The 144,179-nt window shown below is 33.3% G+C and overlaps 2 protein-coding genes and 1 long non-coding RNA gene across 3 annotated transcripts; 1 reads left to right on the top strand and 2 right to left on the bottom strand.

Moving 5' to 3' along the window:
- The first annotated feature begins 7,130 nt into the window (after positions 1-7,130).
- On the top strand, positions 7,131-16,102 carry LSM8 (LSM8 homolog, U6 small nuclear RNA associated). The gene is made up of 5 exons (XM_051961440.1): positions 7,131-7,145; positions 7,258-7,319; positions 8,282-8,322; positions 12,820-12,947; positions 14,928-16,102. Exons 2-5 carry the CDS (start codon positions 7,289-7,291, stop codon positions 15,016-15,018), a joined length of 291 nt encoding a protein of 96 aa, XP_051817400.1. The 5' UTR covers positions 7,131-7,145; positions 7,258-7,288; the 3' UTR covers positions 15,019-16,102.
- Positions 16,103-16,961: 859 nt separating this feature from the next.
- On the bottom strand, positions 16,962-23,669 carry LOC127537994 (uncharacterized). The gene is made up of 2 exons (XR_007947659.1): positions 23,115-23,669; positions 16,962-18,471 (listed from the first exon to the last, which is right to left on the bottom strand). It is a non-coding gene; the product is annotated as an uncharacterized LOC127537994 (long non-coding RNA).
- Positions 23,670-46,133: 22,464 nt separating this feature from the next.
- On the bottom strand, positions 46,134-137,848 carry LOC127538623 (ankyrin repeat domain-containing protein 26-like). The gene is made up of 27 exons (XM_051962410.1): positions 137,453-137,848; positions 131,951-132,023; positions 124,825-124,885; positions 124,529-124,731; positions 122,711-122,865; positions 114,301-114,341; positions 112,678-112,706; positions 112,505-112,586; positions 106,749-106,825; positions 100,216-100,448; positions 96,729-96,875; positions 94,044-94,077; positions 93,228-93,366; positions 83,437-83,650; positions 79,805-79,988; positions 78,107-78,250; positions 70,665-71,591; positions 68,286-68,438; positions 67,159-67,229; positions 65,468-65,561; positions 62,533-62,645; positions 60,568-60,697; positions 58,394-58,684; positions 57,608-57,822; positions 56,026-56,245; positions 47,179-47,224; positions 46,134-46,336 (listed from the first exon to the last, which is right to left on the bottom strand). Exons 1-27 carry the CDS (start codon positions 137,644-137,646, stop codon positions 46,188-46,190), a joined length of 4,419 nt encoding a protein of 1,472 aa, XP_051818370.1. The 5' UTR covers positions 137,647-137,848; the 3' UTR covers positions 46,134-46,187.
- Between the last annotated feature and the right edge of the window lie 6,331 nt (positions 137,849-144,179).

Genomic DNA, 144,179 nt, shown 5'->3' with positions numbered 1-144,179 from the left:
TAAAAAGCTAAAAAGGAAAGAACTCTTGAGAACTATATTTTTATTTTGGGTATACTTAGAGAGTGTATATAATTTGATTTTATTGTGAAATTATGAAAAAGAAACTAGAGGTAGAAAGGAGAATCCTACTGGGAAAAAAGGAAAAGCAGGTAAAATAAAGGAAATTACATCTTACAAAAGGGGCAAAGAAAACCTATTAGAATCGAGGGAAAGAAGGGAGGGGGATGAGCTTTGTGTGAATCTTATTCTCATCAGATTTGGCTCAGAGAATAACAGACATTTTGGGTTTCACAGAGAAACTTGTCTCATCTTATAGAAAAGTAGGAGGAAAAAAGGGAAAAGAAAGGGGAAGGCTGTAAAAAAGGGAGAGGGTTCTAAAGGAGGAGGATTGTTTGAGGGAGATGGTGATCAGAAGCAAAATACTGGAGAGAAGGGAAGGGGAAAAGAAAAAAGAAAAGCACAATTTGGGGTAAATAAGATGGCAGGAAACACAGAAGAGAGTTAGAAAAAAAATGGGGAAAGGAAAGAGAAGCTTTGAAATATGAACTGGAAAAGGTAAAAAATTCCCAGGAAGTATAGGGAAACAAAATTTGTGAATTGGAAAAAGTAAAAAAAACCTCTGGAAAGATTTGTACAAAGATTTGTAAATTGGAAAAGACAAAGAACTTGAAAGAAAATAAGATCTGTGAATTGGAAAAAGAAAATAATTCACAAAAAAAAATATTGAAATGGAAAAAAAAAAACCCAATCCTAGAAGGAGGGTATATAAATAACAATCACACATACACCTCTCTTTAGCAGCCAAGAGATAGTCCAAAACCAATCTATTGTCCATCACTTCATGTGTCAGGGAATCAATGATTCCTGCAAGTTTTGAACTCCTGCAGCAATCTCATTAACAATTTTTGTTGTTCATTGGCAAATGTAGTCAGAAATGGAACCATCTGATATTTCTTGGGTCTTTTCCTTTGTTTCAAGGGTCTTCTCTTTTTCCATCTCTCTCTGATGGACAATGCAGAAACGGTTCATTGGCATCCATCTGATTCCTTCTCCATCTGTAGAGATACAAGCAAACCCTCTGCCCCAACAGTTAACCTATCTGGTTCCTTCCATTTACCACTTTCTGGATCTCTCCAAATCACCTGGTGATTATCCGAAGATAGTGGAGCTGATCGCACTGGACACTGCCCTTCCGGTAGGTTATAAAACCTGTCTGCTGGAGCCAGGGCATCTTTATCAAAAATTAAAAAAAAAAAATAGTATAAAGAGAGCCAATTCATGAATGAAGAAACTTCTTTTATTAGTGCAGACTAGAACCTTCTCTGCAACTTCCAGGCATTCTTGCCTGCTTAATCTGCACTTAGTCTGCAGTAAGACATATCACTCTGACCTGGCACTAAACCCCCACTTCAGGATGCTCATTGGCCAGCGGAAGTCAAAAAGCTTTGGGAGCAGATATGCTTGAAGAGGATTGGAACGGATCTGCAGGAAAGATAAAGCCATCTGTCTGGATCACAGACAATTTATCTGAGAATGCTAAAATTTCTCCTCGAACTCAACTTTCACAAAGTCCCTTCATACACTGACTGATTTTTGTACTTTTTTCATTTGTGTTTCCTTAGCAACATTGTGGTTAGAAAACATTTAAGGATAGAGTTAATGATAATAAAGATCTTTTTCACTGTTCCTCACTTGCAAAAACACTGGTGTATATTCGTCTTTTCTTTGGCTTTTTCATGATCTCTGTGAGAGCCAGAGCAGCTGATCTGATTTCTGGCATTTCCATGCATTGTGCATTCCGCAGTTTTTCCCTTTGGTTCTGATTTTTCTCTCCCAACACGACTTATGTGGAAATATGTATATTAAAAAAAATGTATATGTATAAAAAAAAGAAAGAAAACAGGTACAAAAATACCCATGTAATTTTGGTGGTTGTAATATGATTTTAAAATTATTATATTAGGGGCAGCTAGATTGCATAGTAGATAGAGTACTGGCCCTAGAGTCAGGAGAACCTGAGTTCAAATGCAACCTCAGTTGTCTAGTCTAGTCACTTAACTCAAATTATCTTGTCCTACTCCCACAAAAAATTATTGTAGTAGCCATGCTTATAGTGAGTCTTCAGCTCCACCACATCTCTATTTCAAGAATGACCTATCAGGTATATATGCAAGCATCAGCATGAAAAGTACTAAAACAGTTAATTTTGCTAAATATATTATCAGTGAAAATAGGATAAAAATTTGCAAGTGTAACTATTTACTAGCGTATTTCTCTGCTTCACTTTGAAATTCAAGGTGTTGACCATGGGGATCAATGATTTTCCTCTCCACAAAAATAAATAAATGAAAAAAAGAGAGAAGTGTGTGTGTGTGTGTGTGTGTGTGTGTGTGTGTGTGTGTGTGTGTGTCTCATAGGATCATAGACTTAGAACTGGAAGGAACCTGAAATGTTAGCCAATGCAAACTTCTGCCATGGTTTATTATCACTTTATAGATTTTTTTTTTCTTTTTGGATAGGGCAGATTGATTTTCCAGTTTGAAAAACACTGCATAGATTAATATAATTTTCAGGCCTGAAAAACTGAAGTTCATACCTTAGACCTGAGGTGATCAAAGTAGATGTTTACGTATACTTCATAACAACAACCAGTTTTTATCTTTCTCCCATTCTTTTTAGTATCTGTCATCTTTTACCAATAACATACTTTATACTTATTGCCTAGGCCATGATGACCCTGTGTCAGTTTATTATCACCTTAAAATAACAATTTTAGAGTCTTGCTTCAGGGAGTGTAGCTCTATCAGTGTATTTATAAGAGATGTTCTCTCCCTTTATGAAAAGCCACAAAAGGATTCTCTCTCTGTTTCCAGAAAGTCCCATATTTTCCCCTAGCAATAAAATTTTGACCTATTTCAATGTTCCCTTAATTAAATTAGTTCATAGTCTTGAGAATTAATAAAAGAATGGAAAAAATTTACATTTTTTTTGAAAAATAATTGAATTGAAACAATTGAAATTGAATTGAAAATAATTCTCCACTTCCAACTTTCAATTTGACAAATGCTTAATAAGCCTTAATTCTGTGCAGAATATTGTGACTATTTCTAAGAGAGATACATTGTTTAGAGAAGATGTATGTAGTCCCTGGTAGCATGGGATTTACAGCAATAAAAGCACTAAAAATATGATTGGATAAATATGGTATTTTAAAGTATGCCTGTTTGTGAATGAATATGGCATGTTAATTTTAAGTATTATTTTGCATATTTCAAATTTATAAAATAAATTGCCTCTATCACATTAAATTTACTTTTTCCTTAGTTTTTAAATAATATCTATTTTGTCAAATTAGAACTTTAAGTTTAAATTCTTCCTTCTTAAATCTATTCCTCTCTTACTCAATTGTGTGAGTCTTTGTACTTTCTAAATCTTTCCTTTTACTCCCAAGGCGAGTCTCAACCTTATTTCGATAAATTATATATGCATACAGGTGTGACCTATTTATAGAATCTTGCTCAGACTTTTATATCCAAAGGTTCCCTTTTCACATGTGTGATCTTTGGAGATCACAGGAAAAGTAGGATATAAGACTAAGGATAATCTCAGAAAATTAGCTGGTACTAGCAAATGGAATGAAAAAGCAGCAAAAACTAATTTATGGGGGTAGGAATGGTAAGAAGAAATGACAACAGGATTGTAATCTAATTTCCATAAACTTTGGTTGAATTTCCAGAAGTTATAATATCATATTTGTAATTATTTTTAAACCTTTAAAATCAATCAACAAACATTTAAATGTCTACTCTGCATGAATCCTATCATAAGCATAAGAATAAAAAGAGAAAAATGAAACAGCTTCTGTCTTCAATTCAAGTTAACATTCTATTGGAGGGAACACTTACACATATAAATTAAACGGAACACATACAAAACAAATACAATATAATGAGCTGGGGTGGGGTAGCATCTAAGGAGATCAAGGAAGGCATGTAGAAGATGCTGTTTGAACTTAACTTCAAAGGAAATTAGGAATTCTAAGATACCCTGTTAAGGAGGATATACACTATTTGCATGAAGAATAGCATATAAAAAGACATTGAGAGGAGGTAGGGTAGCATGTATGATGAACAGTAAGGAGTGGCCTAAATTGTAGAGTCTAGGAAAGAGAGTAACATGTAATAAAGCTGACTGTGTAGCTGAGGCCAGTTGGTGAAAGGCTTTAAATGCCAAACAAATTTCACCCTACCTAGAAGCAATAGGAAATCATAAGATCTAATTGAGCAAGGTGGCAACATGCTCAGGCCTCTGCCATCACTTGGCAATGATGTAGAGGATAGATTGGAGAGAGGAAGGATTAGAGGCATGGATCTCAGTTCAGATATTGCAATAATCTAGGAAAGAGGTGGATAAGGGCCGATGTGGTAAAGGTGTGTTAGAGCAGTCAGATGTCAAAGATATTATCAAAGTACAAACAACAAGATTTACCAGCTCAAGCAAGGAGGCGATAATAAATCTAGGATTGTAAAACTGAGTACACTAGCAAGAAGATAGCATCCATAACAGAAATTAGAAAGTTTAAGAGAGGGCAAGAATTTAAAGGGGAAATAGTAAGGAGTTGAGTATTGGACATAAATTTGAAATGTCTAATGGGTAGTTTGTGATGTCTGCCTGGAGTTCAGGAGAGAATTCTGGGCAGAATATATAGATCTGAAAGTCATTAAAATAGAGATTATTCAACTATAAGAGCTAAAAAGGTAACCCACTAAATGAGGAGAGCAAAATCCTAGGGCACAATCACAGGTGGAAAGAGGTGGGGGGGGGGAGGTGAGGTACAAAAAAATTATGAATAACAATCTGGCAAAGGAGAAGAAGTCAGATAGGAAGGAAAACCAAAGAAGAATGTCATGAAAATGAATAAGAGATTTTGGAACTGCTTCTGTTGTAGTAAAGGAGGAGCAAAAAGATTGTTTTGCTATAGATTAGATAATTTAAATTTGTATTGAACTCAGTTTACATAATTGAATGACTTTCTCCTGTTCTTAGTAGCAGAAAAGAAGTCAAGGAGATGTTATGAATAATCTGGGACTGAGGGTTTTGTTAGGTAGAGGCAGCAAAAGCTAGTTAATACCAGGATACAGATTAGGAAGGGAGTAAAGTGAAGCCAGGACAGACATGGTGGCCCAAGGAAACTAAGGAAGAATGAAGGAACTGGAGATCATGGTGAAAACAAAAATAGCATTAGGAAGATCACAGAATCATAGAATTAGAGTTGATCCACAAGAACTGAAAGCCATCTAGTCTCAACCACCTCATTTTGCAGATAAGGGATTTGTCCCAAGTTCACACAAATAAAAAAGCGATAGAGAAGAACAGGACCAGGTGTTTAATAAACATCTGAAATGCACTACGACCTGAGGAGGGTACCAAAGAACCTGTCACTTTCCAGTTCTGCTGAGCCGGAGAACCCCGCTCCCTGCATCTTGTGCTCCACATCTGTGTGGTGGTTTAAAGAGATGGAATGCTAGGAAAAAAACAGAGTTCAAATGCAACTCCGGGCAATAATTTCCCAGGCGACCCTCTCAACCTTGGTTTTCTCATCGATAAAATGGACACAAGAATCCCTATCTCTGCTGTGGCAATATGAGGCATTTGTAAAGTGCTTTGCAAAACTTAAAATACTAGTTTGTTAAATTTCTATAGTTCCTCTTCAAACCCTGTATGCACACTAAATGACACGGCTCAGTTCAACAAAATGACTGTCAAATATGTTTTTGAAAGGCTGACAGACTCAAGGTGGAAATGTAAGGTGATTCTGGAGGACGAATTCATTACCGAAGCAGTTGGGGTGAAAAAGTTTGTCAAGCATGCGGCTGCAGAAGAAGCTGTGAAAATCCTCAAAAAGACACAGCCGACCGTCATTAACAACCTGAAGAAAGGTACCATTGAGGATGTAATCTCCAGAAATGAGATTAGAGGTCGCTCAGCAGAAGAAGCTTATAAACAAGAAATCAGAGAGGATAACATAGGGAATCGGCTCCTAAGAAAAATGGGTTGGACGGGGGGTGGTTTAGGGAAGTGTGGGGAAGGTATCCGGGAGCCCATCTCAGTTAAAGAGCAGCATAAACGGGAAGGGCTTGGGCTTGATGTAGAGAGGGGAAATAAAATTGCCAAGAAAGATATCGAACAGATCATCCGAAATTATGCACGGTCAGAGAGCCACACCGATTTAACTTTTTCTACAGAGCTTACCAATGATGAACGGAAACAAATACATCAGATTGCCCAGAAGTATGGTCTTAGGAGTAAATCTCATGGAATAGGCCGTGAAAGATATTTGGTGGTAGGTAGAAAAAGGCGTAAGGAAGATTTACTAGATCAGCTCAAACAGGAAGGCCACGTTGGACATTATGAACTGGTTATGCCTCAAGCAAATTGAGACCAAAATTATCATGTAAACACTTCCTAACATTTTGTGACACGAATTAGAAATGTTGCATTTTCTGGTTGTAGAAGATATTCATTCTAAAGTGGTGTTAAACTTTGCTCTTTTTTACTTATGCTTTTGTAGGAAGACTCTTGTTCAAGTTGTACTAGTATGTAGTCCAGAAGACAAAATTGTCCTTGATGTCATTGATGTTACTAGTTATTTTATATTGTGATGTGATCATGTGATAACAAAAATACATCCAAATGTACCTCTTCCCTTTAAAATTAAAAACTTGTATTTTCCCCTTAAAGAATTTTTAATTTGTTTGAAGAGCAAAGCGATTTGGAGTAAATGTGTTCATATCAGACTATAATAAAACTACAACTGTCAACGACGTTTTGCATTTTAACCTGTAAAAAAAAAAAAAAAAAAAAAAAAAAAAAAAAAAAAAATTTCTATAGTTCCAACGCATAAATTTCAATATTTTTTGTATTTATAATGTAATTAAAAAAAAAAAACAACTTATCGTTCGGTCACATTTCCTACCGATTTTACCCGAATTCTCTACCCTTCTCTATCTCCACTCTCGCTCTAGCCCATCCTCTCTCAGCTCATGTGGGGTCCCTAGGAAACCAAGGCATTCTGGGAGGATCACGCAAAGGGCGCATGCGCACAAGTCTTCGCTCTTCCCGGGTCTTGCGAGAGGCAGAGGAAGGTGAGGGCGGGGTACGGCGGTAGTCTCCAATCTCGCGATATTGTTTTCCTTTCAGACGTAGAGTGCCTGGGTGCTAAGCATATCTCTTTCTTTCTCCCTTCTTGACGCTTAGCGCAGACTCCGGAGCGCGCGGCCCGAGCAACATGACGTCGGCCTTGGAGAACTACATCAACCGTATCCTTGAGCTGCCGCTGGGGCGGCAGACTAGCGCCCGCTCATTCTGTCCTCCCTCTGCCTGCCCCACCCGTCACGGTTGCGCCGGGGATCCTTTGCAGCGCCGTGTCCTGCGGCCTAGGGAGCGGAGCGGGCCCCAGTGTAACCGCGAACCGGGAGGGGGAGGAGGTCGGGATATGGGCCCGCCAGTCCTGCTTCTGATCCCGTGTGTCCCGCCCCGCTTTCTGGCAGATCTTAATTATGGTTCTTTACTTGTTTTCCTTTCTACCTCTAAATGTTGTCCATTTTCTGTCATTCCGCGCCACCTTCCAGTCTCTTTTCGTTGCCTCTGAAGCAGCGATTGTCTTGTTCTACTCCTGGAGAGCTTAAGATAGGAGGGTTTGGATGCAGGTCGCATGAGGGCCTTTTACACAAATGGCAAGGATGGCGTGTGAACTAAAAGCAAAAAAAAAAAAAAAAAAGGGCCTCTAAAATAACTTTAATTTTAATGTTCCGGAAAGAAACTTTTAAAGATTTCATTCGTTCTTGCTTACTGGGAAGAGTAAGGACAAATTACTGTCGTATTTGGGGGGGCGTCTCCATTTGCTGGTAATTTCTGTGGCGTTTAATTGGACCCTTTAGAGGAAATTGAGGAAAGTTGGTTTAAGGTTGCACAGTGCCAAAAGTTGAAAAAAAAAATCTTATGTGGAATACTCTAATCACATAGCTAAGAGTGAATTTTCAAAGAAAAGCCAAAGATAATGTTTGGAACTGTTGTAAGCATTGGATATTTATTTATTTTTTAATAGTATCTTTTGCAGTTTTCAGACCTCCATAATCCACTTTTTATATTGTGAATTTGGAATAGCTATATTCCACCATTGTAGGATTTCACACATTCTAACAAAGTTAGCATTCTTTATCAGGGCATCAATTACAACACAAAAACAACAACAAAAACTTCCTTAATCCTGTTTTATCAGGTACGGTTGCTGTTATTACATCTGATGGCAGAATGATTGTGGTAAGTATTCAGCTCTGTGCTGTTATATAATTCATAATGTTTTATTTGTAGAATACTTGTTAAAGCATGAAATGGCATGACATTTTTATATTTATTGAATCATCAATTTACCATCATGCATAGAATATTGTTCTTGGTATCAGAAAAGTTCAGGATTCAAACCCTTTCCTCTGACTGCTGTTATCTGTTGGACCATAGTCAACTTGCTCTCCAAACCTCAGTTATCTTAAGTATAAAAAAGGATAAGGAATATAAAGGACTTTTTAAAACTTAAAAGTCCTGTATTAATGTCAGTTGTTATGCTTTTGTCATAGATTATAAATTATAGAACGCTTGCTTAATGCATTCCTCTCTCAGCCTTCTGCAGTTTGACTTTCAACTTCATTCAACTGAAATTGCCCTCTCCAAAGTTGCCAGTTATCTTTTAATTGATAAATCTACTTACTGACCTTTGTTCTTTTTGACTTCTACCACATTTGACACTATTGATCACCTTCTTCCCATAGATAGTTCGTTCTTTGTAAGATTTGTGACATGGTTCTCTCCTGATTTTCCTCCAACTCACCAGTCCTTCACTAGATCTTCATCTGTGTTAATTCATTAACTCAGTATTCATTGTGGTTTTGTTTTGGCTTCCCTTCTCTTTTCCCTCTGTCATCATTTTTTGTTATCCCTTTCCCATCTCAATTCATGATGTCATTTAGATGCATATGATTCCCAGATCTCTCTTATCTTTCCATAGTCTTTTTTGAGTTCACGTCATCACCCCATCACTATATTACCAACTGTCTTTTAGGCATCTTAAATTAGACGTACTTGAGGCATTTTGAAACTCAATTTGTTCAAAACAACTCGGCTTGCCTACACCATTATCCAGACTTGCAACCCCAGTGCCATCTTTGATTCTTCTCACTACAAAATATCCAATCCTTTACCAAAATTTCCAATCCATTGCCAAATCTTGTTATTTTTTTCCTTTATAACTTTTCATTTTTTCTCTCAGACACAGACAACTGCTACTCTAGTTCAGAATCTTATTTGTCTCTTTTGGAATATTGTAATATAGTCTTCAAATCATGTCCCTGTCTCAAACTCTCCTTTAGCAGCCAGAATAATTTTCCTAAATAATTTCCTAAATTCCTAAAATTCCTAAAACCTAAGGTTTGACTATGTCACTAAACTTCAGTGGCTCCTCTGGTCTATAGTTACATACTATATACAGCTCACAACTTATTCACGATTTTTCATCCTGTGCAGATCTTGCATTTATCTTCCCTTCAGACCCCACAAGGACTCTTAACATGCTGGAGGGCCCTAAATCTTTTGACAGTTCATCATGCCAAGGGAGCCTCTATCACTGTCACTTTGAATAATTTACCTCCTTCTCTGTTCATACAATTCTAAATTGTCTGACTTGTGGATTGCTTAAAGGGCAATGGTAGGGGCTTCAGTAGGCATGAAAAGCCTTTAACATATTGAGAAGTGTGCAGGAGCATCATAAAGACATGTAAAAATGAAAATAGTTGAACTTACATGACCTATAGTTCAGATAAGAAACTTGAATAGGAAATGAACATATATTTTCATAGATTAGCAGAGTTGGAAAGGACCTTAAAAGATCTATTCCAACTCCTTCATGATAATAAAAGCTAATGTTTTATATAGCCTTTTAAAAGTTTGCAAAGTGTTTTACATCTTTTTCCTCAAAACATTCTGAAATTCATTTTACTGCTGAAGAATGGTTGAAAGAGATTAAGGAATTTGTTCAAGATTACAAAGCTATTTTCTGAGCAGCTGTCATCTGAGGCAAGATTTGAATTCGGGTTTTATTGGCTGGATTCACATCCAGCCTTTTGTCCACTGTGACACTTAAATATCTGGGTGCCCTTTATTTTGTAGATGAAGAAATGAAACCTAGAAAAGATTTTTTTAAAAATCACTCACCCAAGAACACACAAATAGTTAGAAGTAGAGTTAAAATTAGAACTCAGATCTTCTGTTTCCTAATCTAGTCTTATTTCTTTTATACTCAGATTTTAATTTCCTGTAAACATGGTATTGTAGATCTTTATAATATTTTTTCCTTGACTTATACTTGGTTTTTGAATCAGAAAATGTTATTGTCTTTTTTGTTCTGTTCCTAATATTTTTAACAGTTTTGTTAAGGGAGACAATGTGGTTTCATGGATAAAGCAGAATTGGCAGTATAAATAAAGTGAGGGAAAACTTAAGAGTTATGAAGACTTAAATTCAAATCTCGTTTGTGAATCATTAACTATTTGGTCCCTTAAATCTCTTTGTGTCCCAGGCAGTTTTCTAATTGATATGTATTATCAAATACACAAGTCTTTTGCCTTCCTTGAGCTAGTTTTCTCTAGTAAAATTTCCTGCCCTAGTGTAATCATCAGTCTGAATTATAACTAAAACACTGATTGTTGAATAACTAATTAACCAACCCCACACTCTTTAGGCAGGTAAAAAGACAAAAGCGAAACAGTTCTTTCCTCAAGGTTTTATTATATTTGGAGAGACATACATATAGTAGAGGGACTGCTAGGTGGTGGCACAATGAATGGAATAGATACGAAGTCAGAAAGATCTGAGTTTAAATTTGACTTCAAGATATTAGCCATGTGACTCAGACCTCTTTGTCTCAGTTTCCTTATCTGTAAAATGATTTGGGGAAAAAGAAACGACAAGGGTATCTTTGTCAAGAAAATCTCAAATGGGATCACGAAGAATCAGACACAACTAAAGGGACTTAATACATAACAACAGTAAAGCATATAACTGGAAGGGAAGGCTCTAGAAGGTCAAAAAACCAGTTTATTTTCTCTGTGAAATAGGAAAACTGCTACTAGAGAGTATATGATGGTGCTTTTGCTGATGTTTTTCTTTTTTTTTTTTTTTTAAGTGTATAATAAGTTCTCTCACTAAAGATATAATGTGACCTTGGGCAAATCGATTAATATCTGTAAGCCTTGGTTTTCTGTTCTATAAAACATAATAATAAATACCCTATGTTCTTAAAATTGTTAATATAAAGTACTTTCTGAAAGATAAAGCAGCTGTGTAAAAGAGTAATTCAAGTATGTTATTTCTGTACATTTTCATTTTGCACTAGTGATCTTATCAGTAGGAGGGACAAATCCTTTGCCTAAATATTTCATAATTGCCTCCCAGTATGCATTAGAATGTGGAACATTTTATTCAGTTAAGTAATAATTAAGTTAGACTCCATGGAAATTGTTCAGAGGAACTCAAGAATTTTTTGTCAATTATAGTCTTGACAAACAAACCTCAATAGTAGACTTCTACTGTTGTTATGTGTATGTGTGTATAGCTATGTATGTATGTGTATATATATTTTTTAGTTTTGCTTGCTGGCTTTGTACATTAAATTTTTCCTGTGGTACCATGTAGATGAAGTAATGTAATTTTTGTTTTTGAAAGTCCAAGATAAAAACATTTCTTTCTTAATATTAGCAAAATCCAAGGAAAAGTATTTTTTTCCCCTGGAAAAATTTATACACAAAGAATAAAACAGCTTAAGCCAATCTGTGGAAATACAGTTTGTGTTATTTGATCCATCAAAAACATTCTTTAAAGTTATTCCTTTTTAAGTTATGTATGTCCTAATAAGCTCTTTGTTTGTGATAAGCCAATCTGTATAAGAATTGGCTGCTAATTAGGTTTTTTGGGTTTTTTTTTTAAAGCATGATTTCTCTAAACCCTAGATTTAGTTTTTTTTCTTTTTGGCCTTACTCTCTGGGTTGTATTCAGATGAGGAAAACTGAACAAACAGAATATTAATAAAAATTTGAAATATTTATCAAGAGCCACATAAATTTAAATTTCCTCAGAAATTCTGCTAACTCTTTTCTTCTCTCATTTAAAATTTAGTTTCTTCCATGAAGTCTTCTCCACAAATTCCACCAGGACTCAGCTATTTTTTAAAACAGCTTTTTTCCTTTGAAAAATTATTATTAATGTAGCCCTATTTTTAAAGCTTGCTATTTCATACTTTTATTTGGATTCATTTGGCCATTTTCTTTAGAATGTAAATTCCTCAAATTCAGGACGTTTATTTTATCTTTATATCTTTAACTTCTACTCCACAATATCTTGCACAGAGTAAATGTTTATTAAACTTAACTGAATATTAACTTTTGAAAGATAGTGCCTGTGGACCCTCCATCTGTAAATTCACAATAACTGGCACATAAAATATTTTTTATTGTAGACTGCCACACACCATAGCTTTCTATAAGCATCCCTCAAGTGTTTTTTTCCTTAATAAAGAAAGGGTTTTATAATGTGAAATAAAGGTACTTTTGGAGTAGTTTTTGTGTTTTTTTTTTTATTTTAGTTAGAAAATAGACTTTTTAAATGTGTCTGATTTGCTTTAGAGTGACAAGTTTTCTAGAATTATTATATATTATATTTTGAACTTATAAACGGAGATAACCTTAAAAGCATTTCATTATTTTTTCACAGGGAACCCTAAAAGGTTTTGATCAGACCATCAATTTAATTTTGGATGAAAGCCATGAACGAGTGTTCAGCTCTTCTCAGGGAGTAGAGCAAGTGGTATTAGGATTATACATTGTAAGAGGTGACAATGTGTAAGTATGTTAATTTTTTAAAAATCTGGGCTATAAGTGTATATAACAGGTAATTTAATAATATGTATTAATATACATGTTTTGTTTTTTCCCCCAAAAGGATAGTTCTGAAATAAAAGTAATAATCCCCAAGTGAATTTTTTGTAAAGTTAATAATCATCTCCAGTTAACTTTAAAACTATGGGTTTTCCTACATTTTCATTTTTTAAGATAAATTAGGGAAGGGGTAGCTAGGTGGTACAGTGGATAGAGCACCAGCCCTGAAATCAGAAAAGACGTGAGTTCAAATCCAGTCTTAGACATTTAATACGTCCTAGCTGTGTGACTCTGGGCAAGTCACTTAACCCCAATTGCCTCAGCAAAATAAATAGATGAATGAATAAATTAGGGCTGGACATAGTGCATAGTGGTACATTCTTGCAATCCTACTGCTGGAGAGGCCTGAGCTGCAATAGGGTATACTCCCAATACTAATACAGGGTAATCTTCTGAGAGTAGCTACCAGTAGGTTGCTTCTGGCAGCTGGATCACACAGTAGAGAGAATGCTAGGCCTACAGTTATAAAGAATTGAGTTTAAATCCAGCCCCAGTGTCACATAGCTAGTAAATAAATGATGTAGGAGTCAGATTTCTTCCTGAATCTAACCCCAGCATTGTGCACTAAGCCATCCAACTATCCTTTTTTGAAAGATAAAACATATTTGTCCTTTCCCCATTTTCCATGTTCTTTCAAAGATTTTTTATCAATGACTCAGAAATCACTTCTGTCAGTGCTTCAGGTACTATGCTTTTTGATTCCATGCTTTTTAATATCTCCTTGCTTGCCCTACATTTAAATTCTGTTTTAATCATATTTTATACTTCCCATTATTCTCCTTGGGTGAAAAAAAAGGAAAGCAAAATAAATTGAGTAGTTCAATCTTTTTGTCTTTTCAGCATGCTTTCTATGCCAAGCAGTACTGTGTTTTCAGTGATACTTTCCTCCACTCCTCTTCCCCCCAAAAAAATTAAAAACCCTTTTAAGCTGTCCTTGACTTTTAATTGCCGGCCTTATCTTGTTCTCTCCTTTAGCATTGCTGACACTGTTCTCCCACAACTATGAATTTTGTTCATTCTCAACTAACTTCCTTGACTTTAAAAGTCTTTTAAAAATCTGATTTGTTTGAGGATTTACCTATTTTTTATACAATTCCTCTTATCCTTAATGGGCAAATTCTTTTAAGATAATTTCATCAGAAATATGTAGGTGAATCGTTATTATAGATTGTAGGAATTATAGGTAGAAGGGATCCATTCTGTTTTCATTTTCAAAACTAAGTTTTTAAGGGCTTCTTAGACATCTCTGTCTTCCAGTACATTAGACTACTGGCCCTTACCTTTACATACTTCCATGTAGAAATTATATCAGTCAATAAGATGGGAAAAATTTAAATATCCATAAATAATATCATAAGTGAGTCTTATTAAAATATTAGTTTTTGCAGTATTTTATCATAGAGGAACCATTTTTGAAATTACTCAGTTACTTTCAGTTGCCTAGTTATTGTTATGAAAACAGCAATGTTTTTTAAATATAATTTTTGTGCAATTTGAATCTTAAATGATAGACTTTTTTGTTATTGTTATGTCACATACTTTAATGTTATGATACCTATAGGATTTGATACATAATCTGCCATCATAAATCTGGAAGGTTTTATTTTAAATATATGTTCTGGTTATGTCTGGGAAAGAATTTCATTTTAAATTTTAAGTAAATCTTTTTTTTTTAAATTCAAAGTTACAATTACAGCATAACTCCCAATTCCTTGACTTAGATGTAAAAATGATTTTATGAAAATACTAAGTGTTCTAAACCTTATCTCCTTTTTTTCAACATGTTTCGGTTTCGAAAGACAAATATTTTTAGAAATTTCTCCCAAATTTTAAAAAATTCTTATATTTTAATTTATTCTCTTATTTCTTTACATTTTCTTACAGTGCAGTCATTGGAGAAATTGATGAAGAGACAGACTCTGCACTTGATCTGGGAAATATTCGGGCAGAGCCTCTAAATTCGGTAGCACACTGATAAAATATTTACTTTAGGCTTTTGTAAATCTTTTGACTGTACAGATCTACTTATTCTGAGGATAATGTGCAAAATTTATACAAATTGTGATAACTACATTTTTATTCATTTTGTGTGTTGCAGTTTGATATGTAAATTAAAATATTTCTACATTTTGCATTTTATTGTAAGTTTTTTATATTGTATAAATATCTAATAGTTACTAATAGTCATAATTTGGGGAATTTTATAAACACATGGTAATTTTGATATTTTATAATGGAAAATTGTAAGCAGAAATTTATACACCACTTACATCAAAGGTATATATTCCCTTGAGTATATCTACCTGGAGTTCCTCAGATTAATTTTTTTTTACTACTTTGGCATTGGTTTATTTCTGCAACTGCTATTTTCTGATAGTTCGTGTAGCTTCCTGTAATAATTGTGAATCAGTTGAGGTTTAATTGAAAAGGAAAATGATGGGAGAGAAAAGATTCTCATATGGAACAAAGATAGGGATTTGAAAGGTATGAAGGTGTAAAAGAGATAAGGTATAAGAATTGGTAAGTTTGCAATGAATAATTTGCCTGAGATATGTTTTAAATAATGGCCTTATTGTGTACAAATTATCTTGATGTTGATGAAATTGTTCCAACTTAGCAAATGTCATTTTATAAATATCTGTAATTGAAAATTTGTTTATATCCAGTCAAAGCTTGCTTTCATTGAGTAAGTAGTCTTTCAACAATTTTCTCCAATACATTGAGTGTTAACAGATAATTCAAAGGAGTGAATTTTCTGTGTAAGCGCATTGATAATTTATATGTAAATTATAAATGAAGGAAAATCCCCGACTTATGAATGGATTGTAATACAAAAATACTTGTCATGGCGTGCAGTTTTAAATATCTTTCCTCATAGAAGTAATTGATGGTACATTCTTAAGTGGGCTGTGTTTCTAGGTTAGCCTATAAATGCCTATAAAGAGTTAAAATTTTTCAATCGGAGAATATAAAACATTATTATACTTTGAAGAAAAGTCTTGGAGAGTAAGTAAATGATTTGAATATATTCAAGAGCATTAAAAATGTTATGGTAACAATGATTGTGTAATTTTGCTTTTCCTAACCTTTGGTATGAGTGTGTTTGTAGCCAGTTGTTCAAGGATCCATAATTATTTTCTTGTTGTGCCAAATAACATCTAGTTGTTGGGACTTGTATTTAACCTAGATGCATCGCAGTTAACTTAGTTCCATCAAGCCCATATTAGGTCCTATTCCAGCTTGATTAAGAAATGCCAAAATTTGCCCTTTAATTGCTGTAATGCTTTCTGTACTATCTGGTCTCTGTAGTTCTATTATTGTTCAGTTATGTCCACATATGCATGATCCCATTTTCCAGTTTTCTTGGCAAAGATACTGGAATAATTCACTATTCCCTTCTCTAGTTCATTTTACAGATGAAGAATTTAGGTAAACAGAGTTAAGTCACTTGTTCAGGATCATACTAGTAAGTGTCTTAAGGCCATATTTGAACTCAGGAAAATTAGTTTTCCTGACTCCCAATCCAATACTCTATCCACTGCACCACATAACTGTCTTTTTCTGTAGTTCTCTCCATCTGCTAATATTTGTAAGACTAGTTAGAGGACATAATTCGCAAGTACTGGCCTTGATCTGTGAATGTAGATAATGTATTTATATTGCTTTTTAGAGAATATATATATATATAAACATTAATAGCTATGTTGATAATTTGAGGCAGTGTTCTCAATATTAAAATCTTTTAAAAATTTCTTTTTCTCCACCTTCAATCCCTGTGTAGGTTAGCATTCATATGTACTCATCACTGTTCTAAGGAGAAGTTGTAGATGCCTAAAGCAAAATCTCTATTCTTCCTTGAGAAGCAACCTTCATGTTCTTTTTTACCCTTTGCATTGGTCAAGTTAGTTAGAGAAAAGGAAAATTAAAATAACCTGTTTATTATCATTCAAGATTTATTAATCATTTACAGTCTGTCAGGCCTTGTACTGAGATCTGAGAATACAAAAAGAGGTACACAGTCCCTATCCAGTAGGGGAGACAACAAATATATGCAAACATAATATATAAATAGGAAATATAAGTGGGAAAGTGCTAGAATTAAGAAGAGTCAGAAAAGACTTTACATAAAAGGGAGTACTTCAATTGAGTGGTAATAGTGGTAGTCATACTCATAGTCATAGTCATCATAGTAGTAGAAAACGACAACATAAATGACTGTTTTCCATGACTGTAGTTCCACAATTTTGCCTCAGATAGTCTAAGTTACAGGGAATTTTGCTGGGAAACCCAAGTATGAAGTTTGTAGCAACTTTATTCTTTTAAAAAATAATTCTTTTTGCATTCTAATCCAAAATAAAAGTGACTCCTACCACATGCCATTCCCACTATCCTATTCATTCAGTGACTAACCTAGAATCCCTCAGAACTAGGTTAAATGAAACCTCTCACTTATCCCATCTGTAAGAATAACAACTTCATAGGTTATTGTGAAGTTAAAATGAAATCATGTAAAGTATATTTATGCCTGAAAGTGCAAGTCACCTAATTTCATAGTTGTTTATATGTATAGTTACCAAATAAAACCTCTGTGTCCTGGATGCATATAATATACCATCAAGGCTCCAAATAGCTTGGTGCAAATGAGATTCTGAATTTGGAGTACACTTGGGTATTGGGAGGGGGAGAGGACAAGGGGAGAAACAAGATTCTTTTGTCTGTGGTAAAATGGTGAGTGTATGATGCAGCCTTGTTAATGAACTGAAATCAACCTCTGATTGACCCAAAGTTGAAAAAGGAGAAACATACCATGTAATCCCCAAATTATATTCATTTCAGATCAATCTGTTTTTCTTCAAACAGTGATATGGGTGTGTTGGCAATTAAATATTAAGATAAAGAGAAATCTCAGATTTTCTAACAGAAGTGATAGTCATCTTAAATATTACAGTTCATTACAAGCCTTTTAAAATTAGAACAGTTAATTAGCTTTATGTACTAAGGAGACTTTGGCCAAGTCTAATATGGAACTTCCTTAAACTAAAGGATGTTTGAATATAAAAGAGCTGGGAGTAGGAGCAAACAAGACAGTTGCCTAGGGTGCAACTTATAGGAGTACTCAATCAGGACTATTTTTGATATTTTCTTTTATTATAGTATATCATACCTGGTAGAATCATTTATTTTGTGATCTATAAAATCATGTGTTAGAGCAGGAGTTCTCAAAAACATTGGATTTAAGTTAGGCATTTTCATACAAAGTTGTCAGCTTCATTCTTCCAACATTATGTAAATCCAGTGGTGAGGCAGAAATCAAAAAGACTAGAAACAGCCCTGGATGCAGTGGATAACCTTGGCAATCATCAGCTGGTGGGAGAAGTTAGTGAACTAGAGATGAGGCTTCATGGAATTGATGAGACTTAAATTGACTCTGTAAGGAAAAAGAATTGAGCCTTAATGGCATTTCTTACTTAGTGATGACAGTATCAGTAAATGCTACCAGCCTCTTTTATTGTCCATGGACACGGTTTACTTGCTTATATAGGAAAGACATGCTTTATGTAATCTAGAATGGTTGTATTTGAGGATGATAGCTATGTCAGCACTAATATGCTACTATGTACCTGGTACAATTTTGAAATTTCTACCCTGAGTGCCAAGAGATAAGTAATGAACATGGAACTAATAGCTTTGAGTTTATATGTCTTAATGCATCTTAAAACAACATAGATTTCCTCAACTGTCAGTTTAAACATGTCAGCTATTAAACATATCAGCTATTATTTTGAATAGAGCTACCTTTTGAGCATACAAAAGGAGCTAGGTAGTCACAGGAAACTATCAGAGAGTATATATGCAGGACAATGTGGAAACAATGATTGTTGGACTGCAATATGAATTACAAATAGCTGCCTAGGAAGTCTCGGGAGAGAATATCTTTTGAACCAAAGTACAGTTGTAGCTCTGGATGAATGAATTCTATTTGACCTGTAAAGTAGAAGTCATGCCAAGGAATAATGATCAACCCTACAAATTTTGTTAGAGTGCAGTGAGCCTGATGAATATTCAAATTTTAGATGAATTAGTCTTTTTTGAGTTGGTTGGAAGAAAGCAATTTGTAAATAGTTAAGCCTGAGTGTAGGTTGGTACTTCAGTAAGCAGATATTTTCACTGACAAAAATTATGAGCCTCTGTCTGAGTAACTGGTCTCTAGGTTGCTGTGGCTAATGAGAAGCAAAATATTCTAATGGATATTGTGCTCAAATCCCATCCCTAACATATACTAGCTGTATGGCCTTTACCTCTCATCCTCAAGATTCCTCCTCCGAAATAATTAACTTAGATTTCACAACATTTAAGGTCCCTCTGCTCTAAATCATGATGCCTGTGATGATAATATTGCATTAATTTATCAGCCCCCACTAAGAACTAATGTTCATAAAGATTCCAGTAAGTTCCATTGCAAAGCTCACAACAAAATTACCCCTTTTTTAAAAGTCATTCTCCAAGCTTAGTCTGGCAGTTAGGACTGCCCTCAAGCAAACATGAGTTGTTCATGTACATTTTACAAGCAGAAAACCTGAGAGTTTATCCCAGTCATAACCAGGAACAGGCAAATGTCCAGGGTCTCCCATGGTTTCTTACAGTTGTGGCTATAGGGTCCTAATTTGTTTGCCACAAAATTTGATTGGTAGTTCATTATATAAGCTACTGAACCAATTGTTTATAATTAAATTTTATCTTTGGTGGTTTGTCCTATGAGAGTATCTACATATACTTATCAATTATCTACAACAAGAACACATATGATCATACTACACAAGTGCTTATGATATTGATAGCAGTTGATAGTAAAACAATTCAATTCTATTACAAAATAGAATAAAATCTAAATGGAGTCAGTATATTAAGCTAACAAATTTCTATTTTTTTAAGCTAATAAAAGTCCACATTTCTTAAGAATTTCCTTTTTGTTTCCCTTATGGCCGATTTTCTAAGATAAATATGATTAACCATTGTATTGCTGTTCTATGTCTTACGTTACTTAAATGAGAATCAGAGAAAAAGACAATTGGGAAATATCTGGGGCTAGAAATGGGAGAAAGAAGGGAAGAGACAAAGGATAAGAGAAAAGAGAAGTCAATTTCATAACTTTGTCTTGATCAAGGCAGTTTCTCCTAGTGTGGCTTCAAGCTGAACAAAAGAAAATTGATTAATTTTTTGGTTGATTTCCAAAGCAGAGAGAAAAAACAAACTATGAACCCAGCTCTTTGTGGACAATCTGTTATGTTATTTGTTCTGTTGTTTTGTTTTTTTGTGGCAGGTGGAACAAAAGAGGGAAAAGATTGTGACTGAGACAGATATGGAAAGCACCAGTCATTTTTGCCTTTCTATTATTGCACTTTGAAAGAATATCAAGTCTTCTACAGGGGATTGGTAATATTAGTAAGAGGAAGAACATCTATCTGTATCTATGGAAAAATCTGATGATTATAACTGTTTTCAGATCCTTGCCCTTGAAAGCAAAAAACTAATAGAGATGTGTGAAAAGGGCAATGAACAAGTTCTGAGGGAGAACTCTCTATGTGGATGAAACAGAAAATATTTCAAGTAGTAGTCTAGATGAAGCCAGAGTTCTGAAGGTAACCAAATTCTGGGGCTAGAACACTGAAAAAATGCTTTTATAACAATGGTCCAAAGGTGGCGTTAACATGAAGTAGGTGAGTGAAACACACAAGGGAGGAATAGGTATTGTCAAAATGAGGTTTCATCTTAAATAACCTAAAACACTTTATAGCAATTACAATGCTCCCTCTTTCCCTCATACTTCCTACCCTTTAGTCCAATGATATCAAAATCAAACTGAAAAGTATATATTATATAATTTATATTTTTCTCTAATTTGTAGGGTATGTCCTAAGAAAGTTCAAATAGTTGTATATCAGCTCCTTACTTGAAAGAATTGAAATATTCATTTCAGTCTTGAACACTTATGTCTCTCCCCTCCCCCCTCAAAAAAAAAAACAAACAAAAAAAAAAAACTGCCAAAGACAATTTACATTACAGGATCAAAACTGTATGAAATTGGACATTGCCACCAATGATTTATTTTGAGAGAAATAAGATGGGAGAAAAGAAGCTGGAAGGAAATGGTGGCCCAAAAAGGAGAGAAAGATTAAAAAGAGACAAAATGAAGAATTCCTTGGTAAGAAATGCTAATTGGATTTTAAAAATCACCAGCACAAACATATATATCTTTTGGATGCTCTGCACAGGGATCCTTATTCCATGGAAGAACATTCTATTCTTTTCCTGATGTCTCTTCACCAGGATATCAACTGTTAACAGTGCAAACGGAGAATGGAGCTTCATCCTTCCAGAGCAGCTTTTGAAGCCACTTGGAGCTAAATATACACCCTTGAAAGTGAGAGCAAATTAATTCCTTGCCTGAGAATTGACATAATGGATTTATTGGATCAAAGCAGCTTTTCCAGTAAATGAAATATCCAGGAGGCTACATTTCCCTTTTAAGGCTTCCTCCAGCAAGGCATTGAGAAGTTTTCCATTTCTTTGGGTTTCCCTTTTTTCATCCAGATCGCTAATACAAATGAATTTGTTTCATACTGGATAAAGCTATAAGAAAGAAGAATGCTATTGGCATTTTATTCTTATATGTATATAATAAAAAGTTGTGCACAGTCAGGTTAGATAGCATTTGTATCTGGATGGCAAATGCATTCTTCAGCATCTATAGTTTGGGACTATTTTTTTAGTGAGAGAAGGGATTGTCTAGATGAATGATTATTACAAGTTGCAATTACAATTGCTTTTCAAAATTTATTTTTTCTGGAGTGGTAAGACGAATTCATTGCTCCAGCTATAGTATTAGTTTGCCTCCTTTTCCATACTGACAGTTCTTTTATTATATTCTGTGAGTTTATAAGGTGAAATATAGAACATATCCCTTATTGGTGATGGGGTGCATTTTTGTCATATAGCTTGCAATTCTTTTTAGAAATGTACTTTCATATCCCATTTGGAATGACTCATCTTAGGACTTTTATTTCCATTCCTTATATATCAGAGAAAATAATTTTTTAATATAGATATTTGCTACTGGCCTAAGCCAAGGAGCTCCAAGTAAAAAAAATCTTCCTCTACAAAGGCAGATTGGCATCAGCTCTGAAATTTATAGCCATGGAAAGTTGTCTATAGCATTTAGAAGCAAAATAACTTCCAAAGGATGAGTGATCAACTATGGATTATACATATCAGAAGTGAGAGTTTTAAGCCAATTCTTCCTGACTCTTGAGACTGACTTCCCATACACTATACCATACTGCATGTAAAGGGAAATTCTAGTGTAGAAACTTCATCTGCTAATGAAACTCAATGACTCATGAGTTCTTTTGCTGTAGAGTTGCGGCGCTAAGAATTAAATGGCTTGCCCATGATCATACAACTGGTTCATGTAACAGGCAATACTTAAAAGCTTTAAAGGTCTTCAAATTTCAAGTGAAAAAATGATCTTTTGGTTAAGAATTCTACCTATGGCTTAATTGTATTTGTTAATTGCCCTATTTTCCATTTACCTAAAATTTAAAAGTAATGGCCTTTTATATTTGTCACATATCCTGTTATAGTTAGTTTGTGATAAAAAGTATTAAATAGTATTGAAAATCTAGTTACTATTTAATTACTTTCTTGCTTTCTAGGTGTTTTTTGGGTAAATTTCAACATATTTGAAAAATAATTTTACTTGTAGAATTTTTTTTTCTTGATATTGAACACTAGATTATTGTATTAATTGCTTCTAGGTTTCTCTTTTTTCCCCATCTACTTTTTAAAATATGCAAAATGCTTTTGATGATTGCTGTTTTATAATATGGTTTGAGATCTGTTAATGGTAGGCTTCTTTTTGTTGGAATCCTTACTAACTGCTAACTAATTAGAGTTGATCTAATCTTACAAGAAGATGTTTTGGCCAGAACCTGAAACTAGGTACTAAGTAGAACTAATCAATACAAGGCTTGTGTTCACACCTTTACTCATTGGAGTTCAATGAGTTCATACCTCCCTTGAAGCTCTTTGGGCCAGAGAGCACTATGGGAGAAAACCCATAATCCCTCTCTCTGGAAGGAGCATAAATAGGCCAATGGGCCAGTCGAAGAAGTTCTTGAGAGTGAAGACGCTACAAGTCGAGATTTCACCGGAATGACATGAAGAGTTGGAGCTGGCTGGAGGCTGAAGAAAGCAGAGGCAGAGGCTGAAGGACCAGACCTTTGGATTTGGCAACATTCGGAGAGAACTCTTGGAACCAAGCAGAGAGATAGGCCTCTAAGCTAACCGGGCTATATTGGAAATAATAAAAGATCTGAACTTTTATCACCTGGCTGCGTTTTGAGGCATTTTGGCGCCCGAACAGGGACCGATTCAGATCCATCTGAACTAGACACAACATCTTTTATCCTTGCTTTAGAAAAAGGTTTTGGGGGGAACTTGCAGCCAAGATGGCGGAGAGGATGCACACATCCACTTAAGCTCCGAGTTTTCTCTCAGAATAATTTATTTCATGGCAAGCCTCGGAATTAGTGATTGTCTGAAAAAAAAAAAAAAAAACCCACAAATAATTACCAAAAGAAGATATCCTCAATATTTTCCAGAAAAGGTCTGTTTTTGCTTGCGGGGGTGGGATGGTTTTAGATCAGATGCAGACTGAAGACAGGCAGCTGCAGCACAACAGAGTAAGGCAGATGGCTCACAGGTGGGGCATGATCTCAGCTGTTTCTGTGGAGAGAGCTTTAACACAGTGTTGGCTACTTTGCCCTGGCAGCAAGCCAGTAGACAGAGAAATTAAAAACACGGGGGGTAAAGACTATAACCCCGAAAAGCTAGGGTCTCTTGGGACCTGACCACACTCACCCACAGTGTCTCAGCACATTCTCAGAGTCTAGAGTGCAGACACAGTGCAGCCATTGCTGTCCTGCTAATGCCTCGCTGCTGCCCCCTGCAGTCTGTAGAGGAAGCTCAGTAATACCATCCAGCCCCTTATTCCCCCCCCCCAAAAAAAGCAGACTATTTGTTTTTTATTGTTTGTTTTCTTTGACTCTTCTTTGACAAAATGAGCAAAAAATTAAAGCGCACTCTAGCTATTGATAGCTTCTATATGAATAGAGAGCACATTTTAAACCCTGAGGAGACTAAAAACAGATTGTCTATAGATGAATCCCCAAAGGAGAATATCATCTGGTCCTCAATGCACAAGACTCTCATAGAAGAAATTAAAAAGGCTCTCACGAGAACTAGAAGAAAAATGGGAAAAGAGAGTCTGGATAAGTCATCCCATTCATTAAAGATAGAGTGGATAAAAAAATCAAATCCTTGAAAAACAAAATTAGTGAACTGGAAGAAGAAAATAGCTCTCTAAAAATTAAAATTGGCAAAATGGAAAAAAAATTCCATAGAACAAAACAACTCACTTAAAAACTCAATTGGACAATTAGAAAAAGATATTTTCAAAAGTGAGTGAAGAAAATACTTCATTGAAAATCAGAGCCAAACAAATGGAATTGAATGACTTGAGGTCCTTGACACCAAGAATCAGTCAAGCAAAATCAAAAAAAAATGAAATAATGGAAAAAAAAAATGTCAAATACCTTCTTCGGAAAACAACAGACCTGGAAAATAGATCTAGAAGAGACGATCTGAGAATTATTGGACTCCCTGAAAAATATGATGAAAAAAAGAGCCTGGACACTATTTTACAGGAAATTATCAAAGAAAACTTCCCAGGAGTTATAGAAACAGAGGGTAAAATAGAAATTAAAAGAATTCATCGATCACCTACTGAAAGGAATCCTAAAATCAAAACACCAAGAAATATAGTGACCAAATTTCAGAATTATCAGATGAAAGAAAAAATACTGCAAGCTGCTAGAAAAAAAATCAATTCAAATATAGAGGAGTCACAATAAGGATTACCCAGGATCTAGCAGTGTCCACATTAAAGGATCGAAAGGCCTGGAATATGATATTCTGAAAAGCTAAGGAACTTGGTATGCAGCCAAAAATAACTTACCCAGCCAAAATGAGCATCTTTTTCCAGGGAAGAAGATGGATATTCAATGAAATAAGTGAATTTCATATATTTTTGATGAAAAAAAAAGGAATTAAAAAGTTTTATCTACAAATGTAGAACTCAAGAGAAACCTAAAAAGGTAAAAAGAAATCTTGAGAACTATATTTCTGCTATAAAGATATATAAAGAACACATGTATACATTGTTCTAGAAACTAGAGGTGGAAAGGAAATTGTACCCAGAAAAGGATAAAGTGGGGATACTACATCTCATGAAGAGGAAAAGGAAATCTATTATATCTGAGAAAAAGAATGGAGGGGGATGAATGTAGTGTGTATCTTACTGCCATCAGAATTAGCATAAAGAGAAAAATATTAGACATATTCAATTCATGGTGAAATTTCTCCCACCTCATTGAAAAGTAGGAAGGGAAAAGTGAAAAGGGAAGGAGTAAGCTAAACGGAAGGGAATACAGAAATTGTGAGGAAAAGGGATAAGATAGGGGGAAGAACTCTAAGGTGAGGAAAGGGATACTAAAAAGGGAGGGCTGTGAGAAGCAAGTGGTACTCACAAGTTTAATATTGGGGAGGGGGATAAGAAGGAAAGGAGAAAAGCACAAGCAGGGGTTAACAAGATGGCAAGTAATACAGAATTGGTAATTTTAACTATAAATGTGAACGGGGTAAACTCCCCCTTAAAGAGAATGTGGTTAGCAGACTGGATTAAAAGCCAGAATCCTACAATATGTTGTTTACAGGAAACACATCTGAAACAGGGAGATACATACAGAGTAAAGGTAAAAGGTTGGAGCAGAATCTACTATGCTTCAGGTGAAGTAAAAAAAGCAGGAGTAGCTGTGATAACCGCGCTAGCACCCAAGGCACCCCAGAATCAGCCAGAATCAGGATAAGCAAAAGTCCTCAATCTTTATTCTTGGTCTTAGCCATAAGATTGAACCAGATGGAAGCAGAATCTCCTAGACCACTTTCCCCCTCGTCTATTGCCGAAGTGTATCTGGCTAGCTTTTCTACACCCCCTAATCCCTCCTACAATCCTCTATACACCGATCACTGAGCCAGTACAGATAGTGGAAAGGACCATTTTCCAAGGATATGCCCATAGAGTATTGTCCAATCAGTGTTAGCCTCAAGCGCTCAGCAGTCCTGACCTCAGTGCATCGATCCAATAGTTTCAGCCCTCTACAGGTAGCCATCCTCATCTCAGACCAAACAAAAACAAAAATTGATCTAAGAGATAAGGAAGGGCACTATATCTTGCTAAAGGGTAGCATAGACAATGAAACAATATCAATATTAAACATATATGCACCAAATGGTATAGCATTTAAATTCTTAAAAGAGAAATTAAGAGAGCTGCAAGAAGAAATAAATAGCAAAACTATAATAGTGGGAGATCTCAACCTTGCACTCTCAGAATTAGATAAATCAAACCACAAAATAAATAAGAAATCAATGAGGGAAATTGAATACTAGAAAAGTTAGATATGATAGATCTTTAGAGAAAACTAAATGGAGGCAGAAAGGAGTAGAATTTCTTCTCAGCAGTTCATATCCTTTGACCATTTATCAATTGGAGAATGGCTTGATTTCTTATAAATTTGAGTCAGTTCTCTATATATTTTGGAAATGAGGCCTTTATCAGAACCTTTAACTGTGAAAATGTTTTCCCAGTTTGTTGCTTCCCTTCTAATCTTGTTTGCATTAGTTTTATTTGTACAAAGGCTTTTTAATTTGATGTAATCGAAATTTTCTATTCTGTGATCAGTAATGGTCTCTAGTTCATCTTTGGTCACAAATTTCTTTCTCCTCCACAAGTCTGAGAGATAAACTATTCTATGTTCCTCTAATTTATTTATAGTCTCGTTCTTTATGCCTAGGTCATAGACCCATTTTGATCTTATCTTGGTATATGGTGTTAAGTGTGGGTCCATGCCTAATTTCTGCCATACTAATTTCCAATTATCCCAGCAGTTTTTATCAAATATTGAATTCTTTTCCCAGAAGTTAGGGGCTTTGGGTTTGTCAAACACTAGATTGCTATAATTGACTATTCTGTCTTGTGGGCCTAGCCTTTTCCACTGATCCACTAATCTATTTCTTAGCCAATACCAAATGGTTTTGGTGACTGCTGCTTTATAATATAATTTTAGATCAGGTACAGCTAGGCCACCTTCATTTGATTTTTTTTTCATTAGTTCCCTTGAGATTCTCGACTTTTTATTGTTCCATATGAATTTTGTTGTTATTTTTTCTAGATCAATAAAATATTTTCTTGGAAGTCTGATTGGTATAGCACTAAATAAATAGATTAGTTTAGGGAGTATTGTCATCTTTATTATGTTCGCTCGGCCAATCCAAGAGCACTTAATATTTTTCCAATTATTTAAGTCTGACTTTATTTGTGTGGAGACTTTTTTATAATTTTGCTCATATAATTCCTGACTTTCCTTTGGTAGATAGATTCCCAAATATTTTATGGTATCAACAGTTATTCTGAATGGAATTTCTCTTTGTATCTCTTGCTGTTGGGTTTTGTTGGTGATGTATAAAAATGCTGAGGATTTATGGGGATTTATTTTGTAGCCAGCTACTTTGCTAAAATTATGAATTATTTCCAATAGCTTTTTGGTAGAATCTCTGGGGTTCTCTAGGTATACCATCATATCATCTGCAAAGAGTGATAGTTTGGTTTCCTCATTGCCTACTCTAATTCCTTTTATATCTTTCTCGACTCTTATTGCCGAGGCTAGTGTTTCTAATACGATATTAAATAATAATGGTGATAGTGGGCAACCTTGCTTCACTCCAGATCTTACTGGGAAAGGTTCCAGTTTTTCCCCATTGCATATGATGCTTACTGATGGTTTTAAATATATGCTCCTGACTATTTTAAGGAAAAGTCCATTTATTCCTATGCTCTCAAGTGTTTTTATTAGGAATGGATGTTGGATTTTATCAAATGCTTTTTCTGCATCTATTGAGATGATCATGTGGTTTTTGTTTGTTTGGTTATTGATATAGTCAATTATGCTAATAGTTTTCCTAATATTGAACCAGCCCTGCATTCCTGGTATAAATCCTACTTGGTCATAGTGTATTATCCTGGTGACAATTTTCTGTAATCTTTTTGCTAATATTTTATTTAAGATTTTAGCATCAATATTCATTAGGGAGATTGGTCTATAATTTTCTTTCTCTGTTTTCAGCCTACCTGGTTTAGGTATCAGTACCATATCTGTGTCATAAAAGGAGTTTGGTAGGACTCCTTCAATCCCTATTTTTTCAAATAGTTTATATAACATTGGAGTTAATTGTTCTTTAAATGTTTGGTAGAATTCACATGTAAATCCATCTGGTCCTGGGGATTTTTTCTTAGGGAGTTGATTGATAGTTTGTTCTATTTCTTTTTCTGAGATGGGACTGTTTAGGATATTTACTTCTTCCTCTGTTAGTTTGGGCAAGCTGTATTTTTGGAGGTATTTTTCTATTTCATTTAAGTTGTCGAATTTATTGGCATAAAGTTGGGCAAAGTAACTCCTAATTATTGCTCTAATTTCCTCTTCGTTAGTGGTGAGTTCTCCCTTTTCATTTTTAAGACTAACAATTTGATTTTCCTCTTTCCTTTTTTTAATCAGATTTACTAAGGGTTTGTCTATTTTGTTGGTTTTTTCATAGAACCAACTCTTAGTTTTATTAATCAATTCAATAGTTTTTTTACTTTCAATTTTATTGATCTCACCTTTTACTTTTAGAATTTCAAGTTTAGTGTTTGACTGGGGGTTTTTAATTTGTTCCTTTTCTAGCATTTTTAATTGCAAACCCAATTCATTGACCTTCTCTTTCTCTATTTTATACAAATAGGCCTCTAGAGATATGAAATTTCCCCTTATTACCGCTTTGGCTGCATCCCATACATTTTGGTATGATGTCTCATTATTATCGTTTTCTTGGGTGAAGTTATTAATTATGTCTATGATTTGCTGTTTTACCCAATCATTCTTTAGTATGAGATTATTTAGTTTCCAATTATTTTTTGGTCTACTTCCCCCTGCTTTTTTGTTGAATGTAATTTTCATTGCATCGTGGTCTGAAAAGGATGCATTTACTATTTCTGCCTTACTACATTTGAGTTTGAGGTTTTTATGTCCTAATATATGGTCAATTTTTGTATAGGTTCCATGAACTGCTGAAAAGAAAGTGTATTCCTTTCTGTCTCCATTACATTTTCTCCAGAGATCTATCATATCTAGCTTTTCTAGTATTCTGTTTACCTCTTTTACTTCTTTCTTATTTATTTTCTGGTTTGATTTATCTAATTCTGAGAGTGCAAGGTTAAGATCTCCCACTATTATAGTTTTACTGTCTATTTCTTCTTGCAGCTCTCTTAGTTTCTCTTTTAAGAATTTAGATGCTACCCCACTTGGTGCATATATGTTTAATATAGATAGTGCTTCATTATCCATGCTACCCTTTAGCAAGATATAGTGTCCTTCCTTATCTCTTTTAATTAGGTCAATTTTTGCTTTAGCTTGATCTGAGATCAGGATGGCTACCCCTGCTTTTTTGACTTCACCTGAAGCATAGTAGATTTTGCTCCAACCTTTTACCTTTAACCTGCATGTATCTCCCCGCTTCATGTGTGTTTCCTGTAAACAACATATTGTAGGATTCTGGCTTTTAATCCATTCTGCTAACCGCTTCCTCTTTATGGGGGAGTTTACCCCGTTCACGTTTATGGTTAGAATGACCAATTCTGTATTACTTGCCATCTTGTTAACCCCGGTTTATGCTTTCCTCCCTTCTTTCCCCTTTCCCCCCCTTCCAAGTATTAAGCTTGTGAGCACCCCTTGTTTCTCACAGCCCTCCCTTTTTAGTGTCCCTCCCCCCGCCTTAGAGTTCCTCCCCCTATCTTACCCCTTTCCCTCCCAGTTCCCGTATTCCCTTCCGCTTAGCTTATTCCTTCCCTTTCCACTTTTCCCTTCTCACTTTTCAATGAGATGGGAGAAGTTTCACCATAGATTGAATATGTCTTAAGATTTTTCACTTAAAGCCAATTCTGAAGGCAGTAAGATACCCACTATATTCATCCCCCTCCATTCTTTCTCTCAGATATAATAGGTTTCCTATGCCTCTTCATGAGATGTACTACCCCCACTTTACCCTTTTTCTGGTACAATGTCCTTTCCACATCAATTTCTAGAACAAGGTATACATGTATTCTTTATGCATCTATATAGTCAAAATATAGTTCCCAAGATTAATCTTTACCTTTTTAGATTTCTCTTGAGTTCTATATTTGTAGATCAAACTTTTTGTTAAGTTCTGGTTTTTTCATCAGAAATAGATGAAATTCGCTTACTTCGTTGAATGTCCATCTTCTTCCCTGGAAAAAGATGCTCATTCTCGCTGGGTAAGTTATTTTTGGTTGCATACCAAGTTCCTTAGCCTTTCGGAATATCATATTCCAGGCCCTTCGATCTTTTAATGTGGATGCTGCCAGATCCTGGGTGATCCTTATTGTGGCTCCTTGATACTTGAATTGGGTTTTTCTAGCCGCTTGCAATATTTTTTCTTTCATCTGAGGGTTCTGGCATTTGGCCACTATATTCCTTGGTGTTTTGATTTTAGGATCCCTTTCAGTGGGTGATCGATGAATCCTTTCACAAACAAACAAAAAAGAAATAGAAGGATGAAGCAACAACAACAACAACAACAACAAAAAAAAAAATGAATTGGGCTTGCAAGTAAAAATGCTAGAAAAGGAACAAATTAAAAACCCCCAGTCAAACACTAAACTTGAAATTCTAAAAATAGACATCAATAAAATTGAAAGTAAAAACAAACAAAAAAAACCTATTGAATTAATAAAACTAAGAGTTGGTGCTATGAAAAAATCAACATAATAGACAAACCCTCAGTAAATCTGATTTTAAAAAGTTGAGGAAAAATAAAATTATTAGTCTTAAAAATGAAAAGGGAGAACTCGCCACTAACAAGGAGGAAATCAGAGCAATAATTAGGAGTTACTTTGCCCAACTTTCTGCCAATAAATTTGATAACTTAAATGAAATGGAAGAATACCTTCAAAAATATAGCTTGCCCAGATTAACAGAGGAAGAAGTAAATAGACTAAACAGTCCCATTTTAGAAAAAGAAATAGAACAAGCTATTAACCAACTCCCTAAGAAAAAATCCCCAGGACCAGATGGATTTACATGTGAATTCTACCAAACATTTAAAGAACAATTAAATCCAATGCTATATAAACTATTTGAAAAAATAGGAATTGAAGGAGTTTTACCATATTCCTTTTATGACACAGACTTGGTACTGACACCTACACCAAGTAGGTTGAAAACAGAGAAAGAAAATTATAGACCAATCTCCCTAATGAATATTGATGCTAAAATCTTAAAATAAAATATTAGCAAAAAGATTCCAGAAAATCATCCCCAGAATAATATACTATGACCAAATAGGATTTATACCAGGAATGCAAGGCTGGTTCAACATTAGGAAAACTATCAGCAAAATTGACTATAATAACCAAATTAACAAAAACCATATGATCATCTCAATAGATGCAGAAAAAGCATTTGATAAAATCCAACATCCATTCCTAATAACACTTGAGAGGATAGGAATAAATATACTTTCCCTAAAAACAGCCAGGAGCATATATTTAAAACCGTCAGTAAGCATCATATGTAATGGGGAAAAAACTGGAACCTTTCCCAGTAAGATCAGGAGTGAAACAAGGTTGCCCACTATCACCATTATTATTCAATATTGTATTAGAAATGCTAGCCTCGACAATAAGAGTCGAGAAAGAGATTAAAGGAATTAAGAGTAGGTAAAGAGGAAACCAAACTATCACTCTTTGCAGATGATATGATGGTATACTTAGAGAACCCCAGAGATTCTACTAAAAAGCTATTAGAAATAATTCATAATTTTAGCAAAGTTGCAGGATACAAAATAAATCCACATAAATCCTCAGCATTTTTATACATCACCAACAAAATCCAACAGCAAGAGATACAAAGTGAAATTACATTCAAAATAATTGTTGATAACATACAATATTTGGGAATCTACCCAAGGAAAGTTAGGAATTATATGAGCAAAATTACAAAACACTTTCCACACACAGTCAAATTTAAATAATTGGAAAAATATTAAGTGCTCTTGGATAGGCCGAGTTCTGTCAATAAAAAGTTATTTTAAAAAAGTTTCTTGATATTCTAGGTCACCCAATAAATTTTATTCTATTTTTCTAGTTTGCAAAGTTTGTTTTTTTAGAACTGGAATCATATATTTATATATATTTCTGCAGTTATCCTGTAGTTCAATTATCTTTTTACTTCTGTAAAGAATGCTTTGTGACTGCATTTATATAGATCTTAGGCATATATTGGTAGATTAGTTACTAGATATTTTATGGACTTTATTATAATTATTTTGAATAGAATTTCTATCATTTAAAAAAATGATAAAAAAGAGCTAAATAGGAATGTGAATTTTGGTTTTTTTGTTTCCTGCTTCAGTGAAGCTGTTAATCCTCATTAATATCTTTACTGATTCTCTGGGGCCTTATTAATAAACCATCATGTTATCTGCACACTGGGATATTTCTCTCTCATTGTTAAAGTTAGTATTTCTAGGAGTGTTCCACTCTCATAATGTTTCACTTGAAAGAGCTGCTTTCACATCTTTTTTATAGTGATCAAATTTTGATTTATATTTAACTTTTATAAAAATTATATAGTCCCCTCAAAAGACAGATACAGGGAAAAGATAAAGGGCCTACACATAGCTGCAATAGAGTATCAGGAGCCCCAATTCATTGAGACACTGGAATACAGTCGAAGTTTTCCTTCCTGGCATAGAATTTTCACTTTAAAAAAATGGTTTCTAGAGTGAGGTGGGATGACCTTAATGCTCTTTTTTCTTCTGCCTACATCTTGTTTCAGTATATTTTTTTTTAATTAAGGCTTTTTATTTTTCAAAACATGTGGACAATTCTTCAACATTAGCCCTTGCAAAACTCATGTTCCAATTCCCACTTCTCCTTTCCCCCATGCCTTCCTCTAGATGGCAAGTAGCCCAATATATATTCAACATGGTAGAAATATGTTAAATCCAATATATGTATACCTATTTATACAATTATTGTGCCACATAAGAAAAAAGTGAAGCAAAATAAAATACAAGCAAACAACAAAAAGAATGAAAATACTATGTAATGAACCACACTCAGTTTCCACAATCCTCTCTCTGGGTGTAGATGGCTCTCTTCATTATTGAACAATTGGAACTGGTTTCAATCATCTCATTGTTGAAGAGAGTGATATCAGAATTGACTGTCATATCATCTTTTTGTTGTCATATATAATGATCTCCTGGTTCTGCTCATTTCACTTAGCATAAATTCCTGTAAGTCTCTCCAATCCTCTCTGAAATCATCCCATTGTTCATTTCTTAATAATAATATTCCATAACATTCATATGCCATAATTTATTCAGCCATTCTCCAATTGATGGACATCCATCCAGTTTCCAGTTTCTTGCCACTACAAACAGGGCTGCCACAAACATTTTTGCACATGTGGGTCCCTTTAATCTCTCTGGAATATAAGCCCAGGAGAAACACTGTTGGATCAAAGGGTATGCACAGTTTGATAATTTTTTGAGCATAGTTCCAAATTACTCTCCAAAATGGCTGGATCCGTTCACAGTTCCACCAACAATGTATTAGTGTCCCAGTTTTCCCACATCTTCTTCAACATTTGTCATTATCTTTTCCTGTCATCTTAGTCAATCTGAGAAGTGTGTAGTGGTATTTCAGAGTTGTCTTAATTTGTGTTTCTCGATTAGCATATATTTTTATAGCCTGAATATGCAATTGATGCATGCAAATGATGAGTAAATGCCCTGTAGCAAAGATCTATTCCTTTGGCTATCTATCCCAGACACAGTTTCCCATGCCTTTCAGTCATATACAGGTTCCTTGAAACCCTGCCTTTAATCCAGTTTAGCTGCATTCTCTCCTTCCTACTAGCCTCTGTTAATGCACTAAGATTGTAGCAATTCAATAGCAGGTTCTCATAGGTGTAAACACACCACCAGCAAACACAAAATTGAAGACAAAATATCTGAAAGCTCATCTTAAAATAAAATTCCCAATTGATTTAGCAGTTGGATATTAATAATTAGTAAATCTAGCTTTAATTCTGATATTAAGAATATACATTTGGGGCAGTTACATGGGCCTGAGTCTGGAAGACCAAACTTCAAACCCAGCTTCAGACACTTACTGGCTGTGTGCTCTTGGTCAACACACTTGATCTCTGTTGCTGAGGAGGCTGGTATGTGGATCAAGCATACATAGAGTGCTGGCTTGGAGTCTCAGACATTTATCGTATGACTCTAAGCTAGTCACTTAATCTGTTTGCCTTATTCCATCAGAGGGGGAAATGGCAAACCACTCCTGCATCTTTCCTTAGAAAACCCAATGGAAAGCATAGTCTACAAAATCACAAAGAGATGGTCACAGCAGAACAACACTACAAAAGTAGCTGAACCAGTTAAGATGAATAGACAAGGAAAAAATGTATATACCCTCGAGAAGCTAATTATACATATTCCTTTCTTCCCTTCATTGATGCATAAGATACAGAATTGGAAGGGACTGCAGAGGAATTTTAGTCCAATCCCTCATTTTATGGAAATTCAGTCTCAAGGAGATTGTGACTTGGCTGAGTGATGTAAATAGTTAAGAGGGAGGCTTTGAACTCTTGTGTGTAGAGAGGATTGAAACTTTGAATAGGTGCACTTGAATAAGACAACTGAGCACTTAACGATAATTACCTATTCGATATGAGACAACTCTATTAGCATATGTTTGGATAAATGGCTCTACTCACAGTTGATGCTGGCTCAATGTTTGGTGTTAAGATAATTGTAGGCAAGGATTAAAGAGTGGGGTGAGACAGGCCAGAGTTACTTTGCAGCAAGACAAGGAGGAGAGAGGTTGGTGACTTTGGACTGGAGGATCCAGGAGAGATCTTTGGCAAGCCTTGTGGCAGTTTGTCTTTCTCCTTCACTTCTCTCCCCAAAGACCAACAACTTTAATTTATCCTAACTTTGGCTAACTCCAAAGCCTTCCAAGGAACTAGCTCGTATTCTACACTTTTGATTTCAGAGTTCTTTTTACTGTTGAAGAGATATCATGGTGTATTGGAAAGATTTCTAGATAATAAAGCATGCTGACTACATCTTGTCAGAAAGCTAATAAAGGAGAGTGACATGTTTTCAGGTAAGACTAATGTATAATTTTGTTTTGCTTGACTATATTGTCATAAAGGACTTTAATTTACTGATGTATTTTTTTGGGGGGGGAGAAAAATGAGTAGGGAAATTGATTTCAAAAATGATAAAAAATGAAACTTTAAAAAAATGTGCATCAATAAATGCCCTACCCCCACTCTGAAAGCTGTAAGAACTATGATCAATACAATGACTATTGAGTGATTCCAAAGAATCAATAATGAAACATACTATCCATCTCCTGACATAAGAGAAGATAGCTTTAGAGGAGCAGAAAGCTATATACAAAACATTTCAAAAATCTTTTAAATTTTGTATTTTTAAATGTTAATAACTTTAAGATATTAAGAAAAAATGTAAAAGTAACATTTTAAAATATCAATATGCTTACTAAAATTAAACAGGATCCCTGTCTTGTGCTATATTTTAAAAACTTTTTTCAGCTGCTACTAAATAGCAGGATCATCCTAGTCTTGAAAACATTCAAAGAATGAGGATTGATGTAATTGATATATGAACATTGATGTAATCACAAATGGAAACAATATAATGGACATAGATTAGATGACAGAAGTGTTTAAGTAAGGAGGATTTCTTCCACTGACTTATCTACCAGTTGGAAAGTATCATTGAAAAATTGTTGCATTAGAAATATACTGGTAGTATGCTGTCTTGTAAAAATTATTCAAAATTCAAAAACTAAGTATGAACAATTTGAATAATTAAACTTTCAAATTATGTTTTTTTCAAAATTTTATAGCATTCATGCTTGAAGTTTTTAAAGCTTAAAATAACACTAAGACTCAGGACAACCTATATTTTTATAGTTAATGAGAAATTTTGTTTTATTTGACTATGCATAGTTTTGACAATGAATTTTTCTTTTTTTCAGTGAGATAGGGATAAGAGTAGGAGAAAATATATTTTTGTTTATTAATAATAAAGAAGTTGAGGGGATCTACAGATGTGGAAATTTTCCATGCTCTTTAAGATGAGGTCGCTGTATTGTTATTTTAAATTTACAAGAGACCTCTCAATATGAAAGTGTAATGTAAAAATAAAACATATAACAATTCTTTAAAAACATTTGAAAAGTGATTATGCAATAGATTCAATTGAATCAATAAAAATAAGTTCTTTTGTAATTTTTATTTATATGTGGAAATGTTAATGTATATACATAAAATATATGTGTGGAACTTGGGGACAAAGAACTTAACTTTGAATCCCAGTTCTTCTGACACTTTCTGCCTAACCTGTGACTCTCAGACAAATCAGTAAGCAATAAATATTTGCTGATTATCTGGAGTGAAATCAAAGTCTGGCACACAAGGGATATATCTGTTTATATGTATATCGTGCACATGTGTTATGTATGTGTCTATGTGCATGTCTTCATAAGTACTTGGCCAAACTCATGATTTCATTACTGTAAGAAATCTCTGACATGCAAATTTCCTCCATTGATGATTGGCAAACTATAGCAAACTGACTATATACCTCTCATCCTTGATTTTGTTTGACTAGAGAGTTGAGTGCATTTTACAATAAATACAGTGAGATTTTATTTAAAAATATAAAAATCATTCTTAACTTACAATACAAAAATAAGCAGTAGCCATCTTTGACCCTCTAGTAGTTGTATATCCAATAAGGAAAAAAAATTACATATAGATATAATTATATTATTATAACTTATAGTATATATCAATATATGATATATGTATGTATATATCAAACTTAGGATCTGAATGAACCTGGATTGAATACAATTGAAATACTATTATCATAAAATATGCAAGACAAGTGATTTGATTAATTAAAGTTTAAAAACAAAAAGTTTAAGTTCATTGGAACTTAAACTCAAACATAATCTATAAATTTTATGGCACTATTATAGATATTCAAATTCAAATACTGATAGTAGAAATAGGAGCAATTTATCAAAATAAATTATACCTAAATTTCCTAAATGCTTTGGCCTACATACAATGATATCAAATAAAAAATACAACCTTCAAAGATAGAAAACTAAAATGTTAGTCAATTTAGTAGTTTCTAGAATACTCCATTTATAAATGTAAATAAAACTTTTAAATAAAGCAGCATACATATGCATTCATATATACACACATATAATCTACATGGTTCTTATTAAAACTTTCTATTTTATAATATATTAAATTTTTTCACATTTACATATTTAATAGAAACCATTAAGTATTATTATCCAACCTGCAATAGAGATTGAGGCAAAGCTCTGAGCCAATGAAGTATATCTTCCTCAAGATCTGAGTTGCCCCTCTTCTTTCAGGATCCTGTTTTATAGGACTAGATATCTGGATATTCAAGAATAGCTAAACTAAATACAGAGTAATTCCAATGACATCTGATGCATAAGCTAAAATAAGAAAAATGAAATGTCAGGAAGTCACAAGTTGGGTGACTAAGGAATATCTCCACACAGATGGGCAGGCTTCTCTTAGGTTGGGCAGGAAGAACAACTTTGACTCTGTCAAACTAATTAATACTAATTGGAGTAAGTGTCCAAACGAATTATTTTCCACATTTTCCCCCTTTGATCCATAGAAAAATCTACAAGGAGGGCAACCTCCTGGGCAATGCAAAACCAGAAAGGGGTAGTGTTAGAATTTTAGTGTTAACTCAATGGAATTGATACAATGCTTATTGGTTCACACATTAGAGCAAATCCTTACAAGGTGTTAAGTCACTAGTATTGACAGAAACAATGCTTAAGAGAGTTCACACATTAGCTCACTCATTAGTTCACACGTTTGGGAGATTTCAGGGTTCAGTATGAGATATCCAAATTCACACCTCCCATAATCCCACTCTCAGAGGAGGAGTCAACCTTTGAGTTTACACCTCTAAAAGAGCATAAAAACAGCTGAGCTCAGTCAGGAGAGTTCAGCTGAAAAGATTTGAGAGGAGAGAGTCAGTTGGAGATTGAGAAGCCAGGAGTCGGAGTTTAGCTAGAGGCAGAAACTGGAAGAGCTAAAAGACAAGCTGCAAGAGCTCTTGAAACCAAGGAGGGAGATAGGCCTCTAAGAAAGCTAACCGGGCCCAAGAGACAGGACTTGGAAGGAGAAAATAAATGTTTGGATGTTAATAGTTGGCTACATTTGGGATGATTATTATGTTGAAGTGAAACTAAGGCTGCCTCCAGAAAACCTCCCCAAGAAACCTGCTCCCAGAGAGAACGATCATATATATATATATACACACACACAAAAGAACATCATCACAGGGTAGTCCTCTTACTGAGAAGCAAATGTGATATTAGAGAAGAGGGAAATAGGCACAATTTATAACATACTAATTGTGTTTCATTTGATTAAACATTAACTCATAATATCCTAAATATACAATGAATATCTGAGCTGACTCACTAACCAAGAATCATGAGCGAGTGGTATCTCCTAGTACCTTACAAAAATGCCTTAAACAAAAATGAAGATCAGGGGAGCATAGGGCTTTTGATCAAGTACAGCCATGCAAGTACAGTTTGCCTTACATATAAGTTCTGGAAACCTAAGTTTATAAAAAAGATTCAAGCAATTTTGACAAGCAGCTGCTCCATTATGATAATATGGGGCCTTTGATATAGTTCTGGGGTCTTTGAGTCCTCTGAAGAGCTATCCTCTTAGGAACACTGGAATGGGTGGGGCTTCATAGCAGCTTCTAGTGCATCACTAAAACAGAGGATTTGCATTTTAGATTGACAAATACAAATAACATGAAAAACTTAAAAAAATTTCTCAACTCAGACTTTACATTCACTATTTAATCTTGTTATGACTCTTTATTAAAATCAACTGAAAAATTATCACTCTAGCTAACTGCTCATCCCTTCCCTAAAAAGATGAGATTTTGTTAGGGAATTATTTACTGGAATACTTAAAAAAAAAAAAAAAATCGATGACTCCTGATAACACAACTTAATTCACTTAAAAAGTGCGAAAATAATTTCTCTGAACCTTGAGAATTTTAATTGTTGCATCATAAGGGCCTGAATTTGAAAATGAATGTATCTCTTAGTACTATTAGGTGTCTCAAACCAATTTTTTTACATGTAAAATTCTGAACTTAAATATGGAAATTGTGGGACATTTACTACTAATTATCTTGATAAAAAAAGTTTTAGAGCAGTATTTTATAAACTAAATAATACACCAATGTTAAGATTAAAGCCTCTAATATCTGTTACTTAAATGACAATTTAAAACGATCCCTTACTTTACTGGCATCAAAACAATCAAAAACCATCAATAGGGTTCATTTTTTTTCGTTATTTTTTTTAAGTACTTATAATTATCAATGGAATTTGCTGTGTGAGGAGAAAGATCTAGGTATAGAAGCATTGTTTGATTTCAGATATGAGTAATAAGTAGCCAATTGCATGACACATTGTCATGACCAGGTTCAGAATTAGCTAAGTGAGAAAACTTATTTACTAAGATGAGGATAGGTCAAGAGAATCCTTCCTTCACCTTCTCTTTCAAAGTCATTCTCTCAACTGTTCCAGACACAGGGATCAAAGCTTATACAAGGTTATACCTAGTTATTCAAGACTTAGAATATCAGCAATTGAAATCTCAAGAAACTCACTCTCAGATAGCAAAATTCTACTAATTATAGTTTAGGGCTAGACAATTTCTCATATATTATACTCAAAATCTCATCTAGAATTAAAAAAAAAAAAGACTATTTACAAATCTCATCTATTTGCAACCATCATTCCAACTATCATTCTCCCACCCCCTTTTCTGAAGATAAAACAAATGGGAGAATATCAGACTTTTTCTAGAATATCACGGAAAGAGAATAAGATGAGATTCTCTCAGCAGATCCCATGTAGGTCATACCTGGTCACAATTTTCTTGGTGAAAGCTATGGTATCAGAAGGAGCTCTAAAGCTACTAAGGAATAGTTCAATCTTGGTCAAGGACTAACTTGTGCACAATTATAATTTTCTTTTCTTAAATGTTAAAAGAGGGGTACTAAATAATTCATGTGACTTGAAAGACAATCTGATTAAAAAGCTCCACAAGTTAAGTAGCTGCCATGCAAGTTGTGGTTGGGACAGTGTCTGAAGTAACCTAGTCTTGCTTAAGTGAATCTATTATTCCTTGTGTGTACCTCCTTATGAACTAAAAAACTATAGCTGATAATGAAAGTTCTGAGTATCTTACCTTCCTCAATCACTCAGATCCAAGAGAGTTCTTTAGCATTGTATTTACTCTTTCTACTTCTTCTCTACAAGTTCCTACATAGTGAATACTTGGTTTAGCATTAAAAGACAGAGGAATTTCTAAATGATTCCAAATAACATACAATTTATTCAAAAGTATCATTTCTCCACTTTTTTTGGGAAAGGCCCTTCTATCTCAAATAGTAGTGTAGCTGAGTTTCACAGTATCCTATTAGCAGAGTTCATCCCAAGAAATCTTACAAATATTTGCTAACAGGATTTTAACAGGTTTTTCCCCTCAATGGTAACTCACCATCATTATTTTCTTCTTTTTTAAATATGTACTCTAATAATCATATAATAGATTTATAATGTTACAGTATTCAAAATGAAAAAAAAAGAAATTTAACAGTTTCTCTTAGCCTTTTTGCATTTAAAACATCACCAAGCAAGTGATAATAATAAATTATTATAAATTAATTATTACATTTCAAACTGGTCAATTCAGAAAGTCATGTATCTTACTACCCCCTGGCACTTTCATGCTAATCACAGTAGTTTAGATATTGCTTACCACGTGCCAGGCCTTTTCCATGTCTTTAAAGTTGCTTAGCTCTGTTTTTAGTAATACTTTAAAATTTTTTGTTTATAAAAAAATTTTTTTTCCTATTCTGCTAACATTCCATGACAATTTTTAAAAAGTACCTAAATACGGGATAGCATTTTTCTCGATTGTATTTCCACAAAGTCTGAATAGTAAAGTGCTTATCCTTTACACAAGCCAGGCAGTGTGTTAAGCTCTTCACAACTGTGTATTTCTTTCAACAATCTGGAGAGATAGATTTCTAAATCTTTTCTATTTCGTTGAGATTAAGTCTCTCTGAAATTTCTTTTTCAAAATTCCAAAATCCTTTACTTTCAAATCCTGAATTTATGCTGAAAATATAGACTTATTCTTTACCCATTCATTCATCCTTGTTTTTCCTTATTTCCTTTAGCAACATTACTCTATTTTCTATAATAAATACCTTTTTGATTCTTTAATGATTACACAGATACAATTTATACCAACTTCTTTAAGGGCTTTTAGGCAATCAATTAGTTATAAAAACAAAACAATATAAAACTGTCATTGTAAGTTTTTTGTAAGCAAATAGACTCAAAAACAATGAAGCAAGAAAATGTTTCTATCATTGTAGGGTGTTATCGATTTCAGCAAGGAGGACAATTTTAGAGAAAGAATCATCTATCTTCTCAAAATTGACCTCTTTTATGCTGGAAAAAAGCTTTCATCCAGCTATTTCAGCAATGCCCAAGGGATTCAGCCAAAGCTCAACTGTGACACAGGAAAATAATAGTAAGTGCACTGCTTGATGGAGATTTTACTTTCCCGAAGGGTTCAGGATGTAACTTTTTCTCTATTTTCTTCCAGATCACTAAAATTTATTTGTTTGCAAGTTCTGCTTTTCCCTCTCAAACTTTCACCATTTTATACCTTCAAAAGTCATATGCTCAATTTGATTCTCATTTTGATTCTCATTTAAACACACTCGGTATACAAGCACTTTTATTTCTGTATCTATCTTTCTATACATATTCTCCAATTCTCTCTTCAATAATTCTTTCCTTAAATTAGTATACATTTTGAACTTATTTTCACTAAATAATTTGCCTAAACAAATGATTTAAGCTAAAATAATATCATTAAATCTCACAACTTCAGTGCTTTCTGATTTCAAAATAAGTTTTTTTGGTTTTGTTTTGTTTTGTTTTTTTCCTAGGAGTACTTTAGGATTCACTTTCAATTGGAAGTCTCAATTAACACTTGCTTTGTGCCCTCAAGTTGGTTAAAAGCATCAAATAAACTCCAATTCTACTCTCTATTATCTTTTTTTTTTTTTTTAACTCCAAAGGCACTATTTTATTTCCTATCCTGAAGCACAAATTCCTCTCCTGATTCCTCATTAATTGGATGTTACAGAAGTTACAGGAAATGAATTTCTATCTCTCTTTACACAGCCAGTCCCTGTCCCAAAGGGGCTTACATTCTAGAAGGAGTAAGGAAAACTAACAGAGAAGGGCTACTATTATCCTTTTCTGAAGATAGTCTAATATTTCTTTATTCTGCCTTCTAATAATAAATATTCTTTCCTTAGCTATTAAGTACAGTTTAAAGTATGCAATTTTATAGATTCAATACTCAAAAATGTCAGAAGTGGGCTAGCTGAAATTTTTCTAGGCTAAGAAAATGTGTTTCTTTTTAAATTCTGAGTTGTGAAATTGTTTAAGATTACGAGCTTCTATTTAAGCTTACAAGCTTTTTAATCTAATTTCCCTTAAAATTATTTCTCAAGTTTTTCTATTTTAATACTTCCCTGATTTCCTATTTCACAGAATTTCTTCTAATGACTAATAAGACAGTTCTGAAAATGCTTTAAATCAATAACTAGTCATTTTAAAAGATCCCTTTCAGCAGTAATTTGTACTTTATTGTCATTTTCATTAACTCTACAGAATTTGATAGTCCTCCATAAACTCATTAAAATACGTTGTAAAGTCCAAATTAGAAATTAGAAATAAAAGGAAATTTTGTTTCCAATCTTTTTGTTTTGGTATCTTAATTTTCAATGTCTTTATGTGTCTTTCCCTTTATCAATCTCCAACATGGCCAGTATTGAAAACAGAAAAAAAGTCCCTTTTTAAGCCTTTTTTTTTTTTGAAAGTTTATTATTTTTTATAGCCTGTTTCTTTTGTCTGATCACTGCAAAGAAAAAGCCTTAGATAAAACATATTAGTTATAGTTTAATATAAAGTACGAATAACATAGATAAGTCACATATTTCTCATTCTCTTAAAATATTTTCCCAATTCCCTGATTGTTTCTTTTTATTTGAACTCAGCATTCCTAAACTTGGTTTTATCATTTATAAAACAGAAACACACAGAACATATAAACAAGACAAGATTTAATGTTATAAGTTTTTCTTCGGAGATTTTGAAGTCAAGATCTTACCTGCCTCTTCTATTAAGTATAGAACCAACCTTTAAGCTGTCAGCCTAAGATAATCTTTATTTCCTAATAACATTAATACTTTTCAAATCTTATCAAAAAAACAACACAAAATTGTTGTAGTCTGATTTGTCCATTGGATTCACCCATTTTAAGTGTACTTTGTATTGAGTACTTAATAGTAGTCTCCAGTATATAGAAGAGCTGGTTAAAGTTCTCTTTCTTTAGAATTTTTTTCTCCAAAGTATAGCTACAAGAAGAAAAACTGAGAAGAATTTAGCAGTATTAATAGTTCATTTGTCCTAAGCTGATTCCATAACTCTCTAACTAAAAGTTTCATGCTTTGGCCAAAACAATTCTCTAAATTCTTTTGTGTTCTCCAACCAAACTTTACATAGTTTAATAATTCTTTCTTTAGTCATTCACCTGACATGGTGTCCAATCTTGTCCTAATTGGGATCTGGTAGGATTTATTTTCAATTTTATGCCTGACCACGTTTCTCTAATCAGAAGTAGCACTTCTGCAGAGGAACTCCCTATAAGAAAATTGCACTAGAATCCCTCCCTTGTAACTATCTTGGTTATTTCTTCCGAGAAGTTACCTAATTGAAGTCATTGGAGATTACCTCCCTTGAACATGAAGAAAGGGGGTGCGATTTCCTATCCACCTGAGACCTATCTACATGGGCATCTTTCCTACAGCTAATATTATAAAATTCAGAGTTTTGTTTTGACAAATTCTCCAATACTTGTAATTCTTTCTTTCTGGGCTTCACCTGTAGGGTCCTAAGACCAGTTAACTAGTGTCTAAAGGCTTTTTTTTATAAGGAAACATTCAGCAAAATTTATACCTACTTTCCCTTAAAACTTTCTGAAAAATTAATTCTGATTATTAATAATTGACAATCCTAAGTAAATAAAAGTGAAATTTTTTTTTAAAAAGTGAAAAAAAAAACATTTCTGTAAAATTTAATTAGCCTTCTTCTTAGGTCAGAAAAGACTAGGATTGTTCCCAGGATGGTCACATGCTTGGACAACTTGTTCTTGTTCTGGAGAATCTCTCTCCCTAAGGCTGTTAGTTCTACTTCAAATTATTGTTTTTTCTAGGTATCATCAGAGCAATGGAATAGATTCTCCTCTAAACCTCAACAAGGGACTGATTTTTAGATAAGTTCTTTGACATGCTGTAAGCTGCTGAAAGTTCCCCCTCAATTTAAGAGAGTTCTTTGATGACAAGAATGATTTAATTATTCCTTGTTAAAAGAATCAAAAGGGGAAAAAAAAATCTTCCTGCCAACAGGAAGTTTTAAAATTAGCTAGGTGACTACAAGATGAAAATGAGGAACTAGGATTCTACTGTTGAATCTCCTTGGATTTATCACAATGAAAGTGACAAAAGTGGAGAAAAATAACCAATAGTCTGTGTTTTAAAAAGTTAAAATTATATAATTTTTTATAAATATAGAATTTGAGTGCTTTGGGACTTATAAATTTAGATAAATTAGTCACAAATCCAAATGGTCCCCATTCAGGGATCCTTCTTAAAGAAAATTAATTTAGGGTTAATCAAGGCAGACTCATTAATCTTGAAGAGACCGCAGGCTCAGAGAATTTGAGTGTAGATAGTGAGAGATTCCAAGCTCCCATGACTGATGTCCCCAGGGAAGCCACTGGTGAAACACCAGCCACTGTGACCTTTCTTTTTGGGTCCAAGGTTGGGATGCACGTATTGTTATCCCACCAGAGTCACCATCATTGTGGGGATTAAAATTATCCCACCTACAATAAAAGAGACTGACTCAAGAGTTCTGAGCAATAGCACCCTATTAAAAAGGGTCCATGGTTCCCTCTAATGAAGTGGGACCTGAGAGCTTCCTCAAGATCTGAGATGCCTCCTCCTTCCAGGGCCCTATATTTGTAGAGCTAGATGTCCAAACATTCAAGATCAATTGTACTAACAGAATAATTCCACAGATTAATATATATATATATATATATATATATATATATATATACACACACACACATATACACTAAACTAAGAAAAATGAAACACCAGCAGGTTATGAGTTAGGTCAAGTAAGGAATATCTCTACATAAGCTGGACAGGCTTCCCTTAGATTGGGCAGGAGGAAATGGTAAAATTTATCATAAGGTGGGTGACTTAAGTGGTTCTAAAATGGTCACCTGCTCCTATTGGACAAGTGATATAGTCTGGAAGTACAAGAATATTCTGGGGATTTTCCAAGTAGTTGTCATCTCTACCATGCAGAGCTTGGTCATTGTGACAAGGAAAACAAGGGTGGAGAGCCTCTAGTTAATTTTATATGATCAAGCAAATGAACTTAAAATCTGCAGGTCACTGCTCTTGGGCCTTATATACAGAACTTTGACATGATTCTAATAAATTGATTAATATTAATTGGAATAGAGTAGGGGTCCAAATAAATTATTTCTCACAGCTTATTTCATAAGTGCACATTATTTCTTCCTTTATTTAAAACGTGTAATTTTTTCTTAAAACCTCTAAGTATTCCTGAGTTGCTCTGGAAACTGGATCTTGATTCAGATTTGGCATTCCTGGGGACTGATAAATAGCTCCCATGGGAGAAGCCAAGCAAATTCTAGGTTCAAGTTCAGCATTACCTGGGAAAAAAGGGAAGAAGAAAAAACCAATTTATATAAACACACACACACACACAAAGAATCATGAAAATGGTCTAGCGTCCAACTGAATCTTAAAGAGCTTCCCAAGCACTTTGAAGTTAAATGACTTGCCCATAGTCTCCTGGATAAGATGTATCAAGTTGCCTGGAAGTTACCTACTATATGCTGGGTTGTTCTGAAGTTCAAATCAGATAATGCAAAATGTTTTGCAAAGTTTAAAGTGTATATAAATGTCAGTCACTATTTAAGATATGTATTGATTTCGAGGCAACTCATCAAATTATTCATATAAAGTTTTTATTTCCTCCTCTATAGTAGAAGTTGGTATATAAGCTATAATAATAATTATGTTTATGATGGTTTATTTTTTATGTTCCTGTTGAACTATATTTACTATTTAATTATGTTTATTATTGCTTTGGGGCTCACAATGAAACTAATCTTGCCAATTCTTTTATTTGCCAATTTGAGGAAAAATTTGAACCATACTTCCATTGAGCTGTAACTTCCCTCTATTTTTTTTGGTCAAATCTATAACAAGAACCTTATTCACCAGATAGAATCGAGTTGGACTTCTATTCTGATTTTGAAGCTATGGTCCTAGAGAGAGTAAGAATATGCCCACTGATACCACATTTGAGATATTTCTCATATTTGGAAAGTAATGAATACCTGCATAAAAGAATACATGGTCACTTCAAAGTGGTGAAGAGGAGAGAGGGAGCATTGAAACAGTATTTTCTGGGAATTTTTCGAGCTTATTTAAAAATCAAATATAGCATCAAATTATGACATTTTATTTGTGAATAATTTGGACCTACCTTCATCAAGTTCCTTGTTTATACTTTTGTCCAACTCCTCCCGCATCTGAAATAATATTAAAAAACTACTTAGAACAAAGATGTAAATGAGGAATAAGAAACTACAGATAATATACAGAACTCAAAAAATCTTCTTAAAAATTGCAGATACTCAAAGAACTTACTAATAAATTTTAGACATTAGCTTAGTTTGACTTAATCATTTCATAGAAAATATATTAATCTAATGTTGAACTTCTTAAACTTTTCCCACTTACAATCTTTTTGTCCGAATAATTTTTATGTGACCCCAGATGTATAGTACATAAAATTTATACAAATCAAACATTTATTGGTTTATTACCATAATTTTGGGGGGCATTTAGATGGCACGGTGGATGGAGCATCAGCCCTGAAGTCAGGAGGCCCTGAGTTCAAATTTGGCGTCAGACACTTAACACTTCTTAGCTGTGTGACTCTGGGCAAGTCACTTAACCCCAAGTGCCTCAGCAAAAAAAAAAAATCATAATTTTGCAACACACACATTCAGGTATGCGACCCTTTATAGAAGCTGAGCTCTAATAAAATAATGCTATTATCAACAAAATCAAGAGCTTATCACAGTTAATACAAAAAGATGCATGAACTTTGTTAGCAGAGTAGTCACATCTCAGGTTTGGGATAGAGATTTCTTTTACTCTAAGCAAATTTTACCTTTTTTATTTCCACTTTAAGCAAATTTTACCCTTTTTATTTTCACTTTTGCCAAAATTATATTTTTCTTGAAAAAGAAAATCAACTTTGGCCTTTAGGCTCTTCTTGCTCACCATATCTGTGTATCTATAGTCATAATGTATCTACATCTATATCTGTTCTAGTTGAAATTCCAGACAATAGTCATGGGCAAACCATTTAACCCTTCTGAATCTTACTTGGTCTCACATGTTTTATACAATTGTTTTTATAGAGTTTTTGTGACAATCAAGTGAGGTAATATCCTTAAAACATTTTGTCAACTTTAAATTGCTCTATGACTGTTAGCTAAAAATAATAGCACTATTGTTGTTGTTGTTGTTATTATTAAAATAAAGAATAAGGTCCAGGGCAGAAATGTTTTGGTATCTAATAATACAGCTGTGAGTGGCTAGCACTAACATGATGTTCTTCAATCAGGATAACTGGAACATGCAAGAAAGGGGAAGGTATAACAAAAGGAGATAAGAAGGTACCAATGACAAACCAATTTGGCATACAGCTGGCCCTATCTATTAGGGGAAGTTAGAATCTTTTGTCTAAGATTCTATAACTTTTTGATCTGATTCTGATTTTTTCCACTAACTCAAGCTCTGTTAGTAGAAAAGCTGTTGTTTTCTTAGCATATATTCTGAAGCTTTTAAGGTTTGTTATGATTAAATATTCTAAAAAGTTACATTTCTAAAAAAGATGGTTATCATTGACAAATTTTCTAGAAACTACTACCTTATAAAATCATAGTTCTTTAAATAAATCACACATGGGAGAATGGACTAATCTATGATTCTTTCCTAGTATTTTTAAGACTCTCATAGACATATCTGACAATTCATATAGTCATCATCACTAAACAGGGTTTTCTGAAGATCATTTCAAAATGTGAAATGTTTAGCGGTGTTGGTGGTATAGTGGTGAGCATAGCTGCCTTCCAAAATGTGAAACGTTCTTAGCTCTTACAGAGATCTCTATAATATGATTACAAAATAATTATAAAAATGGATGTGAAATGATTATTTCTTTTAAAGGCATTATTATGCCTGTATCTGGAAAGAATACAGTAAGAAATGTATCCAGCATCAGCATGTAGTAATAGAGCTGGAAATAAAATTTAAAAGTCAGCTAGCCCTACTTTCTCATTTTACAGATAAGAAAATTGAGGCCAATGTAAATCAATCAATCAATCAATCAACCAATAGAATTTACTGTATATAGGCATTATGCTAGGGGATAGGGATTTAAATTTTTTAAAAATCTAAATGATCCCTACTAACATAGTAAGCTAAGTACATAGTAAGCTAAGCACTTAATGCCTGCTATATGAGAAGGTTACATTCTAATAGGAAAACAACAAAGTATATATTTCATATATTATTATCCCTTCTATACAGGTGTTAAGGGGACAGAATTCAGAACTCAATCTAAAAAATTCACGTAAATTTTTTTGATCCTCCCCTCATACCAGAGAAGAAGTCTGAATTTTTCTATTTTTTAAGATGTTTATCATATTTGTTGTAAAATTTGGTTTAAGTTTTGGTCATAAACTCTTGTGTTATTTGCTGGCCTGCATGTGTTATCTGTAGCTTCCACAAAATTCCCCCCAAATTCCCATTTCTTATGTCAACCCACAATATATGGAAGCTGCAATGGGGAAAGTTCTGACACAGAAGGGGTAATTGTAGTTAAACTCAAGATACTAACAAAATTAATTCTATATATTATTTCATTCACATACTCTAAGTTCCAAGCAAATTGGCCTATCTGCTCTTCTTATAAAAGGCATTCCACCTCCTGTCTCCAGGCTTTTACATTTTGCTTGAGTCTTTCAGAATCCCTTTCTTTTGAAGGCTCAGCTCAAGTATATGCAAGTCCTATCATCTTAATTGATAGGCCCCTCCCTGTACAACCAAATTACTTTGCAGGTACTTGTATATGCTTTATATTTACTGAAATTTATATTGTTTATATTAATTATATTAATTTTTTTTACAAAACAATAATGGAATGCAAGGTCTTTCATAGTTGAGACTTCTCTCTCAAGTACAAGAACAGTGTCTAGTATAGAGGAGGTACTTAATGTTTTGTTTTGTTTTTTAAATAAATGAATGCCAAAAAATGACCAAGTACATGAGGACTCTTGCCAGAACTTTGAATACTAACAGATGGTAATAGGTTAATCCATGAAATAAAGAAAAATTATTTTAGTCCTCCTGAATGGTACCTTTCCTCCAAAAAAGGGGGAATAGTTTTTAGTCATTTTTTAAAACATTAACTTAATTATTGGTAATGTGCCATGATACTGGAAGAAATCAATGATACCCATATTGACGTCACTGAAATAAATGAGAAGATAAAACAAAGTTTTACTTAAAATAAAGGATGGCTTAGAAGGATGGATCATAGTTGGTTTTACTACATAAAACCAAAGGCAACAAGAAGCATTGTTTCCCATGATATCTGACCTCCTCCTATCATAATGTTTATGATAAGTATCTATAAAAAGCTACCATGAAGACAATTATAGCCTGTATGCCAATATCTGTTGAAGAGACTGAAGGAGAGAAAATCTATGAAAAACAGTTTCTCAGCCAAGTCAGAACTAATTTTGATGCTTAGTGACTTCAAAATGAAGACGAGAACAGGAGAGGATTCTAGGAAGTATGCTGGAAAACACATGTATGAGAAATAAAAGAGGACAAAAGATTTAAAGATTACATAGAATCTATGTCTCTCCTGAATGTTTTCTTTCTAAAGAGTTAGAAGTACAAAAAAAAATCACAAGAAATGAAATCAGTTATTAAAAGAGGAGAAATATTTGGTTACTGCTTCTAAATGACAAAACATGAGAAGGCATTTTTGTTTGTAAGTTCAATCTAACCTATTAAAATATATTGATGATACCAAAAAATCAGAAATGGAAAATGACAAAATTATTAAATTTTTGTGGGATATGGTGATAATCAAGGTCAAGTGATAAAAAAAGAGGTATCTCAACAAGGTGGTCAAAAGAGCCATGAAGTAATTTTAGCCAGATTACACTGAAGTTCCTGCTGAAGCTGAGAGATATGGAGGGTGACTTGATTTGGAAGATAGATTCATTTGCAACACACTGAGGAGGACTCATTCAAATGTGACAAAGAGGAACAAGATTACAAGAGAGCTTATTTAGGAAACCCAGATAAGGTTTCAGGGGAGGCAGCAAAACATCAGGGATAAGATGCAGAAAGATCTGGATTCAAATATTGAGGTATTTCCTAATTCTGTGACTCTGGGCAAGTCATTAAATTTCTCTATGAGGATGATTCTGGGAAGATGGCTAAGCGTGTCACTAAATTTCAATCTCTCCAGATTTTTGCCATAAACAAAACAAATTTACATCTCAGGGTGAACAAAGACTGGTCAAAAATCAAGATGATATGGGGCAGAACAGAGTTCCTCCAGGTACAACTTAATCTGACTACAGACCCCAGGCGGGAATTAACCAGTTTAAAGTACATATATTTCCAGGCTAGCTCCACAGAAACACCATATGGGGAGCACTGGGGCTTTCTGTCTTTGGCTGGAGCCTCAGCAGAAACCACAGAAATTTTCATCTCCAGAATTGGAAGTCCAAGTCTGGGAAGAGTGAGGGAATCTCTGCTGATTAGGAAAGCCATGCTCGGCTGTACTACCAATTCCGGGGGCCCTGAAGAAAAGGAACCAGCACTCCCGGTAAGTGTAGAAGCAGGGGGGTACTTCTGACTGCAAGCACTAGAAGGAAGAGGGGAGGGCTCATGGTTTGGGGTTCTAGGTTGCAGGGGAGAGCTAAAGCTAGAGGCACTATCTCCCAACTCCCTGATTAGAAGTGCTTTAACATTTCTCATTACAAAGCAAAACAAAACAAAACAAAACAAAAAAACAAAAAACACCTCAACCACAGAAAATGAATGTGGGAATAGGCAAGATTGGGGTTCATCTTCAGAGGAGGACAGTAAACTAAAAAAAGCTTCTACCCCAAAGAGTATCTCAAAAGGAATTTATAGAATTCAAAAAAGATATTTTAAAAATCAAATGATAGGAAGGAAAAACTAAAAAAAAAAAAAGTTAATGAAGACCATCCAAAAAGATTATGAAAAAAAAAAGGTAACCAACTATAAAAGTAGATCCAGTTTTAAAGAAGAAAAAAGATTCTTTTTGAAAATTAGAGCAAGGGGAAGCCAGTCAAATTGCAAAAGACCAAAAAATAATAAAACATAGAGAATAAAATAAATAGACTAGAATATGAAACATAAAAACAACAGATTTGGAGAACAAATCAAGAGGAGAAAATGCAATAACTGGACTAACTGAAAGCTTTGACCCAAAATAGAACCTTGACAAAATAATTTAAGAATCCCCCCCAAAATTTTTTGTGATAGAAAGTAGAAATAGAAAAAAAAAATCCATCAATCACTAACTCAAAAGAGATCCTTTGTGGAAAACACATAGGAATATTATTGTCAAATTTCAAAATCTCCAGATCAAAGAGAAAAATTTTCAAGAAACAAAAGAATCAATTCAAATATGCTAGAGCTACAATTAGAATTGTATATTACTTGGCAGCCACAATAGAAGACCTCAGGTCCTGGAATTGGCAACCAAAAAACCTAGGTTTATGGTCAAAATATCATATCTGATAAAATTGTCTATAATATTGAACAAGAAATAAAAGAACATTCAATTAACCTGTAGATTTCCAGGACTTTCAATCAGATCAAGAAAGAATAAAATACAAGAAACAAAAAATATACACTCATGAATATAATTTCTTCTATTTCTTCTATATGCTTTCTTGAAATGAGCATTTATTGTTTTACATTTGGATCCTTCCTAGTGTTCTGCTGGCACCTGGCAATGTTCTGTTTTGTTTATTTTCCTTTTATATCTTTTTTATTTTATATAAAAAAAAGCAATGAGAGAATGAATATCTAAAAAAATCCCAAAATAAATAAGAAAAAATAAATAACAAAGTAGCAATGTTATGAGATGATCAGCTGTGAATGACTTTGCTATTCTTAGCGATAGAATGATCCAAGACTATTCTGAAGGCATTATGATAAAAAAATGCTGTCTATATCCAGAGAAAGAACACTGTATCTGAACAGAGATTGAAGTATGTTTTTTCTTTTTTTTTTTAACTTTAGTTTTCTGGAGGGTTTGTTTGTTTTTGTAGATTGAGGGGAGATATATCTATATATATATATATATATAGATATATCTCCCCTTAATCTACATATATATATTTCCCCACAACACTTTTCTTTTATGGAAGTGTTTTCTGTAAGTTCACATGAATCTTCTCAATGGAGAAGTAGGGAGAAAGAAAATCTGGAACTCAAAGTTTAAATGTATAAAATCATTTTACGTGTAACTGGGAAAAATAAAACATTAAAATTTTTAAATGGGGGAAACATATTCCATTAAAAAAGAACTAAGGCAAAATTAAATACAGTATTGAATTAAAAATAAAGACATTCAAGGAACTGTCAGATTTTCATGATCTGTCTCAAACAAACCTGAACTCAATAGCAAATTTAACATATAAAAGCCAAGGTCAAAGATTAATTCCAAGGGATTTAAATAAGGACACATTTTTTTATGTTTTATATGTGAAAATGTAAACCAGATGTCTAAGATTGTTATTAGTAATTATATAATCCAAAAGAAAGATTGGGGTAGAACTGAGTATTATGTAACTCTAAAAAGCAAAAATTATCTAGGAAAAGATTAAAAACAGTAATTATGCTATAGGAATGAAGTGCAATAGCAAGAATCAATACAGAGAAATTAGATGGGGAAGGAGGGACTATTCATATCTGGAATGGTTCGAAGAGGGAGTACACACACACACACACACACACACACACACACCAAGAATAATTTCCAAGATTTTCCAAAATCTATTAAGAAACAAGGGAGAGGGAATAGGATAAGGTGGAGTACAGGAGGATGTTTAAATGATGGGAGCAGATGTGTAGATTAAGAGGATGTGTAGATTAATAGGAAGATAAAGGTTGGGGAGAGAAAAAGAGGAGATCCATGGTGGTTGGGGAGGGGTAGCACTGTGAGGCTAAGTAATAGCAAAGCAAGTCAAATGGTAGAAAAAAGGTAGTTTGCAGGGATGGGAATAAGAAATATACACAAATATAATACCAATAATCAGGAGTAGAATTTATTAGAAAAAATAAAATAGAAGTAGTAATCACTGAATTCAAAGTCAAATTTTAAAAATGTACAATCTACATTATATGTCAGCCATAAAAATATTGTTTTACATGTATAAGTATATGCATATATGTGAATATACATATGTAGGTGTATATGTATATATGTATATATACATATGTGTGTGCATATATTTATACACATACACATATATATCTGTGCCTGCTATATACTGTATACTACAGCCTGCTTTGGGTAGGTGGCAGGGGGAGAAAAGGATAAAAAAAAAAAAAATAAAAAATACACAGCAGAAAATAAAAGAAAACACAAGGAAGCAAAGATGGACAGTTATGAATACAGTCTTCTATTGTTAAATATGCTTTCTTGAAATGAAAATTTATTGTTACATATATTTTGAAGCCTTCCTGATGTTCTACTGGGAACATGACAATGCTTTTTTTTTCTTTTTCTGTTTTTTCTCATTTTGTATTTAAATTTTAAATAAACACATTAAAAAGGAAAGAAAATTATTTTTAAGAGGTGAAACTATTAATCCATTGTAAAAATATATATATATATACAGAGAGAGAGAGAGACAGACAGACAGACAGACAGACATTGCTTTGGCACAAGTTAAGTCCTTTCTTCCTAAACCTCTGATTATGTAAACTACATTTTACTTCCTATCATCATTAGAATAAACTATGATAACAAAAATATATTAATATAGAGGATTTTTTTTTATTAAACCTGATTTGTGGTTCAAGTCACAAAGAGCGAGCCAAAAAGAACATTAAATAATGTTGACTGCACACCTTTTCACTGATCTGGCTGTAGAGAAGAGAAAAACAGATTGTTGATCTAGGAACTGAAGAAGTAAAAACACATTTATATATTTTATAAAAAAAGAGAGTTGGTAAAAGGAAGGAAAAGTAGTGAAGTTGAGCTGATCCTGAAAGGGAAAATATGAACATAATGTCTGTGTCAATAAAAGGGAAATTAAATGATAATTGAGAGTTAATAAGGAGATTTTCACATGGTATATTTTCCTCAAAAATTGAAAAACAATCTGTTTTTAAAATGAACATTTTAATTAAATCCTTCAGAAGAAAGATATAATATTCATATTCTCTATGATATTGTTATCATCCAGATGCTTACAAAGATATAGCCCCATAAAGTTAAAATTCTTTCATCTTTACTAATTCATTGCTACATTTTTGAGGGCACTTTAGCAGTGTATTTAAAAAAAATCTTAACATCTGCCAAACAATGTTCACTGCATTACAATTACTATGCCAAGGCTGGAAGGTCCTTAGAAATGGGCACATATTATGAGGTGGGAGAAAGATCCCATAGATATACAATGCTTCTTAAGGCTATATACCTAGTTTAAGAAAACCTTTACACAAATATGAACTAAAAAACTAAATTATTCATAGTTTTTCATATTACATGAGATTGCTTTGCAATAGATTTCTCTGGGGTACTTTAAAAAAGGGTGTGTGGTTTTTTGTAGTTATACATATGTATTCATTTTAAGTAATTCTGAAAAAAAAACAACAATCATAGAAAGGCTATATTTTTAAATGTTAGCATGTGAAAATAAATCAGAGATAAAGTCTCTCTAAGTACTGGTTGGTGAGAAAAATAGTATTCAATTTAGAGTTCTTATATGAATGCCACTTATCAAGGTTACAATTGTTTAATACCAGATATAATTGGTACATATGATAATTATGGACCTAAAAAATTTATAAATTTATAATCTAGCATTTAAAAATTATCATTAGGTAAAAGGACCATTTTTATTTTAACAGAACATAAAAATCAATATGATACATTCAAAAATATATAAGCAGGAAATTTCATTATGATAAATATTTTACATACTATCTTTAATATGAAAAAAGAAAAGAATTCAAAATTACTAACCTTTGCAAAGTAGGCCTCCATGTCATTTTCTGAAGATCCTATGTTTCCAGGAGAATATACTGAATTTCTTGTAGGAAGGACCATAGTAATATCAAAAATCCCAACATGAGGGGACTCTTGAGCTGGATTTGTAGTAGTAGTAAGTCTGCTGATTAAAGTTGGACTTTTTTGTTTTTCATTCAGTAGTCTGGAACTTATCTCAGCTAATCTCTCATTAGTTCTGTGAACATTTCAAAGCCCATAAATGGTAAACATTTTTCTTAAATGGTGTTTTTAGTTAATGCTATCATAATTGTGACTTTTTGCTGAATTGTTTCTTTACTATTAGCAAATTATTAGTAAAATATTAGAAATACTATTATTAGTAAGGAATAACTTACTATGTAAATTATTAAAGTTTTTACACAACTGAATTACTTCCATTAAGGTCCTTTTTGAATAAACAGTATAAAGAAATTGAGTGAAAAAAGAGATTTTAAGGGTATCCTGGAAAAATTCAAAACAAAACAAAACAAACCACAAAAGATATGTGAAAATCTGGAATTCCTTACTAATCTGATCTTTAAGGAAGAATTTGTATTCTATAAATTCATATGAAAATTACAAGAGTTCTTTTAAGGATATCAGGTAGCAGCCAAATGATAAGAGGACTGCAGTCTCTAAGGAGAGAAAGGTGACTCAGTTGAGACTAAAAAAATCAAGAGGATCTCAAATAAATAGCCAGCTCACAAAACCACTTTGGTGCCAAGAAGGAAGATTGATCCATTCCTCCCAGACTTTTTTTAATGGATGGTATCTTTTGGCTATCCAACATTCTAATCTAAACACTTTTGTAATATATGTTATATCCTATTCCTTTCTAATCATTTCCTCCATGAGGGTTTCACCTGTATAAAAATTTGAAGGGTAGGACAACAGGGAATTGGGGGACATGGTTGAACTTTCTATAAGCTACTAGGATGGCCTTAAGTCTGGTAGTCTTGATTGTTACCATTAGGAGAAGAATAGTTACAGTGTGTCATATATTGCTATGATCTCATTTTACATTTCTGTAAATACTTTAAACCTTTTAGTATTGTCATTCAATGAAAGGATAATAATGTTATTCTAATTTTCAGGCTATCTAATTTCATCCTGGAAGGACTAATCAATTGCAAATAGTGAAAAGAAATAATATTGTATATGAATAAGATACATAAAAACAAATAATTTTCATAGGATCATAGATTAAAGATTGAAAGGGATCTTAAAAGCCACCTAATAAAAGATCCTGATTTTAAAAAAAGGTTTCAGAAGAAGGTTTTTCAAAATCATATGGAAACAAGCACCAGAGGCAAGATTTAAAGCTGAGCTCTCAGATTCTATAACCAGAGTATTATCTTTCCAAAGTAGCACACTGTAATTCCTTTGTACCTACTTATTATTTTAAAAATATTTATAAAAGTTTAATACAATTAATCCCCATTTTCCAATGAAGTAATACATATGTCCATCAAGCATCTGTTATATTCAAAACAGAAAACTTTAAAAATAATCTGATAAATTTAAATACTTTTTTTTTAGTGTCTGTGTTTAGGCTTACCCATCTAATTTGTCTGATAATGTTTCTCTGAGTTTTAATTCTTCACAATAAAGCTTTCTATATCTATCCAGTTCTGCCTTAGAGTCTTCACGTGAGTTTTTCATTTTGGAGAATTCAGCTTCCAAATCTCGAATTCGATGTTCCATTTGGTTTCTTATTAAAACATTGTTAGTTTCTCTTGATTGTTCTAAATAATCTTGGGCTGTTGCTTGTTTCTAAACCAAATGGAATACAAAGAACAAGTTACAAAAAATACCTAACTATTCTGAAAATTTTAAGATTTGTTATCATATTGTTAGTTTTCATTTAAATTTTAGTGATTGAAAAAGCAATTCTTAATTCCTAAAAATAGATTCTAACTTTGAAAGGACTCATTTTCAGGGTCAGCTGAATTAATTTTGAAATTTAAAAAACGCTCTTAATTTCTATTGGATATTAGTTCACTAGTTCTCCTAGGGCTAATATAGTAGATCAATATAAAAACAATAGGTATAATTCTGAAAATATTTTAACTTCAAAATCTTCCAGAATACTGTTACATTTAAGTATCTGTTGAATAAAAAACTCACTCTTCATTTTAAAAATTATGCCAATAATTTTAAAAAAAACTATAATTTCAAAAAGAATTATTTTTCTTTTATATGGTGATATGAAGCTTATGGAAACCCATAAAAAAGAATGCAGAGGGAAAATTTTAAAAAAATTATAGATTTGGAACAGGGGGAAAAAATTCTAAACCTTCATTTATATGGAAATATTTTAAAAGTATAGTAGTGATAAAGTAACCTGTAATAATAGATTGACTTTTTTTAGTTTTTCTGCCATCTCCTGCCTTGCTTGTTCTTCAATCTCCTGTTTATACTGTAATACTTGACACTGTTGTATTTTAGTAATCTCTAAATGAAGTTTAAGATTAACTACTTCTTCCTCCAATTGTCTTTTATTCCTGTCCAACGCGTCACATTTCTTTTCTAAGCTTTTCATAGAAAATAAGTCTTCTTGAAGACTTCTATTCATTGATTCCAACTGTATACATTTCGCAGATGTTGCTTCCAATTGTAGTGTGAGGTCTTCATTCTGTTTGTATAAAATAAGTTTAGCAAATTATACAAAATAAAGATATTCCAATTTAATTGTTAATTTATATTATTAATATTAAATTGTTTTTAATTCAGTTGTAATTAAATAAATCATTATCCTTATATTACAGCTGTAAAATATGTTGCCTAAAATGATTATTTAGGTACATTTACAAATCAAAAACAAAAATTAAAATTGAAACAATGAAATCACTAGCTTTTATGGTCTGAATAATCCATATTTAGTACTTGTTCCCATATTGTCTTCTGGGTTTTCTCATTTTTTCATGTGTCTTTTTTGCCCAACTTCTAGTACAGTGAGCCGATATCTAAAAAATTCAGAGTAGATGGATTTCATCCTTCTTCGAGTTTTGCTAGGCCTAAACCAGCAATAGATCTTAAAAGTTATTTGGGGGGAAAAAGATTCTTTTTACATTCTAATGATAACACTGATTTTATGGTGATAGACCTTATTGAGAAAGCAAATAAATTTATAATAATCTGAATGTCACATAGTGAGATGTGCAAATACAGAGCAAGAAAAAAATTGTCTTTCTCATCTACAAAACTCGGGTAATAGTACCCAGAGAATATGTTATAATCATTTACCAGAGATTTTAGTGTGTAATAGTCCTTTTTACTATTCCCCAAATGTCTCAACAAAATAAACCAACAAGCATAGCAGCATTTCTACCTATTTTCCTTCAGTCCCAAGGATAGATGACTGAAATAAGTGATAAATTTAAAAATGTGACACTACTGAGTTCCAAAAAGCACAAACTCAGTAAATGTTAAATCAATTCTTTTTGATAAATATTGATGAAAACTGCAGGACAGCAAATTAATTATTGTAAAATAAAATGGTTTTTAAGAAGTCACTTGTCATTATATAAAAAAAATAGTGAGAGGGTCAGAGTAGTGATTCTAGTTTGAAATACAAGGCATAAGACACATGTGAAAAATTCACAAGATCATTTTCTGCCAAAAGATATCATATATATATATATATATATATATATAATATATATATATATATATATACAGTGTTAAATATATAAAAGTTATGATGTCAAACCCTTAAAGTTAAATTTCCCCTATAAAGAAGATTCACTTATACTAGATCTTCTTTAAAAATCCCTTTTTAGTACTCTCTCTCCTTATGGTATCTTTCTTCTCACTTCTTTCCTCCATATGTCTTTTTCCTTGTTATAGCTAATTCTTTTAGGATGCTAACTCTCTTTTAGGGTGATAAATCCCTTTTAGAGGTAGGCCACCAATCAATGGTGTAATCCACTTCTCTTCTTAACCCCTTTTAGGGTTAGTCTGCTAAATTTCTTTATGAATGGTATATATTCCCATCTCATGGAATATTCCCTTTCTCCTGGTTAATTGTGAATTTCAGTGAGGAGCTTGTTTTTTTCTACTGTTAATTGTTAAAAAAAAACAACAACAACAACAAAAAAAAAAAAAAAAAAAACGTATAACATTCTTTCTATTGCTATCCTGAACCTGCTTCATATTTACAACTCCTGGTGTCTATTTTACTACTTCATATTACCGTATCCTCTTCTCATAAATAAAGGTACCTTTTGGCAAAGAGAACACCACTGGATTCTTCACACGTTCTTTGCACCTTGCACTCATTTTCAAATTTGGAATAGCTACCCTGATTCCATCACAAGCTTGTCTGAGCTCCTGGGAGCAGTAAAAACTGTGCAAGTAGATTTTAGATAGAAAATGTTGCCTTTCATGGCAACATGAAAGCATGGGAAATTTATATCTTCCCATGATTACTGGTGTTCAAGGACCTGCTACTTCCATACCCAATTCAAAAGAAAAAAAAAATAAAGATATTTTGCATTTTCCAATATTAAGGATTACCTTATTTTTTAACCTATTAATTTGTTTATCCACTTCAGAATGTGTTTGATTCAGTTCTTCCTGGAAAACAACATATCCTTTTTCATATTCTCTTAATTTCTTTTTTGTTGTTTTCAACAGCAGTTTAAATCTGTGAGAATGAACAGAATAATGAAGCCAATCTTTATAGTTTAAATATCATATGCTTAAAAATATTATGTTTGACCTATTGTCTTATTTTCACTCAAAGAAAGAAATCTTTAAAAAGAGTTCTTTACGTCATCCAACTCAAATCAGACAATAATTTGTTAAAATAAAACCAAGAAACAGTAGCCTCACTAACAATTTCATCTGTATTTCAAAAGATTCATTGTCAGCTCTTCATTAATATCACTTCATTGTACAATATTCCCAAATGATTTCTGGTTAAGCTCTAATATTTTTTGAAAAGGGGGATATCTTTCAGTAATATAATCAGAAATTTATATGATAATCTATTTAACAAAAACATTTTATGGTAATGTTTTATGCCTCTGTTACATTAATCTTTGATCTGTATAATTTAGCTGAAGTATATAAATGTCCTAGCCCACAAAACATAAATGATATCATTTAAGGAAATTAGAATACAAAGTTATATTTAAAATGTTTATTTAGTGGATGGAAATATAACTTGAAAAGTAAAATGAAATCTCAAATGTTACTTTGTATATTGACTGTTTGGCACAGGGAATGCATTCCCTCCCTTAGAATTAGTGCTCTAAAAAACAGTTCAAAATAAGCCCACAAAAACCTATTTAAACCATAACACAGCTGAATTACAATCCTGGGAAAAACATGATGATTTGATGACTCCTCTGCCACTGAAACTGTAGCCTCTACTTTGGCGTCAGAGGATCTGATACTTCAACAATAATAGTGTCCTCTTGCCATATTCAATTCAGATTCAATCAAAAAGCACTAAGTGCTTATCCCTAAAGGTTGTGATAAAATACAACATTTAGATATGCCATGGTCTGTTCTTTAATGCAATCAAAATATAGGACATACATGTAGATCAGTATGATAAAGTGTTAGAGCATTAGGGAAATGTAACAGATAGTTAGATGTGATGTCTAATGGTGAAGGTCATTAACCACAAATATCAGAGGAGGCCTCAGGAACTGCATTTGGATCCAGAAGTTGGATACAGAGAGCATGGGTGAACATTATAGGCATAGGGCAGAGGTAGGAAAACACATAGCATGCTTTGAAGGACAGAGAACAGTCCAGTTAATAATATAAGTGTGGAAAGGCAAGATGTTGTTATATTGTAAAGGACCTTAAATTCGAGACCTAAAAATTCTATAGGTTCTAGCTCAAAAGTCATAGTCTTAAGGCATTCTTGCTGATCCTACAAAGGATTTTTTCTTCCAATCTCTGATCACAGTTTCTTTATATCATTCCCTAAGCACTAACCATATTCTTATTTGCACAATTGTGTCCCAGCATTACCTCATTTACTAGGTTGTAATCAGCTTTAAACCAGGACTATAGAGTATTCATCTCTGAAGCTCTGGGAACTAGCACAATATTTTACACACAACGGATGCTTAATATTACTTTGTGAATGAATGGTAAAAGAATAAATAAATTATAAAGGAAATAAATTAGGATGGAGCATATAGAGACCTTATAGAAACTATTTATCTGCAGAAATAGTATACTTAACAAGAGACTATTAAATGCTATATAGTGTAATTTTGAAAAACAGTTTAAGGTATAGGTGCCATATATATAGCATTTTACTATAACTTCAAAGATGTAAGTAAAAATCTTTAATATGAATGAATAAAATGAAAATGAAAACTTTTCTTAGAATTATATGCACTGTAATCATCAATTTGTTAAAAAAAATGAATTTACACTTACAATTTAACAAAACATTTAAGTCCTTGCTTACTTACTTAATGTTTGATTCAAACATTCTGAAAAAACGAATCTTACCCATTGACATCTTTCTGTAACTCACAATTTCTCTTTATTTCTTGCTCTAGATGATTTTCCAGGAACTTCTTCGTCTCAATTAGTTTCTTTATTTTTTCCCTTTCAGTACCAAGCTTTGATAACATTTTTAAAAAGAAAAATATTATAAGAACTGAATTTGTATTAATATTATAAGAACTGAACTTGTATTTCAAAAAAGAAAATTTTTCATTCATTCCAGATCCAATATCAATTGAGTATAGTTTATAAAACCAAAACAAATATGGAAAGATTTCAAAATGATTATTCTTAAAATGATATGGCTTTCCTCTGCTTTCACTACAAACCTTTTTTTTTTTTTTTTTGGAAATTTATGTCAATGAAAATTTTCATTGGATTTTAATATAAATATCATTTATGTTAATAATGTTAATACATTTTAAATTGGTTCAAATGATTAGAATGCATAGAATGTGGGCCAAGTTTGTCAATACACTTTGTATTTTCTCTTTTTTTTACAGCTTATGAAGTGATCCCTCATTCTCATTACTTCAATGTAGACATACCTGACCCGTGATCTAAGCATACCTATGTTGAAATGTCTGTAAATGTGTACTGTTTCTCCAAATCTCTTTGTATTTGGATGAGATAAAACCTATATAAACTTCATGTTTTGTTATTCTCCTTGAATGGTATTCTATTGCTCTAGATCATGAATCAGCTTTTGATTTGTTATGATCTGCCTTCTTTATCTTCCCTTCAAGATTTTCAATCTTTTCTTTCTCCAATGATCTTCCCTATTAAAAAAAAAAAAAAATAGTTCCTCATTTGGGAACTAGGCCCTGTGCTTAGTTGCAATTCAGAATATGGAACTCTAGGAGTCTTTGAGAATCGGAGTAAGGCACTCAGAGGTTACAAGGCTTGCCTAGGTTCACAAAGTCATCCATGTCAGTAGTAGATTTCAACTCATGTTATCCTGACTCTTAGGTTGGATCTCTTAATATTGTTCTTATTTTATTTCCAAAAAAAATCTAGATTATCTTCCTACTAGTCTACTTAAACTGCATTCTCAAAAGACAAAAGTTCTTTCTGTATACCAAATCTTCCTTCTTAGTCCTTTACATTGCTGCAACACAGGATCCTGATTTTTTTTTCAATTATTTGTCATTTATGATCCTTGTAACTTTTCCCTTCATGATTTCTTTTTCGTTTTATACATCATGCTCATCACCTTAGACCAGACTCATAACTTCAAGCAGAGTATCATAATTGAGAGGTGAACACCTTAGTCCAACCTTCTCATTTTAAAAGTGGCATAGTGGTATTAACTAATTTGCCTATGAATTAATGAAAACAAAAAAAAATCTCCTAAAAGGGCTTTCTGTTTTATCCCTACACCAATTCTTACTAAATGATGCTAAGGTAATTTTCATAAAACACTATATTTAGATCATTTTAATTTCCTGCTCAAGAACCTACAATGAGATTGCTGCAGATTGAGGCTAAACTTCTCTGGCCCACCTTAGTTTCACTAAAATCTGACCACAACCTATTTTTTCCACCTTTTAATTCTACTTTCTTTAAAACAACCCTCCTTATATTCCTGGGCTTTTACTCATACAATTTTCCTAGATTGTACTGTTCTCCTATCATCTCACTATTGATTCTTATTCAAACCTCAAAGACAACTCTCAAAGTTCTATTTTTTGATAAAACTTTTCTTATTATCTTGCAATACTTGTTATTTTTGTCTGTAGCATACAGTGAACATGCCATTGTAGTTGGATTCTAATTTTTGTACCACCACCCATTTTAGTTCATTATTATTTCAGTATCTATGCTGATATAATATATAGGGACTTAGCTGGCATGCATTAAATAATTTTTGTTACATTTTTGGAAAGCTGACTTGATGACAGAATAAGAACAAGCAAATAAAGATCACTCACTTAGAATTGTAGATTGTTGGGGCAAAAGGGGACTCTAGTACATCATTTTATATATGAGGAAACTGAGGCCTGAAGACAGAAAACTATTTGTCAAAAGTCATATGGACAGCAAGGAGGTCAGCCAGGACTAAGAAAGCCTTCAATCTTTTCACTATCTTGTTTTTCTAATATTGATAATAGTGTCATAGGATTAGTTTCAAGTTTTGAGGGGTTATTCATTTACTTTTTAGGAGTGCAATATATGAAAAAAAATCTAAGTATAATTTATTTCATGAATATGGAAAATAAACTCCATTTCATAATTAGAAAGGGCTTTTATATAAGCAAAAGTAACCTGATACTCCTGAATCATCAGCAAATGATTCCACTTTCTAGGTTTCCTAGAAAACTTAAAAAGATAGACTTAAACAGAAGAGAGAGAATAAAGAGAAACCAATGTGCAAAAGTATAATCTGTTTCTTGCAAATAAATAATAAACATCAGGCCAAAGGCATGTGATCTAATGAAATCTCACATATTGCTGTCGAGACATGCCCACAGTGAGCATGCTTAGTATAATTTGATACATTTTTCAAAATAGCTCAGACTCAATTAAAAAAAACCCAGCAATCTTCCTTATCAATAATGTAGACCTCATTTAGTAAGAAGTATAAATTATAATTACTAATTGAATGTCAAAATTTCACCAAAAGACTTTAGAGCAAGACCGAAATGCTCAACATTAGACTTTTGTTATATTAATATGAACACTTCCCCCCAACTTCATTACAACAATTTCATCTAATGTTGTAATGCCAATATTATTAATTTCATGTGGAAAAAGCTCATCTCTCCTGTAAAATAATGATTAACATCAATAGCATTCTGAATCAATATGAATATAGTTGGATATCAAATAACAATAACCAGATGTTTTTACAATTAAAATTTTTTACCATGTTATACTGCATAAATAAAGGGAAAGTACTTTTCACATGAAAAAAAACTAAATTCCAGAGCTGACTTACTGAAGCAGAATACAAAATGTTTTCCTGAAGTTCTTCAATTTTACACAATTGCTGTTTTACTGTAGCTTCCAACCTGGCATTTTCAATTTGAAACCTAAGAAAAGTAAATATGGTGTCAACAATTCAATACTTATTAAAGACTTTTAATATTTATTCAACCCATTTTTCTTAAGGTTCAGGGCCTTACTTGCAAATCCTGGAGGTTATAAAAATGTAAAAATGGCTTCAATCTTCACAGAGATTTTGTTTCACCAAAATGAAAGCAACCAATAGAGATTTGGAGTAAATACAAAGTAATTTAAGAAAGAAATTAAAAGAATTAATCCAGACAAGTTTTATGCAAGAGGCAATAGTTTTCTTAGGTGGGCTTTAAGTGGAGATGAGGAGGGAGAGCATTCATGAGGGGATCAGTCTGTGCAAAGGCATAGAGACTAAAGAGAGATGGTACTTGGAATCTGGAATACAAAAATAAAAAAAAGCAATAACTCTTTTTGAGAAAGTTACATTGTATTTGAATATTATATATACCCACTCCTACCTTCATGTATATCTCACATTTAGATAAAAATATTTTAATAGATTCTCATACATACATGATCAGCATCTATAATCACATTTTTTGGGAGCTGATTTTCTAGGTGTAGGAAGACACTGTCCACCTATTCCAACCTGCCACTTCAAGTTTTCCAAAGTTGCATTCCAATACTGAGAGATTCAGTGACAAGATCAGGTTCACACAGCCAGTATATGTCAGAAGCAGGATTTGAATTCAGGTCTTCCTAACTCCAGGGTCACTCTCCCTACTAAATCTGGTTGTCTCATGATTGTTTCTGGAGATTACAGTCAATTTTCTGTTTTACAGAAACCATGTCTTTTGATATTTCTTCAGACATACTTTCTTAATATGTATATATATCACACTAGCAATTGCATATGAAAAATATATGTAAAACATATTTTGGGGGGGAAATGATATGGCACAATAGCCAAGATTTTTTGAGAGGACATTTTTAGGTGCTGAATTTGAAGCAAAACATGAAATTTTTATTAGAACAGGGAAACTTCTGATGAGGAAACTCCTCCTACCAATGTATATCTGTGCCAGCTCTGCAATGTATATTTTTTGGGAACTGTGTGGGGGAACAAAGTGACTTTCCCAAGACATACAACTAATCAATAACATGTCAGACACAACTTGAACAAAGATTTTCATAATTTGGAAGCAGATTCTCTTGGATTACACTGCTTCTACTATAGTTTTCAAGGGAATACATATATAATTCGGCTTGGGTTCAGTTTTCTAGCAATAATTTATATTGCTCATCCTTTCAAATTCTGCTGATTATTTCCATTATATCCCAATACTTTTGGGGGCATGTAATCCAATCTACTTCCGTATAGCTCCATTTATCATCCCTGAAACTGAGGATCCAAATCTTATTCCCTGGCTACCATTAGGATGCAAATTCTCCTTGAGGGCAAATCACTGCTTTTGGCATCAATGTCCGCAATGTTAAAAACAATTTATTCATTCATCTGATCATCTCAAAATAAATCATAGTTAAGTAGAATATTCCTGTCTCCCACTGAACAAGAAACTTTAAATTATGCTAAATTCTAAATATGTTAATATGTTTTTATTTGTTCTATAACTAGTCATAATACTAAATTTAAAAAATCTTTACTCTTACTTTTCTATATGACCTTCTAATTCTTTAATGGATCGCTGTGACTGTATGTGCCGTTCTTGAGATTCTTGCAGCTATAAAAATTCCAAACAAAATACCTTAAGTTTTGCAACTTTAAAAATAAAATCACAATTTTAAACTTTACTCTTAATTATAATGCATAAGTATTACATAAGTATTAAACTTCATCAAAATTTTCACTAGTCCATCAAGTAGTCAATTCTATAGACAAAGCTATGTATTTTTATGTTTCAAATATCCACTTTCACTTTACATGGACATATGCACCATTTAGGTGCATTTTTGATTAGGTATTTATGATTTCAGTAGCATAGAAAACTTCATAGATCACAGCTATTTATAACTATAAATCCTAGAGAATTGCCTGAGACTTACAAAACATTACTGGAGTCTTTTGGCTAGCAAATCACTGAGGGTGAATTGAGCTTAATTTTCCTAATTACAAAGCAATACACTACACCAAAGTTGTCGTGTAAAATGAGCAAGGTTATGCTTGGTGATTATGAAGCTGTATACTGAAACTCTTGCTCTAAGAAAGGACCACATGTTTTAAGGAAAAGTAGCCTTTGGAAAAGTAAACTTCAATTGTAGGTTTTTATAAATTTATATTTATGCAATTATCTAGAATGCATGTCATTAAATTTAACTACTTAGCAGTTGTTCTTCCAATAGAGTTGCTTATTCAGGTCATTTGCATTGAGCAAAAACAAGCACCTCCCACTATTATTGCTACTTCTACTTCACAGAATTATTTGGGGATTAAATGAGATAATGTATGGAAAGAACTTTCTAATCATAAAGTATGATTGATATATGTATTATATATAGTATGTATATGTAATATTTATTATTATTATTATTACTTAGAAAAACACCTCATTCCTTCTGTGAAGAATAAAATATTTTGTGATAAACAAAACTGTCAATAACCCTAAGAGTGGCTATATAAGCATTCCAATTTAAGGTACAAATGGCAGATATTATAGGTCTTGTCTGTCTAAATGATGGACATCCTATTCAGGAAATATTGGTGAAGAAAAAGGAATGTTACACTGAAAACACTTTCCCTTAATCATTGACAAATTATTGATTTTTTTTTGCATACATACTTTACTTTTGATATGATATATTTCCTTCTGTAGTTCCTTTTTCTTAGCTTCCAAATCATTTCGATGACCCAATGTAACCTCTAGTGAAGCTTCAGTCACAGATTGTTTTTTTAGGGAATCAGCAAGTTCTTGTTGAAGCTTTCTTATTGTACTCTGATAGAAATATGTTTGTGTTATTTCTACTACTACTTTCATAAATCAATGTTAGCTTATATGAAATAAAAATACCTTCAAAATTAATTGGTATAATATTTTCATATGCAACTTAATTTCAGGAAGATATTCATGGTTATCATAGATTTAGAACTAGAAAAAGCCTTAGGGGCTATTTAATCCAGTCACCTCATTTTGCAGATGTTTGGAAACTAAGTCCTAAAGATGTTAAATTAGTTACTTAAAGACATAAAGATAGTAATAGAGAAAATTATTTGAACTTAGTTTCTGATACCACAAACCTCTTTTGACTATACTACTCCCCTTCTGTTGAGCCCATATGTACCAAATGCTATCTTCCTATTTGTTCAGTAAAGCAATTAATTCAGTCTGATTTCCCCATTACATCTTTTTGAGAATTATAACACCTTCAAAGCCATATAAAACTTTTATGTGCAATTTACATGGAAGAGGATACAATTGCAAAGGGAAAAAATAACTTCTTATACCTGATAGAAACATTAGGAGTTTTTCCTTTCTATTTTTAAGAAAAGTTAACTACCTTATTTCTTTGTACCTGCCCTTATAAGTATGAGGACACCTATTTAAAAAAAAAAAAAAAGATTCACTTTCTTTCCTTTCATAGTTGCTCTAGAGAATGATCATATGCACTGACTGATATGCTTGTCAGGCTTGATAAAAATACTTTAAGTCATTGATCTGGTTTGCTGAAAGAAAAAAAAAAGGGAGGTGTTAGTAGTAAAGGAATTGCTAGATACTTTTCATTATCTTCAATTGTCCTTGCCAAGCCTTCAGAGTAGTTCCTTTTTCAGTGAGGAGAACAATTACACTATTTACAATCAATGGACAGAAAGAAAGGGAAACTAGAAAATATGGTAGCTCTCCCATTTATATATCTATAGTATAATGCAAGGTCATTAAAGGCAAGTCACACAGATATGTATACACACACACACACACACACACACACACACACACACAAACCCAAAAAACTATAAACTTGTATGTTTATATCTATGTATATTAGTACTGATATTTTAAAAATCCTATGCATTTTTACTAGACAACAAAAAAAAAGTTGTTGCACACAATAATAGCAGAAGCTAAAAAGAAAAAAAATTAAATTTTCCCTTTTATTAGATAAGATTATCTTGTAAAAATAAATTCAACTAAAGTCTAGTAATCTTTTTAAAGGAAACAAGCTAAATTAAATCAATGAAAGATTGTAAAAGGAAAAATTGATATAATTACTACAAATAAATTACATTTCAACATGAAATAAAAAGATTCAAAGATATGATTATAAAAACTAAAAACAAAATCTAAAATTTTTATATGAAATTTTTACCCACCACAATAATTTGTAGTCCTGCTACTCACTGCATATATGAAAAAAACTACAGATAAAGACAGATGTAAAAAGCTATCTATTTTCAACAAACGAAAGGCTATGATCCCAGAACTGCAATTCTGGACGTTAAGCAATAAGTATTAGTAAAATAGTGAAAAAAAAATTGAGAAAAATAATATGTAGTGGGGAATTTTTTTAAATGGTTCTATTATCAAACACAAAAATTAATAGTTAATATACAAAGTCTCTTAAACAGAATTACTGTCCTAAATTTTAAAGGAAAGTGGTTGTTAATCTTTGAAATGTCATTTAAAATGTGATCTAATGTTTAATGTTCTAAAACTAGTTTAACCAGATTGGAGTTTAAATGGTTATGAAAAAAAGGTAACTTTAATATCCCACAATATCCCAATTCAGATATATAAATGAATAGTTATAATACTCCTATTTTTCAGGATTTATCTTAAATATTAGTACTTTAAATAATTTATTCCATTGCAACATTAAAATGGAGTATCAGAAATGTGAATTAGAATTATAAATTTATCAGTATTTATGTATAAATGATAAACATTACATGTATTAACCATATTTTGCCTTTAAAATTTCATAAACTAGTTACACAGTATTTTTAAGCAAAATAAATCATTGTATTTAAAAGATAAGTACATTAGGTTGATTTTTATCATGTTATTGCTTTCTCATCATCTTTTATCACATGTTAGAATTTTTATAATGAAAATTACTAACATCATCTACCTGCTGAAAATTCAAATTCCTAATTTATCTTGATCAAAATAACTGAAGTTCATTTCAAAAAGTTAAATGCTTATTAAATGACATTAAAGACCTACCTCTCTTTCTGTTTTTTCACTTTCATATTTACACATTTGCTCTCGTAAGTGGTTACATTCATCGATTAACTCTTTATTTCTCTCTTCTACTACATGAACCTGTTCTTCAGTATCAGTAAGAAGTTTATTGAAGAGATCCCTAAACTCTACCTGGACATCATTTACTACCTTTTCTATAACAACATCTTTGTTCTGACTATCTTCAAGATGTTGTAGAAGCAATCTATTTTCACCCTGGATTTGTGCTAATCTTTCTTGGATGGATTGTTGTTTGACAATATATTTGTTCAGTTTTTCCTTTTCCATTTCATTTGTGTGTTCAAGTTTCTTTGCTCTATGTTGGGTTTCATTTAATTGTTTCTGTGCATTTTCTAAAACTAGTGTCTTTTCTCTGAGGGAATCACGTACTTGGTGTAGCTCATTTTCTAAACTATTAACTTTTCTTCCAGCTTTAGAAAGCTCTTGAGAAAGGACACCATTGCTAGCTTTTAGTTTTTCCTTTAAACGAAGCCACTCATCTCGTTTTCGCTGAAAGGTATGTTCAAGGTCTATTTTTGCAGTCTGACTTAGTTTATGATTAAGAATAGCAGAATCTAATCGGGAACGGTATGATTCAATTTCTTTCTCTAGTTTGTCTCTATTTTGTTTTCCATTCTCCATTCTAGATTTCAGCATTGCCTTCTCAGTTGTTAGAACATTTACTTGTCCACTGTATTGGAATATTGTTTCTTGTAATGCTTCTTCTTTCAGTGTTAATTCCTTTTGAACTTCATCAATGTTTTTTTTTAAAACTTCATTTTCTTCAGTATATCGATTTTCTTTTTCCTGATTCTGAATTTTTAATGTTTCTAGTTCCAGTTTAAGTTTCACAATTTCATTTTGTAGGGTTTGGTTTTTATGCAGCAGACATTTTTCATTTTCTTGACCCTTAACACAATAAACAAGAAGAAAAAAAATTGTTCCTCACGGTAAAGTTATGCATTCTGATTTTCCTTAATAATTACAAATAAACCCCAATGTGCCAAGAAGCATAGTGTATTCAAAGAAAAACTAAATCGAGGGAGTTTTACCTATTTCACATCAATGCCAGGTTCAATTTTCTTAAATAACAAGTCTTAAAAGTGCCACATCAATCAGAAGAGTTGTACTTCGGATAATCAAGTCTTCAAAATAGATGGCTATTCCACTATATCACATAGAATACATTTTACAAATTCTATATTTTTAGGCACCCAAATCTGTCTGTCTGTCAGCATAATTTATTTCTTTTTCTGTATCCATTCTATACTATTTTTCTATACTATTTATCATAACGATAAAAATAATACCTACTATGTTATATAGGCTTTTTAAAGTTTACCAATACTTTATCCAACTTAAAACATACAACACTCTTATGAAAGCAAGAGTCACATTATCTCCATTTTACAGATGAGAACACAGGTTAGAAGTTATTAAATAACTTTCTCATTATCACACAGCTAGCAAATGTTAGAAGCAGTTTTTGGATCCAGGTTTCTTTTAAAAAGCTTATTTGTCCTTGGATGTTAAAGGATATGCAATTATCCTGCTTTTAGTTTTATTGTACTAGTACAATTATCTTCACTGCAGATCAAGGAAGTGAAATAGATTTCAATTTTTTTTTTATTATACATCTTGCAAAGAATCTGGTCTCACAGATTTGTAACATCATCACAGAATCATTGATTTAGAACTTTTAGGTTATCTAGTCTTTCATTTTAGGGATGAGCAAAGCAAGGCCCAGATTGTGATCTGTAAAAAATAACCTAACCCTAGCCATCACATTTTAAAGAAATAATGAAAGAACCATTGTAGCCAAAGTAGATGGTACACTCCCACTGGAGTAAATCGAGCTCCTTTTTTAGAATGGGTGGAAATTACTATATCAAAAATCTTAGAAATCTCATTTTATGAGAACCCTTCTAAAAAGCCAGGAGGCAATTATGAATTGGCATCAGTTGGGTTAAATAGATAACTCCAGTCCCCAGGCACCAAACAATTCCTAAGGATCTGCAACGTTGATGATTTACTCCAAACCAAAATACTAAATTTGGCATTTGATGAATTTGTGTTTTTACCATGTTAAGCAATGGTGAATGTGAATGAATGAATCCTTATAATGTATAGAGCTTTATTTTAGATATCTAAATGAAATTTATTCTTATTACAAAATACTTTTATCCCTTTTGTTTTATGAAACACAAATAAGATAATGTGAAACAGACCAAACTATTATCATACATTTGATAAATCTTAGATTCTGCCCTGGAAAAAACAAATTAAAGAAGCAAAGTGGTTTATGTAACCAATACACAAGGGAAGCAGAAAGCTGGGAAAAAAATCTTTATAACCAGTGTTTCTGATAAAACCCTTATTTCTAAAATATACCGAGAACTAACTCAAATTTAAAATGTACATACCATTCCCTATTGGATAGTTAATGAATATAAACAGAAAATTTTCAGATGAAGAAATTAATGTCATTTCTTGTGATATGAAAAACTGCTCTAAGTTATTATTGTATAGAGAAATACAAATTAAGACAATTGCATCACTTCACACCACTCAAATTGGCTAAGATAAGATGGATATAGAAAAACAAAAAAAAAAATGCATTGTTAGTAGAATTGTAAACAGATCCAGTTGTTCTGGAGAGCAAGTTTGAACTATATCTAAAGGACTATATCAAACTCTACATACTTTTTGATCCAGCAGTGCTAGGGTCTGTATCCCAAAGAGTTCATAAGAGAGGGAAAAGAACTCACATATGCAAAAATGTTTGTAGCAACCCTTTTTATAGTAGCAAGGAACTGAGTGGATACCCGGGAAATAGAGAATGATTGAATAAGTTATGATATATGAATGTAATGGAATATTATTGTTCTGTAAGAAATGAGTAGGCTGATTTCAGAAAAGACATTATCATGAACTGATATTGAGTGAAGTGAGCAGAACCAAGAGAACACTGCACACAAGAACAACAAAATTATATGATGATCACCTGTGATGGATTTGGCTCTTAACATTGCACTAATTCAATTCCTATAGACTTGTGATGGAAAGTGCCATCCCCTTCCAGACAGAGAACTATATAGCATTCTTACTTTTATTTCCTTCTTTCTCATGGATTTTTTTCACTGATTTCTCTTGCACAATGTTGGAATCCTTACTAACTGTTAACTAATTAGAGTTGATCTAATCTTACAAGAAGATGTTTTGGGCAGAACCTGAAACAAGGTACTAAGTAGAACTAATTAATACAAGGCTTGTGTTCACACCTTTACTCATTGGAGTTCAATGAGTTCATACCTCCCTTGAAGCTCTTTGGGCCAGAGAGCACTATGGGAGAAAACCCATAATCCCTCTCTCTGGAAGGAGCATAAATAGGCCAATGGGCCAGTCGAAGAAGTTCTTCAGAGGAAGACGCTACAAATAGAGATTTCACTGGAATGAGATGAAGAGTGGAGCTGGCTGGAGGCTGAAGAAAGCAGAGGCAGAGGCTGAAGGACCAGACCTTTGGATTTAAAGACATTTGGAGAGAGCTCTTGGAACCAAGCAGAGAGATAGGCCTCTAAGCTAACCGGGCTATACTGGAGATAATAAAAGATCTGAACTTTTATCACCTGGCTGCGTTTTGAGAAGAAGAAGCTCACCACATTTTGGCGCCCGAACAGGGACCGATTCAGATCCATCTGAACTAGATCACAACACATTTTGGTGCCCAACGTGGGGCTAACAGACCCCCTCAGTGGATTTCAGTGGAAAAGCTCTGATCCTGATTCAAGTGGAAAAGCCCCGATCCTGATTCAAGTGGAAAAGCCTCTGATCCTGATCCAGTGGAAAAGACTCTTCAACCCAGAAATTAGGGTGAGTGCAACAAAGAAATTTTGTTAGAAGAGTTAAAGTAGAATTTCAGCTAAGATGGGACAGATATTTAGAAAACAGTCTGTTTCTGTTCAAGGAAAATGTTTAGAGAGCATTGTCAAAATTATGGAAAGCCGAGGTTTAATTATAAGTTTACAGCAAATCACTGAACTTTTACAAACTGTAAAGGACATATGTCCTTATTTCTCTCTTGATAAGGAATTAAATCTAAATGAATGGAAATTGGTTGGAGAGGATCTTTGTCAATTCTATGATAAAAATGGGCCTAACTCAATAATTAATACATATAATGTAATACAATTGGCTATAAGAAGTTATTTAAGTGATAGAATGATGAAAAGGAAAGTATAGGAGGAAGTGCCAACTTTACTAGGTGAAAAGGAGGACAAATCAGATGAGAATGGAGTTAATTACAATTCTGAGTATGATACTTCACAGAAGGAGGAATTAGGTGATTCCACATCTCATGACCCTCCCCCCGCAATTAACCCTTCATGGGTAGAACAAGGGGGAGGGAGAGAGACAGAAACACAGTCAGCTTCTCCTGTAAAGCAGAATTTGACAAGATTAGAAAAAGCATTAATTAAAGCAAAAAATGAAGGAGAAGATATATCTGATTTTATAAATGCATATCCTGTGATTGAAGAGCTCAACTCCCCAGGTCAAAAAGAGAGAAAATACACTCCTTTTAATTTGGGAAAAATTAAAGATTTGAAAAAGGGTTGCACTCTTTATGGGGCTACATCATCTTATGTGAAGATGTTACTGGATAATTTGTCTTATGAAATCTTAATCCCGAATGACTGGAAATCCATCACTAAAACATGTCTAGAACCGGGACAAAATTTATTGTGGCTTTCAGAGTTTCATGAATTATGTAGGATTCAAGCCCAATGCAATAGGCAAACAGGAGCTATTGTACAAGTTGCTTTTGACCAACTAGCTGGTGAAGGTCAGTATGCAGAGAGTTCAGAACAGATTTATTATCCCATAACAGTATATGAGCAAATTTCTAAGGCTGCAATAAAAGCTTGGAATTCTCTCCCTGGACAGAAAGATGGAAATAATGCTTTCGCAAAAATAGAGCAAGGTCCCAATGAACCTTTTGCAGATTTTGTGGGACGTTTACAAACAGCTGTAATAAGAACCATTGGAGATAATGCTGCCACAGAAATAATGACTAGACATTTGGCTAAGGAAAATGCCAATGAGGTTTGCAAGAGAATTATATGGGGGCTAGACAAAAATGCTTCTTTAGAGGAAATCATAAGACGCTGTGCCACAGTGGGCACAAATGCTTATTATGCCCAGACTATGATGAACATGGAAAGAGGGTTTGTAAATTATTTGTAAATTCTGGGTAACAATTTACATGTCTCTTGTTCAAACACTTTGTATCTTCATGTGGGCAGCCCATTTTTTGATTTTTGTTTTTGCAATTGCCTTATCACAGAATTTTAAACCTCCCATTTCATTCACTGTTACTTTTTTTTCCCATACTGCTAATGTAAATGAAGCACAAAATTGGAGTTCATTATTGTATATATTGAGGTTGGATGAATAAATTTCAACAGCCTTTGTTATATGTGTATTCATTTAAAAATCATTTTGCATGGTACAATTATATTTTTAAACACAAGATTTGCTTAGTTATCCCCAGCTAAGGAAATGAAGAACCCTTGGTTTTTGCTTTTTGCTATATATTTTTCTCCTTCTGATTTTTTTGGAGCCTTTAGGTATCTATTGGGGGGTATCTCTGGGTCAATGGATATGAATAGTTCAATAATATTTCAGGAATATAGTGCTAGATTGCTTTCTAGAAAGACTGAACCAATGCACTGGCATCTTTGTTTTTCTGCAGCTCCTTTAACATTTTATTTTCCTTTTTGTCATTTTTGTCAATTGGGGGGAAAAAGGGTGGGGAGATGAACTTCAGCAATGCCTTAATTTGCCTTGAAAAAAAATGGCTTGTTGATAGTTGGTAATTTTTTTGAAAATGGCTTATTCACATATCTTGACCAATTATTTACTGGGGGGAATTGTTTTATATAATTTGGACCTTTTCCTTATAAATTTAGATCATTTTCTTATGGATCCTGGAAACAAAAACTTTTGGAAACTTAGTACAAAGATTCCCTGCCACTCCCCAGTCAATGCCTTCCCTTCCAATTTTGCCTTCATGAATTTTTTTATATACATAACCAAACAAAACAAATCTTAATTTTATATAAGCAAAACTTTATCTTCCATGATTCTTTATTCCTTCCCATGATTTCTTCCTCTATCCATAGTTTCTCTAACCCATTGCCTAGAAAGGCTATTTTATGTCTCTCACATTTCTTATCTTCTCAGCTGAAGACATTGTCTCCTATCATTCACCATAAGTTGACTCTTCCAGTATTTTGTGGTAATATGTTTAAAAGAATTATACATATTTAACCAAAAAGAAAAAAAAAGTGGCTTGTATTCCAGATTTCACCTCCTACCAGATTGCATTCCTTTTTTCCCCATAAGAGATAGAGAAACTGATGGGATGTCCTTTTCCTCTATCCAGAGGCACTGCTGAGAACCAGGGAATTTTTAAAATAAGAATATACTTGGGTCTCTGGAAGGATCATTCAAAGAAAAGCAGCAACAAAACAAACTGGCCTGCTTTTGGTCACTATGTGTGTTTGCTGCAGACATATGGATTTCACTGATGACGACAAATATGTCCAAAAATGAAATACAAAAATCCTTTTTTAAACTTTCACATTTGTTTTTAATTAGTATTTTATTTTTCTAAATCAACATTCTGCTTTGCAAAAACTTGTTTTTTAAGTTTTTCTCTCCCTCTTTCTCTCATCCCCAAAACAGCAAGCAATCTGATATAGGTCAAATATGTGCAGTTTTCCTAAACATATTTCTGTATTTGTCATGCTGCACACACACAAAAAAAGATCAAAAAGAAAAAAAAAAGAGCAAACAATAACAAAAGGTTGATCCATATTCAGTCTCTTTCTGGATGAAAATGGCACTTTCTATCACAAGTCTATTGGAATTTTCTTCAATCACTTCATTATTGAAAAGAGCCAAGTCCATTATAGTTGATCATTACATAATTTTGTTGTTGCTGAATAGTGTTCTTCACTTTACTCAGCATCAGTTCATGTAAGTTTTCCCAGTTTTTTTCTAAAATCAATCTGATCATTTCTTACAAAATAATAATACTCCATTACATTCATATATTGCATCTTATTCAGCCATTGTCCAACTTCTGGGCATACACTCAATTTCTAGTTCCTTGCCACTACAAAAAGGACTACAATTAACATTTTTGTACAAGTGGGTCCTTTTTCCTCTTTTATAATCTCTTTGGGATAAAGACCTACTAGTGACACTGCTGAATCAAAAGTATGTACAATTTGATAGTCCTTTGAGCATAGTTCCAAATTGCTCTCCAGAATGGTTGAATCAGTTCACAACTTCAACAATGCAAAAAAAATCCTGATTTTTAAAAATATACAAGCAGATTTTAAAATTACCAAAGCGAATACCTCAGAACTCTGAATCTTTTTGGAAGCAGCTGCTTCAATTTCCTTCTGCTTCAAAAGATAATTATTCAGAATTCCATCTTGTAAAACTCTGGCACTTTGCTCCCGAGAAAGTTGTCTTTGAGCATTATTTCGTTCTTCTTCAACCTAGAAACAACAATTTCATAACAATTTAAATCATATTTATTCAAAAGTCAGCAAAAAAAATTTAAGTGGAATATAGAATCTGAAAAAAATGCAAAATAGCTGTAAAAATCTAAGAAAAGTAGGCTATTGAAAATATTGAAAAAATTGAATTTTAAAGTTGTAAAAAGACCTCAAAAACTATTCAGGCCAATTGATATCATTATTATGTACCTGATTTTCAGTAGACTTTACCTAGCCTTAGCTGGAAATCTTTGCAGGTGGCAGAGCACCATCTTTTATTCTATTTATAGATGACTATTTCTTAGCAAATTCTTCCTGATAACTTTTAAAATGTACATTTTTGCAACTACTATCCATTGCTCTTAGTTCTGTCTCTTAGGCTAAGATAGAAGCTTCAGAATCTTTCTTCCAAATGAATGTCCTTTAAAAATATAAAGGGTTATCATGGGGTTCAAGTCTTCTTTTCTCCAGGATTAACATCATCCAGTTGACTCAAGGCCCTTCCTCATCTTATTTGCCATCTTGCTTACTGGCTACCACAATTTTGTGGTAGTCAAAAATGAACAAAAATTAAACAGGTGACATCTAATAGGGTTGGAGTACAGAGGTGTTTTTACCTCCTCACTTTTGGAAGCTATTCTTTTCCTAACGCAATCCAAAATTACATTTAGCTCTTTGGTTGCCAAATTACAGGGCTGAATCAAAATGTGCTTAGAAGTCACTAAAACTCCTACATTTTTTCAGACAAAATGCTATGTAATCATATTTTTTCCAACTCATTAGTGAATAGTGAAACTATTTTTTTTATCCTAGGTATAAAATTTTACCTTCATTCTAACTGGATTTCATCTTATTAGTAAATTCAGTCCAGTGCTCTGACCTATTCAGACTTTGGCATTCTTCCATTTAGAATAACTTGGATAAATTTAATTGTTTGAGAGCTAAATGTGCTAGAGAACAATAAGCTTTTCTGAAAGACTGAAGGATTTGTGGTACATGTTTGAGATATATATATATGAGAAAGAATTGACCTTGCAATTTCATCGATCTAGAGAGTTCTCAGGTAAGGAACTCCTTCTACCAATGTAGATTAACACCTTCTCTGAACATTATAGTCTTATACTGAACAGCTATGGGGGACTTTGATACCTGCCCTATGGTCAGGTGAAATGACTTATCCAGGTCACAGTCAAGATATATCAGTAGCAACACTTGAAACCTAGTATTCCTAAGTTTGAAGTCAATTCTATCCACTATACCATACTGATTCTCTACTGTGAACTAGATTTTAAAAAGGACCAACTTACCTTTTTAGGTATAGATGTTCAATCTAAAATTTTACATTAAATTGGTAAAAAAAATTTGTATTTTTTTATTTTTGAATACATATTTATGAATTATTGAACCAGACTTGCCTATATTAAAAATAAATACTTCAGTCCTTTTGTAGGGATTAAAAAGGCTTTAATGGATTCACCTTCCCAATCTCAGGACATCCATAAATATTCTTAACAAGGAAAAGATAGAAATACTGACTTTTAAATTCCAATTTACCTGTTTAAAATTATTTCTTACTGTTCTCAGTTCTTGGTCCAAAGTTCTAAGCTTGAATTCAAGTTGATGTTTTAAATCTACTTCTTTACTATATTCTTCTTCTTTTCTTTTTAATTGCTCCCCAATTTTTTCAAATAGCATTTCTGTACTTGAGTGGCTTTCTTTCTCTTGTTTTAGTGTAAACCTAGATTAAAATTGCTTGTTTTAACATCATAGATCAGCAAAAATTATGACTATCATGCTATTTATAGTATATTCATCAGAACCTCTAAAGAAAAAGAAATGGATTCTTGTAGGGAATTCATCATTCTATCAGGAAACTCCTACTGATGCAACTGGGTCATTGCTCAGCAATTTTGAGCCTTAGATAATTGCTTGGGGCACTGAGGAGTTACTGAACTTGCTCAGGTTCATACAGTCAGGATATGTCAGAAATGAGACGTGAACCTACTTCTCTATCCAGGCTATTGCAAGAAATTTTTATTAAAAAAAACAAAATAACAACCAACCCCCCCCAAACCAACAACAATGTATTATATAGCTTTTTGGATAGTTTAGCTTTTTGTATTCAATGGTGAAATTCTATAAATTGGATACATATATCTATTTCTCTCCTTTCCCTGCCTGCCTTCTGGGCTTTAAATTGTTTACTAAACTGCACTAAAGAAGAACTAGAAGAAATGTTTTTTTAAGTTTCTAAGGTTTGATACACCTGATTGATAAAAAGTTTGGAGGGGGATGTTGATAAAATTCCTGACTAAAATTAAGGGTGGGAATGGTTTTGACATTTCCTTCATACATTTTCCCATTACCAATGATTATTCAGAGATAATGTAACTTAATTTTGGAAAAAAAAATTGCAAGTCATTGAATTGAAAATTCATTAAAAATGAATAAAATTTTAAAATTTCAAGAGGAAATGTGGCAGTGAACTCTGTTTAGAGAGAAGCTCAAAATTAATTTTCTAGATTCTTTTTTTACATTTTAAGATACCTACCAGTATTTTAAGTCCAATACTATTCTAAGGGTCTGCCTCAAGTCTGCTTTTACTATTGTTCTTAGCACTTGAAGATAATATTTCTGATGCAGAGTATATCCTAAATAGAAGTGCTTGAACCCCTGAGCAGTCAGCAATCCTGTCTAAACTATTGAAGTCAATTTTTTGGCAAGGCAATTACAATATGAATTGATTTATAAGAAAAACTAAGGAAACCAACTGAAATATTTTCTTATTATTGTCTTATTACTTTAAGCACTTTGTAGTCCTTCAGAATGAAGTATTGAGACAATGTTATCAATGTTATCATTAAAATTAAAGACTTAAGAATGTTAGTTTTAAATGATAGATTAGAATCATAAGAATGATTTTGCTATTGCAAATATATATGTAATAATTTATATAATGACAGAGAAATCATTCCCAAATACTCCCTTAGGAAAGTCAAGGGAGATTCTGAAAGGTGTTTATAAACAATTTCACATGTATTAGATCTCTCTAAAAGTCAGTTACTATTATTAAATAAGCATTTATTAAGTGCTTCCTCTATGCCAACTACTGTGCTAGCCACTGGGGATATAAACAAAGGCAAAAACACCAGTTTCTGCTCCTAAGGTGCTTACTTTTTAAATGACGAAAACAAAATTGGTTAAGATACATGTTACAGACAGAATATTTGGAAGAGTATATCAGAAAAGGCACTAGTAGCTAAGGAGAATGAACAGTGGTGAGCAGGTGAATTTCAGAGAAACCTAGAAAGATTTGCATGAATGATACAAAATTAAGGGAGCAGAACTAGAAGAACAACGTATATAGTAACAGCATCATTGTGTGACAATCATCGATCAAAAACTTGTCTCTTCTCAACAATACAATGATCTAAGACATCCTCAAAGAACTTGTGATGGAAAATGCCATCCACATGAAAAGAAAGAACTAATGGAGTCTAAATGCAGTCAAAGTATACTAGTTTCACTTTATTTAATTTTTTTTTCTTTTTGGTTTGTTTCTTCTCTTCCAACATGGCTAATATGGAAATATAATTTATAAGAATGCACATATATAACCTATATCAAATTGCTTATTGTTTTAGAGAGGAAGGAAAAGGAGGAAAAGAGAAAATTTGAAACTCAAATTTTAAAAAATATAATGTTCAAAATAATCTTTACATGGAATTCCAAAAAAAAATCACTATTAAAAAAATAGCAGATAGTCCAGTACAAGTGGATCTTGGAGATAATAGGGAACCATTACAGCCTAATGAGGGGGAATGACATGTTAAGATCTATGCTTTAGGAAAATCATTTTGGCAGATGAGTGAAGAACGGATTGGTGTATATAAGATTTTGAATCAGAGAAAACAAGTGGAAATCTAGTTCAATAATATAAGCAAGAAATAATGAAGGCCTGAACTGAAGTGGTGGCTTTGTGACTAGAGATGGACATTTATGAGAAATGCTACAAAGATAGAAAATTTGTCATCAGATTGAAGGAAGAATAAAAAGGAGTAGTTAAGGATGTTATTAAATTGCAGGTTAAGCAAATCAGAGGAAGGTGGTTTCATTGATAGTAATAGGGACATTCAGAAGAGGGGAGATTTAGGGAGAAAGATAATTCTGTTAAGGTCAAGATGCATATGGGAAGTTCATAAAGACGTTAATAATGTATGGAGGTAGCTCAAGAGAGAGACTAGGGCTGAACCTGGAAATATGGACCTGGAAATAATTTTTTCCATAGGGATGTTAAATGAAATCACTGGGGGCAGATGAGATTACCAAGAGAAATAATGCACCTTACAAGATTGTAAACTCAATTACAGCTGAGGCTTTCCTTATCTCCCCTAGAGTTTCATAAAGTATTTTACATATAACTGGGTAATAATAAATTTGTTGAGCAAATTGAATAATTAGATGTTTTTTGTATATCAGAAATAGAAATTACCTTTCTAATCTTATACATTGCTATCCTTCTTGTACTCTGCAGTCCAGACAAACTGGTCTTTTTGTTCTACACAGTACAACATAAAATTCCATTTCCCAAGGCCTCACCTTTGTCCTGTTTGTCTACTATGCCTAGAATATATTCCTCTTCTTCTAACCTCCCCATCTCTTAAATATTTCTTTAAAAATTCTACTTATGTACTTCCTTGTACATGAAGATTTCCTGAATCCCTCCCTCCAGCTGTTAGTATTCCTTGAAAAATACGACCCTGCTCTCTGCTCCAAATTTCTTTGACTTCACTGAATTTACTTTTGTATTTACATATTGTATTCTTATATTGAATGTAAACTCATTGATGGCATTTCATTTTTGTCTTTGTAGCCCAAAGCCTAGAACAGTACTTGTCACCCAGAAGGCATTTGATATATGTTTGTTGATTAAACACTATGTGTTTAAACAAAAATGTCCTTCAAAAAGTAAAATCATGTAGTAATAAGGGAGAATTCTAGAAATTATTCCAAACAGGAAAATGGACATACGCCATAGAGTTTAAAAAGGATTAACTAGGTCTCCATAGAGTTTATTATTTTAAAGATGCGTCATTTTTGCCTTACTAATCTCATATCCTCTGTCACAATGCTTCAATGTAAGATAAATTATTTCAAGTTTTTATTTAAACTTAGGTATCCCATACCTGAGTCTGTAGAGTTCTCTATCCCATTCTACTTTTTGATATTCCAACTGGGATTTTATTTTTCTTGTTTCTGATAATTCTTCCAGTAGTCCAGTAATCTTGTTTTCTAAACTCTTAACTTTTCTTTCAAGTTCTATGCATCGTGCTTTTTTAAGTTCTACTGATCGTTCATATTTAAGAACTGCATCCTGAATTTTCAGACAGTGAACAGAATCTGTATAGAGAAAAATACAAGTAAATAAATATATTAGGACTTTAAAATCTGTAGGATAGTGGCAGTGTACTTAGAATTCAGATTCTCCAGCACTAATAAAATAGTATCCACATATAAATCCTAAGGATATAATAAAATATTATTTTGTCAATAGATTTAAATTGAATTAAATTGGGTACTCTAGATAATTAAAAAGACCTAAGTTACACATTACTTTATAAAAAATTATTTGAAACCTCAGCATTCTTCACAACATTTTAAAAAAATGTGAAAAGCAAATATTCTGACATGTACTATTAATGGGACAAATAAGTTTGATAAAATATATTTAAAATGTATATAATACAAATACATTGAATTATTTTATAAGTATCTTAAATATGTTTTACGCCAAATAGTTACATGTAAACACTGTTTGTTCTTTAGAGACTTATAAATTAGTATGCAACATTCATATAATAACCTGGTAACTTTAACCAAAATATAACTGAGAAACCAGAAGGGGGGGAAAAAGTCTTCTGAGCATTAAAGAAAATAGCTAGCACAAAAGTCAAGCACTTTTGGAGAAAGATACATAGCTAAATTTAGACCTACTTCAAAGTTAGAAATGTGTGTAATATCAAGTTACAGATATAACAGACTGGATTATCTGGTTTCCCTTGGCAACTTTCAATTCTTCATACTTTTCAGTGTCTAGCAGAATTGAAGCAGCAAGAATAAGAGTGAGAACAGGGTTGTTAGAGGTAGATACACTGATTATATTATGGCAGTGAAGTTGACATTAAGGGATCTTAAGAGCAAAGATTCAAAGTAAAAAAAAAAAACAAACAAACAAACAAACAAAAAAAACCTGAGGCACAGAGAAGTTAAAGGCCTTGTTGAGAATCACAGTAAGTAGGTAAATAAGGCAGAATTTGAAACTAGGTATTATGTCCAGTATGCTATCCCATATGCCATGCTTACAGAAGAATTTTAAAAACTAGGCAGAAATTTTGAGATTGTTGACATCTTTGGCCACTCAGTGCAAGATTTTAATATTTTGGCTATTCTTTACATGAAAGAGATCACTTTATCCACCTGGTCAGAGCCATCACTTTAATGCTTTTCTATTATCAACCAAGTAAAATTCATACAACTTATCCTAGCATCCAATATAAATAACATAATATGGATAACATAGATAATATAGGACATATAGGCTTACAAAATGCCTTCTCCAAAACAATGCTCTGAAGACATTATATAGATTAAGAAAATAAAGTCTATGTTTAGACGATTTGTCTATACATACAATATTAGGCCCTCTACAATTCGGTAATACCTTAACTTTCCAAATTTACTTCTTATATACTTATAAGTATTCTTATAATTCTTATTATAAACTTGTCTGTAATTCTTATAAACTGTCTAGTAAAACTAAATTTTTTAGTGTCATTTTCCTGTTTCTTTGCTCACAAATTCCATATTTGCAGTGTCCACTCCATTCTGTCTATACTACCGTGATCTATTGAATCAAAACTCAACTTAAATGTTACCTTCACAACCAGAGAGGTTTTTCCCCCCCTCACTTTTTTTATTATTATAGCTTTTTATTGACAGAACATATGCATGGGTTATTTTTCAACAATGAACCTTGCAATCAATTCTGTTCCAACTTTTCCCTTACCCTAAACCCCCTACCTTAGATTGCAGGCAGTTTCATACATGTTAAACATGTTAAGGTATATTTTAAATACAATATATGTGTACATATTTATACAGTTCTCTTGTTACATGAAAAAATTTGGATTTAGAAGATAAAAATAACCTGGGAAGAAAAACAAAAATGCAAGCAGTTCACATTCATTTCTCAGTGTTATTTCTTTGGGTGTAGCTGGTTCTGTTCATCACTGATCAATTGGAACTGAATTGTATCCTCTCTTTGCCAAGGATAGCCATTTCCATCAGAATTGATCCTCATCTAGTATTGTTGTTGAAATGAATAATGATCTCCTGTTTCTGCTCATTTCACTTAGCATCAGTTCATATAAGTCTCTCCAAGCCTCTCTGCATTCATCCTGCTGGACATTTCTTACAAAATAATAATATTCCATAATATTCATATACCACAATTTACCTAGCTATTCTCCAATTGATGGACATCCATTCAATTTCCAGTTTCTAGCCACTATGAAAAGGGTTACCACAAACATTTTTGCACATACAGGTCCCTTTCCCTTCTTTCAGATTTCTTTGGGATATAAGCCCAATAGTAACACTGTTAGATCAAAGGGTATGCACAGTTTGACAACTTTTTGAGCATAATTCCAAATTGCTCTCCAGAATGGTTGGATCCATTCACAATTCCACCAATAATGCACCAGTGTCCCAGTTTTCCCGCATCCCCTCCAACATTCATCATTATCTTTTCCTGTCATCTTAGCCAATCTGAGAGGTGTGTAGTGATATCTCAGAGTTGTCTTCATTTGAATTTCTCTGATCAATAGTGATTTGAAACACCCTTTCACATGAGTAGAAATAGTTTCAATTTCATCAACTGAAAAGTGTTGATATCCTTTGGCCATCTATCAATTGGAGAATAGCTTGATTTCTTATAGAGTCAATTCTCTATTTTGTGATCAATAATTATCTCTACTTCTTTGGTCACAAATTCCTTCCTCCTCCACAAGTCTGAGAGGTAAACTATCCTATATTATTCTAATTTATTTATAATCTCATTCTTTATGACTAAATCATGAACCCATTTTGAGCTTATTTTAGTGTATGGAATTAAGTGTGGGTCCATGTCTAGTTTCTGCCATACTAATTTCCAGTTTTCCCAGCAGTTTTTGTCAAATAGTGAATTCTTATCCCCAAAGCTGGGGTCTTTGGGTTCGTCAAATACTAGATTGCTATAGTTGTCCTGTGAACCTAATCTATTCCACTGGTCAACTAGTCCATTCTTAGCCAATACCAAATGGTTTTGGTGACCTCTGCTTTATAATATAGTTTTAGATCAGGTACAGCTAGGCCACCTTCATTTTTTTTTTTCATTAGTTCCCTTGAAATTCTTGATCTTTTGTTCTTCCATATGAATTTTGTTATTTGTTCTAGGTCATTAAAATAGTTTCTTAGGATTCTGGTTAGTATAGCACTAAATAAATAGATTAGTTTAGGTAGTATTGTCATCTTTATTATATTTGCTCAACCTATCCAAGATCACTGAATATTTTTTTGTTTAGATCTGATTTTATTTGTGTGGAAATTGTTTTGTAGTTTTGCTCATATAGGTCCTGACTTTCCCTTGTCGGATAGATTCCCAAATATTTTATACTATCCACAGATATTTTAAATGTCATTTCTCTTTGTATCTCTTGCTATTGGATTTTGTTGATGTATAAAAATATTGAGGATTTACGTGGATTCTATATCCACAACATTGCTCAAGTTGTGGATTATTTCTAATAGCATTTTTGTAGGATTTCTGGGGTTTTGTAAGTATATCATCATATCTTCAAAGAATGATAATTTGGTTTCCTCATTACCTATTCTAATTCCTTTAATCTCTTTTTTCATCTCTTACTGCCAAAGCTAGCATTTCTACTACAATTTTGAATAGTAATTGTTATGAGTTCAAATGTTGGAGTTCTTGTTCTTCTCAAAGCACAGGGCTTAGAAGCTTAGAGCCCTCCGAATATCTCCAAATCCAAAGGTTATGTCCTTCAGCCTCTGCCTCTGCTTTCTTTAGCCTCCAACCAACACAGAGATGGAATGTCTCTCTTGTCTCCTTCTGGGGAGCCCAGCCACCAACTTGCCGCGGAGAGAGGGCTTCTGGCGTAGCTCCACTGAAATCCGTCAAAGTATTCTCTGCACCAGAGTCGCTCCTCTCGAGTCCAGCACGCCAAATGTTATGAGTGCAAATGTTGAGTTGTTGTTCTTCTTTAAAATATTATAAAAGTTCTCTCTGGGTGCCTTCCCTGGAATCAGGATTTTGTCGGTCCCTATTCGGGCGCCAAAATGTGGTAAGCTTTTTCTTCTCAAAATTCAGCCAGGTGATAAAAGTTCAGATCTTTTATTATCTCCAATATAGCCCGGTTAGCTTAGAGGCCTATCTCTCTGCTTGGTTCCAAGAGCTCTCGCCACTTTGTCCTTTGCTTCTGCCTCTGCTTTCTTCAGCCTCCAGCCAGCTCTACTCTTCATGTCATTCCGGCGAAATCTCGACTTGTAGCTTCTTCACTCTGAAGAACTTCTTTGACTGGCCCATTGAAGCTCTATTTATGGTCCTTCAAGAGAGGATTGTGGGTTTTCTCCCATAGTGCTCTCTGGCCCAAAGAGCTTCAAGGGAGGTATGAACTCATTGAACTCCAATGAGTAAAGGTGTGAACACAAGCCTTGTATTAATTAGTTCTACTTAGTACCTTGTTTCAGGTTCTGCCCAAAACATCTTCTTGTAAGATTAGATCAACTCTAATTAGTTAGCAGTTAGTAAGGATTCCAACAAGTAATGGTGATAATGGGCAATCTTGTTTCACTTCTGATTTTACTGGGAATGGTTCCAGTTTATCATCATTACATATGATGTTTATTGATGATTTAAATAGATGCTACTATTTAAAGAAAAAGTCCATTTATTCCTATACTCGCTAGTGTTTTTAATAGGAATGGATGTTGTATTTTTTAATAGGAATGGATGTTGTATTTTATCAAATGCATCTATTGAGATGATCATATGATTTTTGTTAATTTGGTGATAGTCAATTATGTTAGTTTTCCTAATATTGAACCAGCCCTGCATTCCTGGTATAAATTCTACTTGATCATTGTGTATTATCTAGTGATGATTTTCTGTAATCTTTTTGCTAATATTTAAGATTTTTGCATCAATGTTCATTAGGGAGATTGGTCTTTAATTTTCTTATTGTGTTTTCCTCCTACCTGGTTTAAATATCAGTACCATGTCTCTGTCATAAAAGTTATTTGGTAGGGCTCCTTCAATCCCTATTTTTTCAAATAATTTATGTAGTGTTAGAGTTAACAGTTGTTTAAATGTTTTGTAGAATTCACATGTAAATCCATCTGATCCTGGGGATTTTTTCTTAGGGAGCTGATTCATAGCTTGTTCTATTTCTTTTTCTAAAATGGGACTGTTTAACCAAGTTACTTCTTCCTTTGTTAATATGGGCAAGCTACATTTTTGAAGGTATTCATTCATTTCATTTATGCTATCAAATTTATTGGCGTAAAGTTGGACAAAGTAACTCCTAATTATTACTCTAATTTCCTCTTCATTAGTGGCAAGTTCTCCCTTTTCATTTTTAAGACTAACAATTTGATTTTCCTTTTTCTAATCAAATTTACCAAAGATTTATCTATTTTGTTAATTTTTTCATATTAATCTCTCCTTTTATTTTTAGAATTTCAAGTTTAATGTTTGACTTGGGGGGGGGAGGTGTTAATTTGCTCTTTTTTTTAGCTTTTTTAGTTGCAAGCCTAATTCATTGATTTTCTCTCTATTTTACGCAAGTAGGCCTCTAGAAATATAAAATTTCCCTTTATTACCATTTGGCTGTATCCCACACATTTTGGTATGACGTCTCATTATTGTCATTCTCTTGGGTGAAATTGTTGTGTCTATGATTTGCTGTTTCACCCAATCATTCTTTAGGATGAGATCATTTAGTTTCCCATTACTTTTTGGTAATTTTTATTGCATCATGATCTGAAAAGGATGCATTTTACTATTTTTTAAATTTTTAATAGCTTTTTATTTACAAGTTATATACATGGATAATTTTACAGCATTGACAATTGCCAACCTTTTGTTCCAATTTTTCTCCTCCTTCCTCCCACCCTCTCTCCTAGATGGCAGGATGACCAATACATGCTAAATATATTTAAGTATAAATTAAATACAAAATTAAGTATTTTGTTATTTTGCTGTATAAAAAGAATTGGACTCTGAAATGTTGTACAATTAGCCTGTGAAGGAAATCAAAAAATGCAGGTGGGCAAAAATATAGGGATTGGGAATTCAATGCAATGGTTCTTAGTCATCTCCCAGAGTTCTTTTGCTGGGTGTAGCTGGTTCAGTTCATTACTGTTCCATACTGATTTCGTTCATCTCATTGCTGAAGATGGCCAGTTCCATCAGAATTGATCATCATATAATATTGTTGTTGAAGTATATAATGATCTCCTAGTCCTGCTCATTTCACTCAGCATCAGTTCGTGTAAGTATCTCCAGGATGCATTTACTATTTCTGCCTTTCTACATTTGAATTTGAGGTCTTTATGTCCTAATATATGGTCAATTTTTAATAGGATCCATGAAGTGCTAAAAAGAAAGCGTACACCCTTCTGTCTCCATTTAGTTTTCTTCAAACTTCTATCATACCTAACTTTTCTAATATTCTATTTACCTCTTTAACTTCTTATTTGTTTTGTGGTTTGATTTATCTAGTTCTGAGAGTGCAAGGTTAAGATCTCCCACTATTATAGCTTTGCTGTCTATTTCTTCTTGCAGCTCTTTTAACTTCTCCTTTAAGAATTTAGATGCTACACCACTTGGTGCATATATGTTTAATGTTGATATTGCTTCTTTATCTATGTTACCCTTTAGCAAGATATAATTCCCTTCCTTATCTCTTTTAATTAGATCAATTTTTGCTTTTGCTTGATCTGAGATCAGGATGGCTACCCCTAATATGTTGACTTCACCTGAAGTAAGAGTAGATTCTGCTCCAGCGTTTTATCTTGACTCTGTATGTAGCGCCTTTCTTCAAGTGTGTTTCCTGCAAACAACATATTGTAGGATTCTGACTTTTAATCCAGGTTGCTATCCGCCTCTGCTTTATGGGGAAGTTTACTCCATTCACATTTATGGTTAGAATTACTAAATGTGTATTTCCTGCCATCTTGTTAAACCCAGATTATGCTTTTCTCTTTTCTATCTCCCTTAACCCCCTCCCCAGTATTAAACTTGTGAGCACCACTTGCCTCATGCAGCCCTCTCTCTTTAGGATCCTTCCTCCCACCTTAGAATCCCTCCCCTTAAACTTTTTCCTTACAATTTCTGTATTCCCTTGTATTTAGCTTTCTCTTTCCTTTTTCACTTTTCTCATCCCACTTTTCAATGAAGTGGGAGAAGTTTCTCTGTAAATTGAATATGTCTAATATTTTTCTCTTTGAGCCAATTCTGATGACAGTAAGATAAACACTATGTTCATCCTCCTCCCTTCTTTCCCTCAGATATAGTAGGTTTTCCTTGCCTCTTTGTGAGATGTAGTACCTCCACTTTTCCCTTTTTCTGGTACAATTTCCTTTCCACCTCTAACTCTTTTTTATATTATAACAGTAAAACCAAATTATACATGTATTCTTTATGTATATTCATAACAGAAATATAGTTCTCAAGATTTCTTTTTACCTTTTTATGTTTTGCTTGAATCCTATATTTGGAGGCCAAACTTTTTGTTTAATTCTGTTTTTTTTTTTCATCAGAAATAGATGAAATTCACCTATTTCATTGAATGTCCATCTTCTTCTCTGGGAAAAAAAATGCTCATTTTGTCTGGGTTAAGTTATTCTTGGCTGCATACTAAATTCCTTAGCCTTTTAGATTATCAAATTCCAGGCCCTTCGATCCTTTAATGTGGACGCTTTTAGATCCTGAGTAATCCTTATTGTGGTTCCTTTATATTTGAATTGTTTTTTTCTAGGTGCTTGTAGTATTTTTTCCTTGGTCTGATAGTTCTGGAATTTAGCCACAATATTTCTTGGAGTTTTGATTTTGAGATCTCTTTCAGTAAGTGATCGATGAATTCTTTCAATTTCCATTTTACCCTCTGTTTCTAGAACATATGGACAGTTCTCTTTGATGATTTCCTGAAAAATAGTGTCTAGGCTCTTTTTTTATCATGATTTTCAAGAAGTCCAATAATCCTCAGATTATTTCTCCTAGATTTATTTTCCATGTCTGTTGTTTTGCCAAGTAGGTATTTAACATTTTTTCTATTTTTTTCATTTTTTGGGTTTTTCTTGACTGATTCTTGGTGTTTCCCTCCAGTCATTCATTCACATTTATTCAATTCTGATTTTTAATGAATTATATTCATTTACTTTTTTTTATTTTTGTAATTGTCCAATTGGAATTTTTTTTTTCCATTTCACCAATTTTATTTTTTAGAGAGCTATTTTCTTTTTCCACTAGTTTTCAGGGAGTTGGTTTCTTTATACACTATATCTTTTAATGAGTAGAATTACTTATCCAGACCGTCTTGCAAAGCTTCCCTTTCCTTTCCCCATTTTTCTTCTAGCTCTCTTGTAAGAGCATTTTTAATTTATTTTATGAGAGCCTTGTGTGGTGAGGACTAGATCATATTCCCCTTTGGGGTTTCAGCTAGAGACAATCTATTTTTAGTCTCCTCAGGGTTTGAAATCTGCTCTCTATCAGTCTAGAAGCTATCTATAGTTAGAACATGCTTTACCTTTTTATTCATTTTGACCAAAAAAACAAACAAATAAACAAAAAAACAGTGTAGCCTGCTTTTGGGGCAGTATGATGTTACCAAGCTTCCTCTACAGACAACAGAAAGCAGCAGTGAAGCAGCAGTGGGACAGCAATGGCTATGCTGGGATCAGCATCTTTAAGCTGAGATCGTACTGAGTCCCTCCCAGTGCTGAGTGAGTATTGCCAGATCCCAAGAGACTCTAGTGTTTTGGGATCACAGTCTTTATCCCCTGCGTTTATAGCTTCTCTGTTGATCTACATTGGTTTGCTGCCAGAGCAAAGTAGCTGACACTGTGGTAAAGTTCTCCCTGAAAATTTTCTTACTGCAGAGACCACACTCTGCCCCACTCTGGTCTGCTCAGCATGAGCTGTCTTCCATGCTCTCGCTGCCAACTAGCCTGATGCTGAGTCTGGTTTAACCATCCCTGCCCATGAGCAAATACAGACCTTTTCTGGTGAATTTTGAGAATATCTTCTGTGGTAATGTGTTGTATTTCCACTATTTGTGGGCTTCATAGTCAAGCACAAATTCTGAGGCTGTTCCATATAAGAAGGTGTCTGAGGGTAAGGAAGAGCTTAGATAGACATGTGTGTCCTCTCTGCCATCTTGGCTCCATCTCCTTTTTTTCATCATTCTTGATAGCTAATGTTCTTTCCCACTTTATACCTCACATAGTGATATCATATCATATCATTATATCATATCATATAGTCTTCAAGTATGTGTGTATTTTTCAATATTAGAGTTGTCTATGTAGGCTCTATCCACCTAGTAGACAGCACACCTAATGAGGACAAGGACTGTATCTAATTCCAAAATTTATGTATTTGTCACACAGTAGTTATTTAATAATTCTTTTTGAATTGAAACAAATAATGGGTCATCTTTAAGAACTTTTTCTGAAAAATTCATTACTCTGAAGCCAACATAATCTTTTCAGCTTGGCAAGATTAGATCCTAAGAATCCAATCATCTCTGTTCTGCTATGTCAATAGAATAAGACATCAATGTTACCTTTTTGGATAAACACACATCTTTGGTTTCTGTTTAGTACTGGTATTCTGTTACAAAATTTAAAATATTCTTACCTTTACAATCAACACTAAGTTGTTCAATCAATAATATAACATTCTTATAGTTTGAAGGAGGCAAATCATAATCTTCTGTAGCTATGTCAGATGACTGAGTAAGATCATCAAGATAATCTGAAGATATCAATACGTTATCCTATAAAATACGTAAAAGTATTGTAAAGTAATAAAAAATTTTAAAAAATAACAATGGCTAACATTTATGTAACACCGAGATTTTCACAGAAGTTTACATATATATATATATATATATATATATATATATATATATATATATATATTATATATATATATATATATATATAATCTCATGGCATCCCACAATAAACAATTTTGTGAGATAAGTACTAATAATTATTTTACAAATGAGGAAACAGACTATATAAGAACAATTAGGTAATTTATCCAGGATCATACAATACAAATAGCTAATAGCCCAAAGATGGATTCACAGTCAGTCTTCCAGACTCTATTTATCAGGCCATTTATCTATCTAAAAGCTGAATTATTTAATAATCTTAAGAAAGGATCACAAATAGTCACAATATCTCTTATAAATAGTAAATGGTCTCAATTTTTTTTTATATAATAAAATGGGAGGGGGGGAGGGGGAAGGAAATGAAAGAAAATCCAGCAACATAATTAGTTTTCTAGCATTTACAACAGGGCACATTTCACTACAAGATTATATCTTGTATCCATTTTCAGATTAAATATTCATACTTTATATACTGCAGAAAAGAGATCCTACTTGTTCACTGAAACGGCCATTATTTTCTAAACAATTTATCTTTCTAGCATTTTTTATAGTACCTTATTCTTTCCATCCAATGTTTTCTTTGCAGGCCTAAAGAGAAATAATTCTTTTTAGTGTAAATATAGACAAAATATACATCAAGTTTGTACTTATATTAAGTGTTTTATTTGAAAATTATATACTTTATTCCTCTACTGGGTCTGTATCCCAAACAGATCATAAAAAAGGGAAAAGGACCCAGATGAAGCAACCCTTTTTGTAGTAGCAAGGAAATGGAAATTGAGAAGATACCCCTCAGTTGGGGAAGGATTCAATAAGTTATGACATATGAATTTAATAGAATATTATTGTTTTAAAAGAAATGAGCAGGCTGATTTCAGAAAAGTTTGGAAAAGTCTTATATGAACTGATGCTAAGTGAAGTGAGCAGAACAAAGAGAACACTGTACACAATAACAACAAGATTATGTAATGATCAATTGAAATAGACTTGGCTCTTTTCAAAAATGAGGTGAACCAAGACAATTCCAATAGATTTGTGATAGAAAGTTGTGAATGTGAATCAAAACATAGTATTTTCACTGTTTTTGTTATTTTTTACTTGCTTTTTTTCCCCTTAATTTTTTTTTCTCTTTTGATATGGATTTTTTTCCTTTGCATAGTATGATGAATATGGAAATATGTTTAGAAGAAGTGCAAAGCTTAACCTGTATCAAATTGCTTGTTGTCTTGGGGAGGGGAAGAGGTGAAGAAAGGGAGAAAAATTTGTAACACAAGATTTTGTGAAGGTGAATGTTTAGAACTATCTATGCATGTACTTGAAAAAAATAAAATACTATTTGAAAATTAATTTATGCTTTTTAATGTTTCTAGTCAATTACATAAGACATAGAATATAGCAGCATGTAATCTCATGGCCTTAATTTATAATAAAAGTTTATCTTTGCCTCTTGAAAAGTTTTTAAAACAAACAAAACATATTTCTTTAAGTAACATTTGAATTTCTTCCATTAATAAAAAGGCTGAGGAATTACTTTCCAAATAAATGTGAGCCAAAAAATCAACATATGATGGAATACCAATGATTTTCAATTATTTATATCCCAAACTCCCTGTTATTAAGATTCTAAAATAACAAGAATTTGGACAGAATACTATAACTATTGTTAGTACGAATTGAGTCATCAACAAAAATTAAATTATGTCCATTATGTTTGATTGCATTCTAAGTGTTAGAAAGTATTATACATGGTAACCATGATTTTTTTTTAATTTTTAAATTTTTTTGTAATAATTCTTGATATCAATTTTTAAAATCCAAGTCTTATGTACGTATATTCAATTTACTATGTTATAAACTCTTAAGAGGTCAGATACTATGTTATTCACCTTTCTGTCTTTCTTAGGGCCTGGCAAAACACTCTTCACATTGTATGTGATTACTGCTTTTTTAAAATACGTTTACCAGCACATTAGATATTGTGCACACAGATCTTGCACATATTAAAAATATGAGAGGATGTGCATATTACTATGACATGATGAGAAGCTATGGTAATTCCCCCTAGAGAAATTACTCATATTGATGAGATCATATACCAATTCTCTGTAATACTGAAGTACCAAGTTAAATGCGATTAAATAGAACAAAATTCAGAAAGAAATTCTATTAAACAGTGATGGCTCTTTCTAGGTATTAAAAAAAATTACAAGATATTCTAACATCAGTGACCTAATTAGAGAATATTCTATAAATTAGAAGAAGAAAAAACATTTAGAAGTAAATTCTGGTAAATTATAGCTGATGAAAATGGTTCTAGCACTATCCAGGGGCTTAATCAACTAAAATAATTTTAAGTTAAACAGAATATATCTATTACTCAGCTATAGCCTTATCTTTGTCTCTACCTTTATTACCAAGTAGTTCCAGAAATATGATCTGTTTAATGAAAATTTTAACAATAATGGCAGTCATTAGCAGAATACTCTGTTGCATGAAAGAGAAACATAATATACATAAAATACACTTTACAAAGTACTTTCCTTACAATAATCCTGCTGATGACCCAAGTGTTATCATTCTCATTTTACAAATGTGTGATATGTACTAGGTTCCACTGCTAATGTTGATCTTGTGCTACAGTGGAAAGTGGACTGAATCTGGAGTTCAAACTCTGGCTCTGCCTCTTTTTACTTGTATGAGTGACCTAAAGAAAAACCTTAGGAAAATCTCATCTCTAAAAATGAAGGTTGGATTACATAACCCTGACAGTGCTTTCCAACTCTCAAAATATGCTAAGACAATAGAAGAGTAGAAATATCAGCTTTAATCTTCTGACTCCAAAGTTAGTATTACTAGTGCTTAGGTTTGTATGGTGAAAACCATATTCCTATGGACTAATGTTGTTCCTGCTGTGTTGTGTCATCACAATGAGTAAATTGGGGTGTATCATTGCAACTGGTTTGTTATGCTGGGGAGAATTTCAAGTGTCAAACAGTGGGAAGTAGTATGGCATACATATAAATGGGGAGTCTGGACCCCCTAGCTTTACCATAATAACTAGCATTTCTGACATTTGGAATCTAGTTGCCTAAAGAGAAAAGTGCTACTGTGCATATGTCTCATGCCCCCACATATTAAAAAGAATGTTCAACTGTCAGAACAAAGAATATCAGGACAGCAGTCTTCTACAACTACCAAAAGTATATACTGCTAATATTTTTTAAACAGTAGTGGTTTACCTTAATTCATAATGATCTGCTTCACTTAAACTGCTGTCATGACTATGGTATAGAATACCAGATGAGGAATTCACTTTTTCAGGAGATGAAGTCATACCAGGATCCTTGACAATCCATTTATCATTTTGAGTCTTTTTTACATTTTTCCTATGCATGGCAAAATCATGGGGGAAATTTATTTTTCTTTCTCTTTTAATAAATATTTCATTTTGCTTCCAGACTAAGCTTCCTTAAATAAGACTTGGATCATATCATTCCCCAGATCATAAACCTTTAATACCCCCCACTGCCTTTTATAGTGCATCAAATCAGCCCCATCTCGCTGTGATACTCCTTCCCATCCAGCTTAGTTTCTTTATCCAAAAAAGGTTCTCCCACAACTCAGAATGCAAGGTCCTTCCAATGAGATTCACTTGTGTGACTTTAGGAAAACCACCAATCTCATTTCTAAATAAGGAGGCTGGATTACATAATCCTTATAGTGCCTTCCAGTTCTCAATCTATGCTAGAATAGTAGGAGAGTGGAAACATTTTCTGAATACAAGATTGGTTATTACTAGTGCTTAAGTTTGTATGATGAAAACCATATTCCTATGGACAATAATGTCGATCCTGCTATGTTCTGACACTACGAGTAAATAGGAATGCATTATCACTGACTAGTTTGTTCTGTCTAGGAATGTTCTGCTTGTTTTTCTGCCTTTTTTTATTATTATTATATAATGTTCCCTATTTCTTGCTTATACTTTGGGCTAAATGACAAAACCAAGTAGTTGTGATTAGACAATTTGTAGGCAAAATATCAAGGATTTATCAAGGTAAGCTTAATATGAGCCAACAATCCCAAGATAAAGTCCAAAAAATTAATGTGATAATGTGCTGAGTTCTAAGAGGCATAGATTCCAAAACGAGGCAGGTGATGGTTTCCTTATACTATGCCCTGGTTAGAACATATTTGAATTCATTTCTGGGAGATATATTTTAGGAAAAAAATTTAGCACTCAGAATATGTCGAGAGGAAAGAAAAAAGGATGGAGAGAAATAAAAATCTTGTCAAATAAGAAGCAACTGAAAGCATTACAGATGTTTACTCTAGAGAAAAGATGAAAAACTGGGAGGATAGAGATATATGTATTAAGGGCTATTATATTGAATTGATCTTACAAAGGGTTGGAACTAGAGTCAGAGAAACACATTTAGGATTATTACATGAAAAACAAAAAAACATTCAACTTCCAAACAATTAAGACTTATTTAAAGAGGAATGGACCACCTTAGAAATTAGCACATTCCTCTGTGTGTATATGCGGGTATATATGTAGGTATGCATGCATGCAAAACTAGTGAGCAATTAACAATCAGAAATGTGGGAAGATAGTTCTTTAATTTAGCTTGAATGGACCTCACAAATCTACCAGTTGCCCTGTTCACATACCTTTACCTTCCTACTCTGGTAAGTTATCAAAGAAAAACTTTATTGGGAAAAAACAAATAAACATATAGCACATTTGTAATGATTCTTGATATCAATTTGTTCCAGTCCCTAACTTTATTCATAGATTTCACAGAATTTGAATAGCATGTTCTCTTGCAATCTACCCTGCTTTTTTTGTCAAAATTCCAAAGAACAAAAATTTCTTTGATGCTTTAGAATTATTGCTCTCTCCCACTGCTAAAACATATACCACAATGAGGTATTTTTACACAATGACAAGAAAAGTCCTAGATAAAACCAACATATTCATCATAAAATTTTTTAGTAACAAACAGATAGTTTTTGTATAGATAGTTATAGTGTAGATAGAATAGCAGCTCACTGACTGGGGAATGGCTAAATAAATTGTGGTCTATTAATGTAATGGAATATCATTGTATTTGGTTAGAAATAATAACTATATAGAAGCATGAGAATATTTCTTTTTAATGAAAAATGAAAAATATACTTTATAGATTCAGCAACATAAGTATTAAGGACAATAAAATAACTGAAACTGAATGCTGTGAAATTATAATGCTCAAGCTTGATCTAGATGAGAAAGTACCTTCTTCCACTTATGCTGGATGAAAGACTATCAGTGTGATACAGTGTAAATACTGATGTGATGATTAGGGATATTTTTCTGGAAGGGTGAGGAGATATATATTGGGAAATGAGACTGATATAAAGACAAAGTATTCTTCTCTCAACTGTCCATAGTTTACTGTATCTTACATATAAATTTAATATGGTTACTTCCTATTAATCAAAGGAAAAGTAGACAACTTTGTCTGCATGCCATTAAGGTCAAAATGTATGAATATTGGCATTGAGGCAGGGAAAGGTGCCCTTTTCAGAGACTATCCAATATGTTATGTTTGTATATTATTGTCATCTTGAATTTATATTCAATAAGTTCAATGAACTTATTTGCTCTTGGAATAAATTATGATAGATTTATTTAATGCTATTGTTAAATTATCTATCATGTTAATAAAAGTAAATGGTGTTTTTTTTTTTTTTTACATTCTCTTGACTTTCTAAATGTCAATCCAGATTCCAACTCTTATAAGTTGTAACTTTATAGGTCTTCTAGTAAATACAATCCAAATCTTTACCATATTCCTGTCTTTTTTTTTTTATCATCTTATGATCCTATGAATTTTTTGGTAGCAGTTACCTGATTTTTGCTTTTTCTCAGTTTGTCCAAAACTCATGACACTAGTAGATCTTGGGCTAATGTTACATGAGCCCTTCTCTTTCTAACTTTCTGTTAGTTTCCTTTTTTTCTTCCCCCATCCTGGAAGGACATTAAATCTTTCACTTCTCAGCCCCATCCTTGTAGGAGAGAATCAGAATCCTCTTCCATGTGGATCTTCAGTTCTGTCCTTTACCAACCTTCTCTCCTCCTACCCCTTCCTCCCTAATCATGGTGGTGGGTTGGTGGGAAGGTTTTTGTTTTTTTTTTTTTGTTTTTTTGTTTTTATCTTTTGCATATCAGTAATTCAAATTGTGAGTTTCTTGAGAATCTAGGTTGCCTGACTTTTTTTTTTTTTTTCAACCCTCACTTCTTGGCACATGATAAGAACTTAAATTGATTCATTCATGAACACTTCTACTGATGGGAAAGTTTCTAACTACTAAGACAATCCATCTAATTTTCTGGGTAGTTATAAGCATATTTTCCTATCTCATTGGGACTTATTTGGAAAATATCTTGTTTTGCTCTTTGTCACCCATATCTTATATTGCATGTTATTCTTTTGAATCTTATCAAAGGCTACCTACATTTGTTCAATAGACACTAATGAAACAGTTCCAAAAGAAAAAAATACTGAAAGCAAATGAGAAATAGATATCCATGGGACTTTCTTGATAAAAAAAAAAAAAAAACAAGATAAAAAAACAAGAAAATTCATAGTGAATCTGAATGCAGATTTTTAGAGCAAACAACTAACCATTAACATTAATAATTGATAATTCTCCATTTAAATATTTTGACAAACTTACCCTTTTAGAAAATAATGCACAGGTACTGAATTTTCCTTTGAAAAAGAAATGCTCTTTATTGGAATTTTTTCCCCAGGGATTTTATTTTCCTCATGTTTACCATGCTGATTGCTCTCCATAGAAAATAGCTCATTAACTTTGCCAGTTGTTCTACTTTCAGTTAATTTATCACCATCTTTTTCCTTCAATGTTTCCACTTCATTGTGTTGATGCTTTTTCATTTCCTCTTTAACCTAAAAGGAATGCTTAATACTTAGCATTAATACATAACTATCACTTTATTTAAAAAAAATATTTGCTTAGTTAGGGACAAATAATAAATCTGTGATTTAAATAGTACAAGATACTATAGTACCAGAAGAGAAAATCCCTTCTGCCAATGCAATTTGAAGAGTTGGAGAGTTGTTTAGAATACAGAGATGTTAAATGACTTGCCTGTATATGTCAGAGGCTCACTATCCATTATGCCATGCTGCCTTTCATTTTTCTACTTTTATTTTGAAATATTATCCTAAATATATTATCCTCAGGGTTTTTTTATTTTGGAAGAAAAATTGTCATCGTTTTTAAATAAATTTTGTTTGGAAGAAGAAAAATTCACTCAACTTTCAAAATGATAGCCTGATTATTATCACATGTTGTTTTCTCATCCTTTTTTCATGTTCTTTCATTTCTGCCCTTTAACAAGCAGATAGAGACAAAGAGATACATACAATATCACATATTCAGATTCATTTTCAGTCTTTTCTACATTTTCTGCATTGACCCCACAATGAACAAGCTGAGAACAGAAATAATTATCTTTCCTTATTTTCTACCGTACAATGGGTGTTTCCCATCCCATTTTTCATTTCTTATTCCTTACTGTGTAGTTAATGAAGAAAAAATTAAAGGTAGTCACTGAAATATAGGATCAGCCCTCATAACAATATAAGAAATTTAGTAGAGTAAGTAGGATTTAGGCATTGTGACTGCTACATTCTAGAAAATCAATGCTGTTCACTGTGCATGTTCAAAGAAGCATAATCTTTTTTAATTTGGAAAAAATCTTAGTCTAAAGCTATCATTTTAAAGATAAAATACATTTTTTACACAAACATTAAATAACTTGGTTAAAATCATAGTAATAAACTAGTGGCAGAATTTAGTGCACTGGGTGGAGATCCCCACATTTTATTCAGAAAAATACCTTCAGAATAAAGTTGCATTATTTAGTACTTAAATATATGTGAGAGGCAACATTGAGCTTGGTCAGAAGCTTTAGGCTTAAATACCATGTCACCTTTTCCTAAAGTCATTTAAATTTTCTGAGCTTAAATTTCCCTGTCTTATAAATATGGATCCTATTTTATAGGAATAGTAATGAAGATCAAGTGAGATAATGTCATAATTTAAGAGTTATAAAAAATGCAAATGGCTATTTTTTTTTTGGTACAGAATCCGTGATTTCATGAATATAGGTGTTATGCCACAGTTTCCTTTAATTGCAGTTTCCCTAATTGTTCTATTAGTTTCCTTGAATTGTTCTGCCTCAATGGCAACCCCCTTTCCTGACCATTAGAACTGATATAAATTAGGATAAAAATAACTATCCCTGACTACTAGCATTCCATAAAGCCATAAAATGAAAATGGCAAGAAGATGGCTCCTAGTCTCTCAAGTTATCAGGATTTATGACCCTTACTCCCAACCTGTCAAAACCAAACTATGGTTCATTTCTGGAAGTTCTCACTCACCAAAGCTCTAACCTCACCCTGCTTTGTTCTGTTGATCACTGGACCCTTATAAGAATCCCTGGGATCCTTCTCTCACTGCTGGATACTTTGAGACATGAGTCTTATTCAGCCCTGGGGGCAACATGGATCCTTTTTTTGCCCAACCCAATACAATCTCTCCTTCTCAAATAAAATATTAAAAACTCTCTACTCTCTATCTTGCCTCAGTTTCTCTGGCATTACATAGGTAACTTCACATGAGGAAACTCTTAATGAAGATTAGTCCTTGTTTCCAGTTTCAGGGTTGTCTGGTTAAGATCAATGGACTTCCCTAAGGCAACACAGCTAGTATGTGTCAAAAGCAAGACTTGAATCCAGGAATAACTGAAGGAGTTTAGCTTTCTAACCACTTTTCTCTGCTAAATCTTGAATTATTATTGTGAAAGGATAATTATAAGGCAGCCAGGTCAATGTATGAATGAGCCAAGAGACCCAGGCCATGTAATTTAACCTCCCTGAACTTCATGTTTCCTTGTTTATAAAATAAGTGCGTTTGATGTGATGACTGAAAAAGCCTCTTCCAAAAAATAAAATTCAATGATTAAATGAATTGTGCCAGTATGATAGTATCTAAAGAAAGTCAGTTATGCAAACATATCACAAGTCAGTCTTTTGCCATTATTTTTCCATCTTTTCTCACATTTTATGTTTTTTTTTGTGCTAAAATGATAAATATCTAGGCAAATGAAAAAATTTTAAAAACAAGTAAATTAAACAAGAGGGGCATTTAACTTGTAGTCAGAAGATCTAGACTTAGTCCCAACTATGTCATTTATTAATCTGTCATTTGTTTTGAAATTCAAAAAAATTAAAGTCTAATTATATTTAGCAAAATCAGTAAAAATGAATAAAGCGAATCATAATAAAAGTATTGATTGGACTATCAGATGGATTTATTAAGAAATTTCCTAATGTTAGCTTATATTTTCAGTACCTTAAGTCACATCTTATGCTTGGTTAAGAAAATAAACATGTTCATAGAAAGCCAAGTTCTTGCATATATAAATTATAACAAGAATTTGCATAAAAAAGAATCTGAGTTCATTACATTTCTTTGAGACCTGTACTAATTATCTTTAGGTGGGGGACAACTAAATGGTGAAGTAGACAGAGCACCAGCCCTAGAGTTAGGAAAACTTGATTTCAAATCTAACCTCACACACTTAATACTAGCTGTGTGACCTTGGGAAAGTCACTTAACTCTGATTTCCTTGCCAAAAATTAAAAAAAAAAAATCAGAGTCTAATTATCTTTAAGCTTATCTGTGTTCTTCTGGCTACCTAATATTCAATTTGCACATCTACTTTAGAAAGTTTCTTTTTTACATGCCAAATATTATGGATCATATGGAATGATTCAAATCACATAAAAATCATAAAAAAGACTTTCTGTATATTTTCTATAATTTATTAAGGGATTCTATTACACATAGGAAGTATTTAAACATAGCATTTTAATCATGTGAAAACTCAATTACTCAGGATGAAGAGAAAAAATAGAATGTAGAATATGAGGCTATGAATCTATATCTTTTTTATAATTGTATTTTTTCTTTCTCCAAAGTCAGAACTCTACTTACAACATTCCTAACTCATTTTTAAATCTTTGCATATCATGCTTTATTTCTTTACCCAGGTGCATTTTAAATATTTTGTTGTTATGTGGAAGGGAATATCTCCAATTTCTTAGCTTGTTTGTCAAGTTTGTAGAGTATATATTTAAGTGAAGATCACATCATTTTATTTAACTGATCTTCACTATGTTCCAAATACACAGATCAAGAAAACAAGTTCATTATATCTGGACAAAAATTTCATCTACAATATACTTAAGTTGAAAGTAAGCATCCAGCTAGAGACATCCACTGTTAGGGTACATACTACCTTCTAAAGCATTTATGTTCTTCATAAATCTATCAATTAATAATAGAGAGACAAACATTTTCTTCAATAAACACAAATGAATAGAATCATTTCACTTAACAGGAAGAGCTCAAAAGTAGATCATCACTACTTTTAATTGCATATTATGGCTACTCCTTGAGCTGAAATCTATGTATTCTACAAAAGATTTCAATTAACTGATTAACTGATCATTATAGTGTTATTTGGGCAATCCTCTGATGAAAGTTCTACAAATAATTCACGAGGATAAGTTATACGGTAATAAATGTTTGACTTATAAAAAATTTCATTAGAATAGTGATTTTAATTGTTGTTTATAGGGCAGTGATTTAATGAATAAAACTGTGTAGGCTAGATAACATATAGGGTTGAAGGTCCTGGTTATGAACTGGAACCTAGTTATTACAAAGATTGTGTAAGAGAATAAAACTAGGTGACCTGATATTTCTCTTGCTTCTCTTGACTGTGCAAGTTATACCAACTAAATGAAACATGATGAAAAGATTCTTAGATGAAGATTCTATTTTGTAGAGAATATCTACATCCATAGGTTTCAGGATTTCTCTACTTTCTGTTAAGGAAGACATTGCTGGGAGGTGCTAGTCGTGCATCGGACTTCCCAACACTATCCCCATTTCATTCAAGTTATATGATTAGGGTTAGCATGACAAGGCACTAAATCTAATTTGCACATTGGAATAAAGAATCTTTATCCAAAATCTTTGAGTAGTTAGGGGTTTTACTAAGGAGTTGCCATGGGATTAGAAAAAGATGAAAGTTGTTAATTCCTAGGGAAATTCTAGCCTAAGTAACTAAATAGTACATGCATGCTTTCAGAAATTTTCTAAAGGGGGATCTAAAAAACAGATATGAGTTCATTAAAAAAAAAAAGTTATTAGACAACTTAAAAGTTTCCCTTTTTAAATGAAATTTTAATGTAACAATACTATTTAATAAAAAATACTCGATATTTTTAATAAATAAATTTAATAATAAATACTAAAAGCAAAATACTATTGAAATGTAAAAAAAAAGAAATTATTTTCAAAGAATGAAGGTAAACAAGAGGAGTTACTTGTTTCACTTTTTCTCATATTCAAAATAAAATCAACATATAATTTTAAAGATAAAGATTTTGACTGAAGCAATTACCATTGGTACATAGAGAAACATGGTCACACTACTTTCTATTACCTAATAGTTACAGTTTGCCAATTCTCCTTTGGTTCTTTACAAGTTTCCATGTGCATAGAATTAAGAAGGGAGCTAGGTTATATTCTGGTCAGAGTTCTTATTTGTCAGTACACTAAAAAATAAAAGATTAGAAAAAAAGACTAAATGTCAAGAGTGTCAAAGACACAATGTGCCTAGATTTTAACAATTCTTTGAAAAAGTTTTTCACTGGACTAGAAGAAAAATGTAGACTGTACTTAAGGAAAATTTGATAAGTGTAGAGCAACTTCATTGTGAAGATTCAAAGAACACATTCAGTCTGGAGGACAGTAGGTAGCTTTAATTTGATGTTGATGAGGGTGAAGTGATAGAATGTTTATTATTTGTAGATGGCATGTAATTGGAAAAGGTTGCTGATAAATTAAGTCACAGGACAGAGATTCTAAAGGATCTTGATTAGAACAATGGGCTGGTGCTAACAAGATGCAATTTAAAGGGGATAAATGGAAAATACTGAACTTTTAAAATTTTTTTAAAAAATCACCTAAATATGTACACAATGGGCAAAGCAGTTTTTCATAGAAGTTCATGAGAGAAAGATCTAGAAGTATTTATTAGTGGGCTATAAGTTTAATATGCTGTGTCTACCACAAGAGCTAATATGATCTTTGCAGCAAAGGTAGTATTGCATCCTTAGTGAGATATGACAATCTTCTAATCTGTCCTAGTCAGATCACATGTGTATAATCATGCTTAGAATATGACACTGGAAAAATGCAATTTGTAGGACCTAAAAAAGACCTTATAAATCATCCAGAACAGTCTCCTAAGCAAATGGGGGTGTCTAGCCTATAAGAATAGATTTAAGGTTGGCTAGGATAATAGTCATTAAATAGTTAGGGGATCAGAATGCAGAAGAGTTTGATTTGTTCAATATGATTCTTTAAGTCAGGATCACAAGTCCTGGCTGTACATTATGAGAGAATAAATTATAGCTCAACATGAAGAAAACATCCCCAACAGTTAGAACTGTTCATATATACAATGGGCCATAACATTTGGATATTAATTTTTCAGTTACAGGTTTTCAACTACTTTTGGGAAATACTGCACCCAGTATATATTATTTGGGTTTAGACTAGATTAACTTGGATCATTAATGGTATTTTATTATTTTTATGCCATTTTTAATGCCATACCTTATCATTTTAATACATTGATAGAATTTAGTGTACTTGTCTAAAATGACATAATTTCCAGATAATAATGGTCCAGGTTATCTTACCTTTGGAAATTAATAATTTTAGCAAGACTTTAAGAAAAAATCAGGATTAGGATATTCTTTCATCCATATCCATTTTCCATGGCATTTCTATTATCACAATTATTTTGCCTACAAAGAGCAAAGTATGATCTAATATTTTAAATCAATGTCTTATCATGTAAACAATTTATAAAAATGCTAGCATAAACACTATCCAGGAACTCTTCCTTTACTCTATTATTATACAACTGTTGAAGTTTTGGGACTGGTCTCTGTATCTCCGAAGAAAATCTTAGTTCCCGAAATAAGACAAAAATGCCTTTAAAAGTACACTAAGTTCTGAAAAACTTTCAATAAAATTAACATGAATGGCACTTTAACTGAAAATATCAAAATTCCAGTATCAATTTTCCAAACCTGTTTCTGGTCACTTTTATCAAAACATTCTCGGCTCCCCTCTGACAATCCTTTAAATTCCAGTTCTTGTGTTGAATCTAAATTGATATTTAAGTAAAATTTTATTTTAGTTAAGAGTTATGTTTATCATAAGAGTTAAATTCCACCCTATTAAAAGTAATGGCATTCATGACAACTATAATTTATCTATTATAATCTATTTTGAGATAAAATATAAAATGTAACAAATATCAATTTTACTACATTTAGCTGATTATTTTGTAATTACAAACTACTGCTACATTCTAAGTTTCTTGTGAAATACTAATTTCACAGGAACAAATCACAGGGAGCTATAAAGATTTATTTATAGTATTAATCTAGCTAAAACTGCTGCATTTGAAAATTAAAATAAACTAATAAATGTCTGTGCCTGATCAATTTGTCAGTTAGGTTAGCAGTAACCAATAAAACAGATTAATGCACTTTCTCAATGACCAAAAATCAGGAGTTAGAGATTACTACCCTTAATATAGTTTTAAATAGTACATGAGAACAAAGTATAGAGTTGGGGAGGTGGGAAAAACAATGAGATAGGTTAAAGAGTAGAAAGCATCATGAGGATGGGAATTGGAAATTGGGAGTCGGGGTTTAGCAACAATCTCTTCCTTAGATCAATGACAGACAGAAGCAGCTACACCCAAAGAAAGAACACTGGGAAATGAATGCAAACTGTTTTCATTTTTTTTTTCTTCCCGGGTTATTTTTGCCTTCTGAATCCAATTCTTCCTGTGCAACAAGAGAACTGTTCAATTCTGCACACATATATTGTACCTAGAATGTACTGTGACATATTTAACATGTATAGGACTGCTTGCCATCTGGGGAAGGGGGTGGAAGGAGGTTAAAAGTCGGAACAGAAGTGAGTGCAAGGAATAATGTAAAAAATTACCCAGGCATGGGTTCTGTCAATAAAAAGTTATAATTATTAAAAAAAAAAATCTCTTCCTTCTTGTGAATAACTAAGAAATGTTCATTGTTTGAGCCCAGTGGATTAGACTTCTTTGGATGATACAAGTCATTTCCCAGTTAATAAATGGTCAAAAGATATGAACATAATTTTAAGATAAAGAAATTAAAACCAGCTATAATCATGTGGAAAAAAATGCTCTAAAACATTATTGATTAGAGAAATGCAAATTAAAACAACTCTGAGAAACCATCTCATACTTCTCGGATTGGCTAATATGACAGGAAAAGATAATGAAAAATGTTAGAAGAGATGTGGGAAAACTGGGACACTAAGCCATTGCTGGTGGAATTGTGAACTGATCCAAGCATTCTGGAGAGCAATTTGAAACTATGCCCAAAGGGTTATCAAACTGTGCATGCCCTTTGACCAAGCAATGCCACTACTGGATCTGTATCCCAAAGAAGTCATAGAGGAGGAAAAAGGACCCACATGTGCAAAAATATTTCTAGCAGCTCTTTTTGTGGTAGCAAAGAACTAGAAAATGAATAGAGGCCCATCAATTGGGGAATGGCTGAATAAATTATGGTATATGAAAATAATGAAATATTATTCTATTAAAAATGAAAAACAGGCTGATTTTAGAAAGGCCTGGAAAGATTTACATGAACTGATGCTGAATGAAACAAGAAGAACCAGGAATATATTGTACACAGTAACAGCAAGTATCAGTCCAGTACAGTAACAACAGTAAACATGTATGATGATCAACCATGAAAGATTTTGTTCTGTTCAGGGTTACCAAGACAATCTCAAAAAATTCTGGATGGAAAACATCATCCACATTCAAAAAGAACTATGAAGGCTGAATGTAAATCAATGCATACTATGTTCACTCCCTGCCCCCCTTTCTTCTGTCTTATTTTTCTTCTGTGATTTTCCCCTTTTGTCCTGGTTTTTCTCTCCCAACGTGATTCAAAAGGAAATATGTTTTTAAAAAGTGAATTTATTTGCATAAGCAAATTTGTCTTCATTTTTCGTGATCTTATATAGTCTCAGATCATCAATATTGCCTCACTATAAAAATTTTTTTCTGATAAAGTCTTTGTTGGTAATCTCATTCTATTCTTATGATTTCATTGGGAAATACTCAGAACAGGTCATACCAGACTATCTTCATTTTGACAGGATTACTAGACTGACTGACCAGGTAATGCCCTATCATTATAGCTTACCTAAATTTCAGCAAAATATTTGATACATTCCCTTATATTATCTGTGTGGACAAAATGACAAAAACAAGCATAAATACAAATAGATGATGTAGGGATTCCTAAATATTTGACAGATTTTGTTGTATTTTGTTGGATTATATGTTTAGTATCTGTTAATATAGCTGCCATGAAAGCTAGAGCATATTTTTTTTTTATTTCACTAAAAGGGATATAATGTCCAGAGGAAAGGAGATGTTAAGTCTGGCTGACTTCTGCCTTTCTCAGTTAACAACTGAATATTGTGCTTATTTTTGGACACCACATTTTAGGACTGGTTTTTAAGACCTTTCAACCTGTATGTTCTCTTGCACCTTCAAATTCAATACAAACAAGCCTAAATTCATCATTTCCTTTCTTCTCTTTTCCCATCTCATTATCAGTCCATTAATTTTTCTTATTTTTGTTAAAAACGAGCCATCTTCTCAGTCATCTGGGTCTACATTTTTGACATCTCCTATCCAAGCATACAAAAAACATACACATATCCAAAAGTTGTTAAATCTCATTGATTGTAGAATCCACAACATCTGTCTTTTTTTTTTTTTTTAATATTCCCAAATCCACCCTCCCACTTCATGACCTTGTAAACTTTTACCTGAATTTTTGCAATCAATTACTAACTGGTCTTTTCATCTCTGATTCCTACCTTTTCTGGTTCATTCTACACAAAGCTCTCAACTAATCTTCTTAAGGCACACTTTTTTTTTCTTTTTTTTTTTTCCTTTTTTTTTAATATTTTATTTTATTTTATTTAATAAATGCTTTATATTGACAGAATCCATGCCAGGGGGATTTTTTTTTTACAACATTATCCCTTGCACTCGTTTCTGTTCCGATTTTTCCCCTCCCCTAGATGGCAAGCAGTCTTATATATGTTAGATATGTTGCAGTATATCCTAGACACAATATATGTTTGCAGAACTGAACAGTTCTCTTGTTGCACAGGGAGAATTGGATTCAGAAGGTAAAAATAACCCGGGAAGAAAAACAAAAATGCAGATAGTTCACATTCATTTCCCAGTGTTCTTTCTTTGGGTGTAGCTGCTTCTGTCCATCATTTATCCATTGAAACTCAGTTAGGTCTCTTTGTCAAAGAAATCCACTTCCATCAGAATACATCCTCATACAATATTGTTGAAGTGTATAATGATCTCCTGGTTCTGCTCATTTCACTTAGCATCAGTTCATGTAAGTCTCTCCAAGCCTCTCTGTATTCATCCTGCTGGTCATTTCTTACAGAACAGTAATATTCCATAACATTCATATACCACAATTTACCCAGCCATTCTCCAATTGATGGGCATCCATTCATTTTCCAGCTTCTAGCCACTACAAACAGGGCTGCCACAAACATTTTGGCACATACAGGTCCCTTTCCCTTCTTTAGTATCTCTTTGGGATATAAGCCCAGTAGTAGCACTGCTGGATCAAAGGGTATGCACAGTTTGATAACTTTTTGGCATAATTCCAGATTGCTCTCCAAATGTTCACAACTCCACCAACAATGCATCAGTGTCCCAGTTTTCCCGCATCCCCTCCAACATTCATCATTATTTTTTCCTGTCATCTTAGCCAATCTGACAGGTGTGTAGTGGTATCTCAGAGTTGTCTTAATTTGCATTTCTCTGGTCAATATTGATTTGGAACACTCTTTCATATGAATGGTAATAGTTTCAATTTCATCCTCTGAAAATTGTCTGTTCATATCCTTTGACCATTTATCAATTGGAGAATGGCATGATTTCTTATCAATTTGAGTCAGTTCTCTATATATTTTGGAAATGAGGCCTTTATCAGAACCTTTAACTGTGAAGATGTTTTCCCAGTTTGTTGCTTCCCTTCTAATCTTGTTTGCATTAGTTTTGTTTGTACAAAGGCTTTTTAATTTGATGTAATCAAAATTTTCTATTTTGTGATCAGTAATGGTCTCTAGTTCATCTTTGGTCACAAATTTCTTTCTCCTCCACAAGTCTGAGAGAGAAACAATCCTATGTTCCTCTAATTTATTTATAATCTCATTCTTTATGCCTAGGTCATGGACCCATTTTGATCTTATCTTGGTATATGATGTTAAGTGTGGGTCCATGCCTAATTTCTGCCATACTAATTTCCAATTATCCCAGCAGTTTTTATCAAATAATGAATTCTTATCCCAGAAGTTAGAATCTTTGGGTTTGTCAAACACTAGATTGCTATAGTTGACTATTCTGTCTTGTGAACCTAATCTTTTCCACTGATCCACTAATCTATTTCTTAGCTAATACCAAATGGTTTTGGTGACTGCTGCTTTATAATATAATTTTAGATCAGGTATAGCTAGGTCACCTTCATTTGATTTTTTTTTTCATTAATTCCCTTGAGATTCTCGACTTTTTATTGTTCCATATGAATTTTGTTGTTATTTTTTCTAGATAATTAAAATATTTTCTTGGAAGTCTGATTGGTATAGCACTAAATAAATAGATTAGTTTAGGGAGTATTGTCATCTTTATTATATTCGCTCGGCCTATCCAAGAGCACTTAATATTTTTCCAATTATTTAAGTCTGACTTTATTTGTGTGGAGACTTTTTTATAATTTTGCTCATATAATTCCTGACTTTCCTTTGGTAGACAGATTCCCAAATATTTTATGGTATCAACAGTTATTCTGAATGGAATTTCTCTTTGTATCTCTTGCTGTTGGGTTTTGTTGGTGATGTATAAAAATGCTGAGGATTTATGGGGATTTATTTTGTATCCAGCTACTTTGCTAAAATTATGAATTATTTCTAATAGCTTTTTAGTAGAATCTCTGGGGTTCTCTAGGTATACCATCATATCATCTCCAAAGACTTAAGGCACACTTAACTTAGCCCATTCTCTTGTTTTAAAAAGTCTTCTGTAGAACCCTACTGCCTCAGTGTGGGAAGCATCAGTTATGAAACCTTACTTCCACAATCATTAATTACCCTTTCATGCTCTTTCTCATTCCTCAATTTTCTCAGAACACTTTTATCTCTCTTCTTTGCTTCCTTTATTTTAGACTCTTCAAACTTTCAGTTTATATGCTGTATCCCTTCACAAAAAGTAAATTCCTTGAGACAAAGAACTGTTTGTTTTTATCTTTGCATCCTAGAGGCAAATAGCAGGCATTTGATATGCAATTGTGACATAATAGTTGGTTAACAGAAATTAACTTGAATTGGGAAAGAACACATATTATTAGATTTATATGTCTTCCTGCAATATAGAAAAGAGCCAGGACATAGAAAAATGCAACATGAAATAGTGTTCAGAACACAAAATAAAAACCTTAAGACTATAGGACACATTTTCTATTAGGTATGTGATTTTTAAAAATTCACTTATTCTTATACTTGTAAAGAAGGGAAAACAAGGAAAATAGGATCAATGTTATCTGCATCTTCTATACCAAATTCTTCCCTTAAATGCATAATACAAAGGAAAGAAAAACAAGAAAAATGGATACTGAAAAGTCAAAAGTCTTTAAATTATATTTTTTCCCCTAAATTGTAGAATTATAAAACATACCTGACTTTTGTTTTTCTTTAACTTCCTTTTCTATTTCTTGGTTTGTGAAAGAATCTTTGATTTCAAGAGTAGGTTGAATGGGCTATGAAACAAGATATTTAAATAACAAGATAATTATATTGAAAGTTTTCAGTACATATCAGATAATAAATTAAAACTATCGATATTATTACCTTCCAAATGGAATTTCCTTTAGACTGATCTGAAAAAAAGAATGAAAGTTTCATTATCAACTGTAATTAAATAGTATAATTCAATCACAACTTCATGTAAAACAAATAGGTTTGTTTGATCCTATTATATGATTTAAAGAATGTTTTAATTTGGTATAATTCTTATGGCATTAGTCTAATAGTAATTAGAATCAGTTATTATTACTTGAAATAAAACAAGAATATATTGCTGACTCAATAGGGAATTTACATTCCAAATAGATCAGATTTCAACTCAAATACATATATGTGTACATATACAAATATATAAACATGCTCATCAATGCCACACATAAAAGTTATCATTTTAAAAAGACAGATACTCAAGTTCCAGAAAAGGCTAATTATAAAGTTGATTCTGTAATGTAACAACATATCTTCCAAGCAATGAGATTAATGCAATTATATTACAAGTGCTCATAATGTAGATGATTCCTTACTCAGTTATATTGCAAAATCAGGCAATATGTAAACAGGAAAGATAAAGAAGAATTAAAAACAATTTATAAAACACATTCTTATCACAGAACTAAATGGCTAGAAACACAGTACATCCACTTGTATATACACTTACAGAAGAGTTAACAATATATTTTCACCTTTTTCCATACTCACATTGCCTATTGGAAATCCTATACTACTTTTGTGAATTTATCTATCTTAACGTTTCATGAATCTAAGAAATGATTCAAATCTTTAAATTTTGCAAGTAATTTTAAAAAGACAAAATTATTTAAATTATCAATTATTAATTTTGTTGTGGCATAGTTCCCTTTTATTGTCCTGCCTCAGTTTCCCTAAATTGTCCTGCCTCCGTTTCCCTGAATTGTTTGGCCTCAGTTCCTAATTGTTCCTGCAACACCACCCCTCCTCTTAATCATGATAATTCAGATAAGGAGAAAGACCTTCTATCTTAGACATCATCAGAATAATGGGTGCCTCTCCCCATCCCAACTTATCAGAATGTCCTGGTGCCACCCCACATTGTGTCATTGTTCTTTTTAATCCCAACTTATCAGAATGTCAGGTCCTCCCCCCACCCTGTCAGAATCGGATTGATAGTCCCTTTTTGCTTTCAATATTCTGACTCTGCCTCTGCCTCCTTCTACCCCTGTAGCTGAGCCATATGTATATATATGTTAGAGAACTCCCATTAGTTGCTGGGTGCTTTGGACATCAGCCCTGGGGGGGAGCAGTATGCCTCCAGCACAATCTCTCCCTTTCAAATAAAATATTAAAAACTCTCTAATCTCTTTCTTGCCTTTGTTTCTCCAGCATTACAACTTGATGTTATTAATATCTAAAAACCTTTTCAATATAATGTAATTTAACATTAATGGAAAACAAAGCTAATTTAATAGACATTGAAATAAATCTTGTAAAATAAAATTTAAAGTTGTGAGAAACATAACTTATTTTTCAATATTATTAATTTGCTATACATCAGTCTAAAAAATCTTAAATATTTACTACATTAAATTATAAATTAGGTTTAGTACATGTGAGTCCACCAAGTATCAAGAAATTGAAAGAAGTTTTAAAACAGATACTTCCTCCAAAACAGCATGAACCAAATTGCTTTACCTCTTATTCCATTTGCATCATTAATATAAGCATTTAAACTTCTGCGAAAATATTTTTACTCACTCAAGTGAGCTAAAAAAGATTTTTAAATAGAGGATAGACAAATTGCCTAATATGTTTCTAACTTAGTTTACATATACACATACACACACACACACACACACACACACACACACATACACACACACACTCTTATGCTGGCAGCATTTTCTGATTGGAGCAGAAAATACTCCAATAGTTAAGGACAACTGAAATACATGTATTTAATTTCTAAGAGATAGCCTAAATGGATGCAGGGCAGAACACATATAGAAAAACTAACAGAATAGTTTAGCTGAAAATAATTGTGAAGACAAGTAGGATGAGCAAAGGCTGGAGAGGTAGGGCCTTGGAAGTCAGCACTTCTTCATCCCTAAATGTTTGTTGCAAGTAATCCATTCCCTGCCCTCCCCTCCCCCATCCCCAACTACTGGAATTTTTTTTTCATTTTGTATTATATGCTATAGCCACCCAATTTTAATATCCCTAGACTATCTATTCAATTACATGCAGCAAAGTAGACCAAAAAAGGATTCCCAGTCTATACTGAGGCCCTCATACCCTTTATGAGAGCCAAGGAATCTTTTTGATTTCAATACAGCCATCTTCTATTGTCTATATTTCTGAGTTTCTGGTGCCTACTTTTTTTTTCCTGTCACCATTTATTGTCATCAACCTACAGAATCACTTATCTTACAAGGGAACATAAACCAAATAATCTAGCTTTTAGTAAGCAAATACTTTAGATTTTTTTTAAAATGAAGTTTATGACATTTTCTTCAGCTTGCATTTTATCTGACAGACACAGGGAATAAATTAACTGAAGGTTTCAGAGTCTAGAGATGAGCGAGACCAATGAAGTTTGAAAGGCAACTCTGGAATGAGAAAGGCCTGAGCTTGAGTCCTTCTGAATCACATTGGCTTTGTGATTATGGAATTCTGGACACCAGGTCTCTGAGACCCTGTTTTAGAGAAAGTGCTAACCTGCATCAGTTAAAGGGAGTTACATCATACCAATGGAATTACAGGTCTAGTCTTTCAAAAAAAAGAATTATGTGACATGGGTTTGTATCTCAAAGTCATCTGTAAGCAACTAATTAAACTGAAAATGAGCTCATTCTTTTTGCTAAGACTAACAATCATGCAAAGTCTGGGTGAGTATAAACAGAGACAAGTACTAGAGCTTATCTGTCACCCAACATCAAACATTTCTTTTCTCTTTTCCATTGAACTCTTGCACTCTTTCCAATACCTTTTCTTATTTCCTGCTATTACATTCCTTTTTTAAATCTCTCCCTTTTCTGATTTTGCTCAGGCAAGCCTTCAGTTATTGCTTAGCACTGTTGTAGCATTGAAACTTCATATACTTTCTAATCTTGTACATGTTTTACAACAGATTTTCTTCCAGCCCTCCATCCTCAAATTCCACTTTTCCTCAGCTCCTTCAGACTATTTTTTCTTTAAAAAAAACATAACTATTTATATCATATAATCTTACCTTCAAGTTGTCCCATTGAAATATTGTCTTTTATTATTTGATTTGTAGATGCATGCATATGCATAGTAGGTTCTTTGGGGAGACTTTCAGAAATACTCTTATCAAATGAAAAGATCAACAAAATAATTAGTAAGCCCACTGATGAAAGAAATCCTCAATGTTTGCTACTGGTAAATTGTGAAGAATTTCCACTTATAGAATTCTATAGAAAATAAAAATGTTTTTGTGAAACATTTTCTTGAAAAGAACAACCTCATGCTCACACTCTTCAAGTTTACTTTACTCTTTTGTTTTAGATGAGATAAATGGTAAACGTAATGCTGTGGACTAGAGTGTATTTTTTCAAAAAGAAATTGCTATTTTGTAAGTAATGATAAAATTCTACATCAGGATATTATTGTTGATTGTTATAATAATATTTTGTAGTACACATAAAATACTATTTTCCACATGCCAACAACATGGGAGAAGAAAATATTTGGAGCTGAATGTACAATACATAATCCTCTCGGAAGAGGTGGAATAGTCCATAGAGCCCTGGACCTGAAGTCAGAAAGATTCATCTTATTGAGTTCAAAAGTAGCCTCAGATACTTACTAGCTGTATAGCCCTGGGCAGTCATTAAATCTGTTTCCCTTATTTCCTTACTAAGAAGGACACAGACAACTACTTCATTCCCTTTATCAAGAAAACCCCAAATGGGATCACAGAGTCAGAAAAGACTAAAATTACTGAACAACAAATCCTTGCACAGTGCAAGTTAATTTATCATACACACACATACACACATGTATAATAAATTCTGGGGGAAAAGAGAGGATTTAGCTTTCTATAAACTCTTCAATGACATTTTTTTTAATAATAGGTTTTTATTTTTTCAAAATACATGGAAAGAGAGTTTTCAGCATTCATCCTTACAAGTCCCACCCCTAGACAGCAAGTAATCTAATATAAATTAAGCATGTGTAACTCTTACAGCAAGTAATCTAATATAAATTAAACATGTAATTCTTCTAAATATTTTCCACATTAATCATGCTGTACAGGAAAAAAATATCAAAATGTAAAAAAGAGAAAAAAAATTAAGCAAACAAACAAAAACTGTGCAGTTGGTTCTTTCTATTATCACTGTTATGCCACCGTTCTCTTTTATTGTCCTGACTCAGTTTCCCTAAATTGTCCTGCCTTGATTTCCCTAATTGTTCTGCCTCAGTTTATAATTGTTCTGCTCAATCACCCCTCCCTGCTAATCATGATGATCCAGATAAGGAGAAAGACCTTCTATCTTAGACATCATCAGAATGTTGGATGCCTCTCGCCATTCTGTAATACCAATTTATCAGGTGTTCCCCATGCCTCCCCTCACCCTGTCAGAACCAGATTGTTAGTCCCGTATTCCCGTTCTCAGTGCTCGGACTCTAGCTGCCTCAGTCTACCTCCTATGTCTGAGCCACATGTATATAGGTGATTGAGAATTCACATTGCGGGACTTCCAGTTAAGATGGCGGAGAGGAGGCACACAGCTGTGTAAGCTCCACGCTTTCTCTCACTATCCATTTCATTACAAGCCTCTGAATTAATGCTTGACTGAAAAAAAAACCCACAAAAAGTTACCAAGAGAAGCCATCCTTGAGATTCGCCAAGAAAGGTCTGTCTTTACTGGAGGGCTGGGGCGGTTTTAGATCGGACGCAGGCTGAGGGCAGCGGCAGTGAGAGCACGGGAGCAGACTGGAGAGGGGGTGGGGAGTGATCGCAGCCGTCTCTGCGGGGAGAGCTTCGCTACAGGATTAGATACTTTGCTCTGGCAGCAAGTCAGCAGCCCAGCAGAGAAGCTAAAAACACCGACGCTGAAGAATACAACCCCAAACAGCTGGAGTCTCTCGGGACCTGGCCGCCCCCCCCTTCCCCCCCACAGTGACTCAGCACGCTTTGGGATCTCAGAGCGCAGGCGCAGCACAGTCCTGCTAGTGCCTCACTGCTGCCACCTGCAGTCTGGAGAGGAAGCTCGGTAACACACCCAGCCCCTTCCCCAAAGAAAGACTGCAGTTTTTTCTGTTTTTCTTTGCTAGTTTGTCTTTGATTATTAGACAGAATGAGCAAGAAACTGAAGAGGACTTTAACCCTTGACAGCTTCTACACAGATAGAGAGCAGACTCTAAATCCTGAGGAGACTAAAAACAGACAGTCTCCAGGTGAATCCCCAAAGGAGGAGATCATCTGTTCCTCAGCTCAGATGAACCTCATAGAAGTAATTAAAAAGGCTCTCACAAGGGAGCTAGAAGAAAAATGGGAAAAGCAGAGTGAGGCTTGGCAAAAGGAGAGGAAAGCTTGGGAAAAGGAGAGGGAGACTTGGCAAAAGAGCCTGGAGAAGTCAGTTAAAGAGAGAGTGGATAAAGAAGTAAAATCCTTGAAAAATAGGATTGGTGAACTGGAAAACAAAATGGCGAAATGGAAAAAAATTCCACAGAACAAAAGAACTCAATGGGACAATTAGAAAAAGATTTTTAAAAAGTGAGTGAAGAAAATACTTCACTGAAAATCAGAATTGAACAAGTGGAATTGAATGACTCGAGGAGACAAGAAGAATCAGTCAAGCAAATCCAAAAAAATCAAACAATGGAAAAGAATGTGAAATACCTTCTGGGGAAGACAACAGACATGGAAAACAGATCCAGGAGAGACAATCTGAGAATCATTGGACTTCTAGAAAAACATGATGAAAAAAGAGCCTGGACACTATTTTCCAGGAATTATCAAAGAGAACTGTCCAGAAGTCATAGGAACAGAGGAAAAAATAAACATTGAAAGGATTCATCGATCACCCACTGAAAGGGATCCTAAAATCAAAACACCAAGGAATATAGTGGCCAAATGCCAGAACCCTCAGATGAAGGAAAAAATATTGCAAGCGGCTAGAAAAACCCAATTCAAGTATCAAGGAGCCACAATAAGGATCACCCAGGATCTGGAAGCATCCACATTAAAAGATCGAAGGGCCTGGAATATGATATTCCGAAAGGCTAAGGAACTTGGTATGCAACCAAAAATAACTTACCCAGCGAGAATGAGCATCTTTTTTCCAGGGAAGAAGATGGACATTCAACGAAGTAAGCGAATTTCATCTATTTCTGATGAAAAAGCCAGAACTTAACAAAAAGTTTGATCTACAAATATAGAACTCAAGAGAAATCTAAAAAGGTAAAGATTAATCTTGGGAACTATATTTCGACTATATAGATGTATAAAGAATACATGTATACCTTATTCTAGAAATTGATGTGGAAAGGACATTGTACCAGAAAAAGGGTAAAGTGGGGTTACTACATCTCATGAAGAGGCATAGGAAACCGATTATATCTGAGAGAAAGAATGGAGGGGGATGAATATAGTGGGTATCTTACTGCCTTCAGAATTGGCTTTAAGTGAAAAATCTTAAGACATATTCAATCTATGGTGAAACTTCTCCCACCTCATTGAAAAGTGAGAAGGGAAAAGTGAAAAGGGAAGGAATAAGCTAAGCGGAAGGGAATACGGGAACTGGGAGGGAAAGGGGTAAGATAGGGGGAGGAACTCTAAGGCAGGGGGAGGGATACTAAAAAGGGAGGGCTGTGAGAAGCAAGTGGTGCTCACAAGCTTAATACTGGGAAGGGGGGGGAAAGGGGAAAGAAGGAAGAAAAGCATAAACCGGGGTTAACAAGATGGCAAGTAATACAGAATTGGTCATTCTAACCATAAATGTGAACGGGGTAAACTCCCCCATAAAGAGGAAGCAGTTAGCAGAATGGATTAAAAGCCAGAATCCTACAATATGTTGTTTACAGGAAACACACCTGAAGCGGGGTGATACATGCAGGTTAAAGGTAAAAGGTTGGAGCAAAATCTACTATGCTTCAGGTGAAGTCAAAAAAGCAGGGGTAGCCATCCTGATCTCAGATCAAGCTAAAGCAAAAATTGATCTAATTAAAAGAGATAAGGAAGGGCACTATATCTTGTTAAAGGGTAGCATGGATAATGAAGCACTATCTATATTAAGCATATATGCACCAAGTGTTGTAGCATCTAAATTCTTAAAAGAGAAATTAAGAGAGCTGCAAGAAGAAATAGACAGTAAAACTATAATAGTGGGAGATCTTAACCTTGTACTCTCAGAATTAGATAAATCAAACCACAAAATAAATAAGAAAGAAGTCAAAGAGGTAAATAGAATACTAGAAAAGTTAGATATGATAGATCTCTGGAGAAAATGTAATGGAGACAGAAAGGAATACACTTTCTTTTCAGCAGTTCATGGAACCTATACAAAAATTGACCATATATTAGGACATAAAAACCTCAACTCAAATGCAGTAAGGCAGAAATAGTAAATGCATCCTTTTCAGACCACGATGCAATGAAAATTACATTCAACAAAAAACCAGGGGAAGTAGACCAAAAAATAATTGGAAACTAAATAATCTCATACTAAAGAATGATTGGGTGAAACAGCAAATCATAGACATAATTAATAACTTCACCCAAGAAAATGATAATAATCAGACATCATACCAAAATGTATGGGATGCAGCCAAAACGGTAATAAGGGGAAATTTCATATCTCTAGAGGCCTATTTGTATAAAATAGAGAAAGAGAAGGTCAATGAATTGGGTTTGCAACTAAAAATGCTAGAAAAGGAACAAATTAAAAACCCCCAGTCAAACACTAAACTTGAAATTCTAAAAATAAAAGGAGAGATCAATAAAATATTTTCTTGGAAGTCTGATTGGTATAGCACTAAATAAATAGATTAGTTTAGGGAGTATTGTCATCTTTATTATGTTCGCTCGGCCAATCCAAGAGCACTTAATATTTTTCCAATTATTTAAGTCTGACTTTATTTGTGTGGAGACTTTTTTATAATTTTGCTCATATAATTCCTGACTTTCCTTTGGTAGATAGATTCCCAAATATTTTATGGTATCAACAGTTATTCTGAATGGAATTTCTCTTTGTATCTCTTGCTGTTGGGTTTTGTTGGTGATGTATAAAAATGCTGAGGATTTATGGGGATTTATTTTGTAGCCAGCTACTTTGCTAAAATTATGAATTATTTCCAATAGCTTTTTGGTAGAATCTCTGGGGTTCTCTAGGTATACCATCATATCATCTGCAAAGAGTGATAGTTTGGTTTCCTCATTGCCTACTCTAATTCCTTTTATATCTTTCTCGACTCTTATTGCCGAGGCTAGTGTTTCTAATACGATATTAAATAATAATGGTGATAGTGGGCAACCTTGCTTCACTCCAGATCTTACTGGGAAAGGTTCCAGTTTTTCCCCATTGCATATGATGCTTACTGATGGTTTTAAATATATGCTCCTGACTATTTTAAGGAAAAGTCCATTTATTCCTATGCTCTCAAGTGTTTTTATTAGGAATGGATGTTGGATTTTATCAAATGCTTTTTCTGCATCTATTGAGATGATCATGTGGTTTTTGTTTGTTTGGTTATTGATATAGTCAATTATGCTAATAGTTTTCCTAATATTGAACCAGCCCTGCATTCCTGGTATAAATCCTACTTGGTCATAGTGTATTATCCTGGTGACAATTTTCTGTAATCTTTTTGCTAATATTTTATTTAAGATTTTAGCATCAATATTCATTAGGGAGATTGGTCTATAATTTTCTTTCTCTGTTTTCAGCCTACCTGGTTTAGGTATCAGTACCATATCTGTGTCATAAAAGGAGTTTGGTAGGACTCCTTCAATCCCTATTTTTTCAAATAGTTTATATAACATTGGAGTTAATTGTTCTTTAAATGTTTGGTAGAATTCACATGTAAATCCATCTGGTCCTGGGGATTTTTTCTTAGGGAGTTGATTGATAGTTTGTTCTATTTCTTTTTCTGAGATGGGACTGTTTAGGATATTTACTTCTTCCTCTTCCAATACTGATGTTGACATCCTATCTATAAAATAAATTAATAATTGGAACATATGTTACTGAAAACATGAAACTGTTCAAATATGTCTATTCATATTCAGGAAAAATTAAATGAAAACAACAGAAAAAATTCTAGGAGACAGAAACATTAAAAGAGCAACATTTGATATTAGGAGCAAAAGAGGATTCTTTAAAGAAAAAATTTAGGCACCAAGTGGTAATTTTATGTGAGAATATAGAATCCCCCTCCCAAGATACTTAATATGGATAAAAAGAAAAAGAAAGATTGTTCATATTTAATATTCTTCATCATTAGATAACATACAATGAATTTATAGAAATTCATATATAGTGGCATTTTACAAAAAGAAAATTTTGTAAGCATATTCTATAACTTGAGGGATAGCATAGTGGACACAGGGCCAGTTTGGAATTAGGCAGACCTGCATTCCCATTTCTCTTCCCCACCCCCCTTTTTTGCTGAGGCAATTGGAATTAATGACTTGCCCAGGGTTACACAGCTAGTGTTTGAGATCAGATTTGAACTCAGGTCATCTTGATTTCAGGGCTGGTGCTCTATCTATCTACTACTACTATCTACTCTACCTAGCTGCCCCTGAAGTCCCATTTCTAATATGTTGGCAGTAACCTCATAAACAAGATACTGAACTTCTCTTAGTGCTTCCAGCTACTCAGAAAGATTCAACTCTAGAACAGTTGTTAATCTACATTGCTAGAAAATTTCTCATTGAGAATTTCTTGCAAGACAAAATCACAGGAAACAGCTAGGTGGCCCAGCGGATAGAGCACCAGCCCTGAAGTCAGGTGGACCTGAGTTCAAATCTGATCTCAGACACTTAACACATCCTAGCTGTGTGATCCTAGGCAAGTCACTTAACCCCAATTGCCTCAGCCAAAAAAAAAAAAAAAAAAAAAAAAAAGAGAATTACTGTTCCTGTGAAAATGATAACTTACCTTTTCTAACCCCACTTTTTGCTGATGTACTGTGAATATTTGGAGTTTTGTGAGATGTTTGTTTTCTAGTTTCCTCATCAACTAATACATTATCTTTCTTTTCTTCCATCTTTGAGTGTATTGATTCTTCCTATAATGAGAATGACATATGCAATGTCCTCCAAAATTTTTCTTTAACTTACTGCTAGTTGAAATAATGCAAACCCATCAACCATACTACAATTGCCAGATGCTGATGGATCTAAAAATCAAATTATGCAAAGAATTAGATTTTTCCAATCACCTGTTAGATTCTCAGATGATAAAGGACACGATGGCTGGGACTGAGTCTTTTGTTTTTGAATGCCATGTTAACAAAACATCTTGAATATAATATATATTTTATAAAAATGCAGTAAATTGTTGAACTTAATTATTAAAATATAATGGAGAAATTGGAAATAGAATTTTGGAATTTGACATTACTACTTTTTCATTTCTATATGAGGTCACAATGCTATGTATGGCTAATAAGATTTACTGTATGTAACAAATTAAAGTTTTGGAATTAGATCTGATTTTAAAAAGATTAGAAGATATAGAATTACAATAGATTATTATTCATATTCTGATTTAAATTCCTCTGTTATATGTTAGTAATTACCTTACAGAATCAGTGTCCACTTAAAGAACAAAAAGAGAGAAGCTTAAAATTAGTCACAAATAAAATAATTCCATTTTGGGGCTTTATAGCTTTTCAGATTAAAATTACAAAGTTTTCATGAAAAATCTCTAGAATCATTTTTTTTCTATTTAAAAATAGAATGTTAAGGATGCTACATATGCATTTTAAATAAGCATAAATATACATATGGCTTGAATCTTTCAAAGTTCCTTCTGTTTTTATAATTCTATTATTAGTGAACTTTTTTTACCTTATGATAAAAAATTCCATTTTCATCAATTTTATACATTTAAGTAGTAATATGTGGTCAATACTTAAGTTTTTGAATTAAAAGTTATTATGGTCTAATTTTTTTCACATATACTTACTTTAATTTACCTATAAGAACAGAACTAAGTTTTAGAATTTTAAAATTAAGGAGTTGAATAATGATTTGAATGATCATTCTAGACTTAAATCTAGTATTTCTTAAAATAAATAAATAAATAAATAAGGGGTTTGTTAACCAAACAAAATACATATATATATATATATTTTTACCTTAAGAGAAATGGCATCTGAGTTTCCATAAATATCAGTTATAATTGACACAGGAAATTCTGTAGAAATGTTCATTACTTGCTTTCTTTTCTTATTTTACATTCAACTTCATTCCTATCACATTTAATAGTAGGAAGATTGAGTTTCTGTTGATTATTCACATCCTCTTTTTCCTTCCATTTAAAAAAAATCTTCATCTTGATTTTCTTCTTCATACTCTAAATCTACATGTTCTGATTCTTCCTTTCCATCTATAGCACTCTGGCCATCTTGACTGAATTCTTCTTCCTCTTCTTCCTTGTCTACCTCACTTTCTTCCTCCTCTGCTTCTTCATCTTCATAATCTTCTATTGTCCTTGCTCTTGATTGATTTCTAATTCTTCTTCTAGAAGTTTCAAGAGAATTGTTGGGAACTATCAATGTTTTATCTTCAACATGTAAATTAGCCATGAATTTTCCATGTGAGTTTTGAAGACTCTCATTTAGGGTATCCTTCCCATTTTCATGAAGTAGTTATGAGCACGAGAGGATGGGACAGAGTATGAACAAATATGAAAAGGAAGATAAGAAACATAGCAAATGTAATTACCTTATCAATGGCCAGAAGAGTGGATATCATACAGGAAGGCTTCGAAAAGGAGCTTGATGAGGGATGGACAGGATGAGGGGAGCACTGGGCTTGAGATGAAGGCTTAGGAAGGGATTCTGTCATATCTTTTTTTTCAACAGTTGACTGATGATGCCCAAGAAATGGTATTTGTTCTGTGCTCACCGTGCTATTCTTTTCATCCGCTATATTAAAAACAAATAAAAGAGTACATAAACAAATCTATCATTTCAAGGCAATAATTAATAATATGAGTGGAAGTTCTTCAAATAGCTTACTTTTTTTTCTTATTTGCTGAGAAGCATTTATTATTTTCATTAAGTTCAAATCAGAGGGCTTCTGCAAGAAAAAAAGTGATTAAGAATATTATTGATACTAATATTTAATAGTTCAATTTTCTCTGAGGTTTGCTATTATTACATTTAATCTGATCATTACATGGAAAACAAAATATTCTGGACTATTTTGTTCACCAAAAATCCATACACTAGGAAGTATTTGTTTTACATCAAAACTTTCTCATATTGAAAAATACTAGGTTTTAGAAATTAGTATTTTAATGTAAATCACTACTGATAACAAAGAAAGTTAAAGTATCTTAGTGATTAGTTTTAGATTCTTTATGTGTAAAAATTATCCTGAATTACTTGTTTTGTTAAAAGTAAATGGAGGAAGAGACAGAAGTAGGTAGAAGTCTCAAGAGTGGCAAAACTAGAGAAATACTGATGTCAGGATTCACTGTTTCTAGATTTGGTTTTTGGGTCCATTCATTCTGCTTGACACTTTCAGTAGGAAGAAATCAAAGATTTTTGTTAGCCAAGAGGCCACTAAACTGAAAAATACAGAGACTACAAACATTTCAGTTCACACAAAATCCTGAATGCCTGCATTGCACTACTGAGAAAAAGCTGTAATCTTGAGTTCAGATCTCTCCTTAGAATATCAACTACAAACTGTGTTGTACAATTTGAACATTTTTTGTGTTTTATGTATACACTTGGGAGAACTGGGTTTTACCCTCTAGAAATTATCTGGGTCTAGGAAAAGCTGTCTAATGATGAGTATTTTATTATGTACTCTTTATTGCTTTTAATAAATTGCTTTTAAAAATCAACTATTACATACACTTGAAGTAAAAAAAATACAGTTAAAACAAAGATTTACAAAGAACTTTTACATTTTGTATGTGTGTCATAGGCCTCTTTCGCAGTTTAATAAAACCTATGGAGCACTACTCAAAGAAATGTTTTTAAGTACATGAATTAAAACTTAAGTTTAAAAAGGCAACCAATTGGAAATTAGAAAATCATTCAGCCATTCTGGGACCACCACAAATTTATGTAAGAACCTCAACTAGATCTTCACTACTTCTAGGGAATTCTACCATACTTCTCTTACAATTCACTAACCCATTTTCCATAGCAGCTTTTCTATATTTTTTCATCCTTTTTCAAACCTTCCATAGTTTTCTCTTCCTTCATGCTTTCAACTGAGAAAATTGTCTCACATTTTCAAAAAAAAAAAAAAAAATTGAAGCCATTTAATATGAACTCCCTCTTCTCTCCTCACTTCATCATCTCCTTCATCCCTACCTCACATAGTGAAATGGATTTACCCCTTATCAAGGTTGAACCCTCTACTTGTTCAGGTGATCCTGCCCCATCCTATCTCCCCAATAAATCTTCCTCCCACCCTCCACCCTCACCGACACTTATTTTTAAGTACTAGATCATCCTCTATTGCCTACAAACACATCCATATCTTCCAAATCCTAAAAAAACCATCACCACATCCTTCCATCCCCTGCTTCATCACTCTTTTGACCTTTGTACTTCCCAAAGTCACTATCATCATATCATACTGCTTCCTTACTATAAGTAGCCATAAATGTATACATTATGCACCAAGTAATAGACAGAATCAAAGCAGAATTTTCAAGATCTTCTTAAAACAAGGGACAATGAAATTGGAACCCCATATTTACTAAAGAAAGAAATATAGGTAACAAACCCCAAATCATCTATCAAATAAAACTCAGTTTATTCTATAAAGGAAATTAATGGATTATTTGAACAAAAGTAATCCTTAGAGCACCAACCCTTTAGTCAGGAAGATCAGAGTTCAATTGCTGCCTCAGACACTCACTAGCTGTGTAACCCTGCAGGCAAGTCACTTACCCTCTGACTGCTTCACTTTCCTCATCTGTAGAATGGTGATAAGAGCAGTATTTATTTCTCACAGTTATGTGAATCAAATAAGATAATAATTATGTGCTTAGCATACTGTCTACCATATGGCAAGTGCTATGTAAATGTTAGGTATTTTTTATTAATCACATATGGCTCATTATTAATACTGATGAAGTTCGGCTCCCCCTGATTCTTGGTCAGGGAGCCAAATGATGAGGTTCGGCACAAGTTGTGGAAACCCACTTCTGGAGGCGCAGGTCCTTTGTAAATTAACCCGAAAAGTTAAACTGGCAATAGAAGTTATTATTAGAACTGAGAAGTCAGCTTTTGCTAGGAGGCTAACTTCCTTAGTGGCAGGGTAGCACAGAAATCCTCCAGCAGAGAGGGTTTCTAGCAGAGAAATATCGACACATAAGTGAATAAGAACTTGTTAGGGAAATAGGTGAGAAAGATAAAGAGGGTGTAATGCTGAAAGAGAATGTCTTTCAGTGGGCAGAGAGTTGCAGCTATGCCAAGGGAAGAGAGAGTTTTTCCTTGGCATGTCATGTTAGGTCCTCTGCAGGGGATTGGGATGAAGTTGTTTTATGGGCAGTGGAGACTAGGAGCAGTGTGAGCTGGCATCAGAATAATCTTGAAATTGAATGAGTGTCTTTGGGCTAATCTCCAACTCAATAGAGTTGGATAGAAATCTGGATCTCCAGCTCAGATTAAATAGGAGTGGTCCTGGACTCAACTAGTCCCATTCAGATAACAGAATGAAACCACTTTATCTTATTCCCTGGGATGGATCTCTCAGAGGAGAGTTTTAGTGTTCCCCCCAAAGTCAGAGAAAGAGAAAGAGTTTTGGGGCTCCCCTTGTCATTTCTACCTGTTCATTTAAGAAAAAAAATTCATTCAACTCATATTTTTATGTGCAAGTTATTCTACTATATTTAATGAGAGATTTAAAAAAAGAGAACGGTTCTACCTAAGGAACTATTAAGATATTTACACCAATAATTATAATATAGTGTGATAAAGATAGGAAATGTGATACAACTTAACTTATTAATGGACATCAAAAGAGAGAGAGCTTATTTCCATATAGGAAAAGGAAAAGAAATGAGATAAAGGAGATTTCATGAAATAAGTAGCAGTTGACCAAAGACTTAATTTATACATTAATCTGTAATTTACAGAGACAACAGGTAAATTTGTGGAGCACCTATTATTTGCTAGGCACTTCACTGGTCTTATTCATGCTATCTTTGTAGATTAAAGAATGCCCCATGAATTCCTTTGCAATTTTGAAACTGCTTTTAAAACCTAGTTTTATGTTACAATTATGCTCCCAAAATGAAGTGTAAGCCTCATAGGGTCCTTCTGAACAAGAACATTATATAAATTTATCTCTATCACAAAGAACCTTTAAAAAAAAAGTAGATTAGGCACATTGAAATGAGAAATTTATTTTTAAAAACAGAAATTCTAAAAATAAATTTTACAAATCATTTAACAATAAAATTGCAATCAATACTGAGATCAAAAGATTTTCTTTGAAAAAATAGTTATTAATCACTTAATATATTTCAGACACGGTGCTAAGTCCTGGGAAAACAAATATAAGCAAAGGAAAGATAGCCCTTCCCTAAAGAAGCTTAAATTCTAATGAGAAAACAAAAAATAAAAGGAATCGTGAAAAGGATCAAGGGGAAGGGATCCATTTTGGGGGAGGGAAGATGGCAGAAAATTAGTCTAAAAGTCAGGAAGTTAAGTTGGGTTTGAAATGGTGTGATCAGTCATCCCTAGTGAAAGATTATAGATTTTAGTGGTCATGGGAACCTAATGCTCTATTTCCCATATGTTCAAAGTATATACATTCAAGTTTTTGACCATCTGGTCATTTTCTAAGACTATTACTTGCAGAAAAATTGAAGACTGATTATGAATAGGATAAACTGAGTGAAGACCTCTCATAATAATGTGACCTCAATCTATACTCTTATAACTTGAAATTTTGCAATAAGTTATGCTATGGCAAAAGGTGTTCACTTATCTTTTAGATACATGCATTTGCCCTCTTGTTCCCCCTGTCCTTTTCACCTCAATTAGTATTAAATTCCTAATATGGTAAAGAGTGTATCATTGGCTAATATTCTTTGTCTCTGGGTAGATTTCCACATTTTAAAATGTAAGGTCTGGACTTCTAGCCCATGGGAGAAAAGGTCAGAAAGGGTAGGGGACTATCTAATCCATTATCTGCAGTATATACTTCCCATTCCTACACCTATACTGTTGTTGTTTCTCATGAGATCTTAATTTTTTTTGCTTTTTACTCAGAGTATTTGATATTGATTAAGGATTGCTATCCCACACAACTATATCTGATACAGTACCTTTAAATTTAGTAAAATACGTCAAAATAATTAATAAATAAAAATATTTACAACTTTATGAAATTGTTCCAATTCCCTAATAGTCACATTATGTAAATCAACACAAGCTTATATATCAACTACAGGGTCAAAAATTGCAAAATCATAAATTGGTAGAGCTGTGGAAAATTCTAATATACCACAGATACAAATGCACATCCATGCAAGCATTTTGAGGGCAACATATAAGAGTCATAAAATGTATCATATCTTTTTGTTCAGATTGGGAAGGGATCCCAAAAGGTTGGAGGTGACAGACCTGTGTGTTAAGGTATGGTAAAAGAATTTGTAGCATTTCCAAGTCAAGGGACAAAGTTTATTGTAATTTTAATGTCAAATGAAGTGGGCTAAATTCCAAGAGAATTTAGCAAAACAACAGAAGCAAAGAGACACATTTATCTAGTTATTCATGTTATAGATATGCTAATTTTATAGTGTAGGGGTAGAACCAAGGAGTGGTCTCAAAAATCTGTCACTGACCAACAGACAGTAATGTTTGTGGGCCTATTCTAAGGCCTCAATATTGAAATCATTGACATATTGTTAAAACAACCAGGATCGTTAATATATCTTCTCCCCAAGTCTAAGGGAAGAAATATTATTATATTCCTATACAAGAGGACTTTTATCGTCATTGATGGAACAATAGCATTCTTAGATCAGAAGGCCTCAGGATCATAGATTCCAAAGCTAAAAGATTTAGAGTTACTGTCTTATTATTGGAACAAAAGCTCCCTAAAGTCAGGGAACCTTAAAATTATTGCTATCTCCCTAGATGCTATATTACATTATTTTGACTTCATTGCTATGATTCATTCATCCTAAAAAGAGCACAGGAAGGAAAAAAAGTACATAGCCATATAAAAATATTCATAGCTGCTCTATTTGTAAGAGAAAAAAATTGGAAAATAATTTCTCAACCCAATATTTAGAGAATAATATTATTATGGGATGGATCATAGATTTACATCTAGACAGTCCCTTAAATATCATCTAGGCAATCCTCCCTACCCCCTCTACCTCAAAGATCATAGTGGCAAGAAAGTGGCAGCGCCTGAGAAACCCTATGGCTATTCCTGAGCCTTGGGAGTGACTCTAACAATGCTGGCTGCCCCTAAAGCCCTGAGGCTACCTGACCTGGAGTACCACAAATAATTCTGGCCAATAGCACTAATTCAATACTGATGCTGTTGGTCAGTAGACTGTATAACTTAAGGATGGGCACTATTTCTGAACCACAATATTATCATATCAACCTAATCTTTATTTCTCTTTCCCATAAAGTTATCTCCTTGATTCTGACTCCCTGGGAACTTTAGTGAGCTTCAATTGGTATCACAATTATCTCCTTGATTCTGACTCTGCTAGATTCCCCTGGAATTAGTTGGCTGTCAAGCATAGTTTCGTCTTGCTTCTGCCCCTTTGCTAAACTTCTTTGGAACGTTAGCCTGCTGTCATGCAGTACAATAAATCTCTGCCCCTTAACTGGAGACTGAATGTGTAAATTCTTTTGCCAAACCCATACCACCAACCGGGGTGCCCTGATCTTGTTAAGGTGTCTTTCTCCTCAACAATGGCATATGATACTCTTTCCAGCACCCAGATAAATACAAAGCTACAAAGAAATATGGAAATACAAAGATATCAGCAGAAAAACAATTGTATACATATTCATTTCACCTAGTTTTTCAGTTAAAAAACCAAAGCTAGAGGTGAGGAAATTTGAAAGAAACCTAAAGCCTGACACAGAATAAAAACTTATTTGCTTTTCACTCATTTGGCTTCAAATGCTTCAATTAATTTTGAATGGAATTGATTGGATGAAGTTTTCTAAGTTTATGAGACTAGGCCTAAGTCACACGATCCCTATTCCCAGACTTCAAACCCTGGGATACAGGAACTTAATGAATAACAGGAAGTGACATAACCTGTGAAAAGCAGACAACATTGGTGACCATTGGTCAAGGAGGGTTACGTCCTTGTAGTCTATCCAATGAAAAGGCTTGGATCTTTTCCTATTTACCCTGCTGTTCTGTTTTAGCTGATCAGGTTCAGTAGCACATGGCTGGAGTTGGGATGATTCCCAGATGTGTCTGGGTCTCTCCTTGCAGGGATTAAATGAAAGCTTTCTCTTTGTACCTGAAGATGTCTCTGATTAGTTAATTTGGGAAAGGGGTTCTAGTACCCATCCCACACAATTTGGTGTTATATCCTAAAGATATTGTTTAAATTATATTTTGTTTGCTTTTGTTGATAGTGTTGTGCCTCAGTTTCTCTGAATTGTTCTGCCTCAGTCTCCCTGGTGGCAACCCCTCTTCCTGGCCATTAGGACTGAGATAATTAGGACTGGGAGCCCTGGCCACTAGCATTCTAAAGAGTTATAAAACTCCACATCTTCTGGTCAGACATCTTGGCTCCTAGAATTTATGATCCTTGCTCCTTACCTCCAACCTGGCAGAATTGAATTCATGGTCCTTTCCTGGAGTTCCAGCTCACCAGTGCTCCATCCTCCCTTGCCTTTGTTTCCCTAATTGCTGGAGCCCTATTAAGAATCTCTGGAATCCCTCACTCATTGTTGGATGCTTTGAGACAATAGTCCCATCCACCCAGCTGGCTTAACATAGCTCAGCCAGTCCAAACTCTCCCTCTAATAACATACTAAAAACCTCTAATCTCTATCTTGCCTCAGCTTCTCCGGCATTACAATAGTTAATATGTTTATAAAAAAAGTTTTTTTACAAAACAAAGCACCCTCCAAACTAAAATTTAAGAGTAGAAAAAAAAAATTACATAAACTTTACCTTCTCAGTAAAATCTAATTCTTCCTCATCTATGATTGGCCAGGAATCATCAGCCCCTGATTTGTCAGAGAAGCTTTTAAAAAGAAAACAAAAATTAGTAGTTTTATTTTCAAAAGACATCATCAAGTTTTAGTTGTTGAAAAGTGCTTTACATTGCAAAGGATGACTTAGTAGAGCAGGGTATGTCAACTATTTGCACTCCAAGAATTCAATTTGGCAGAAAAGAAAATATTGATCTAGAAGCAATCAGTAGGTCTGTCCTCTAGAATAATCTCACTTCTTATTTTTTATATTCCTCTAAAGCTGGCAAATGAACACAGGGACATTAAAAATCACAGAATCACTAAAAACCTGCAATTTATTTGTAGCATGTTATTGTTCTCTGTGTCCTCCTTTCTAGATTCTGACATTTTCATTGTGAGTCTTTTTTGTGGAGTTACCTCCACAGATTTCAATTCTAGATATGAGCTATATTTCTAATTGTTTTGAAAGAGTATAGATTCTAGGGTAGACAGCAATAATTTTAAAATCCCCTGACCAGAGGGCTTCTGTTCTAACAATCTGCCAGTAATTCTAAAGTCTTTTGGCTTTGGAATCTGTGATCCCAATGTTCCTCCCGCCCCCAACCTTGGAGTACTATTGTTCTGGTAACATGTCTGTCAATAATTGAAAAAGTCCTCTGGCCTAGGAATATAATAATATTTCTTCCCTTAGACTTTAGGGAAGATATATTAATGATCCTGAGATTCTCTAATCTTGGAATACTATTGTTCTGACCATCCTGTCTATCAATGATTCTAAAAACCTTCTGGCTTTTGGATAGATCTAGGTCTGTTGATCAGTGACAAATTCCTGAGACTATTCCTCAGTACTTCTAGACTATAAAATTAGCATATCAATAACATGAAGAACTAGATAAATTGTCTCCTTGCTTCTGGTTCTTAGCTAAATGCTTTTGGAATTTAGCCTGCTTCAATTGGCATTACAATTAAAATAAACTTTGCCCCTTGACTTGGATATGCCTGCAAATTCTTTTGAGATAGCTCATAATATAGATCTGAGACCCTCCAACCTTTTGGGTCCTTTCCCAATCTCAATTTGATCATTTCATACTCTGTGACCCCACTTGGCATTTTCTTGACAAAGGTACTGGAAAGGTCTGCCATTTCTTTCCTCAGTTCATTTTATAGATGAGAAAACTAAGGCAAACAAGATTAAATAACTTGCCCAGAATTACAAGCTAGTACGTGAATGAGCTAGAATAGAACTAATAAAGATGAATCTTCCTGATTGCAAGCCTCGGGTTCTAACCACTGCTTTGAATAGCTGCCCTCCATATAGATGAGTAGGTCAAACATTCCAATCTCAGAAAGGTATTTATTACAAGTGCAACCATTCCTAGATATAATATAATCACTGATTAACCTAGATGTGGTGTAGCTCCTATAGAGGATGTAGCAATAATTCTAAGGTTTCTGAGAATTCAATAGTAGGATGCAATTCCACCTTGAAGACCACTCAATGCCATAGAATACCTATAAGCCATAGAATAATGAGTACAACCACTCTTGAATTTTACCTCTAAACTGATGAGGTTAGTGGCAGTCAAAGAGTTGTTAAAACCCCCTTATGGTCTGCACACAGGTTCTTTATGAAAGAATTCATGATCCCAAAATATTAATTGGCAAAAATGAAAGTTTATTGTTGGATAGGAAGCCAATTTTGCTAAGAGACTTCTTTAATAGCAAAGTTCTATTAGGGAAATGGAGACTGGCATGAGAAGAGAATGCCTTCTTAGCAGGCAGGATCCTAGAAGCAGAACAAGCTGCTTTGGACCTTCTGCAAAGAGGTCAGAAATTGCCCTTTAAAAAGGAGTCTTGAAGATTCAGGTTTCAGAAAACCAAAGTCCCCAAGCCTAGATGCTTATCGGTATCCAGCTCAGATCTCCAATTAGAATTAACGACACTTTTTGACAAAGATGTCTACTGAATCCAAGGGTCTGGCATCCCCAAAAGATAACTTATCTGGGGGGGATATGCCTTCCCTAGGAGGGCCTGAGACTCTAAAAGGGATCACAGATCAAAAGGGAGTAGAGGTTCAGAGTGATAATATTAAAGGGAAAACACTTTCCTTCCTCCTTCAAAACCATAAAATTAGCATATAAGAAGAACCTGAAGATCTTTTTTCTATAAAATTATCTTCTTGCTCCTGATTCTTTGCTAAATTCCTTTGGAATTTAGCCCATTGTTAGCAACATAATAAATCTTTTCCCCTTAACTTGGAGATAAACAGAGTTTGTACATTCTTTCACCATACCTACAACACTGACCTGGTGATTGTAATATTGTTGGAGTAACTTCTTTTTTTTTTTAAATATTTTATTTTATAATAACTTTATATTGACAGAATCCATGCCATTCTCTTCTCAGTGATAACCCTTTTGTTATCTCTCTGCCAGGATTTCTCTGTTAGGACCTTTATCTCTCTGCCAAGACTTTGTCATTCAGAAGTCAGTCTTCCTAGCAAAAGCTGGCTTCTGTAGTGCCAACAAATTTCCTTTTTGCCACTCTAATATTTCGGGTTCATGAATTCTTTCACATTGGACCTGCGCCAACCAAAGAGGGGTTCTCTTTACTCTCTGCACTGCCACTAACCACATCATTTGATTCCCTAACTGGGAACCACATCAGTATAATAAAAAGACCACAACATAGGCTTTCCACTCCTTCTGTTATTGTTTGCTTGCATTTTTGTTTGTCTTCCCAGGTTATTGTTACCTTCTTTCTAAACCCAATTTTTCTTGTTAATCAAGACAACTGTATAAATATGTATACATATATTGTATTTAACATATACTTTAACATATTTAATATGTATGGGACTACCTGCCATCTAGAAGAGGGAGTGGAGGGAAGGAGGTGAAAAGTTGGAACAGAAATTTTTACTAGGATCAGTGTTGAAAAATTACCCATGCATATGTTTTGTCAATAAAAAGCTATAATATAAAATTAAATTAAAAAAACTATTAGCATAATGAAATTCCCATACAAGGAATGAGTTTAGTGAGAATTTAGTGAGAATGTCTGTTTATTACATAGAAATGATTTCAAATGATAGGTTTTATAAAAGGGTAAGTTTAAAGAAAAGGAAAAGTGAAAGATGTTTATTTAGTGACATCTCTACCTGAAAATTTTTTAATGTCCCTTTGAATGTGGTTATTAACTTAACATTTATTTTTAATATACTTTTGAATTTTTATATTTCCATATCTTGTCTTTGGTTACTTGCTATCGAGCATATTAAAGTAAACTAATTTTTATTTTTAACTTAAGATCATCTAATTAGATATCAAAATAAGTTTTCAATCTCCTGTGATGAATCATCTCTTACTATTACCAATATAAGATTATAATCAATATTTATTTAGAACGGAACGTTAAGGTCTGATGTATGATTTACTATTTGAGATAAAATCTCTTGGGGTTATAACTAATATTGTTTTTGAGTTTTGAATTCAGGTATGATTATCTGATAGACCATTAAATCGGTAACCCACCATTCAAGGGAAATGCCACAAGCTATTCAGAAGAATGTGATCCTGAAATATTATAAATATATGTATACATATATACATACATGCATACATATATGACATATGTGTGTATGAAATAAGGTCCTTAAATATTTCAAAATTATGTAAAAGCAATTGGCTATTGATACAAATGTAGGATCCAGCTGTTCTTCAATTGATTATTAAAACTAAATCAGATATATCTTCAGTGTGATTTTGAGAAGAGAATTTTAGTACAATCAGGTTTTTTAGAGGATATAACTTATGAAATATATTTTGTGTTTTATTAATGGAAAAGTCAATTTTATTTAAGTTTATTGCTAATGTGGGAATAACATCTCCTTGTATTGTATTGTATTGTATATCCTGTGCTATAAAATGTGTTTTCTTATGAATAATTTATTTGCACAGACCAAGCTATATGAGAAGGGCTGCTGGCCAGGCTATTTATTACACTGGCTTTCTTATTCCCATAGCTTTCCAGTTCTTATGCTCCATCCTATAACATGTCCTTGCAAAAGAAAGAGAATATACTCTTTTCCCTTCCTAGTAATTTCAAATATCTTCAAGACAGTTTCTGATCCCAGAGGCAAATCAGTGGAAACTTCTCTGAGACTACACAAAGCTACAAAAAAAGCAACCCCTTCAGTCTCTTGTGAAACCTTTTTTTCACTGGTCACAAGCCAGAAGAAACTATTAGGCGGATTGTGAGGCTTGTCCAATTTGTGCCCAAGTGAATCCTGAAGGTGCCATTAACTCCCATCCCCACCTTTTTCAAATTACTTCTAGGTTTCTTTTATTGACTCTTCTATGTGTACAAATGGTAGCATCCAATTTTAGCTCCTCCATCAGACTGACTCCATTCTCATTTCTATTGTCACTTATCTTCATTCTTTCCTGACATCCTGGCTATTTCCCTAATTGCATACAAACAAGACCTGTCCATATCTTCTCCCACATTCCCCAAATGACCTTCACTTGATCTTCACTATCACCTCACATCTTTCCTGTCTTTTGTAGTTAAATGCCATGAGAGGGCCATTGCTAAAAGATGTCTATATTTCTTGTTTTGTCATTTTAACATTCAATAATCTGGCTTCCAAACTCTCCAAAGATATTAATCATCTTTTAATTGCTAAATCTAATAGTCTCTAATTTCTCCTTGATATTCCCTTCTCTTCAGGTTTTATAACATTGTTCCCTCCTGGTTCTACTCCTAAGTATCTGATCACTTCCTTAGTGATTAAGCCTGACCTCTTAGAATAAAGGGACAATATTTGCTCCCCATTTCTTTGTAATTGTTGCTGTTAGCCAGGTGCCTGACATAATAAATACTTAATAAAAGCTGCAATAAAATTTTCTGCTTTCACACTTCACATATCCTGTCTATATTTCATCAGAAGACTCCTCTTTCTAAGTTCAAATCTGACCTCAGATACTTACAGTTTATGACCCTGAGAATGTCACTTAACCCTGTTTGTTTCAATTTCCTCAACTGTAAAAATGAGCTGGAGAAGGCAAAAACAATCCTTCCCAGCAACTTTGCCAAGAAAATTCCCCAAATGCCGTCATGTAAAGTCCGACATTTCAGCAGAATAGTATTTGCTCCCACATCACTAAGAATTAAGAATAAATTCCTCCCTGGCTAAAAGGAAAATGATAGGGCCATTCATTAAATATGGAGAGACAGGAAGAAGAGATGACTCCAGATTTCGGTACTTGCTAGCCAATCTTCAGGAGACCCTGACTCTGTCCTAAGGGATGAGGGGTTGCTTTTCCTAGGGTAAGAGGGGAAAGCGGGGGCAAAGGGAGAGGGAAGAAGAGATCACACACCCACGTGCAGGGATTGGGGTGGGGGCGGGGGAGAATGTCTTAGGCTTCTCCATGGGGGCCCTTCTTCTTTCTCCCCCTCCCCCAACGTCTGCTCTTACTGTTTCACTTCATCCAGATCTTTCACATCGTCCTGGACCTGCGCCACATCCCCGACCGAGGCAGCTTTGTGGAGCTTCCCGAAGTCCTTGTCCTGGATGTCGGACTCTGGGAACCAGCAGTCCCTCCGAGGGGTGGCGAAGGAGCGAGATGGAGACTGCCCTTTCTTGCCGCTAAAGCTCGAAGCCTTTCTCATCGTGGGGGCAACTTCCCGATGAGAAAGGCCGTGGAAGGACTCGCGGGGGAGTTCTTTCTTGGCGCTTCAGCCTGCTCGGAGGCCTAACCTCCGATTTAAAGGGGAAAATTTCAATAACCCGAAGCCGGAGGCTCAGAGAACTGAGAGAACTATAGTTATTGAAAATTAATTAAGTTAATTAAAACCTAGCGCCCTTGGCAACCCTGGCAACGCCTGGAGGGGAACTGAACTGAGAACGCAGTTAGATCGTGGGGCCACGCGGGGGCACCCAACTGTAAAGTCACGCGTGGATGAGTGCGCATGTGCAGGGTCGGTTAGCTCTCAGCAGGAGGGTAGGTGAGCTCGAGGACTCAGATTCCAATGTTACAACCCTCTGTGACGGTGGACAAAGCAGTTCCTCTCCGAGCCTCGGTTTCCTCTTCTATAAAATGATTTTCTACTAAATAATCTCCCAAGTCCTTAATAATTCGGCGAAGCCGAGGGCTCCAGAGTGGAATCGAGGACCTCGGGGCCCTAATAGACCTCACTGAGACAAAGGCAGTCTATGCTTCTCTTGTGATTATCCTTTCCCTTTTACTGCCTTCTGGAGAGGATTTGTAGACAAGTGAGCCTGGCATAGGGAGGGAAGAACTAGCCTTAGCAGGAAGACCTGAGTTCAAACCCAGACTCTGCACAATGTAAATGGCCATATTGATGCTGTTATTAATGGGGGAAAGGAGTTCATTGCAAAAGATTTAAATATATTCTAAGGCTATAATAATAAAATAATAGTGTTTCAATCATAGAGATAATTGTCTCATTCAACTCTGGGCTAATGGGACTCTAAAATATTGTATTTATGAATGCTACATTTTAGGAGGGACTTTGATGAATTCAGAGATGATTTATGGATGAACTAAAAATGATTAAGATAGAGAAAAATAAGGGAAAACATATCTAATTTGAATATCCAACAAGGATACTTATTCTCAATATTATTTTATATCATATTGTTGCAAGCTTCCATTAAAATAGATCAGCAAAGTTAGCTTTGTTTTTAAGGTATATAGAAGCTAGCAGTATTTTATTTTGCTGATATTTATTCAACCTCCAAATCATAAGGAAATTTCTGCAAAGAGGAACTTTACAGACTACTATCTAATGCCTTGGCCTTTTCCACTCTTTTTCTCCTCTCCTTTCCATAGGTGTGAAATACATCCTTTGCACCATTAGCTCACACTGGTTTGTCCTTTCAGCTCCAGGATCACTGATTATGAGAATACAGAAATGATTCATACCCACCCTGCTGACTGGCTGCTGCAGCTGCTGTTGCTACTGCTTGTTGTTCTTCTTCTTCCCTATTCTTTCTTCTCTCCTCCCTTCTTCCCCTTTTCCTTCTCTCCTCCCTTCTTCCCCTTTTCCTTTTCTCTCCCCACTTTCTCCCCTTCTCCTCTTTCTCCTTTCCAGACAACCAAAAAAAAAAAAATGTAAGGTCATCTTCTAGGTTTTTTGGTCTCAGTAGTGGATTGTTTGTAACCCATTGGAGAAATTTGGTGGTGCATATGCTATTTCCTGTCAATTTTCTCTCAATATCTCTTCAAGGATGTACTCTATTATATTTGCCATACCTGGCAAATATTCTGTAGATATTCTGTAGAACTTTAATATTATCTCTAAATGATATATTGGTATATTACTGGCATGTTGGTATATTATTGTTAGTATATTATTAATAGTATATTACTCTAAATGGTATATTACTGTTCCATCTAGTACCATGATCTAGTATTCTAAATATATTTGGCTATGACTTGGCTAGTTAGAAATCCTATTGAGCAAGTAACATACTCCATCATTATATGCATATTATAATGTGTCTAATTTGTGGACAGAAAATTAGGAATTGATTATAAAATTATTTGAAAATATATATACATATATGCAAATATATACATATTTATGTTTACATATACATATATACATAAATATTCATACCTAGCCATACACATATACATATTATATATATATATACACATACACAGAGCTACATGTCTATATACCCACATACACTCAAGACATATATAAATATATTCACATACATTTACTTGTATATAAACATACATCTAAAACAAGAGTAATATGGTTGACATAGTGTATATTTCTCTCTTATTTGAATCTTTTAGCTTGATTTTGTCTAGGATCAATGATTACTAGTCCTATTTTTTTTCTGATTCTTGTATTTCTGTACATCTCTTATTTCTTATCCCTGTAAACTCTTCTTTAATTCTGCTTCTTAACTTGCCTTGCTATTACTTAATATATCCCCACCATGAATCCCTCCCTTATTTTTTTCTCCCAGCCTTTCCTTCCCCTCTATCCTACTCCCATTAATTTACACACCTAACTGTAACCTAGACTATTGTGATTTTCAACCAAAACCTTCATTCTGTTTGAAAGGAAGTGATAATGGCAATTCTAGAAGAGAAAAAAAAGTCTGAAAAGATGTATCAATTAATGCAAAGTAAAATGAACAGAACTAGGAGAATAATTTATATAATAGCAAAACATTTTCTAATCTTCATTTTATTTAGTTTTTTTGTCAAGAATTATTTTTCTCTTCCTCCTAGTAGTTTCCCCTCTTTGAAAGAAAAACAAAACCAACATATCAAATATGAAAACCAAACCAAATCAGTTCCTACATTGCTTGTGCCTAAAAATGTTTGTCTTTTTGTTGTGATAAAAATTTGCAATAAAGAAAAACTGAGGTTTAAGATTTTGAGCATGATCAATTTGTTAACAAAGCAAATACCATTAAAAGGAGGTAAATGGCTCCTTCTTAGCCAGAAATGCACCTGACATTCAGAGCAGCTTTTTATGTAATTGGCTACATAAGATGCAATGATACAAACTAAACTAAGACTGTGATTTGATGCCCAAGTTGGAGGGTGGGCTTTCATTTTGCTAAATCATACTGACTTGCAAGATGAGTCCCTAGAATGTATAGCAATGGAAAAAACTAATTTAAGCAATCTTTTTTGGAAAGTGCCATGCCAGATATCACTTAATAGAGGCACTTACTGCTAGGCAAAACATCTCCTAACCAGCTTGATTCATCTTCTACTTGTCTTCCTTTTCTCCCTCATAAGAAGAGAATAGATTGTAACCCTTAAAATTAGGGAACCTAAACTCTTACAAATTCCATTGTATTATTTCTACATTGTATCCATAGATATCAATTCAATAATTAATTAAAACTCTTAGTTGTTAATAATCTAAATTTCACATTTTTCTACATCTTTAATTCATTACCTTTTTGTCACTTTCCTTAGTTTGTCACTTGCATTTCTGGAATCATGCTTAGTCATTGCATTGTTCATATTTCTTAAATGCATCAAAATTATTTGTTTTCATATGCTGTCATTATTGTATAAATTGTTTTCCGGGTTCTGCTTTCTTCCTTCACTCTACATAAGCTCATGCCAGTCTTCCCAAGTTCTCCAAAAAGCATCTTTCTTTCTTTTTTTTTTTAAATAACTTTTTATTGATAGAACCCATGCCAGGGTAATTTTTTACAGCATTATTCCTTGCATTCACTTCTGTTCCGATTTTTTCCCTCCCTCCCTCTCTCTACCCCCTCCCCCAGATGGCAAGCAGTCCTATACATGTTGAATAGGTTACAATATATCCTAGATACAATATATGTGTGCAGAACCGAACAGTTTTCTTGTTGCACAGGGAGAATTGAATTCAGAAGGTATAAATAACCCGGGAAGAAAAACAAAAATGCAAGCAGTTTATATTCATTTCCCAGTGTTCTTTCTTTGGGTGTACTGCTTCTGTCCATCTTTGATCAGTTGAAACTGAATTAGCTCTCTTTATCGAAGAGATCCACTTCCATTAGAATACATCCTCAAATAGTATCATTGTTGAGGTATATAATGATCTCCTGGTTCTGCTCATTAAAAAGCATCTGTCTAAAGCATCTTTCATTTTTTCTTAGGGTAGAATTGTATTCTGATATATTTACATATCATTGTTTGTTCAGCTGTTATCCAATTGATGAATACATCCATTTCTTTGTCCCACCTCTCCAAAAAGTGTTCACAAGAATTTTTATACATATGGATTCTTTTAATACTTTCTTTGATCCCTTCCACATATAAGCTTAGAATATATATCACTGGGTCAAAGATATTCATGATTCAAAGACATTGGGGTATACTTGCCAAATTGCTCTCCCAAATGACTAGACCAGCTCACAACTCCACCAATAGTGTATACCTGTTTCCCAACATTTTTCCCACTGGCATTTTTTTCTTTTTTACTTTACCAATCTCATGGTCATGAAGTATAATCTCACAGTCATTCTGATTTGCATTTCTCTAATAATGACTTGGAACATTTTTTATATGGCTACTGTTTGTTTACTCCTTTGAGAAAAAACTCTTCAGTCTTATATAGTCAAAATTTCTTGCATAACATTTCCAACATACTTTAGGAGGCTAGTACTAAGCCCATTTTATGTGGTATCTTATGTGTAGTAATATAACAATTTATTCAACCATTTTCACCCTTATTTGTCCATTTTTATTCCCTGGATCAATTTTGTATACAGCACTGGTCTTCAAAGTGAGAACCATTAATTATGAAATTATTATGCAAGACATTGCTGAGTGCTTATTAAAATTTTTATCTCATTCAATGAACAAGAAAATACATTCTTTGCTATTACTTTTCCTTTGCTATTATATTCCTCTTTACATCCATTTTGGCCCAGCCAAATTGATTTCTTCTTGTTCCTCACACACGACATTCCATCTTACATTCCTGTGACCCACTCCGCCATTCCTGAAATTCATCTTTTTCTAGGTTCCTTTGTTCAAATACCCAATTTTCTTCAAAGCTCAATTTAAGCACTGCTTTCTGCAAGTAATGTAGCTCCTGACTGCCTTTCAACTTCTAGTACTTTCCCCCATAAAAGTTGTGTTGTATCTATTATGCGTGTGATGAATTTTATTTGAATTCTCCTTTTGCTGCTTTGGCTTTTCTCTGCTTTTCCTCAGGGATCAAAATTTAGAGGACACTGACAATGCTCAGTACTACTTCAGTTGGTAGCAACAAGGAATAATTAGTTAATTAGCAAAAGTAATTAGATGGAATAATTAATAAAAAAAGAAAAGAAAAGAAAGAAAACTACTAGATAGGACATGCATCTTCCTAAGTGAACTGTTAGGTGGATTATGAGTAATTTATTTCAATCTAGTTTCAGACCTAAATTAGCAAAGGATCATTCTCATTAGTCCTAGCCTATTATAATGACATGAGTCCAACTTTTGTGGAGACATTATGGTATTATGACATTTTGCATTAATGGTTTTAAAACAGTTTTGTGGGATGGGCACACACAACTTTTACTTGCTGTTACTGAAAATAATCCGGATAGTTTATCTTTTGGATCTGTAGAAAATGGAAGAATTTATGGTTGAAGAATTAGAGAAAATTATGAAATGCAAAATTGCTAACTTTGATTATATTAAATTAAAAAGTTTTTTTTACACAAACAAAACCAATATATAGCCAAGTGAAGTGGAGGAGAAAGCTGGGGGAAATTTTTATAGTCAGTGTTTCTGATAAAGGACTCATTTCTAAAATAGAGAACTGAATTCAGATTTATAAGAATATAAGCCAAATGCTAAGTGGTCAAAGGATGTGTAAGAACAGACAATTTTCAAATGAAGAAATTAAAGCCATTTGTAGACATACAAAAAATTGCTCTAAATCACTATTAATTAGAGAAATGCAAATTTCTCAGATACTTCTCAGATTGATTAAGATGACAGGAAAATATAATGATAAATGTTGGAGGGGATAAGGGTAAACTGGGATATCAATCTATTATTGGTGGAGTTGTGAAATAATCCAACCATTCTGGAGAGCAATTTGGAACTATACCTAAAGGGCTATCAAACTGTACATATCCTTTGATCCAGCAATCTCTCTCTACAGGGTCTGTATCCCAAAGAGATGATAAAAGAGGGAAGAGAACCTATATGTGCAAAAATATTTGTAGCAGTTCTTTTTGTAATTACAAAGAACTAGAAATTGAGATCATAAGTTGAAGAATGGCTGAATAAGTTATGGTATATAAATGTAATGGAATATTATTCTTCGACAAGAAATGATGAGCAGACTGATTTCAGAAAAGCTTGGAAAGACATAAACTGATGTTAAGTGAAGTGAGCAGAATCAAGAGAACACTGTACACAGTAATAAGAAGATTATGTGACGATCAACTATGATGGATTGTTGCTTTCTTGATTTTTTTTCTTTCTCATGTTTTTTTTTCCTCTTTTGAGCTAATATTTCTTGTACAACATGAATATGGAAACATGTTTAGAAGAATTATACATGTTTAACTTATATTGGATTGCTTGCTGTCTTGGGGAGGGGAGAAGGAGAGAAAGAGGAAGAAAAATGTTGGAACAAGATTTTGCAAAAGTGAATGCTGAAAACTCTCTTTGCACGTATTTGGAAAAATAAAATATTATCTAAAA

This window comes from Antechinus flavipes, chromosome 5 (assembly GCF_016432865.1).
Source record: "Antechinus flavipes isolate AdamAnt ecotype Samford, QLD, Australia chromosome 5, AdamAnt_v2, whole genome shotgun sequence".
Lineage (NCBI taxonomy): Eukaryota > Metazoa > Chordata > Mammalia > Dasyuromorphia > Dasyuridae > Antechinus > Antechinus flavipes.
This window is presented reverse-complemented; position numbering and strand designations above follow the sequence as displayed.

Coding starts and splice junctions, on each gene's coding strand:
- LSM8 (XM_051961440.1), top strand. CDS start 7,289: ATGACGTCGGCCTTGGAGAACTACATCAACC. Junction 7,320..8,281: donor CTTGGAGAACTACATCAACC/GTATCCTTGAGC, acceptor CTGTTTTATCAG/GTACGGTTGCTGTTATTACA. Junction 8,323..12,819: donor CTGATGGCAGAATGATTGTG/GTAAGTATTCAG, acceptor ATTTTTTCACAG/GGAACCCTAAAAGGTTTTGA.
- LOC127538623 (XM_051962410.1), bottom strand. CDS start 137,646: ATGAGAAAGGCTTCGAGCTTTAGCGGCAAGAAAGGGCAGTCTCCATCT. Junction 106,826..112,504: donor TAAAGAAAAACAAAAGTCAG/GTATGTTTTATA, acceptor ATATCAATTTAG/ATTCAACACAAGAACTGGAA. Junction 67,230..68,285: donor TATATCATATCAAAAGTAAA/GTATGTATGCAA, acceptor GAATTTTTATAG/CTGCAAGAATCTCAAGAACG.